The sequence below is a fragment of the Podarcis erhardii genome (assembly GCF_964252035.2).
Source record: "Podarcis erhardii genome assembly, chromosome: 2".
Taxonomy (NCBI): Eukaryota; Metazoa; Chordata; class Lepidosauria; order Squamata; family Lacertidae; genus Podarcis; species Podarcis erhardii.
Window position 1 is genome coordinate 118504318 of NC_138498.1, and position 140841 is coordinate 118645158.

Genomic DNA, 140841 nt, shown 5'->3' on the forward strand with positions numbered 1-140841 from the left:
ATTGGTTTATTAAATTCCTACAGGGCTTTCACTGGTGAAGTCCTAGGGGCCTAGATTCTGCAGGGATGGGAACATTTATTTTTATTTATTTTTAGAAGTATTTGGCTGCATGCACACCACAGCCCCCAAAAGAACCCTGGGAACTGTAGATTGCACCTGACAGAGCTAGAATTCCTAGCACCCTTAACAAATTACAGTTCCCAGGATTCTTTGGGGAAAGTGTGTGTGTGTGTGTGTGTGTGTATGAACTGCCAACTTGCCTAAGAATATCAAGGAAGTGGCCTCATAAAATCCCGTAAAACAGAGGAAGGAGAGGTTCGTGCCAAAAGAAAACTTCAGTTCCCAGGATTCTTTGGAGGAAGCCATCTTTAAATGTATGGTATGGATGTAACCTAGTTGCTCTCTGGGTCTCTTTGCTTTCTCTGTGCAAAGTTACATGACAGGCAAGTTGACATCGTGATTGCAGGGGTCTCCGGCCTTATCGGGATGCTGTTAATTTGTAACGTACAAGGAAAGCAGCAGACCTCTTGGTTTCTCAAAAGGCAAAGTCCTGTTTATTTGAGATGCTATCGATAGCTTTTGGCAGTTTCAGCAGAACAAACATCCATTCAAACATTCACTCAGCATAGAATCGATGACATTAAAAGGAACAATATTATAAAGATTATGGAAGTGTAAGGCTGCATACACATCATAACTTTAAAGCACATTACTTCCAAATAATTTGTTGTTGTTTAGTCGTTTAGTCGTGTCCGACTCTTCGTGACCCCCTGGACCAGAGCACGCCAGGCACTCCTGTCTTCCACTGCCTCCCGCAGTTTGGTCAAACTCATGCTGGTAGCTTCCAGAACACTGTCCAACCATCTCGTCCTCTGTCGTCCCCTTCTCCTTGTGCCCTCCATCTTTCCCAACATCAGGGTCTTTTCCAGGAGTCTTCTCTTCTCATGAGGTGGCCAAAGTATTGGAGCCTCAGCTTCAGGATCTGTCCTTCCAGTGAGCACTCCGGGCTGATTTCCTTCAGAATGGATCTTCTTGCATTCCAAATAATAGTGTCCTGATAGTACTAGCCCCCGTCTGTTCTGCCTTGGTCAAACCACACGTGGAGTCCTGTGTTCAGTTCTGGGCGCCACAATTTAAGACAGATATTGGCAAGCTGAAACATGTGCAGAGGGCAGATACCAAGATGGTCCAGGGTTTGGAAATCAAGCCTTATGAGGAACGGTTGAGGGAGATGGATATGTTTAGCCTGGGAAAAAGGCAGACGGAGAGCAGATCTGATAGCCACCTTCAAATATCTAAAGGGCTGTCACATGGGAAATGGAGCAAGCTGGTTTTCTCCTTTTTCAGAGGGTAGTACCCGAACCAATGGCATAGAGTTATGAGAAAGGAGACCCCCTGTATTGCAAGATGATTTAATATAGACATGGCTGAGCTGATATTACTGCGGGGGAGAAGAAAAACTATTTTCTCTCCAGCACCAAACTAGATATTGGAATTCCATACATTTAAAGCACATTCCTATGTTTTCTTAAGGATGCTGGCAATTACAGTTATAGCTGTGAGAGGGTGAACAATAGTTCCCATGATTGTCAGGGTGTGTGTGCTTTAAACATATGGTATGTGAACAGCCTTCATGAAAAGGATTAGCAGCAGCTTCAGAGCAGACAAAAAGTAGATAGTGCCATTCAGGAGATGATAATTCTTTCCTATGCAAATCACCCTGTGCAGTTTGCGTAGGAAAAACTTCCCAATTCAAATTTTGCAGGAAAGTCTGCAGCACTTGCACTTCTAAAACTATAGGAGCATCTATGCTGCTGTTGAAATTAAGTTATGGATAGGTAGCCGTTTTGGTCTGCCATAGTCAAAACAAAATAAAAAAATTCCTTCCAGTAGCACCTTAAAGACCAACTAAGTTAGTTCTAGGTATGAGCTTTCGTGTGCATGCACACTTCTTCAGATACACAGTGTGTATCTGAAGAAGTGTGCATGCACACGAAAGCTCATACCTAGAACTAACTTAGTTGGTCTTTAAGGTGCTACTGGAAGGAATTTTTTTATTTTGTTGAAATTAAGGAAATTGATAAGGAGAAGTTAAATTATATATATATCACACACACAATTTAACCTCATTATTAGTTTCCTTAATTCAGCAGTTACAGATATATAATTTAACTTCCCGTTATCAGTTTCCTTAATTTCAGCATATTATAGATATAGATATAGATATAGATATAGATATAGATATAGATATTTAATTTAACTTCTCATTATCATTTTCCTTAATTTTGGCATATATTATATAAAAATACATATATACAGATACATAATTTAACTTCTCATCAGTTTCCTTAATTTCAGCAGATATATATATAAAAAACAGACACACACACATATATAGAACTTCTCATTATCAGTGTTTCCTTAATTTCAGCAGATATTGTGTGTGTGTGTGTGTGTATCACTTGCTATTGGTTTCTATTGATGTATTGGTTTGTTTGTTGCACATCATAGCTGTCAACTTTTCCCTTTTCTTGCAAGGAATCCTGTTCGGAATAAGGGAATTTCCTTTTAAAAAAGGGGAAAGTTGACAGCTATGTAATGCTCGTATAGGATATTCTGTTTCTTAATGTTTGATGTTTGGTTGTATTTTTATATATGCTGTAAGCCAGTGTTTCCCAACCGGTGTTCCGCGGCACACTAGTGTGCCGCAAGACGTTGCCTGGTGTGCCGTGGGAGGGAGGCGGGCGAGTCCGGCGGCGAGAGGCGGGGCGGCGGCGGTGGCGAGCACGCGCGGGGCGGCGAGCGAGCTCCCTCCCAAATCCCATCGCCGCTCGCTTCGGCCGGCCGCCCCGTGCCGCCGCCCCAAGCCTTGCGCGCCCAGTGGGAGCTCCTGCCGGGCGCGCAAGGCTTGCAGACACTCGCCCGAAGCACGGGGAGCCCTCCGGAGGGCTCCGCGTGCTTCGGGCAACAGGCTGCCGCCCCAAGCCTTGCGCGCCCAGCAGGAGCTCCTGCCGGGCGCGCAAGGCTTGCAGACACTCGCCCGAAGCACGGGGAGCCCTCCGGAGGGCTCCGCGTGCTTCGGGCAACAGGCTGCCGCCCCAAGCCTTGCGCGCCTGGCGGGAGCTCCTGCCGGGCGCGCAAGGCTTGCAGACACTCGCCGAAGCACGGGGCGCCCTCCGGAGGGCTCCGCGTGCTTCGGGCAACAGGCTGCCGCCCCAAGCCTTGCGCGCCTGGCGGGAGCTCCTGCCGGGCGCGCAAGGCTTGCAGACACTCGCCCGAAGCACGGGGAGCCCTCCAGAGGGCTCCCTGTGCTTCGGGCAACAGGCTGCCGCCCCAAGCCTTGCGCGCCTGGCGGGAGCTCCTGCCGGGCGCGCAAGGCTTGCAGACACTTGCCCGAAGCACGGGGAGCCCTCCGGAGGGCTCCGCGTGCTTCGGGCAACAGGCTGCCGCCCCAAGCCTTGCGCGCGTGGCGGGAGCTCCTGCCGGGCGCGCAAGGCTTGCAGACACTCGCCCGAAGCACGGGGAGCCCTCCGGAGGGCTCCCTGTGCTTCGGGCAACAGGCTGCCGCCCCAAGCCTTGCGCGCCCAGCGGGAGCTCCTGCCGGGCGCGCAAGGCTTGCGGACAGCTTCCTGAAGCCTGGAGAGCAAGAGGGGTCAGTGCGCACCGATGCCTCTTGCTCTCCAGGCTTCAGCGAAAGCCTGCATTCGCCCCATAGGACGCACACACATTTCCCCTTTATTTTTGGAGGGGAAAAAGTGCGTCCTATGGGGCGAAAAATACGGTACTTTCTTTGTGTTTATTTGATGCCTATTAAAGAGAGTTACTTTATATATAGTCAATATAGGCACAGAGTTAATTTTTTAAACATTTTCTAATGGTGGTGTGCCTCGAGATTTTTTTCATGAAACAAGTGTGCCTTTGCCCAAAAAAGGTTGGGAAACACTGCTGTAAGCCACCCAGAGTGGCTGGGGAAACCCAACCAGATGAGTGGGATGTATTTTTATTTTAAATCCTATTCCTATTATATACATATTTACAAGTTAGCTTCTCATGATGACAGTTTCCTTAATTTCATAGAATCATAGAACCATAGAATCATAGAATCCTAGAGTTGGAAGAGACCACAAGGGCCATCGAGTCCAATCCCCTGCCAAGCAGGAAACACCATCAGAGCACTCCTGACATATGGTTGTCAAGCCTCTGCTTAAAGACCTCCAAAGAAGGAGACTCCACCATACTCCTTGGCAGCAAATTCCACTGTCAAACAGCTCTTACTGTCAGGAAGTTCTTCCTAATGTTTAGGTGGAATCTTCTTTCTTGTAGTTTGGAACCATTGCTCCGTGTCCGCTTCTCTGGAGCAGCAGAAAACAACCTTTCTCCCTCCTCTATATGACATCCTTTTATATATTGAACATGGCTATCATACCACCCCTTAACCTCCTCTTCTCCAGGCTAAACATGCCCAGCTCCCTTAGCCGTTCCTCATAAGGCATCGTTTCCAGGCCTTTGACCATTTTGGTTGCCCTCCTCTGGACACGTTCCAGTTTGTCCGTGTCCTTCTTGAACTGTGGCGCCCAGAACTGGACACAGTACTCCAGGTGAGGTCTGACCAGAGCAGAATACAGTGGCACTATTACTTCCCTTGATCTAGATGCTATACTCCCATTGATGCAGCCCAGAATTGCATTGGCTTTTTTAGCTGCCGCGTCACACTGTTGGCTCATGTCAAGTTTGTGGTCAACCAAGACTCCTAGATCCTTTTTCACATGTACTGCTCTCAAGCCAGGTGTCCCCCATCTTGTATTTGTGCCTCTCATTTTTTTTGCCCTATTACTTCCCTTGATTCTAGATGGCTATACTCCTATTGATGCAGCCCATTTCAGCAGCACCATTTAAGGAAGGCTGCCTCATATATATATATTTTTTGTCCTTCCCATTTGTAGTGGGCTCAGAAATCCTCACCCATCCACTGCCCCAAAACCCCCAACCCCAAGCCAGTAGACCCAGATCTCCCTCCTGGCACCGCATCCCCCCCCCCCCCATCATTTGTGTCTCTCTCCCTGTGTGTATCTGGAGGGGGGGGGGTCCAGAGCAGAGGGTTACATAACCAGCGAGGCGGGGTGGACTAGAAGGGCGGCGTGGCGCCGCGTCACCGAGGACTCCTTCCTGTCCCGCCCACCTGGGAAATGCAAGGGGGGCCCATGTGAACCTCTTTGTGCTTCCCCGAGATTTGCGTCTGCGGCGATGCCGGACCGGGCTGTTCCTCTCGCCGGGGGCGCCCCGTCTTAAAGGTGCACCCTTGGGGGAGGGGGGGAGGGGCGCTGGGGAAGGAAGTGCAACCCCCCCCCAAAACCCCCACCCTCTCCCAGGGGGTCCCAGCAAGGGTGCCCCCCACCCCCACCCCAAAAAATAATTGCAAGCAAATTATTTTGCTTCCCCGCCCCTCCCTTTCCACAGCAGCAAAAGAAAACTTTTGTGCTAATAGCTTGCAAATTCTTTTCCAACAACACTCTGCTTCCCCCTCCCCCCTTCCTGGTGTTTGCAATCTTTATTTATTTATATATATATATATATATATATATATATATATATATATATATATTAAGGAAGGCTCCCTCATATATATATTTTTTGTCCTTCCCATTTGTAGTGTGCTCAGAAATCCCCCCTCTCTCTCTCTCTCTCTCTATATATATATATATATGAGAAACTTCAAAGATCCGTTTGTAGGGGAGGTTGTTGATGGTTGGGATTCTGGCTGGAGGTTTATGGGGGAAGGGGGGGGTCTCCTCCAGCTTTCCAGATTTTAATCCTTTAATCCCCCGTGGGTCGCTGTTGTCAAATAAATTCTTTGTATTCTTCCCCTGGCTGGTTCTGTTTGCTTTTCCTGGCATTACAAGGGGGGGGAACCCCAATCTTGCCACTTCCCCTCCCCTTTATTGAAAATAAATAAAATTCTGTTGGGGTGTACCCTTTAACAGCTTTTTGCCATGAGGAAGTTCTTCAGGTGGGGCAAAATGGAGAAGAAGGCGGTGTACACACCAGGCAGTTAAAGCACATCACATCCCCCCACCCCCCAAAAAGAAATTGTAGTTTGTTATGAGTGCCAGGAATTGAAGGTTTGGGAGGGGTGAGCTACCGTTCGCAGGATTCTTTGTCGGGGAGAAGTGATGATGTGCTTTAAACATATGTTTTGTATGCAGCCTAATTCATGTGGAAAAAACTTATTTCCCCTTCCTCTCTCCCTTCCATTTTCTTCTTGCTCTACTTTTTTGTACATTCGTGAGGGTATCAGGGCGGTTTTACGCAATCCCGATTTCAGTACAGTTTGTGCTTGAAAAAGTTTCAGGGCTTTGTTTACGATCGATTCTTGTAACATCCTGCTGAAGTCCTGTAACTTTGCATACCACAGATGTGGGTGTGGGTGTATGTTGTTGGTCCTCTTTTTGTTGGGCTATATGCAGGAGCATCTCTCAAGACAAGAGTGATGAAATGCCATTAGGGAATTGTCACAGAACCACTAATAAAACGGACTGATGTGCAGACGGTCCAGTATGAAACTGCTTGTCTGTTTTTTCCATAAAATGTATACAGTAGTACCTCGGGTTACATACGCTTCAGGTTACATATGCTTCAGGTTACAGACTCCGCTAACCCAGAAATAGTGCTTCAGGTTAAGAACTTTGCTTCAGGATAAGAACAGAAATCGTGCTCCGGCGGCGCAGTGGCAGCAGGAGGCCCCATTAGCTAAAGTGGTGCTTCAGGTTAAGAACAGTTTCAGGTTAAGAGCAGACCTCCGGAACGAATTAAGTTCTTAACCCGAGGTACCACTGTATATGTGTTTTTGTATATAATATATGCCGAACTTAAGGAAACTGATAATGAGAAGTTACCACTATACACCTCTTGACTGCAAGGAAACCTCAAAGCGGTTTACAAATTGGCCCTTTATGTGCTGTTATTGCATGAGTGACCGCTGTGCTGGTTTGCTAGTTCGATTCCGGGTCCGATTCAAGGCCATAAATGTCATCTAGTCCAACCCCCTGCAATGCAGGAATCTTTTGCCCAATGTGGTGCTCGAACCAACAACCTTGAGATTAAGAGTCTCATGTTCTACGTAGGGAGCTATCCCAGCTTCCAGTTGTTTGTGTTAGTGTTTAAAACCCTGAGTGGCTCAGGCCCCGAACTCCCTGAAAGACTTCCGTTAAATAAATTCTCCTCCCAATGCAAATCTCTTTTCATGTGATGCGTGAGCACCCAACGAATGCAGAACTTTTTGAAAGCTGCCTTAATAGAAATGAAGGAGAATGTGAATCCTCAGATACGATCTTCCAAGGGCCCCTTTAGTAATTTCATTTGGATATCTTAGAGGCCTAACGTAGGAGAAAGACCTCGAAATGGTCGCTCAGCTTACAATGGCAGCTAGAATGCTAATCTGTCAGAACTGGAGAAATCCCAAACTATAATCTTAAAAATATTAATAATTTTAATCAAAGAAGGGAAGTAACATATCCATAATCTTTAGTCGCTTCATTATGTTTGTTTATAAAACTTAATAAATACAATGGGAAAAAGATAAAAACGGGAAAGATGAATAATGACATATTTGTGCAATATATTTAGTCTCATATTTAGACACTTTTTAAACATCAACATAAAAATCACAATATATGTAATCAAAATAAAAACAACAACCCAATAACCCCCCCCAAAGAGCCACATTTTAAAAGGGCATAGGATGTATCTATAAACCTTAATGATTTTTTTTATAAAAAACTACCGTATTTTTCGCCCCATAGGATGCACTTTTTCCCTCCAAAAATGAAGGGGAAATCTGTGTGCGTCCTATGGGGCGAATGCAGGCTTTCGCTGAAGCCTGGAGAGCGAGAGGCGTCGGTGCGCACCGACCCCTCTCGCTCTCCAGGCTTCCCGCAGATCTCCGCAACAGGCAACTCTCCGCAAGCAGAGGCTCCCGCGGCTTGCAGAGAGTTGCCTGCATGACGAAGGCTGGGCACATTGAGCCCAGCGCTCCCAGACTTCGCGCACCTCTCCGCAAGGCGCGGGAGCCCTGCACTGGGCTCCCGCTGTTTGCGGAGAGTTGCCTGTCCTGGGGGCTGGGGTCGGGGGAAGGAAATAATTCCCCCCCCCTTTATTCCCCCCCCCCAAAAAAACTAGGTGCGTCTTATGGGACGGTGCGTCCTATAGGGCGAAAAATACGGTATAAACCTTAATAAAAGTTATTTTTAAAAATGAAATGTTTAGGAGGAATCTCAGAACCCAGAGGGCGTGTTGGCTGAATTGAGGTTTCCAATGACAGGAAGGTGAGAGATCTTTCACGGCTTTCACGTTTACTTCACTCCCATCTCCCATGACTAGGTAAAGGTAAAGGTACCCCTGCCCGTTCGGGCCAGTCTTGCCAGACTCTAGGGTTGTGCGCTCATCTCACTCTATAGGCCGGGAGCCAGCGCTGTCCGCAGACACTTCTGGGTCACGTGGCCAGCGTGACAAGCTGCATCTGGCGAGCCAGCGCAGCACACGGAACGCCGTTTACCTTCCCGCTAGTAAGTGGTCCCTATTTATCTACTTGCACCCGGAGGTGCTTTCGAACTGCTAGGTTGGCAGGCGCTGGGACCGAACGACGGGAGCGCACCCTACCGCGGAGATTCGAACCGCCGACTATGCGATCGGCAAGTCCTAGGCGCTGAGGATTTACCCACAGCGCCACCCACGTCTCTCATGACTAAGGAAGCCCAAACTGTGCAAAGAAGATAAAATATCAGAATAAAATGTGCAAGTGAGAGAGATGATGATGATGATGATGCCATTTGGCACAGTTTATAGAGAGCTTGCAGACCTCAGGACTTTCGTAGGTACAGCATTTGGATTGCCTTGATGCGGACTTGTATATGAGGAAGGAGCGTAGCTCAGTGCTAGAGCACCGGCTTGGCGTGCAGAAGGTCTCAAGTTCAGTCCCCAGTATCTCCGGGTTGTCCTGGGAATACCCCCTGCCTGCAACCCCAGAGAGCCTCTGCCAGTCAGTGTAGACAATACTGAGCTATATGGACCAAAGGTATAAGTTCCTATTTAAACCGAACATCGTTTAAACCAGGAGGACTAGGATCTTACTTTTTATTTAAGAGAAGGCGCCGTAGCTCAGCGGTAGAGCCTCTGCTTTGCACGCAGAAGGTCTGTGCAAGAGGGAGAAGCTTAATTGCAAAGATGTGTGTGGCTCTGGGCTTTAAGCTCTGTTTATTTTGGATTGTCGCTAGTACGCACAAGCGTTTTCATTACCTTTGTGTAATCGGCTTGTAGGTCACAACGGTCCATCTCATAACACTCAGTGCAGGCAGCAGTGAGCCCCATGGACCAGTGGGCTGACGCTGCGTAAGCAGGGCTGGATTGCACAATAGGCAGGATCAGCACATGCCGAGGGCCCTGCAGGGAAAGAAAGAGGGGGTTTTTTTTGTAAAGAAGAAATCGACTTTAAAGAAAACACATCAAAGTTGTCATAACGGAAAAGCACCAGAACCTGTTAGATATCCTTACACTTCATTCCCCACCCCAACCCCGGTGTTCGAAATTCCCCGGACGTGTTTTGCTCCTGGCGTGGGCCCAACTGGAGATTTTTGGGCGCCAAGTTGGTGAACACAGTTTAAAAGCTTCCATAGTTAATACCACCTCCATTTCCCTGTGTGTGTGTTTCTTCTTCCATACTGGGACGAGTGAACTGTTGTAAGAGCGAGTTGCAGTGTAGTTGAGAGAATTATGGCGTTGGAAGGGATTCTGAGGGACATTCCATTGGGGCAAACATAACCTAGATTTAAAGTGTGCCTAGCTTATATTTCTTTAGCTCCCAACACTACTGCCCTCGTTTTTCTCTTTTCAGTGCTTAGCCCCACCTAAATCAGGAGGCCTCCTACTAATGTAAACTGAAATAATGCGAGGAGATCAGATTCTGCCATGTGCTGCTATAAATCTATTTTGTTTTAAAATCATATTTTATGATTTAGTGTTGGTTTTATTTTGTATTGTATACGGAGCCCACCATAATCTTTCCCTTCCTCTCAGGGTTTTTAATGAAGCCCTTTGTACAAGGCAGGTTCTTGTGTTACGTAAGGTTGTGGGGTCCTCTGAACTTATCTGAACCATAGCTGTCAACTTTCCCCTTTTTAAAAGGGAAATTCCCTTATTCCGAATAGGATTCCTCGCAAGAAAAGGGAAAAGTTGACAGCTATGATCTGAACATCAGTTTCAAACTCTGCATGTGAAACTGCTCGGCTTACCACACCCACTTTCCATTTCTGAGGGGGAAGGAGATGGTTTTCAGTCCCTGCCCACAGCGTGGAAGGAAACGGTTTTCTTCTTCTTTTTCTTCCAGGGGCTGGTGGAAGAAACGGCAGCCGTGCACTTCACCAAGGAGAAGTGGGGCCTGCTGGATCTGAACCAGAGGTCATGCTGGAGATTCACGACTTGGTGACCTCTCTGGGTAAGGATCCCTTTTTCCTGTAGCCAGGATACTAAGGTCCTGCTGTGTCCTGCCTCACAGCCTTGCTAGTCCCAACATCCTGTTCACAGAATCATAGAATTGTAGAGTTGGAAGGGACCCATAGCTGTCAACTTTTCCCTTTCCTTGTGAGGAATCCTATTCGAAATAAGGGAATTTCCCTTAAAAAAAGGAAAACATTGACAGCTATGAAGGGACCCCGAGGGTCATCTAGTCCAACCCCCTGCAATGCAGGAATCTCAGCTAAGGCATCCATGGCCATCCAACCTCTGCTTAAAAACCTTCAAGGAAGGAGAGTCCACTACCTCCAAATGGAAGCCATTCCACTGTTGAACAGCTCTCGCTATCAGAAAGTTCTTCCTGAAGTTTAGTCGGAATCTCCTTCTTTGTAACTTGAAGCAGCTTGTTTGAATCCTCCCCTGCGGAGCAGGAAAAAACAAGCTTGCTCCATGTGACAGCCCTTGAGATATTTAAAGATAGCTATCATATCACCTCTCAGTCCCTTATTTTCCAGGCTTAAACATACCCAGCTTCCTTAACCTTCTCGGGCCTTCTCGGTAGTGGCTCCCGCCCTGTGGAACACCCTCCAATCAGATGTCAAGGAAATAAACAACTACAGTGGTATCTCGGGTTAAGTGCTTAATTTGTTCCGGAGGTCCGTTCTTAACCTGAAACTGTTCTTAACCTGAAACACCACTTTAGCTAATAGGGCCTCCTGCTGCTGCCGCCGCTGCTGCCGCCACGCGATTTCTGTTCTCATCCTGAAGCAAAGTTCTTAACCCGAGGTACTATTTCTGGGTTAGCGGAGTCTGTAACCTGAAGCGTCTGTAACCTGAAGCGTATGTAACCCGAGGTACCACTGTACAGTGGTACCCCGGGTTACAGACGATTCAGGTTGTGCGCTTTTGGGTTGCGCACCGCACCGAACCTGCAACTACTGGAACGGGTTACTTCCGGGTTTCGGTGCTTGCACATGTGCAGAAGCGCTAAATCACACTTTGCGCATGCGCAGAAGCGACGAATTGCGACCCGTGCATGTGCAGACGTGGCACTGCGGGTTGCGAACATGGATCACGTTTGCAACCCGAGGTTCCGCTGTATCTGACTTTTAGAAGGCATCTGAAGGCAGGCCTGTGTAGGGAAGTTTTTAATGTTTGATGTTTTATCCTGTTTTTAATATGCTGTTGGGAGCTGCCCAGAGTGGCTGGGGAAACCTTGTACAGTCATAAAAAGGTAAAGGGACCCCTGACCGTTAGGTCCAGTCGTGGCCGACTCTGGGGTTGTGGTGCTCATCTCGCTTTATTGGCCGAGGGAGCCGGCGTACATCTTCTGGGTCATGTGACCAGCATGACGAAGCCGCTTCTGGCAAACCAAAGCAGCGCACGGAAACGCCATTTAGCTTCCCGCTGGAGTGGTACCTATTTATCTACTTGCACTTTGACATGCTTTCAAACAGCTAGCTGGGCAGGAGCAGGGACCGAGAAACTGGAGCTCACCCCATCGTGGGGATTTGAACCGCCGACCTTCTGATCGGCAAGGCCTAGGCTCTGTGGTTTAGCCCACAGCGCCACCCACGTCCCTCTGTACAGTCATACCTTGGGTTAAATATGCTTCAGTTTGAGCGTTCTCAGGTTACGCTCCGCGGCGACCCAGAAGTAACGGAATGCGTTACTTCCGGGTTTCGCCGCTCGCACATGCACAGACGCTCAAAATGACGTCATGCGCAGACGCGGGTTGCGTTCACTTCAGGATGCGAACGGGGCTCCGGAACGTTACTCCTACATTGGGTAATCTGAGCTTGTCGCCACTGCGCTCTCTGCTCTATCACTCTCAAAGCCTGTCTAGTCTTAGGCGAAGGCGGGGTCAGGAATGTTTTCCAAGGACACTGAATCTGCCAGCCGTCTCTCCTGTGTTTCCTCTTCTAGCTGCTGCTCACCCAGTATTTCCCAGCTTTCCCCCTCTGGACTATGCCCTTCTGCAAACCACTGTTCTAAATCAATACTGTCCTCCTGCCCTTGGGAAGGTTCAGGAAAAGGGAGGGGGGGCTCCCACCACTCCTCCTCAGTCCAGACCCTGACATTACTGCATCTCTATTTCAAGATGGACATGTGACCTCCAGAGCTGACCTCATCTCCTGGCTGGAAGAAGACAGAAAAGACCTCTTTGCCAAAGGCTCCATGGAAGAGATCAGATCCACAGGTGAGTGTGTCTCTGAGGCCACACCAGCCCCTGACACTTAAATCAGCATCGTGCCACTTTAAGCCAACAAGAAATAATAGCGACGGCAATAACATACTTGCTTCATATTTCAACCCGAAATCTTTGGGTGCCTTAACGGATCCCAGCAAAAAGGACTCAATATAAGAAATACAGGGTGGGGTTCAACTCACAAGCCCTGATAGTGGAAACTCGTAAGAGGGACTTTTGCTCGCAGAACGGGACTGTCCCCCTTCTCTCCCATGTCCCCCCTTGTGCCAATTGGCTGAATTGACACAATTAAATAATTATACGTAAAATGACTATTATTGCTAATTAATAGTCACAATTCCATGTTCTGTGTATGATAATTAAATCTTTCTAGTAATGATACTCATAATTCCACATTTTACCTAACATAAATAAACACCGCTAAACTGTTTATATTTAGGTAAAAGAATCACAAAAATCAACTGGATACAAAACACGAAAATATATCAAAATTCCTAAAATGCAACATCGTTACAATACAGCATTTTTTATTTTTGCAAATACTAAATCTAAAAATAAGGTGTTTAAAATATATTTGCTTACATATTGTGTGTGTGTGTTATTTATATTAATATTTTACATTAATGTAAAAATGCGACTTTCCCCTGTAAGAGCTTTGGTGGAAGCAGAAGACTCCTGTCTACTGGTAGGGATTTGTAGATATTTGATGCTGCTTTTGTCAATCCAGCAAGTAGTTACTTTTTTTTGACCTGTTTGTTAATGTTTCTGCCTTTCTGGAAATAGAACTGAGTTTTCATGTATTTCTCTGTCTTTCTCTCCTTCCCTCCATATCTGGTTCCCAAAGGTGCCAGATCTCTAAAGAAGATCAAGGTGGAGAGCTTCTCGGACGAAGCTCCCGTGATCAAGGAAGAGTATGAGGCTCTGCCAGAAAGATGCCAAGAGAATATTTCTTTCCCCAGTGAGGCCGGTGAGGAAGGTGAGTCCCGGATAGTAGTAGTAGTAGTAATTATAATTATAATTAATTATAATTATAATTTATTATTTATAATCTGCCCATCTGACTGAGTTTCCCCAGCCACTCTGGGCTGCTCCCAATCGAGTGTTAAAAACAATACAGCATTAAATATTAAAAACTTTCCTAAACAGGATTGGAGCATTCAAGCAAGTAAGGGTAAGGTAAAGGGACCCCTGACCATTAGGTCCAGTCGTGGCTGACTCTGGGATTGCAGTGCTCATCTCACTTTATTGGCCGAGGGAGCCGGCGTACAGCTTCCGGGTCATGTGGCCAGCATGACTGAGCCGCTTCTGGCGAACCAGAGCAGCGCACGGAAATGCCATTCACCTTCCCGCTGGAGTGGTACCTATTTATCTACTTGCACTTTGACGTGCTTTTGAACTGCTAGGTTGGCAGGAGCAGGGACGGAGCAATGGGAGCTCACCCCGTCGCGGGGATTCGAACCACCGACCTTCTGATTGGCAAGTCCTAGGCTCTGTGGTTTAACCCACAGCGCCACCCGTACATTCAGCATAAGGATGACATTATGGGGGCACACAGGAATTATGTCGAGCTCCTTCAGGATAAGGGTGGGATCTGGAAAACAAGGGAGGTCCCAGCCAAAGAAAAGTGGCAACTTAAACTGATGGAATACGTGCAGCTTGCAGACTTAACATTTGGAATAGGAGAACAAGAAGAACATACATTTAGAGAAGATTGGGAAATGTTTATTAAATATAAACACTGAAAACACTGGCAGCATTAAGATAAATTCAACAGTGTAAGTAAGTTTTGATGGATGTAATAATCGAAAACCGATTGATACAGCTTTTGTAAAATATGCAGGGATATAATAGAGGTAAAATGAACCATGGAAAGATAAGAAGGGAAGTCATTGATAGCTTAAGGATGCAAAAATGAGTACTTTAAATTGTAAAACAGAAAAATTAATTTAAAATTTACACACACACACACACACACACACACACACACACAGATACACATAAAGGAATTATGGCTAGCTTGTTCAGGATAAGGGTGGGATAGACAGACAGACAGACAGGAATATTTTGCCATGGTTAAATAAAGAAAAAAAGTGGACAAGTACTTAAAATTGTAATACATTGCAAGATGGAGTAATGTTATTATTCCAATGAGTATTCAATTAATATCAAGTCACTAAATTTTTTCTGTTGTATGTCCACAAGCTCTGGTGTAAACGATCGCACTGCAGATTTGCATAACACAATTTCCCTTCCTTCCTTCCTTGGTTTTTTCCTCTTTCTTTTCGGGGGGGGGGGGATAATACCATTAATAATACCAATCGTTCAAAAGCCAAATTATACAATTTAAATGGGCCCCCGCGTGCTAGAATGGATGGTTCAATGATTTACTTTATTTCCGCGTTCCAAAATAAGAAAATTACAAATTTTCTTAACCCTCGTCAGAATAACACATCATTATACTGCAACTGCAATTTTAACGACTTTCACTCACATTAGCACATCAAATGATTTACAGTCCTACAGCTGAAGCATTCAAACTCTCTCTTTGTTCCTCTTGCGTGTGGTAATTATTCTGTCCGTGATGTTTCTTCCTGTCCTCATAATATACAGTGGTACCTCGGGTTACATACGCTTCAGGTTACATACACTTCAGGTTACAGACTCCGCTAACCCAGAAATATTACCTCGGGTTAAGAACTTTGCTTCAGGATGAGAACAGAAATCGTGCTCTGGTGGCACGGCAGCCGCAGGAGGCCCCATTAACTAAAGTGGTGCTTCAGGTTAAGAACAGACCTCCAGAACGAATTAAATACTTAACCCGAGGTACCACTGTATTATGTCTAGGAGGTGAATTTTATTGTTTCGGTTACAGACCAGTTCCACATACAATATCGAGGAAGTCATAAAACACGATAGGGATACATTTGAATTTGCAATTCATTGTAATATATTCTGTCTATCTTCTCCCTTCCTTCCTTGTAACCCAAGCGCACCTGCTTAGCCGCGCCTCCGACCCCGGTTTCCCCGAAGGCATGTCCCTCTCGAGCAGCGGCAGGAAAGGGCGAGGCGTCTCCTGGAGGCACCAGGAAATCTTGGACCTCTTGGACATTTGGGGGGAGCCGAAGATCCAGGAGCAGCTGCGTGCCAGTCACCGCAACATCGAGGCCTTCGAGATCATCGCCCGCAAGATGGCCTGCCGCGGCCACCGGCGCAACGCTGTGGAGTGCCGCTCCAAGACCAAGTGCATGAGGCTGGAGTACCAGCGGGTCGTGAACCACAACTCCCGGACGGGGAAGCACACGGCCACCTGCCCCTACTACGCAAAGCTGCACAGCATCCTCCACAACGGGGACGCGGCCGTCCGGCCCAAGCGCATCCCTAGGAACATTAAGAAAAAGACAAGAGCCTCAGCGCCGCTCGCCAAGGAGGCTGCCGCTCCCGAGCGCACCGTGGAACTTTGTGCCCAGGATACGCAAGCAGGAAGTGCAGAGGAGTACATGGTGAAGCAAGTTCTTTTACCTGGTGGGCAGAATTCGTCTTATTAGGGACAAAGGAATGTGGGGAGCTGCCTTATACAGGGGTACCTTGGGTTAAGAGCTTGCCGTATTTTTCGCTCCATAAGACGCACTTTTTCCCTCCTTAAAAGTATGGGGAAGTGTGTGTGCGTCTTATGGAGCAAGTGGAGGCGGGAAAAGCCCCCAAAAGTCGCACACATACTCCAAGCGGCTCTTGGGGGCTTTTCCCCGAGGAGGGAGAAGGGACTGACTGGCTTTTAGAGGGGGAATGCACGAAAAAAATATTTTAAAAGGAAGCGCTGAGCAGACTATGGAATGCAAAAGGCTGTGCTCAGCGCTCCCTTTAAAAATACTTTCCCCCTTGCATTCCCCCTCTAAAAACTAGGTGCGTCTTATGGTCGGGTGCGTCTTATGGGGCGAAAAATACGGTAATTCGTTCTGGAGGTCCGTTCTTAACCTGAAACTGTTCTTAACCTGAGGTACCACTTTAGCTAATGGGGCCTCCCACTGCCACTGCGCGATTTCTGTTCTCATCCTGAAGCAAAGTTCTTAACCCGAGGTACTATTTCTGGGTTAGCAGAGTCTGTAACCTGAAGCCTCTGTAACCTGAAGCCTCTGTAACTTGAGGTACCACTGTACAGATCCTGCTGTCTGTGTATTATCCACACTGGCTGGCAGCAGCTCTCCCCGGGTTCGGGCAGGGGATGATTCCCAGCCCTACCTGGAGAGGCCAGTGGGATTTGAACCCAGGACCTTCTGCATGCAAAGCAGATGCTCTCTCTCCGAGCTACAGCCCTCTGCCATTCTTATTGGGAGTCAGCAGGGGTCCTCCTTTCTGCAGTGGGGTGGGAACTTTGCGTGTTGCAGTGGCGGAACTGGTCGCCTTCCAACTATTGCTGTGCTCCCATGGCCTCTGGCCATTGGCCGTGCTGGTTGGGCTGATGGGAGCAGAGGCGGTTTTAGGGTGGGGCCGGCGGTGCTGTTGCCCTGCAGGGGGTGTCCAAACAAGGATGGAGAATGGAGCCCCAGTGGTGGCGTAGGTGCCAGGGTGATGCTAAAATTTGAGTCCGCCACTTAATGGCAGCTGCAGGAACACAGCTTCCCCACAGGCATCCGCTTTGCATCTTAACAGTTTGCCTGATTTGTATGGGTCAGAATCCCATGGCACCTTCTCGGGGTCCCCTGGTTTGTACGCAGGCGGTCTGGGCTCAGTCCCTTGCATTGTCAAAATTACCGTATTTTTCGTCCTATAGGGCGCACCGGCCCATAGGACGCCCCTCTTTTTTGGGGGGGGGGGGAATGAATAAAAAAAAATATTCCCCCCCCCAGCCGCGGCTGCCGCCCCAAGCCTTGTGCACACCTGCCTGAAGCACGGGGCACCCTCCGGAGGGCTCCGCGTGCTTCGGGCTGCAGGCTGCCGCCCCAAGCCTCGCGCGCCCGGCGGGAGCTCCTGCCGGGCGCGCAAGGCTTGCGGACACTCGCCTGAAGCATGGGGAGCCCTCCGGAAGGCTCCGCGTGCTTTGGGCTGCAGGCTGCCGCCCCAAGCCTTGCACACCTGGCAGGACCTCCCGCCGGGCACGCGAGGCTTGCGGACACTCGCCCGAAGCACGGGGCGCCCTCCAGAGGGCTCCGCGTGCTTCGGGCTGCAGGCTGCCGCCCCAAGCCTCGCGCGCCCGGCGGGAGCTCCTGCCGGGCGCGCAAGGCTTGCGGACACTCGCCTGAAGCATGGGGACCCCTCCGGAAGGCTCCGCGTGCTTTGGGCTGCAGGCTGCCGCCCCAAGCCTCGCGCGCCCGGCGGGACCTCCCGCCGGGCGCGCATCGCTTGCAGACACTCGCCGGGGCTGCAGGCTGCTGCCCCCAAGCCTTGTGAGCCCGCAGGAACTCCCGCCGGGCTTGCAAGGCTTGCAGATAGCTTCCTGAAGCCTGGAGAGCGAGAGGGGTCGGTGTGCACCGATGCCTCTCGCTCTCCAGGCTTCAGCGAAAGCCTGCATTCACCCCATAGGACTCACACATGTTTCCCCTTCATTTTTGGAGGGGAAAAAGTGCGTCCTATGGGGCAAAAAATACGGAACCTGTAGGAACCTGTAGTCCACCCAGATATTGTTGGGCTACAACTCCCACCATCCCTCGCCAGGGAGGACAGAACAGTAACTTGCACAGAGGCACACGGCTTTCTCCTCCAAGGGCTATTCATTGCTCTGTATATGTCATGGACTGGATGGATGCTGAGGAATGGTGGGAGGAACCAGCTGGGGAACCTCAGGGGAAGAAGGCTCAGAGCTCAGGGAGTGGTGAGGGGTCAGAGGGAAAAGACTGGGAGGAGGAGGTGTCAGAAGCCAAAGAGGTAACAAGGCTTAGTGAGCGGGGAGAGTCTGTGGTAGAGAGAAGTCCAGAATCAGAGGCAGAAGCTGAAGCAAGAGTAGAGGGAGACCAAGAGGCAGAGATGAGTCAGGCTGGGGAAGAGGCACAGGTGTCTCCTCATTGTGCTGTGACAAAGTCCCTTCCGCCTGATCTCCCAGAACCAGGAGAGGCTTGAAAAGGGCGGAGGAATGGCTTCATGCAAGCCCAGTCTCAGATTTCGAAAAGGTCCTGGAGAGGAGGGGACTTAGGCAGCTGTGGGGATGCCTAGAGATGGGAAGGCCCGGAAAAAAACCTGGTTTTCCCCCAGTTTTTTCCAGGCCTTCCCATCTCTAGGGAGGCCTTCAGTCTCTGCAACTGCCTCTTGGGGGCCAGACTTGCCAGAGATGAGTTGCTTTGCTCAAGAGCCAGTGTGGTGTAGTGGTTAGGAGCGGTAGACTAGTAATCTGGGGAACCGGGTTCATGTCTCCGCTCCTCCACATGCAGCTGCTGGGTGACCTTGGGCCAGTCACACTTCTCTGAAGTCTCTCAGCACCATTCACCTCAGAGTGTTTGTTGTGGGGGAGGAAGGGAAAGGAGAATGTGAGCCGCTTTGAGACTCCTTAAAGGGTAGTGATAAAGCGGGATATCCAATCCAAACTCTTCTCTTCTTCTTAGGCCTGACACTCCTGTGCTGATCCTGTTTTTTTTACTAATAAAGAGTTAACTGCACTTGCTCGGCGTGGTTTACTGCTGGCTCGCTCCTGTCAGTATGCTCTTCAGAATAAAACTTCTCACATGGTCTGAGTGAATCATGCCTCACATTTAGAGAAGAGTGTTTATTTATTCAGCTCCCAACAGCCCCAGCCAAGGATAGCTCAGCTGGCAGAGCATCAGACTCTTAATCTCAGGGTCTTGGGTTTGAGCCCCACGTCGGGCAAAAAGATTCCTGCATTGCAGGGGGTGGGACTAGATGACCCTCGGGGTCCCTTGCAGCTCTGTGATTCTGTGCAAAGCATGGCCAGCGGTTGCAGATAATGGGAGCTGCAATATCTTGAGAGCTACACTTCCCCAACCCTGTTTCTATATGCTTTAGCTTAATTTTACCCAATTTTCTTTTCTGAAAAATTATTATTTCTCCCTAGGAGATGGTCACAGCGAAGAAAAGGCCATAGAAGAAAGCATTGAGACGTGCATCGTTGGAGATCGCTCTGGTGAGTGCTGTTGGCATCAATAAATGTCAAGCGAGTAGCTGCTTGGGCTGCATCCACTTGGAAGTGGTTGAGAGAGTGTCCGTCAGTTAATTCATTCCCCACGCGTCCGCCCCCAAACAGACTGCCTTTCCCGTTTAATAGATGCAGCCTCCAGCGGAATAGGGGTGGAAATGGAAGCCGACCAGGCAGACACAGAGGTGGAGAAGGAACAAGGTATGGGTTTTAAGATCATTGGTATCTTCTACACTCAATTATTGTGGGACTATACTTGGTGCCTGTTGTCTTTGTCCATGGAGTTTTCTTGGCAGGGATACTGGAGTGGCGTGCCGGTTCCTGCTCCAGGTGGATCATGTTTGGTCAAAACTCTCCACTATGACCTGTCCATCTTGGGTGGCCCTGCACAGCATAGCTCATAGCTTCTCTGAGTTATTCAAGCACCTTCGCCACGGCGAGACAGTGATCCATGAAGGGGACCTTCTTAGGAGAAAAGCAATGAGAAACCTAGACAGCATCTTAAAAAGCAGAGACATCACCTTGCCAACAAAGGTCCGTATAGTTAAAGCTATGGTTTTCCCAGTAGTGATGTATGGAAGTGAGAGCTGCACCATGAAGAAGGCTGATCGCCGAAGAATTGATGCTTTTGAATTATGGTGTTGGAGGAGACTCTTGAGAGTCCCATGGACTGCAAGAAGATCAAACGTCTCCATTCTGAAGGAAATCAGCCCTGAGTGCTCACTGGAAGGACAGATCCTGAAGCTGAGGCTCCAATACTTTGGCCACCTCATGAGAAGAGAAGACTCCCTGGAAAAGACCCTGATGTTGGGAAAGATAGAGGGCACAAGGAGAAGGGGACGACAGAGGACGAGATGGCTGGACAGTGTTCTCGAAGCTACCAGCATGAGTTTGACCAAACTGCGGGAGGCAGTGGAAGACAGGAGTGCCTGGAGTGCTCTGGTCCAGGGGGTCACGAAGAGTCGGACATGACTAAACAACAACAACAATAATCCTTGGTGCAGAATGCTGCAGCTGGACTGTAGGTGGGAACAAGCTACAGTCGAACCTTGGTTGTTGAACATAATCCGTTCTTGAACACCGTTCAATTTCTGAAACGTTCGACAACCGAAAACTGAAAACAGAAGCCTCAATACAATAGGGAAACTCAAAATGGAAGCTGCGTAGCATGTTCGGCTTCCAAAAATCCTTCGACAACTGGAGCATTTACTTCCGGGTTTTGGGCGTTCGGAAGCCGAAAACTATGATAACGGAGGCGTTGGGGAACCGAAGTTTCGCTGTACAACAAGTACCTAACTTGGGTGTTTCCAAAGCTGCTTTGTGCTATCGGGCTCAAGGATCTTGTATTAGTTTGTAAGGCTCTTAACAACTTTGATACAGGATACAACCAGGGCAGCCAAAATCTTCTGATGGAGCATTTTTGACGCCCCCCACATGCCTGAGGTTCAGCTGACCAAGCCTTTGGTGTGGAAGGCGCTTGCCTATGGAACTCCTTGCCAATAGTTCAGCAGGAACCACTCCTGCTTTTAGATGTCTTTTAGACAGCAGTTTTGTTTGGAACTTTCTCACACCCCAAACCAACCAATTATTATGGGGTTTTTTTGTTGTGCACCAATTTGTTTTAAATAGAGGCGTGTGCATGGTTTTGAAAGTGCAGTTTATAAATATTTAGGTGTGCAAGGTACTGGAAGACACAAGATCTACCCACCCGGGAAGAATGGCAGATGAAGGTGATGGACTACATGGAACTGGCGGAGATGACTGGCAGAATCCGAGACCAGGGAGAAGAGTCGGTAGAAGAAGATTGGAAGAAATTTAAAGCTTATTTACAGAAACATTGTAAAATTAAGGAATGTTAGAAGGAGGCTGGAATGAAGTTATGTGGCTTTAGCAGAAATGTTATAAAGGACTAAGTAAAAATAGACTGTTAATGGATGAAAGGAGGGAAGGTAAAGTTACAATATATTAAGATAAATTATAGGATAAAAACTGGGAAAGATGGAAAGGATTTGCTGAAATAGCTAACCGAACTAGAATACAAAAAAGGGAGGTGTGAGGAGGTCAAGGAAACAAGCAAATGAAAGATAAGTTATGGGAAGGTTTGTTGTGTTTTTTTAATTGTTTCTATTTTTCTGTTTTCTGTTTTTTATAATTTTTTTTTCCTTATTGTGATGTGTTGTCTAGTTTTTGCCTAACTTGGTGTTTTCTCTTTTTTCTTTTTGTAACCTTTAAAACTTTAATAAATATTATTTTCAAAAAAAAAAAAAAAAAGACAAGAGAGGGGGAGAAAAAAGAAGCAGAGTGAGAGGGATAGTAAACTTTCATTCTTTACGAAGAAGATGGGGTGGGAAGTCAATAAGAAACTTTGGATGTCAAAAAAAATTGTATATGGTGATAAATGCCTTAAAATGTTTTTGGAGACTTCATAAAAATGTTATTTTAAAAATCCTTTCATCCTTTAAAATATATATATATATATAGTGTGTGTGTGTGTGTGTGTGTGTGTGTGTATACACACATACGTGAGCCTTAGGGAGGGCCTGAGGTCTTATTTCTCTGCCTGATCACCGAGGTTTTTGGGGCTGTCTCTGTCACACACAGTTCATATCCCACTTGGAGCTGGGCCTTCCGTATTGTGAGTCTAAGGCCCTACCTGCGCATTTAAAGCAGTATTATGCCACTTCAAACAACCATGGCTACCCCCAACGCATTCTGGGAACTGCTGCTAAGGGTGCTGAGAGTTCTCCGGATAGGCCCCTATCCCCTTCACAGAGCGACCATTCCCGGTGTTTCCTATGGAGAGGGATAGATAGTTTTTGTGTTTTTAAAATTATTTACACTTTTCAGATATATACATTTAACTGGTTTTACAATCATTTTAACATTTTAAAACTTGACTCCCTCCTCCCTCTTTCTGTGGCTCCTTAAATTTATTTTTATTATCTTCTGCATATCTAAATTCACTTAACTTACCCATTTATTTGTATTCTTTAAATATATACTCTTATGTAACTGCATTGGCGGATGTGACACCCCCCCCCAAAGCTAAACAACTTAGTTTCTTAATTTTGGGTTTAAAAAAATAGGGGTTTTCTTATACACAGAAAAATACAGTATTTGATTTGGATCTACACATTAAAAGGCTGAGAGGGATTGATAGTTAAGCCACTTTGCGAACTGTAGGTCTGGGAGGGAAATAAGGGGTCCCCGAGCAACTCTCAGCAGCCTAGCAAACGACAAGGTTTCAGATCCGTTGGAATTAATGGACGTGACTAACTTACACCCAAGTTGCCTCTTGCAGGAACAATTTCTAACATTTTACTAAGAAGTACCTATGTCTGTCCTGAACCTTCAATAGATGCGCCCAAATTCTGGTACGACGAGAGAAGGAGCTTTCTTTCTCCATGCCTTGTATAATTTTTACACTCCTGGCCTTTAAAAGCCCCCGACTGTTACCACCTTTCCTCATATAGGCGAGTCTCTCTGTGTTCCCTTAAGGCTCTCCTCTTTGTTGCCCTTCCAGACGCTGCCGCCCCGAACCGCCCGGCTCCTGCCCTGTCCCCCGACACTTGCATGGCGATCCTGCGGACCAAGAAGAAGCGAAAAGGCGAGAGCGACATGATCGAGCGGCTGATGAAGCACTCCTCCATGGAGAACGCCCGGCTCCTGTCCGCCATGGAGAAAGACAGCAAGGTTTTCTCGGAGTACGTGCAGCTCATGAAAGAGGAGGACGCGCAGATCAAGGAGGAGAGGAAAGCCTTTCTGAACTCCATTGACAATCTCGGCACCATCTTGCAGAGCCTCGTCTCCGGCCTGAATAAAATCGGGGAGGCCCTGCTCAGGCCTGACCAAAGCCCGGCCGCCGGGTTCGCAGACAGCTTCTCCTCTCTGAACTCGCCCTCAGGCTGCGTGTCGCCGGTGCTTTGCAACGGAGAAAGCACCCCTTCGCAGAGCACCCATTTCCCCGGCTCGCTGGAGAGGGCATCTCCGGAAACATCGAGCCCCGCCAAGGAATCGGTGTACATTCCAGACTGCCAAGGGTAGCTGTGCCTAAAAAGGCCAGGTGTGGACGACCCTTTTCAAGCCTTCCTTGTGGCTTAACCTTCCCCAGCCCCCCGGGGCCTGCATGCCAGAGGTGGGGGGAGCCGGTGCAAAAGGGGGCAGAGCCGACGCAGAAAAATAGTAACAGTAGGCCGACGTCACCTCTCACGCATATGCCCCCCTTGATACAGAAACACAGGGAAATTAGATCTGTCCCCCTGAGCTGCACTGCTTGTGGGTGGAGATCTCTTGAGCCGCAGTTTTCAGGATACAATCCTTACCGCAGAGCAATGAGGCTTGAACTCATGGCAGAAACGAAGAGTCTTCCCCCGTTCCTCCAGCCTGAGCGTTTTTGTCAGGGTGTGGGTTGCGGAGTAGGGGTGGGATGTTAAAAAAAACCCTTCCAAATCTCCCAGTTGCAACCGACCTGCGGCGATGGATTCGCCGTGCATGGAGCCACTGGGAGGCGGGTTAATGGGACCGAGGATCAGACCGCTGGTCCCTCACCTCTGGCACAAACCGGCAAGCTACGCTGCTCCCTGCTTGCGGTTTACCCGAGGTTATCCAGTCGCGTTAGACGTTTGGGGGAAGATTGCTTTAGGCAAAATGTCCTCGCCGTCTCACATGGGAGTTGGCCGAGCCAATGTTTGGCAGCCTGATATTGCTTTCCGGCACCGAAACCAAAATGAATTCGACCGAAGTGCGGGGAGATATAACCTTCCTCCTCAGCCCAATTGGCACGGGTCGCCTGAGTGGGGCGAGGGGCTTTGTGTGGTGTGAGAGAGTGGGCGTTTGAGAGGGGGGCAGGTGGCCGCATGTGACTTTTTCTGCGGCCCCCAGATGCCTAGCCAAGGCTGAATGCGGCCCTGCACACAGTAACTGTTTGCCGCCCCTGTTCCAAGTGCATGTTCTTTACTGGGGTTTTTAATAGCCTAATGAGCGCAGCTGCATTCAAATGAAATAAGCCAGAGTGAAGGATTTCTTTTTGAAAAAAATAGATCTCTCTCTCTCTATATATATATTATGCATTTTTCTAACAACTCTAATTTTAGCACACACCTGAACCCATTTATATTCTGTGTTTTGTGCAACAAAAGCATAGGTTCCCTGATTTATAAATAAGAAGCACCTTTCCCTCTGCCCCTCCCCCCCGGTTGTTTTAAAGAAGATTTTTTAATAAAAGAAATGGTTCAATAAAAGAAATTACTCTTTTCGTCCGAACCGTCCTGCGTCTTATATTCACAGTTGGTATATCTTTCTACCTCAGCATTTTCCCTTCGTGGCACAATAGTTGCACCTTCAAGTTCCTTAAATTATGATTGACGGAAGAGATACAGGTGTTAAGATTTCTTATCTGCCCTTTACCGTAAGGTCCCAGAATGGGTTGCAGTAACATATACAGTTACAAAAACGAATAAAAATGGCGTCAACAGTGAGACTGTTCCAAAATTATCCTCTGTAGTAGAGTGAGGAACTTTTCTCAGCCACGTAATCTCCTGGACATCTTTTTGGGGAATGGGGAATATGCAAGTGGTGGGCAGGGGAAAAAGCAACAGCGTGAGGCACAATAAGTGTAAATTTCACCTTTGTGCGGAAGGCTAGATTCTCCACACACAAACAGTAGCTTCCCGCAAACAGCTCAGCGATCATGCAGTTTACGGATGCTCCGCCCCCCAATGCTTTACTTTAATTATTACTTTAGTAATTTTTGATGGCTTTAGACAGTTTTTTGATTAATAATTCTATTTTTGTTTTGTAAACCGTGTGAGGTTTTCACAATAATCGAGCATTCTGTACGTTTCATTAAATAAAATAATAAATAAATCCAAAACAGGACACAAGACCCACAATCCCTGCACAAATAATCCCTAGCTTGCATACATAAATAGTCTGCACGGATGTTATTGGCCTAGAGGTGGAAAGAAGACGAAGTCCCTACCAGAGAAGAATGGCAGATCAAGTTGACGGATTATGCCGAAATGGCCAGAATGTCCGGAAGAATCAGAAATTGGGAAGACCATAATTTTTAATACGAAATGAGGGAAATTTATGACTTATCTTAAAAACCATTGTAAACAGTTAAAATCATTTGTAGGGTTGGAATATCACTTGTAGCTTTATGATGAATATTGGAGACAATGGAGATGTAAAAGATTTGGGTTATTATAAAAGATGCAGGAGGAAATGATTAACAATAGGACCCACAAAGGGAAGGAGGGAAGTCCCAAGAGATTCCTTGGAATCTTGTTTTTATGTTGTACAATATGTGACAGTAAAATTTTAACTTGAAAAACCATTAAATGTAATTTTTAATCTTTGTTGGAAGCAGCCCAGAGTGGCTGGGGAAACACAGTCAGATGGATGGGGTACACATAATAAATTATTAGTAACCAAATAAATAATTTAATAATAATAATAATCCCTAGCTCGCAAAGGTGACAGAGGCTATCAGCTGTGTTATGAAAGGCGACTCTTTCTACTCCTTACATTTTTATTGCAAGCTCATTTTTTGAGATAATTTTACAGGCTGAGACTCGTGGGTATCGAACAAAGCTGAATGTTGGAAGACTTGGGACCGGGGGGCGGGGGGCGGATGGGAGGGAGTCCTTCAGGCGGCAGACAGTTAAGACTGTGGAACTCCCACAGGAGGCAGTCATGGCCACCAACCTGGATGGCTGTAAATAATAATAATAACAAATTTTATTTATACCCCGCCCTCCCCAGCCAGAACCGCTCAGGGCGGCTAACACCAATAAAATCACAGTAAAAAACGATGGGGGGGGGGGGACCCAATTTAAAATACAGGTTAAAATGCAATTTAAAATGCAGCCTCCTTTTAATAGTAGGCCATAGATCAAAACCATAAGGGGAGAGAAACATAAGGGTCAGACTGCGTCCAAACCAAAGGCCAGGCGAAACAGCTCTGTCTTGCAGGCCTTGCGGAAAGATGTCAAGTCCCGCAGGGCCCTGGTCTCTTGTGACAGAGCGTTCCACCAAGTTGGGGCCAGTACTGAAAAGGCCCTGGCTCTAGTTGAGACCAATCTAACCACCTTGCGACCTGGGACCTCCAAAATGCTGTCATTTGTGAACCTTAAGGTCCTCCGCGGGGCATACCAGGAGAGGCGGTCCCATAGGTATGTGAGTCCTAGGCCACATAGGACTTTAAAAGGATTAGGATTAGTCCTGAATACCAATCGCTGGAAATTGCAGGAGGGGAGTGGGCTCTTGCGGACAAATCCCGCTTGTGGGTGTTGTTGGCCACTGTGGGAACAGGAAACTGGACCAGATGGGCCACTGGACTGATCTTGCGGGCTCTTCCTACGATCTCAATATGGGGAAAATCAGGTAAGAAATCAAATCAACAACATTTAGGAGCATTGTATAGACTCTCCTGTTCTCCCAGGCACTTGATGGCTGAAAGAAACTGTTCCCTGAAATTATTAGCAGTGAGGATATCTGGCTCCTTATAAATGTTCTTGGCTCTAAAGGTAAAGGTAAAGGGACCCCTGACCATTAGGTCCAGCTGTAGCTGACTCCGGAGTGGCGGCGCTCATCTCGCTTTATTGGCCGAGGGAGCCAGCGCACAGCTTCCAGGTCATGTGGCCAGCATGACTAAGCCACTTCTGGCGAACCAGAGCAGCGCATGGAAACACCGTTCACCTTCCTGCCAGAGCGGTACCTCTTTATCTACTTGCACTTTGATGTGCTTTCGAACTGCTAGGTTGGCAGGAGCTGGCACCGAGCAACGGGAGCTCACCCCATCGCGGGGATTCGAACTGCCAACCTCATTGGCAAGCCCTAGGCTCTGTGGTTTAGACCACAGCGTCACCCGTGTCCCTTTTAGCTCTACTTAGTGCTTATTATATATTTTTATTTGTGGTGTTGTGCTGGCCTGGCCTTCTGGTAGTGGGGTGGGGGTTTTACAGGGTGGGAGGGAGAGGCACAGAACTGCAAACATTGTACTAGATAATATTTATTTTAACAAGTTTACACACTGCGACGCTTCAGATATCAACTTGTCTGAACTGCTTTCTTGGTGACTTATGCCAAGAAAAAAAGTTAAAAGCATAACTACAAATTAAAAACAGCTTTTTAAAAAAGTGACAGAGAACTATCAGGAACATTTAAAAAAAATGTAATGAAGGAAAAACGTGGGGGGGGGGCTTGTCCCCTGAAGCTGTATAGATTTCTTAATGGTCAGATGATGCGGTGGTACCACCACAAACAAGACCCTGTTCCTCACATCCAGGCTGTGACAGTACAGTGGTACTTATTTCGTTCTGGAGGTCCGTTCTTAACCTGAAACTGTTATTAACCTGATGTACTACTTTAGCTGATGTACTACTTTAGCTAATGGGGCCTTTCGCTGCCGCCGCCACGCGATTTCTGTTCTCATCCTGAAGCAAAGTTCTTAACCTGAGGTACTATTTCTGGGTTAGCAGAGTCTATAACCTGAAGCGTCTGTAACCCAAGGTACCACTGTACTTTTGAGCTGAAGTTCATTTGGAGCGCAAATACCACTGCTCTGGTGAAGAAGGCCCAGCAGAGAATTTATTTCCTCAGACTTTTAAAGAAGAACAATCTGAGTGAGAGACTGCTGGTGTCCTTCTACCGAGGCTCCATAGAGAGCATTCTCACATACTGTATTTGTGCCTGGTTCTCCAGCTGTACAGCTAGGAAGAGGAAGGTGCTCCAGAAGGTCATAACCACAGCCCAAAGGATTATTGGTCATCCCCTCCCATCTTTGGAAGAACTGTACGGTTCCCGTTGTCTTAGGAAAGCAAACAATATCCTGCAGGATGCATCTCACCCGGGACACAGTCTGTTTGTACTACTGCCTTCTGGCAGGAGATACAGAAACATCAAGTCAAGGACAAATAGACTGAAAAATAGTTTCTATCCAAGAGCTGTGGCCTTCTTAAATGCAGTAACTCGATAGTGTGACCTGGGAGTTTGATGGGTGTGGGTGTGGGTGTGGCTGGAATGTGGTTTGTTTGGTTGTTGTTGTTGTTTTGCTTTTGTTGTTTTTAAGGGATGGCATCCAATTTCGTTGCACTTGTGCAATGTTGCACTTGTGTAATGACAATAAAGAATCTATCTATCTATCTATCTATCTATTTGAGGTTCTTGTTGGAAGAAACATGACAATACATATATAAAGGCAGGTGTTTCACAGCGCCAAAAGCTCAATGGTAGAGCGTGTGGAGCGTGTAGGTCCAATAGTGTGTGAAGAAGTAGGTCCAATCCTCAGTATCTTCAGGCAGGGCTCAGAAAGACCCTTGCCTGAAACCTCCAGTGAACAGCTGACAGTCAGTGTAGGCAATACTGAGCTAGATAGGCCATAGGTGTGGATCAAAATAAAACAGCTTCCTGTGTTCTTATGTGGTTGAGCATCGGCCAAACTCAATCCTCAATGATCTCCCCAGGGAGGGCCTAGATGGACCCCTGCCTGGAAAACCTCTGTCAGACAGCACTGATGAGCTAAACGGGCCAAAGATCTGATTCTGTATGATACAACTTCTCATATTCCTCTTACGTTTGTATGATTCTGCTCATGTCCTCTGGAGGCTTCTATCAGTAAGGAGAGGTGATCTCCCTCAATACTTTTCCCACAGCTCAGACATTCCTCAAGATTCCCCCAACTAGCAATCTATGGAGTTGTGTAGGAGAAGCGAGCTCCAAAAGCAAACATTTTCCGCCCGCGTGAGCACTTCTACTGCTCCTGCCTCGTGTGGATAATCTGATGTCTACGAAGGTGGTCACTCCGGCCAAACTTCTTCCCACACTCCAGACATTTATACAATTTCCCCCTTGTGTGAACCGCTTGATGGAAAGCAAGGCCTGAGCTCGCGCCGCAACTTCCTCCGCACTCGTACAGTTTCTCGCCATCATTAACTATGTGACGGTTTACAAAATATGATTTGCAAGCTAGACTCTCGTCACACTCTGAGCAACTGTACAGTTCCTCTCCCGGGTGTAAGCTTTGGTGCAAAATCTGGGAGTCGTTCTGACTCAAGCTCTTTCCGCACATGAAGCACTTGCGCAGCTTTTCCAGCGGAAGGATTCTTTGATAGGAAGGAATATTTGCGTTCTGGCAGAAGCTTTCGCCAAAGTCTGCACACGGATACAGTTTCTCTCCAGCATGAATGCGTTGATGTGCAGTAAAAAGCCGGCTCCACCTAAATCTCTTTCCGCACTCCAAGCATTTGTACGGTTTCTCCCCCGTGTGAATTCTCTGATGTGCAATAAGGGACTTATCCCAGCTGAAGCTCTTTCCACACTCCAGGCATTGGTACGGCTTCTCCCCGGTGTGATTTCTCTGGTGACAAGTGAGACTTGCGCTCTGACGGAAGCTCCTTCCGCAGACGGCACATTTATACGGTTTCTCCTCCGCGTGGATTCTCTGATGGGAAGTAAGGGAGTCGCACCGGCTGAAGCTCTTGCCACACTCCAAGCATTTATACGGTTTCTCCCCTGTGTGGATTCTCTGATGAGAAGTAAGGCTTGCACTGTGGCTGAACCGTTTCCCACAAACTGAGCAGGCATACGGTTTCTCTCCGGTGTGAATTCTCTGATGTGAAGCAAGGTTGTCGTGCCTGTTGAAGCTCTTTCCGCATTGTGGGCACTTGTAAGGCTTTTCTCCCGTGTGAGTTCTCTGGTGCAGATGAAATGCTGACTGGCAACTGAAGGCTTTTCCACACTCGGCACACCTGATCCTTTTCTTTCCTCTGCACGTTGTGTGTTGTTTTGGGGCGTCACCATACTGACAAGCGGCAGATTTCTCCCCCTGTGTCTGAGTTTGTTTCTCCTCCTGCTTCTTTGCTCCATCTCGAGCCTCCAAGTTCTCCCCACCGTACTGACCCGTGGCTGTTTCCAACGACACGTCCAACTCTGCTCCCTCATTCTCACTCTCCCAGACGTAACCTGCTGGAATATAAGGAGAAAACTGGATAAACCCTCTGATCGAGGGAAAAGCAGAACTGATTGTTGTAGGAGGACAATGTGAAGATAGAAATTTAACTACGAATGATTGTCAGAGAAGTTGAGGGAGGTCCAATAAGTTAAAATATGTGATGTGGAATTTTGTATGATTGGAGATTTTATGGAAAAGTTTAATAAAATTTATATTGTCATATGCCAAAAAATAAATAAATATATGATTGTTGTAGGAGGACAAGTCTATCAGCTTCCCAGGATGAAGGTTAGGCTCTGCCTCCGTGGACTGTGAAGGCAACCCTCTGTCTCCACTGTTGGAAGGTGTGATGGCCTGGGACTCAGGCTCGGACTCGGAACCAGAGGAGTCTCAGTCTGCACCAGATCCTTTGCCTCAGGCGGCATCTGAACCTAGTATGGGGCCTGATTCTGAAGAGCCCCAGTCTGCACAGGCTCCCTTGCAACAAGCACCAGCTGGGCCGAGTCAGGGGCCTGAGCCTGCCCTGGCTCCAGATGCGGGGATTACCTCGTTGCCTTCAGCTGGGCCATCACCTACAGCTACTCCACTACCAGTTGGGTCAGGAGAGGCTGAGGCAGCCTCTGGGTCTGGTAACCCACCAACATCTCCCGAGCTGCAGAGACTGAGGTCTGAGAAAGGAGAGACCTGAGTGCTCGCAGGAGGAGTGCTCGCCTTCTGGTGAGACAGGGAGGTGAGCCACCGGGGGATCAGGACCGGCTGTTACCCCGCCCCAGGTTGCGGGAGCAACATTGCTGTTTGCTAGAACCTGCCCGAGACCCTGTGCCTGACCTTCCCTGGTTTCCTGCCTCGTGTCCTGCCTTGGCCCTGTCGGACTGACTCCTTATGGAACCCTTGGATTCGGGACCGGACCTGGACCGCGTTGCTCGGGTTACCCCCGGGCCCAGCACAGAAGGCTCTGAACATCAGTTCTGGAAATGGCAGAAGGGGAGAGGACACTTGTGTTCAGTTTCTGCTTATGGGCTTCCACTGGGCCATCTGGCTGGCTACTGTAAGAACAGGAGGCTGAACTCATAGAATATTAGAGCTGGAAGGGACCCACAGGTCATCTAGTCCAACCCCCCTCAATACAGGAATCTCAGCTAAAGCATCCCCTGGCCTGATCCAAGAAGGCTATTCAGGGAATACCAGGGTATGAAAAGACAATTGTACAGTGGTCTCGGATTATAGTGATGTATGGAAGTGAGAGCTGGACCATAAAGAAGGCTGATTGCCAAAGAATTGATGCTTTTGAATTCTGGTGCTGGAGGAGACTCTTGAGAGTCCCATGGACTGCAAGAAGATCGAACCTCTCAATTCTGAAGGAAATCAGCCCTGAGTGCTCACTGGAAGGACAGATCGTGAAGCTGAGGCTCCAATATTTGGCCACCTCATGAGAAGAGAAGACTCCCTGGAAAAGACCCTGATGTTGGGAAAGATGGAGGGCACAAGGAGAAGGGGACGACAGAGGACGAGATGGTTGGACAGTGTTCTCGAAGCTACCAGCATGAGTTTGACCAAATTCGGGAGTCAGTGGAAGACAGGAGTGCCTGGCGTGCTTTGGTCCAGGGGGTCACGAAGAGTCAGACACGACTAAACAACTAACCTGAAGTAGCACTTTAGCTAATGGGGCTGCCTGCTGCCACCATGCGATTTCTGTTCTCATCCTCAAGCAAAGTTCTTAACCCGAGGTACTATTTCTGGGTTAGTGGAGTCTGTAACCTGAAGCGTCTGTAACCTGAAGCATCTGTAACCCGAGGTACCACTGTAATCTCTTATCCCTCTGAGGGGTCTTCCAAAGAGAAAGTAGGGAGGGTAGCAGCTAGGGGGTCGGCTGCCTGTTTTCATCTCTGTATGAATCACTTAAGAAAAATGCCTTATATTGAGTCACACACCACTGACCCATTTTGCTCTGCATTGTTTACATTGGAGATGCCAGCGATTAAACCTGCGACCTTCTGCAATCAAAGCAGAAGCTCTGTTGCTCTAATACTAAGCCACAACCCCTCTCCAAAGGACCAGGAGTTCAGGATGTTGCCTCTTACCAACCGCCACAGAACGAGCCGACAGCAAATCACTCACCGCTCAAAGAGATAAGAGAACCAATTTAAACCAGCTGTACTCAGCTTCTCTGAAGGAATAACCCAAACATCATGAACCTTCTTTTATCCAGAGAAGCTTCCAGAACCCTCCTGAATTAATTAGAAGAGGAAAGATCTCTACACATCAGATCAACACTTTCTGCACTAAGAAATGCAAACTGACACCATCCACCAGAGGAGCCCTGTTACACAAGCAGAAGTCCACGCACAGGGCTTCATCTTATGAGTCTTGTGAGATGAATACTGCCCAACATTACAAAGCATACAGAAGAACAAGCCTTGCTCGTGCAGAACTGGCATGGCTTCTGTAAGGGCCAGACATGTCTCATAGAGATGGATGTTACTTGTTGGGCACTGCTGAGGGGAGTTCATACTTTCAGCATCTCTAAATAAAGGCCAAAGGGATACTTACCTAAGGTGGTCACCATCCCAAGAATCTCCAGCATCACCTCCCTGTACAGAGCCCTCTGTCTGGGCTGCATCAGGGCCCATTCCTCCTCAGTGAAATAGAGGGCCACCTCCTCAAAAGTCACTGGTCCCTGGGGGGAAAAAAAGAAATGTCCTTCCCGCATCAATATTCACAGACAGGGTGTGAAAAGTGCTTCTTCCTCACTTATGATTTGAAGGGATTTTTGGACACTGGCTTGGAAACTTCAGCTGAAGGGCAGTCTAAAAATACAAATCAATAATATTTTTAAGACTGCAAACTTGAGGGGGAAAGCCTTATTGTTTTCATTGATCTGTAAGCTGCTCAGAGATCCTTTTTCGGCTGAAGAGCAGGATAAATATATACAGTCGTACCTTGGAGGTCAAAGGGAATCCATTCCGGAAGTCTGTTTGACTTCCAAAATGTTCGGAAACCAAAGCATGGCTTCTGATTGGCTGCAAGAAGCTCCGAAACGTTCGACTTCCGAAACATTCGACAACCGAGGTGCAATGGGCTGTCGGCAAAGTCAAAGAAGAAATTTGGGGGTGGGGAAATGCAGCGGAAGCCGTTCGACTTCTGAGGTGCGTTCGAAAACGGAAGCATTCACTTCTGGGTTTTTGGCATTCGAAAAACGAAATGTTTGGCTTCTGAGATGCTTGAAAACCGAGGTACCACTTTATATATATCAATAAATATATATATATATCAATAAAGAGTATCCCTCCTACCTGAGGTGACTCCACAGCCTCCATCCCAATGCAAAGGGGAGAAGGTCTGGAAAACATTTCAGATGCCATTTCACTACCTATGAAGGAAGATAAAAAGGGTCCAACTATTTGCAACTTTCACCTCAAAGGGGGTATAAGGAGAGTTGGGGGAAATGGTTCAGAAATAAGCGACGGAAATGATCGAGGGGGTTGGAGAAACTCCCTTATGAGGAAAGGTTACAACATTTGTGACTTTTATTATTTACGAAAAAAGGATAAGTTTGTGTGGAAGGGAGGCAGAGACACATACAAAAGAGGTATATAAAATTTTGCAGGGTGTGCATATTTAAAGTAGGATTTTATTTTATTTTTATTTATTTACTTACTAAATTTGTATACCACCCATATACCCACAGGTCTCAGAGCGGTTCACAGGATAAAATTACAATATAAAACCACAAAATACACAATCAAAATAAAAACAACCCAATAGCCGCTGCCACCCAACACTTTTTAAAAGGGCATCGGATAACAATCAACCAAAGGCCCAGTTAAAGAGGAACGTTTTTGCCTGAACTCAAACTCATCCAGTTGAAGTTGAAGGTTGGAAGATTCAGGGCAAGACAAAAGGAAGGCCTTGTTCACACAGCACATTATTAAATGATGGAACTCTCTTCCACAAGAGGCAGTGACAAACTTGGAAGGCGTTAAAATACGACTGGGCAGATTCATAGAGGAGACGGCTATCAATGGCCGCTTGCCACAACAGCTACCATACATTCCACCTCCACTGCAGTGATGCTTCTTGGTCCAACTTGCTGGGAACTCCTTCTCTCAATTCCGCCTTCCATTGGCTGGCTTCTTGAGCACGCAAAATTGATTAGGATTGCCAACGTTGTTGTCTTTTTCCCCTGGCCTTGCTCCTGTGCAGTTTAACATTCACCACCAGGTACCTGGCAATGTGGCATGAGAGCCTCCTGTTGCAGGAATTTATGTATAGATTATGTATAGATTTTTTGGGGGGGTTGCCCCTCCAGCAGATATCATGCGCATGCAACCCACTACCAAAATCAGCACAATCACTTTTGTGACTTTCGTGATTTGTCCCCACAAAACACTTCATCACAGTTTCTTCCTATCTATTCAAAGGGCCTCTGCTGCACGATACCAAATTCACTGATAAATGTATCTATGTACTGGCTCACTGGGAAAACTTCAGAAATTCATATAGACATGTGAGCTCAGCTACTCAGCAGCCCCTCTGCCTGAGTGATAATCCCTGGCATCCTGATACCTGAGTGCCAGACAGGTAAAAAGTAAAGGGGACCCGAGACCATTAAGTCCAGTTGTGATCGACTCTGGGGTTGCGGTGCTCATCTCGCTTTATTGGCCAAGGGAGCCAGCGTACAGCTTCCGGGTCATGTGGCCAGCATGACTAAGCTGCTTCTGGCAAACCAGAGCAGCGCACGGAAACACCGTTTACCTTCCCGCCGGAGTGGTGCCTATTTATCTACTTGCACTTTGATGTGCTTTCGAACTGCTAGGTGGGCAGGAGCAGGGACCAAGCAACGGGAGCTCACCCCGTTGTGGGGATTCGAACCACCGACCTTCCTAGACTCTGTGGCTTAACCCACAGCACCACCCACGTCCCTTGCCAGACAGGTAGCCATTCCAGAAAAAAACAAAGCCAGATAAAGATAAAAGGGTGTGATTAACTTGGCTGGGAAACAGGGAAATGTAAATATCTCTTTTGTGACACTTGATGGGTGTTTGGTGGAGGGCAAGGAGAACCATGGGGCAGGGTCCAGGATGCTCAGATTACTGCCACCAGACCTCCCCTTTCATGATGTAACCATGATGTATGAGTGATGTAGTTTTGGGAGGGTGTAACATGGGGGTTAGCAGCTAATAAAAGTTTGGGTTCTCTTTTGTCCGGGGCTTCTATCTTGTTCCACCTTGTGGCAGGTGGGAATCCTGTTGCGACAGTCTTCAGTAAAGACCAAGCCTACCGGCTGCTGTTTTGCTCTGGTATTCCTAGCTGGTGTCCTTGTTTTTTTGTCTAAGGGAGCCCTCAGATTTCTCCGGTAACACTCCCCACCCCGGCCCCCTTTCCATTTGTGGGAAAGCTTCGTTTATGCCTTTCAGGGGTCTTTTGAAGGCACAAGAGCAAAGAGAGAGATGTGGAGCAGTGGGGGAAAGTGGCAACCTTAATTTACGCAGCACAAGGAAATGATTGCAGGCTACTAGTGAATAAGGTCCCCAACACAGGAAATGAGAAGCAGTTGTAGGTTGGGGGGAGATAATGGATGGATGCTTACCTGTGGAGTGATTAACCTACCTGGATCTCTCAGTGCACTGAGAGCATCTCTTCAATGAGCCTAATAATTCGGTTAGGGGAAGAGAAGGAGGGAGTCCTGCTTTTCCCAGCACGCGGAATTATTTGCCTTAATCTTGCATTTCCCTCCCTGCGGCCGCCTTCAGCATCTCTGCGAAAGCAAGAAGAAACTCACGTGGAACACTTTGCATTTTTCCCCCTTTCAGATCTGCGGAAGAGGAAAGGGGCACATTCCCTCTCCCTCTTCCCCCCTCCCCAAATCTCCTCCTCTTTGCAATCTTCTGCTCTAGGAATGTGGGCTCAGACGCTGTTGCTGCTGTTAACCATTGAAGACCAAACAGGGAGGGAGCTGCCTCTTTTTGGCATCCTTGAGAGAGAGAGAAAGGGAGAGAGAGAGCAGGAAAGGCGAGTGATTTCAGGTGCGTGTAAAATAGCTGAATGCCTCTCCATGAAAGGAGCAGTAGCTCCTTGCTTACAGAAAGCTAGCTTGCCAGGGAACAGGGGAAAACAAAACCTTTCTCCCCTGGTCCCTGGAATTTAAATTTGTGGCAACTGTTAAAAGGGCAAATCCCATGCTAGGGGTTACTAGGAACCTAAGAATAACTCTTATTATTAACTCTTATTAAGAATAACAGCAGTCACGAAATTAAAAGACGCCTGCTTCTTGGGAGAAAGGCGATGGCAAACCTAGACAGCATCTTAAAAAGCAGAGACATCACCTTGCCAACAAAGGTCCGTATAGTTAAAGCCATGGTTTTCCCAGCAGTGATGTATGGAAGTGGGAGCTGGACCATAAAGAAGGCTGATTGCCAAAGAATTGGTGCTTTTTAATTATGGTAACGGAGGAGACTCTTGAGAGTCCCGTGGACTGCAAGAAGATCAAACGTATCCATTCTGAAGGAAATCAGCCCTGAGCGCTCACTGGAAGGACAGATCCTGAAGCTGAGGCTCCAATACTTTGGCCACCTCATGAGAAGAGAAGACTCCCTGGAAAAGACCCTGATGTTGGGAAAGATGGAGGGCAGAAGGAGAAGGGGACGTCAGAGGACGAGATGGTTGGACAGTGTTCTCGAAACTACCAGCATGAGTTTGACCAAACTGCGGGAGGCAGTGGAAGACAGGAGTGCCTGGGGTGCTCTGGTCCATGGGGTCACGAAGAGTTGGACACGACTAAACGACTAAACAACAACAACAGGAATAACTTTACAGTCCATGAGGCAGACTGAGGCAGCCACTTCAGACAGTGGAAGCAAATACTAATAATAGTACTAATCATTTATTTATTGTACCCCATCCATCTGACTGGGTTGTCCCAGCCATTCTGCACCTGGCTGATCCAACAGGGTCATTCTTAGGTTCTTAATAACCCCTAGCATAGGATTTGCCCTCTTGCCACAAATTCCAGGGGGAAAGGTTCTGTCCTCATCTGTTCCCTGACATGCTGGCTTTCTATAAGCCAGGATTTGCTGCTCCTTTCATGGAGAAGCATTCAGCTATCTCCCACAGGCTCCCTAAGTCTGCTCCTCTCCCAAGCAACCTGAGATTTCTTTGCCTTATCTGCCTGTGCTCCGCCCTCTTCATCCCTTTACAGATTCTGAGAGATCAAGGGGGAGGGGAGCTGGTCAGAGCAGGAGGGGGAGACCCCCTAACTTAGTCACCAGCCTGACTCATCTCTGCCTCCTCTCTGCCACAAAATACTTTTAACACCATACAGCTTCCTTCACCCATTAATACCTTGGTTCATGAGGGTCACTTTTCCTCAGTTACCCACTCTCTAAGCCAGGGGTCCTTAAACTTTTTAAACATTGGGCCGGTGCGCTGTCCCTCAGACACTGTTGTGGGCCGGACTATATTTTTTTGGGGGGGAAATAATGAACGAATTCCTATGCACATTGCGTGTTATAGCTAATGGCTTGCAGTTCAAACAATGTGGATTAAAGGCAAAGGAGGAATTGGCTAAATGATAGGGAAAGATGGAGTTTTCCCACTGGAGCTATAGAAAGTGGAAACTGTGCCTTTTAAACTTGCTCATAAAGGATCTAGAGTTAGGGGCAGAGATAGCCAAGTTCGACCAGGGAAAAGAGTCGGCGGAAGAGGACTGGAGGAAATTTAAAGACTATTTACAGAAATATTGCAAAATTAATGAATGTTAGAATGATGTTGGACTGAAATTAAGTGGTTACCAGCTGCAATGCAAAGGCTGAGTAATAAATTAAAATAATCCATATCAAGTTACAATAAGAATTTGCTGAATTATGATTTGATTTGGAAAACAAAAGGGGGAGGTGAGAGGAGGTTCGAGACATAAGGTAATGGAAATAAGTGATTGGAATTATATTTGTTTTACTTTGTTTAAAATTGTGTGTTCTTGATTTCTTTGTATTTCCTTTTTTGTGTATTTTTGTGTGTTTTTTGTGGTATGTATGTTTGTATTAATTGGAAACTCTAATAAATATTTATATATATAAAAAAGAGAGATAGCCAAGTTTGCCTGTGACACAGGAACTTGCCAAGCTGAGTGAATGCGCTGCAAAATAAGACAGCAAATGCAATTCAGTTTCCATGAGCGTCAAGTGATGTCTGTCTCTGCTGAAAAGGCTCGATTTCCCTCGGTGTCCCAGTGGGTCAAGGAGCCTTCCCTCCCCAGCTGCCGGGCCCCCCAGGAGCCCCAATACTTCGCCTATGAGAGCCTGGAAGATGCCGATGACTCTCTCCACAGACCTCTGCAGCTGCCCCTCGTCTGCCCGGCTCAGCTTGGCCTGCACTGTTGCTGCAGGAAGCCCTTCTCCACCCCACCCGGACCCCAGCCCGGCTCTTCCCACATAGGCGGCTGCGCCTAGGGATGCCCTCGCTGCCTTGCTCGGTCTGCACTCTGCACGCACTCAGAGGCTCCTGAGCAGCGGCGACACCCACATAGGCGTCCCGGAGGCAGCAGCGGCTCCTCCTCCTGCCCCGCGAAGGGGCAGCTCGGGGCCGGGCGAGACGGGGGGGAAGCCATACAATATTTAAAATGAATAATGATTTTAATCGACATAAACTTACAGTGGTACCTCGGGTTACAGACGCTTCAGGTTACAGACTCTTCGGGTTACAGACTCTGCTAACCAGAAATAGTACCTCGGGTTAAGAACTTTGCTTCAGGGTGAGAACAGAAACCGCGCGGTGGCAGCGGGAGGCCCCATTAGCTAAAGTGGTGCTTCAGGTTAAGAACAGTTTCAGGTTAAGAACGGACTTCTGGAACGAATTAAGTTCTTAACCCGAGGTACCACTCTATAAATATTTCAGTGGGAAGTATGGGCCTGCTAATTTATGTTGGTCAGGAGAGAATCAGCTAAATAATCATGGGCGGGCGTTTTTCTCTCCCCCACCCCACCCCCCAAAAACTGCCAAACGTGGGAGCAGTGGGAATGGCAGTGAAAGGGCAAGCCTGGAAAGTGAGAGGAAGATAAGGGAGAGGGGCTTAGGAAGGGAGAAAGCAGAGTGGGGTGTTTGTGTGTCAAATTCAGGAGGTAGCAGCACTTTTCCAAAGGTTTCTCTGCTTTGGAACTTGCAGGGGCTGGAAATAGACAGTTCCACCCCACCCCGGCTTCTCCTGCCACCCCAGAGATTAAAATGGTAGTGCTGGGTGACAGCCGCCCGCTCTTGCCAACCTGCAGCCCTTCAGGGATCTCTCCCCGGAGAGAGCCAACCCCTTCCAGAAGAAGTTAAAACTTGCAAAGGCTACCAAGGCATGGAGCTGAATTCTCCTCACACACACCTGCACCCCCACCATAAAAAAAAGGACAGGGGGAACTTGCAAAAAGGGCTGCCTCACATGAGTAGACTGGCGCCGGTGCGCAGAGAAAGAGGCGCTGAGCTTTTCTTGACAACATTCCGAACTCCTCCAACCGTGGCAGGTTGCAAAGGCGAGACGTGCATGCTGGGTGGGTGGGGTATGCGCGGGGGCTTGCAAGATGGGAAGGAGAGTGGTGGGGAAGCAGGAGACCTGGAGGGGCGGCGACTGAGCCACGAGGGACCCCAGCAGCGGTGCTGCCTTCCACCTGAACCGCCTGCGCACAACACCTGCTGGCCGCCGCCATATCCTGCTCCGTCTCCACGTCTGGCCTGGGACCCCCACAGCACCAGAAGCCCGACAGCCAGCAGCAGCAGCAGCGAGAACTGAATTTAGGACCTTGGCGGGCCTGATCCAGCCTGTGGGCCGTAAGAAAATATAAAGAATTCCTAAGAAAATATAAAGAACTGAGACTAGAAAAAGAGGAAGACAAAATAGGAGAGGCAGCAGGGGGTGCTGAGGAAGAGATAGAGGAGGTAACAGAAGGGTCAAGAAGTGAAGAAGAAGAACAGGAGGAAGAAGAATTAGCTGAAACATAAGAAAAGAAGTAATATAGGTAGGTTCAATCACCATGGCATTAAAGATTTGGAGTTGGAACATTAATGGGATAAACGAGAGGAAAAAAAGGAACAAAATCCAACAAATCTTGAAAAAAGAAAGTCTAGACATTATTTGTTTACAGGAGACCCATATAGCAAGAAGACATAAAAGAATTCTGATAAATAAAACACTGGGAAATGAGTTCATATCATCTGATAAAGTCAAAAAAAGAGGTGTGGTTATTTATGTTAAAAAACAAATTGAGGCCCAGCAAATCTTTAAAGATGAAAACGGAAGGATTATGATGGTACAAATTAAATGGCAGGGACAAAACTTAATTATAGTAGGACTATACGCTCCAAACGATAATAAATCCGAGTTTTATAAAACCTTGGAAGAAAAGCTAGCGGAATATGTAGATCAAAAAATGATTATACTCGGGGATATGAATGGGGTGGTCTCACTAGAAATGGACAGACTCAGAGATGGGGGGGGTAAGGAAGGGAAGCTGCCCAGAACCTTTTTCTCATTGGTTAAAAACTGTAATCTAATAGATGCCTGGAGACTTAGACATCCGCTGGCAAAGCAATTTACGTACCACTCTGAGCCTAACCAATCACTGTCCCGAATAGATCAGATCTGGGTCTCGAACGAATTAACACCAAGAATTATACGAGTAGAGATTCAGGCCAAAACAATATCTGATCACAACCCAATAAAGATGGAACTGAAAGGTCTGGAAGAAGGTACTTTTAGATGGAGATTGAAGGATTATCTCTTAGATGACCAAGATATAGTTGAAAAAGCGCAGAAAAGGATGAAAGAATTCTTTAAGGATAATATGAATAAAGGCACCAAAACTAAGGTGGTGTGGGACGCGGGTAAGGCAGTGATGCGGGGCTTTTTTATTCAGCAGAATGCCATTAAAAATAAAGGAAGAGATAAAGGGAAAAAGGATATTCTGAGACAGATAACGGACCTGGAGGGGAAATTAGTTAAAAAACCTAACAATAAGAGAATAAAAGAAAATATTAAAGTACTGCAAGCCCAGTACGCAACAATAATAAATAGGGAAGTAGAATGGAACATAAAAAAACTAAGACAAAGAACGTTTGAGTTTGCGAATAAGTCAGGGAAGCTTTTGGCATGGCAAACCAAGAAAAGAAAGGAACAAAGCACAATAAATAAAATTGTAGCGAACGGAGAAGAAATAACTAACCCCAAGGAAATAAGGAAAGGTTTTCTGGATTATTATAGAGGATTATACAAAAATAGAGAGAGATTTAACCAGAGAAAAATAGAAAGATTCTTGAAAGATAAACAGGTTCAGAAGATTCCAATAGAGAAAAAAGAGCAATTAAACACCCCAATAGAGACAGAAGAAATAAAATCAGCAATTAAAGATTTAAAAAGAGGGAAAGCTCCGGGCCCAGATGGCTTCACGGCAAGTTACTATAAAGAAATGGAAAATACTGTACTGGCACCACTGAGAGAAGTAATGAATAATATTTTGAAAGAAAAAGAAATACCAGATACTTGGAAGGATGCCTTCATTACTTTAATCCCAAAACAAGACTCAGATCTGTCGCAAGTTAAGAACTACAGGCCGATCTCGCTGTTAAACGTCGATTATAAAATTTTCGCAGGAATATTGGCAAGTAGAGTTAAAAACATATGGCTAGAATATATCCATGGAGACCAGGCGGGCTTTCTGCCTGGCAGGCAAATGAGAGATAATATTAGAAATATAATAAATTCCATAGAATACTTGTCTGCCAGGTATGATAAGCAAGCCATAATGATGTTCGTGGATGCAGAGAAAGCATTCGATAATATAGTTTGGGACTTTTTACTAAAACAGCTAGAATATATGGAGGTTGGTATGAACTTCTTCAACGGAATAAAGGCAATCTATACGGAGCAAAAGGCCAAATTAATTATAAACAACGTGGTGTCAGAAGAAATAACGGTAGAGAAGGGTACAAGACAAGGCTGCCCACTCTCCCCGTTGCTATTTATAATAGTACTGGAAGTACTCCTGAACTCAATAAGACAAAATAAGAAAATAAAAGGGATTAGAATCGGTGAAAATGAATATAAAGTTAAAGCATTCGCAGACGATTTAGTAATAACAACAGAAGACCCGCTGAACTCAATAAAAGAGATACTGGAAGAACTGGAACAATTTGGTAAGGTGGCTGGTTTTAAGTTAAACAAAAGGAAGACTAAAATAATGGTGAAGAATTTAGATTCGAAGGCAATCGAGGAATTACAACAACAAACAGAAATAGAAGTGGCCAAAAAGGTAAAATATCTAGGAATATGGATAACCCCGAAAAATATAGACCTATTTAAGAATAACTATGAGCAGGTATGGAAAGAGATAAAAAAGGACTTGGAGAGGTGGGGGAAGCTGAGATTGTCATTCTGGGGTAGGATAGCTTTAATTAAGATGAACGTTCTCCCGAGAATGTTATTTCTGTTCCAGAACTTACCGATAATCAAGGGCACTAAGATATTCAAAGAGTGGCAAAGAGGAATCTCAAAATATGTCTGGCAGGGCAAAAAACCAAGGATTAAGTTTAAATTGTTAACAGAAGCTAAAGAAAGAGGGGGATTCGCTCTGCCAGATCTGAAGTTATACTATGAGGCAGCGTGCCTCTGCTGCGTGAAAACATGGATAAAATTGGAAAATAAGGAACTATTAGACCTGGAGGGGTTCGACAATAGAGCAGGATGGCATGCGTACTTATGGCAGGGGAAGAGGAAGCACAAGGGTTTCGCAACACATATTTTTAAAGGCCCTCTATTGGAAGTTTGGGAGAGGAATAGATTTTTACTAGAACCTAAAGTACCACACTGGCTATCCCCATTGGAAGTTATGAGCGTGAAAAAAGTAAACATGAGAGGTGATTGGATAACTTATGAACAATTGTTAACAAAAGTAGGGGGGACATGGAAATTGAAACCATATGACCAGGTTAAAGGAAAAGTCTATGATTGGTTACACTATTTCCAAATAAACGAAATGTTTAGACAAGACGTTAAAGAGAGAGGATACGCGGATAAAGAATCTAAATTCCAGACTGAAATAATAAACAATGATTACAAAATTCTTTCTAAAACGTATAATATGCTATTAGAGTATAACCTGATAGATGAGGAAGTGAAGTCTGTGATGATTCATTGGGCAAGGGACATCGGCCATAATATATATTATGAAGAATGGGAGAAACTCTGGAAAAAAAACCTTAAATTTACAGCTTGCATAACGTTAAAAGAGAACCTCATGAAGATGTTTTACCGTTGGTATATAACACCTTCAAAATTAGCAAAAATATATAAAACTTGTAATAAATGCTGGAAATGCAGGGAAAAAGAGGGATCCTTCTTCCATATGTGGTGGGACTGCAGAAAGGTCAAAGGCTTTTGGGAAAGTGTATATAATGAAATGAAAAGTATATTAAGATATAACTTTGGGAAAAAGCCGGAGGCTTTTCTGTTAGGCCTAGCAGGAAGTGATATAAAGAACAATGACAGTAAATTCTTCCAATATGCAACAACGGCTGCAAGGGTCTTATTGGCTCAAAATTGGAAACAACAGAACATACCGACGCTTGAGGAATGGAGAGCAAAACTACTAGAATACGCGGAGATGGACAGATTGACGGGGAAAATTAGATATTTAAAAGACCAAAGGTTCATTGAGGACTGGGGGAAATTTGTGGAATATCTGGAAAATATAAGTGAAGGTCAGATAACGCTGTTGGGTTTAAAAAAGCTCTGTGAAAAGGTTGGAATATTGTCTAAAGAGAAAAAGAAGGAAAGAGAAAATAATGTCAATATAAGCTAGGATTTGTGTGAATTTGTTAAATTAGGGTATGGATGATTTCAGGGGAAGCTGAAGGAAGTCTTACAGAAAGAAATCTGTGACAACAAGGTGTAAACTGTTTTATTTTCTTGTTTGTTATGATTTAAAAACAATAAAAATTATGCGAGCAGATCCAGCCTGTGGGCCGTAGTTTGAGGACCCCTGTCTTAACCTGACCATAAGCCCTCTCTCTTCTCAAATCCATCCCTATCTTCTCAAATCAAGCCCCATCTCTTCACCTGACCCGTAGCCCTCTCTCTCTCTCTCTCTCTCTCTCTCTCTCTCTCTCTCCCTCTTTTTATCCTCCCCTTTTTGTGACTTTGTAGCCAATTGGTGACAGGCTCCTTCACTCTGACAGAATTTCAGGGAGACTGCACCAGCAGACTCTGGCCTGGCTCTGCTGTCTGTCACACCTGTCCTTAAGTCGAGGGGTGTCTGGGTTCCTTGACAGTGTGTGGCCAGTTCCTAGTTGGAGCTCGGGAGGCTATCTAACCACCTAGGGTCTTTGTACTCATTTTAGCCAATGCATTTGAATGGAGAAGGGAGGGGAGCTTTGAGTTGAACAAATCCTTTAATTCCAGTATTTCTATTGTTCTACTGTCTCTTCCTAGAGGGTTTCCCAAAAAGGGACACGGGTGGCGCTGTGGTCTAAACCACAGAGCCTAAGGCTTGCTAATCAGAAGGCCGGTGGTTCAAATCCCCACGACAGGGTGAGCTCCCGTTGCTCGGTCCCTGCTCCTGCCAACCTCGCAGTTCAAAAGCACGTCAAAGTGCAAGTAGATAAATAGGTACCACTCCAGCGGGAAGGTAAACGGCGTTTCCGTGCGCTGCTCTGGTTCGCCAGAAGCGGCTTAGTCATGCTGGCCACATGACCCGGAAGCTGTACACCGGCTCCCTCGGCCAATAAAGCGAGATGAGCGCAGCAACTCCAGAGTTGGTCACGACTGGACCTAATGGTCAGGGGTCCCTTTACCTTAGCGAGTTTTCTGCTTATTTCCCATTGTTGTTGAAGGCATGCAGGTGGCGCCTGCCGGTGCTTCAGAAACTTCAGCTGCTGCAGAATTTGGCAGTCAAGTTGCTCACCGAAGGAAGACTTTGTGAGCATATTACACTGATCCTGGTCCAACCACACTGGACCAACCACATGTGCCTCCTCCATGTGTGGAAGGTGACAAAACAAAACTGGGACTTTTCTACAGTGGCTCCGTTTGTGGAAAGCACTCCACAGGGAGCTTTGGCTGGCACCTTCATTATGCGCCTTTAGGTCCCGAGCGAAAACATTCTTCTTCAACCAGGACTTTGGCTGAATAAAGGGCAGTAATAAATGAAATATACAAATGTCTGTAGTAATAAAAACCACATCTTTGTGGGGAGAAGCTCTCCTGCACAAAACTGCTGCGTTAAAAATAAAAATAAAAATTGCTACTGCATGTACAGAATGTGGGGAAGGAGAAGGAAGGGACCAGCAGCCTTTTGTGCGAGTGATTCCAAATCCTTGCATGACTTGCAGGCCACACAAATATTTTTTTTTAAAGTTGACTGCCCTTTGGGGCAAATCTGGTACATCACAAAACATGTATTTCACAAATTAGTTTTCCAAAATGGTGTGTTTCCAGGCTTAGAGCAGCACACATGATGTGGAAATTCATGAAGGAGTTCCTGACCAGAGATCCAAATAAAACCAAGTAACGGAATCAAAAAATATTTATTGTGCACACCGAGGATTTATTATCTGCTTCTCACAGAATTTTTTTTCCACGAACAAAAATATAGCTGGGACTGACCGCTGAGACCATATAACACCAGTCCTGAAAGACCTACATTGACTCCCACAATTCCAAGTGTTAGTGCTGACCTTTAAAGCCCTAAATGGCCTCGGCCCAGTATACCTGAAGGAGCGTCTCCACCTCCATTGGCCCTCCTCCAAGGGCCTTCTGGTGGTTCCCTCACTGCAAAAAGTGAGGATACAGGAAACCAGGCAGAGGGCCTTCTCGGTAGTGGCACCCATCCTATGAAACGTCCTCCCTTCAGATGTCAAGGAAATAATAAATTGATGTTTTATTGTGTTTTTAATATTCTGTTGGGAGCCACCCAGTGTGGCTGGGGAGGCTCAGCCAGATGAGTGGGGTATAAGTAATAAATTATTATTTTTTATTTTCACTACTACTACTACTACTACTACTATAGGATTCTGCGGCAGTAACCAGTCAGCTTCTAACATGTTAAGGCATGAGAAATAGTATTTTCTTGTTACTGACTTTTGCCTATACATTCCATCTATCTGTACATAACTGTATCTACAAAAGCCTACAAGCTGTATATGTTTATTGTTTGAACCATTATGGTCATATGAAATATATACATAAATATGGCATGAAAATACAGTATCAGTCTATATTACACACACACACACACAAATAAGTTTTTAGAAGTCATTCCCAATTAAATCTTTACAGTCCACCATGTTCTCCTCAATGAACATTCTCAACTTTTGGGCAGCAACTTTGTCACGGATTTCTCAAACGACACAACAAATATGTGACTTTCAGTTGATCATCCGCATCAGGTATCTTACATAACAAATCAAGGATAAACTTGGTTCAGAATAGAGAGAGCATATTGGTAGAGATCTACTGCTTAGTTACGTCATACACAAAGATGCTGTTTTGCAAGAATTTTTTATAGCATCACTCTAAATATTCTGAGCTCATAGTCTGAAGATGAAAATCAGAAATGCTTACGGAAAAGAACAGATTGGTAAATCTTTTGAGAAAATTCTCAAGTTCGTGTCTTATTTTAATTAAATACCAATGTGGGGCAGTGTTCAAAATTAGCCAGGCGCCAGACACAGTTTGCACCTGGCTACTGGCGACTTATCACTAGACAGATGGATATACATACTCCCAAAACTGTTTTACTGAGCCTGAACCTTTGCGACAGTAAAGTATTTGGTCCTTAAGCTGCTTCCTTGCTGTACTGGAAAAGCCCTCGTGCATGGATGAAGGTGAAGAATTGCACATCGTCAAAGAGTGAGCTACTAACTCCCTATTAGGAAACACTGGTCTGCGAGCGCTCCAATTGGAGAACAGCTTTTACCACTGTAACGGAAGCTCTTTCCACACGTCAGCTTTCATAGGGTTAGTCTCCTGAATGAGTTATCCGGTGTCGAGAAAGGTGATTACTGCGGCGGTAGCTCTTTCCACACTGCAAACATTTATATGGTTTGTCCCCTGTGTGAATTCTCCTATGTGCATGAAGGGAGCTAGAGTCACTGACACTTTTTCTACATTCCAAGCATTTATACGGTTTGCCCCCCGTATGAGTTCTTTGATGCAAAGTAAGGAGGCTACCGTGACCAAACCTCTTTCCACACTCCAGGCGTTCATGCGGTTTGTTCCCTGTCTGATGTCATTTAAGGTGAGAATTGCACTTGAAGCTTTCTCCACACTCAATGCACTTATATGGCTTCTCCCCTGTGTGAATTCTATGGTGCATGTTAAGGGACCTGCTGTGACTGAAGCTCTTTCCACACCCCATGCATTTATAAAGTTTCTCCCCTGTGAGTTCTTTGATGTTTAGTAAAGGTACTATAGTCACTGAAGCTCTTTCCACACTCCATGCATTTATAAGGTTTTTCACCTGTATGAAGTCGTCGATGCACATTAAGGGAGGCACTCTGATTGAAGCTCTTTCCACACTCCATGCATGTATATGGTTTTTCGCCTGTGTGAGTTCTTTGATGTTTAGTAAGGGTACTACTGTCAAAGAAACTCTTTCCACATTCCCAGCATTTATAAGGTTTCTCCCCTGTATGAGTTCTTTGATGCACATTAAGGTGGCTACTGTTTCTGAATCTCTTTCCACACTCCATGCATTCATAAGGCTTCTCCCCTGTATGCATTATCTGATGCATATTAAGTTGGCCACTGTTTCTGAATCTCTTTCCACACTCCATGCATTCATAAGGTTTCTCCCCTGTATGAGTTCTTTGATGCACATTAAGTTGGCTACTGGATTTGAAGCCCTTTCCACACTCCATGCATTCATAAGGTTTCTCCCCTGTATGAGTTCTTTGATGCACATTAAGTTGGCTACTGGATTTGAAGCCCTTTCCACACTCCATGCATTCATAAGGTTTCTCCCCTGTATGAGTTATCTGATGCACATTAAGTTGGCTACTGGATTTGAAGCCCTTTCCACACTCCATGCATTCATAAGGTTTCTCCCCTGTATGAGTTCTCTGATGCACATTAAGTTCGCTACTGTTTCTGAATCTCTTTCCACACTCCATGCATTCATAAGGTTTCTCCCCTGTATGAGTTCTTTGATGTCTAATAAGGATGCTTCTGGCACTGAAGCTCTTTCCATACTCCATGCATTCATAAGGTTTCTCCCCTGTATGAGTTCTTTGATGTCTAATAAGGATGCTTCTGGCACTGAAGCTCTTTCCATACTCCATGCATTCATAAGGTTTCTCCCCTGTATGAGTTCTTTGATGTCTAATAAGGATGCTTCTGGCACTGAAGCTCTTTCCACACTCCATGCATTCATAAGGTTTCTCCCCTGTATGAGTTCTTTGATGCACATTAAGTTGGCTACTGGATTTGAAGCCCTTTCCACACTCCATGCATTCATAAGGTTTCTCCCCTGTATGAGTTCTCTGATGCACATTAAGCTGGCCTCTGTCTCTGAAGCTCTTTCCACACTCCATGCATTCATAAGGTTTCTCCCCTGTATGAGTTCTCTGATGCACATTACGTTGGCTACTGAATTTGAAGCCCTTTCCACACTCCATGCATTCATAAGGTTTCTCCCCTGTATGAGTTCTTTGATGTCTAATAAGGATGCTTCTGGCACTGAAGCTCTTTCCACACTCCATGCATTCATAAGGTTTCTCCCCTGTATGACTTCTTTGATGCACATTAAGGTGGCCACTGTATCTGAAGCTCTTTCCACACTCCATGCATTCATAAGGTTTCTCCCCTGTATGAATTATCTGATGTACATTAAGTTGGCTACTGGATTTGAAGCCCTTTCCACACTCCATGCATTCATAAGGTTTCTCCCCTGTATGAGTTCTCTGATGCACATTAAGGTGGCTACTGCTTCTGAATCTCTTTCCACACTCCATGCATTCATAAGGTTTTTCACCTGAGTGTATTCTTTGATGCATAGTAAGGGCTGAGCGACTACAGAATCTCTTTCCGCACACAGTACATTCATGTTTTTTCTCCACCCTGTTAAGTTGATTTTCATCTTCTTGGGAAACACTGTGTTCATCCCTTGGCTTCACTGTTTCTCTCCCCTCTTGTTTGTTGGCTCCATCTTGAACCCCCAACTTCCTTTCCTTCTCTTGCTCCTCACCTCTTTCTGGCCAGACTTCTGATGGCTCCTCCTCATCCAGGACCCCCCAAACATCTCCTGATGGAATAAAAATTTTAAAATAAAGGTTGATACAGCTGTTTCCTTATCAAAACTCAAGGCCTGGCACTATGTTAAAGGCATTTTACATGAAAACAAATGGTGTGATACCTGGTTTTAATAAAATATCACCATTTAATCAAGGGTTATTTGTATCAGAAAAGTTCTGGTGAGCAGTCCTAAGATTAACCAAGCCATAAATAACACAATTTAAACCAGCAGGCAATAACATCAACAGAGCCTGCCTGTCTATGGGCCTGTATGAGGCGGCTGTCTCAGGTGTCACCCTCAAAGGGGCTCAGCTTTGCTGCTAGTCTCCCCGGCCTCCAGGGGCGAAGTGGGATGGGCAGCAAAGCTCTGTGAGTCCTCTCCCCTCCAGCCAAGTCCAGAAAAGGATCCTCCCCCAACAAGGGCAAGTCCACAAGAGGGCAGACATTCCACCACTCAGCTTTGTCAGGATCTGAAAAGGCTCTTTGCCAGTGAGTGGGGGGAGGCGTCTGCACCCCTTGGAGGTCTCGTGGGGTGAGGGGGGACCACCCCACCCAACTTGCAGGGGTACGCTCCTTATGGATTTTGAGCCCCCATTGTGGGCCAGACGTGAGGCCACCCCTGAGCATTGATAATACAGCACTGCAACTCAGAGAAGCTTGAAAAGCCTAGATCTGCAGAGCTTGTTGAAAAACCAAAATGAATAATAACAATAGTAGCATTTATTTTATTTATATCCCAAGCGTTTGGCTGGGTTTCCCAAGCCTCTCTGGGTGGCTTGCAGCATATATAAAAATGCAATCAAACCTCAAATATTAAGAAACAGAATATTCTATATATGCAACAAACAAACCAATACATCAATAGAAACCAATAACAATAACAAGATACTCAAGTATTCTACAAATTAGGATCCCCCACACAGAAGATTGTTAGTATGCTTTTTTTACCATTCTCCACGCTAGATTGCCACAATGCATTATACTTCAGGCTGCTTTAGAAGACCGTTCAGAAACTACAGAGTGCTGACCGGTGCAAGATGCTCTGAGCACATAAAACCTTTTCTGGGTTGCTGTCTTCAGTTCAAGGTGCTGATTTTGACTTATGTAGCTCAATGGCTGCTTCTCATGAATCCACCTAGAGCCTGCGCTCATCATCAGAGGTCCTTCTCACAGTGCCCTCTCCAACTGAGGTGCAAAGAGAGGCAATACGGAATGCGTCTTTCAGTGCTGGCTCCCCACCTAATGAATGCTCTCCCCCAGGGAGGCAACCCAGAAGCCATCACTGGCTAATTGTAGCAGAGAAGCAAGAATATTTATTCTCAGCCAGGCTTCTGGCCTTTAACTTGGGAGAAAAACAAACAAAAGGAAGGCACTCCGAGCCACTGAGGAACCCATACCTATTATAACTATTAATGAAGGCGAAAAGGATCCTTACCCTGAGAGGTCACCATCTCACGAACCTCCACCATGACGTCCTTGTACAGAGCTCTCCGTAGGGCCCAGTTGTCGTCAGCGAAATGCAAGGACACCTGTCAAAGCTCACTAATCCCTGGAAGGACAGAACAATTCCCTTCTTTATAGACACTCCAAGGCAAGGTGTGGAAACCATCTCCCCTCAGCTCCCCCTCCGATGATAGATGGGGCAACTGGAGATTTGACCTTTAGTGTTTATTTGTTTTTTAATAAGACGTGAAAATCTGGATAACTAAATTTAAGACTGGGTGAAATGGGTGTTTTCTCCCACCCCATACTCCCTCCTTCCTCCCCTTCCTCAGGTGTTTGAAGACCAAACATGCTGCCCAGCAGGCAAAATGGGAAGTGGAGAGGGATGGTTTTTTTCAATGATGGCTTTATGCATACTGGTTTCTAAATTGGTTTGTGGGTTTTAGTTGTGTTCTAGCTACCATTGGATCACTGCGCCACTTGAGAGACCTTTTGGATCAGGTGTTTAGAAATCTTGAACATAAGATAAAATTACTACAGCTGCAGATGGCCAGTTATATCCCCAGGGGCCCACCTTTTTTAATGATATATGTTTAGTTCATACATTTTGCAGAGGAAAAGTTTTTTCTCATGGTTTAATTTGCAGTGGACCTATGGCCTTCGATACAATAAAATGCTAAAGAGTCTTAACCGAGGAGGATCCTCTCCTGCCATAGAGCATGCAGCTCCTTCTGCACTCTGGGGCGCTACCTTTGAAGGTGACCCGGAAACTAGATCAAATCCAGAATGCAGCAGCTAGACTCGTAACTGGGAGCAGCAGCCAACTAAGACCTGAAAGACCTACATTAGCTCCCAGTATGTTTCCGAGCAAAATTCAAAGTGTTGGTGCTGACCTTTAAATCCCTAAATGGTCTCAGCATGTATACCTGAAGGAGCATCTCCGCCCCATCGCTCAGTCCTGACACTGAGGCCCAGCTCCAAGGGCATTCTGGCGGTTCCCTCCCTGCGAGAATTGAGGTTACAGGGAACTAGGCAGAGGGCCTTCTAGGTAGTGGCACCCGCCCTGTGGAAAGCCCTCCCATCAGATGTCAAGGAAATAAACAACTAAGAAGAAGGCCCTCGGACTTGGCCACTTGGCAACTTGGCCTCTCGCAGGGAGGGAACCACCAGAAAGCCCTTGGAGCTGGACCTCAGTGTCCGGGCAGAACGATGGGGGAGGAGACGCTCCTTCAGATATACTGGACCGAGGCCATTTAGGGCTTTAAAGGTCAGCACCAACACTTTGAATTGTGCTCGGAAACGTACTCGGAAACGTACTGGAAAGCCCTCCCATCAGATGTCAAGGAAATAAACAACTATCTGACTTTCATAAGACATCTGAAGACAGCCCTGTTGAGGAAAGCTTTTAATGTTTGATCTTTTATTCTGCTTTTAATTTTCTGTTGGGAGCCACCCAGTGGCTGGGGAAGCCCAGCTAAATGGGCGGGGTATGAATGAATATAATAATAATAATAATAATAATAATAATAATAATAATTGTTCCTCCTGCTCCTCCCTGGCTGGCAGGAGACTCTCCTGGCTCCCTGTTTACCCCCTGCCATTCCTCCCCCTTCCCTGCCCTGCGGCCTTTGCTGGGCGCTCCTTCTGCTTTCTCTGGACAGAGGAGCGGGAGAAAAGGCCGCAGGATGAGGCCAGAGGCCGGCGAAGGCCAGCGAGCAGCGTCGCTTCGGCCTCCCGCTTCCCCTCCCAGGAGAGGACCACCTTTCCCCGCCGCCCCTGAGTCCCCCCCCCAGGAGGGACGCGGCGCCCTCCCTCTCGCCCCCCAGTTCCGCCCCCGGGTCGGCCCCCTCCCCCCAGTTACCCGCCTCCAGGGAGGACAGCATCAACCCGGGGAAGCCGAACAGGAAGCGGAAGCGCCTCCTCTCTCGCCAGTCTTACCTCCCTCTCTAGGAATCAAAGCTCTGTCGCCGCAGTTAACCCTTGCGGAGCCGCGGGGCAGGAGCCTCTTGGCTGCTCCGGGCAGAGAGGAAGGAGGGGCGCCCGGCTGGTCTCCGGCTCTGAAGCAGGGGGGGGGGGGGGGAACCCGGCTGCAGGATCAGGCCAGCGGCGCCCCCAGGACAGAATCCCCGCCCCCCCCCCCGCAGGTGCTCCAAGCAAGATCCGAGTTCAAGAGCAGCTTTATCCTCACCTTTAGTATTCTACTTATTTATATCCCGCCTTTTTCCAAGGCAGAGAGCCAAGGCGGCTTACAAAGGGGGGTTGCCATGGTTATAAATTCTAAAAGGCAGGCGGCATTAAGAGGCAAGGAACTGCAATTGTTTCACAGATCCTGGTTGAAATCAGAATTAGGAAAAAAATAAAATAAAGATGCACCTATTTTGTGAAATCAGCTGAGAAGAGAGGTCCAGTGGCTGTAAAAAGATGAGTGCTTTAAATATTTTCAAATGACAGAATACCTGACCGCATCTTGAGTTTGGATTGGCTATTTCGGATCCAACTGAGTCCTTTCAAAGTGTGCCTCTAAAACGGTGTGTGTACAGAGGGAAACAAACCCCCACGAGGGACCTTGGTTTCCTGGCTTAGAATAGCACACAAGATGTGGAAATTCATGAAGGAGGTCCTGACCGGAGATCAAAATAAAACTAGGTAACGGAATAAAAAAAAATATTTATTGTGCACACAGGTAGGGCTCGTGTCACATGATTTTTTCCGCACGCACCAAAATATAGTTGGGAGTGGCCACTGAGACCACATAACACCTGTCCTGAAAGACCTACATTGGCTCCCAGTACATTTCCGAGCACAATTCCAAGTGTTGGTGCTGACCTTGAAAGCCCTAAATGGCCTCAGCCCAGTATACCTGAAGAAGCGTCTCCACCCCCATCATTCAGCCCAGACACTGAGGTCCAGCTCCGAGGGCCTCCTGGTGGTTCCCTTACGAGGATACAGGGAACCAGGCAGAGGGCCTTCTTGGTAGTAGCACCTGCCCTGTGGAATGGCCTCCCATCAGATGTCAAGGAAATAAACAACTATCTGAATTTTAGAAGACAGCTGAAGGAGCCAAGTTTAAGGAAGTTTTTAACATTGGATGTTTTATCGTGCTTTTAATATTCTGTTGGGAGGCACCCAGAGTGGCTGAGGAGGCCCAGCCAGATGGGCGGTGTATAAATTATTATTATTATTATTGCTACACAAATGTCATAGCTCCTCTGGTGTTTGGGGGTACACAGCCAAATGCAGCATTTTGCGGCAGTAAACAATCAGCTTCTAACATGTTAAGGCATGAGAAATACTATTTTGTTGTTACTGACTTTTGCCTATACACTGCATCTATCTGAATGTAACTGTATCTGCAAAAGCCTACAAGCTGTACATGTTTATTGTTGACTGAACCATTATGGCCATATGCAATATATACATAAATACAGTGGTACCTCGGGTTACAGATGCTACAGGTTACAGACTCCGCTAACCCAGAAATAGTACCTTGGGTTAAGAACTTTGCTTCAGGATGAGAACAGAAATTGCGGCGCGGCGGCAGCGGGAGGCCCCATTAGCTAAAGTGGTGCTTCAGGTTAAGAACAGTTTCAGATTAAGAACAGACTCCAAGAACGAATTAAGTTTTTAACCCGAGGTACTATGCGGAAATCGATCCTTGGACGTGATCGATTAGCCGTGACCTCTGATTGCTTTACGATCGCCAATCAGACTCTACAGCGTCCGGCACACTTCTTGAGCTGCGCACTAAATCCTGCTGTCTCTTCAGTCACGGCTTTAGCAGAGCAGAGCACAGCGGTGAAAAACTGTCGCTAGTCTCATGTAACACAACGAACACTTGTGTCCATAAACAGTTATTTATTAGAGCATTTCAGCAAAACAATCCGTCACTGCTTGCGGCCATAGCAAAAGCCACGTCTTTCTCCCTCAGAGACAAAGAGGAAAGTGGTAGCTCCTCCTTCCTTCGAAAGCTGATGTCAGCGGGTGACGCACTCACTCAGAACACTTAACCATTTAAGTTCTGAACTATCACAGGTACCACTGTACAGCTTTAAAATACAGTATCAGCCTATATTACACACACACACACACACACACACACACACAAATAAGTTTTTAGATTTCATTCCCAATTAAATATTTACAGTCCACCATGTTTTCCTCAATGAACTTTCTCAGTCTGGGGGCAGCAACTGCAGATCTCACAACTTTGTCATAGATTTCTCAAACCAGACAACAAATATCTGACTTTCAGTAATAATCACAATAATTTATTATTTATACCCCACCCATCTGTGTGGGTTTCCCCAGCCACTCAGGGCGGCTTCCAACAAAATATTAAAATACAATAGACCGTCAAACATTAAAAGTTTCCCTAAACAGGGCTGCCTTCAGATGCCTTCTATAAGTCTGGTAGTTTCTATAAGTCTGTTTTCTATAAGTCTGTAGTCTTCTGTAAGTCTGTTTTCTGCAGATGCAATAGAGGCGGTGGTCTTCTTCACCGTCACTATCGCCACTTGGTAGGCTCCACATTGAGCTGTAACCCATGTGCGGTCAGATGCAGAATGAGTCATCCGCCACCGGCACTCTAGCCATCTCAGTGATTGTTTCATTGCCCTTAGACCGGTGGAAAACCACGGGGCTGCCCGGGCTCCATGCAATCGGAGAGGGCGCTTCAGAGCCAAACAGTCAATAGCCCTGGTTAACTCCACATTACATTGGGCCACAAGGGAATCAGCTAAAAGGCCATCAACATGGGATAAAGCATCCCCTACCACTCTCTGGAAACCATTTAGATCCATTAAGTGGCGGGGGCGGACCATCCAAATTGGTCCCACCCCCCTGCAGAGGGGAAGGGTCACGGAGAAGTCCAGTTGCACCAGGAAGTGATCTGACCATTGCACTTCTTTCGCTTCGTTTTTATTAGTGTCAGATCACCAACATGGTCAAAGGCTATGAGCTGGGCCAAACTTATTCAGGGACAGCCCCATGGAGGCCATAGTTTCCACGAAGTCCCGAGCAGCCCCTTGTAAGGTCGTGTTGGCGTGGATGTTAAAATCCCCTAGGACAACCAAACTAGGTGTTTCCCAGAGAACATTCATCACAAACTGAAGCAGCTCGGGCAGGGAATCCTTGGTGCAGCGGGGAAGTCAGTACACTAAAAGGAATCCTGTACTGCCCCTATTGCCCAACTTCCAGAACATGCACTCAGAGAACTGAGCCTTCCCAACAGGACGCCTGGTGCAGGCTAATGACTTCCTAAAAATCACTGCAACCCCCCCTCCCCACCCACATGACCTGGGTTGCTGTGCGTAAGAGAAGCCAGGTGGACAAGCAGCAGCAGCAAGGACAGGCCCATCTGCTTCATCCAACCATGTCTCTGTTACACATGCTAAGTCAAGTCCTCCATCCATGATCAAGTCATTGGTGGCAGTGGTCTTATGAATAATTGACCTGGCATTGCACAGCAGCACCTTCAGGTCATGTGGGTATCCCTTGCTGATTCCACTATATGTCCGGTCTATACCAGCCCCGGAGGCAGGGATAGTCCTCAGACAACGACTAAACCTGCCTCCTCGGTAATGACATGGTCTGGTCTTAGCGTAACTCCTCCTTCTACCCGTGATCACCAAGATCGGTTGTCCCAGTGCATCCCTCCCTGTGGAACTTGCCCCAGCCATTTTGATGGCTGGGACCCACTCCCAGGCAGCCCTGACCTCCTCCCCTTAAGAACAAAATAAAACCTATTAAAAAAAAACACCAGTAAAACAATAAAAACCCCAAACAGTAAAAGTTACAAACATACCAAAATTAGACCAATTTCCAAACACGACTAAACGTTCATCCCCCATGCCAGAAATAATTTTAAAGGTAAAAAAGAAAATTTTAACGTATTTTAAAAAGAACTCTGTGTTCTGTCAGCTGACAGAACTCTCAACAAAATTAGACTTGAACACTAAAAGCATTACATCTAATACAGAGAGTATAAATAAATTGATTGAAGAAAGTTCTACAACTCGAAAAATTGCGGAAGAAGCTAAAATTACTGCAGAAACTACTCAGGAAAAATTAATACCAGTATGTAAAAAGCTGAATGAACATGAGGTGACCATGTCTTTGTGGGAATTACAGAGGAGGGAGAGAAATTTGAGATTGAGACTAGTCCCTGAAAGTGAAAAGGACCACTTGGTGGACTTCCTTACGAAAGAGTTTTCGGAATTCTGGCAGGTAAACCTGGAGGAAGAAGAATTTAAGATAACAGCTGCCTTCAGAATGGGCAGGAGGCAAGATACCAAGGGACTGCCTGATAACCTTAAGATCTAAAGAGGAAAGAGATAAAATATTAAATCTACATTATCAAAGAACTTTAGAGATTGAAGACGCTTACGTTCAAATTTACAAGGAGATCCCTAAATACATTCTGGAGGCAAGAACCCATTATAAGAACTTGGTTTACCTGCTGAAAAAGAACAATTTACCTTTCAGGTGGGAGTTTCCACAAGGTTTGTCCTTTAACTATAAAGGAAAGAAAGTAAAAATAAGAACAGTGCAAGATAAAGAACAATTCTTGGAAAGAAACGAGGAGGACCTTCAGAAGGGAGTGGTGGAACAGATATCAGAAGCAGATATCCTGAATTTAACATTTGGACTTAAACCACCGACAGAGGAAGAACAGCTGCAGGGTGCAGCTGGAGGAGTAACCAACTAATTAACAAGATGGCTCTGCAACTTCTAAGTTGGAACTGTAATGGACTGAACCTTCCCAGAAAAAGACGTGAGGTTTTTCATATTTTGAAAAGAGAACAATTGGACTTGATCTGTTTACAAGAAACCCACGTGACTAGGGCACATAGAAAATTGCTTATAAATAAAAGATTAGGACAGGAATTCATTTCATCAGATAAAGTAAAGAAAAGAGGAGTGGTGATCTATGCAAAGGAAAAGCTGGCCCCAAAGTTGATTTTTAAAGATGAACAAGGAAGATTCCTGGCAGTTGAAATACAGGTCCAAGGGGAAAAATTTCTGACAGTTGGAATTTATGCACCAAATGAAGGGAAGGCAGAATTTTTTAAGAAGTTGCATGAGACTCTAATGGACTATTTGGACTACAATGTAATTATGATGGGAGATATGAACGGCGTGGTTTCTACAAACATGGATAAAGCACAAAGACAGGTGGTCTCTAAAGACGGGAGATTACCAAAGACTTTCTTTGAAATGACTGAAAATATGGACTTGATCGATATTTGGAGAACAAGGAACCCTCTTGAGAGAGAGGGAACCTTCTTCTCCAAAGCAAAAATGACATGGACAAGAATTGACCAAATATGGGTTACTAGTGGGATGGCTCCAAAGATAAAAAAGTAGAAATCTGCCCAAAGACTTGCTCCAACCATAATGCCTTAAAGATGGAGATGAAATTGACAACAGCTGGTTCCTTCAGATGGAGAATGAATGACACCCTATTTAGAGATGATGAGATCTTCAAAAAGGCCCAAAAAACTTTGAAAGACTACTTTGAGATAAATCTGAAGACAGAGGTGGAGAAAAGAGTAATTTGGGACGCAAGTAAGGCCGTGATGCGAGGTTTCCTAATACAACAGAATTCTTTAAAGAGGAAGAAACAAAAGGAGAAGAAAGATAAGATTTTGGAAAAGATAAAAGAAGGAGAAAAGAAACTGAGGTCAAAACCAAAGTCTCATGAGATTTTGAGAGAAATTAAGTTTTACCAGATGCAGTATATGGAACTGATGAATCAAGAGATAGAATGGAAAATTAAGCAAATGAGACAAAGGACATTTGAATCAGCAGATAAATGTGGGAAACTCCTAGCATGGCAATTGAAGAAGAGACAAAAATTGAACACAGTTACAAATTTGGAGGTGGAAGGAAAGAATATTTATAAACCAAATGAGATTAGTAATTGTTTTCAGAGTTATTTCAGAAGACTGTATGCACGAGGGCCGGAGAAAGAAGGAGAAATAGATGACTTTCTTAAGAAATATGGATTACAAAAAATTTCACAACAAAGTACAATGGTTTTGAATGAGAAAATAACAGAGCAAGTAATAGAGGGTGCCATTCAAAATATGCAATTGGGAAAATCTCCAGGACCAGATGGATTGACTTCCAGATATTATAAAGCTTTGAAGGAATGGCTAGTACAACCACTGAAGGAGGTCTGCAATGAAATTTTAGAAGGGAAAAAGGCACCCGAATCGTGGAAAGAAGCATTTATTACGCTTATACCAAAAACTGAGACTGAAAAGAACCAGATTAAGAACTACCGCCCTATATCATTACTTAATGTGGATTATAAAATATTTGCTGACAAAGACTGAAGAAGGTGCTGGTGGAAGAGATTCATAAGGACCAAGCAGGCTTTCTCCCAGGGAGACATTTGTCAGACAATGTGAGAAACATAATAGACATTATGGAATTGTTAGAAGTTAACATTAACACAAAGGCAGTATTAATATTTGTGGACGCGGAGAAAGCCTTTGACAATATTTCTTGGAGTTTTATGAAGAAGAATCTCCATGGGATGGGGGTAAGTCAAGGTTTTGAAAATGGTATAGGTGCAATATACTCTGAACAAAAAGCAAAGTTAATTGTAAATAATGTGGTTACTGAAGAACTTTCTATAGAAAACGGGACACGACAGGGGTGCCCAATATCCCCACTACTTTTTATATCTGTCTTGGAGGTTTTGTTAAATATGATTAGGGGGGACCAGCTGGTTAAAGGAATCCAGGTCGGAGATAAACAATATAAACTGAGGGCTTTCGCAGATGATTTAGTATTGACTTTACAAGAGACAGACACTAGTACGAAAAGAGTTTTAGAATTAATTCAAACTTTTGGTCAGGTAGCAGGATTTAAGCTGAATAAGCAAAAAACTAAAGTCTTGGAGAAAAATTTAACAACTGCAGAAAAAGAGAGGTTCCAAAGTGAGACTGGATTAATGGTGGCTAAGAAAGTGAAATATTTGGGGATTAACATGACATCTAAGAATGTGAATCTATTTAAAGATAACTATGACAAATGTTGGACAGAAGTAAAGAAAGATCTAGAAATATGGTCAAATTTGAAACTTTCCTTGTTAGGCCGAATTGCTGTTATCAAGATGAATGTATTGCCTAGAATGCTATTTTTGTTTCAGACTTTACAGGTTGTAGACAGAATGGACTGTTTCAAGAAGCGGCAGAAAGATATATCTAAATTTGTCTGGCAGGGCAAAAAGCCCAGAATAAAATTTAAGATATTAACTGATGCAAAAGACAGAGGGGGCTTTGCCTTGCCGGACTTAAGACTTTACTATGAATCGGCAGTTTTCTGCTGGTTGAAAGACTGGCTACTTCTTGAGAACACGGATATTTTGGATTTGGAAGGGTTTGACAATAGATTTGGTTGGCATGCATATATATGGTATGACAAGGTAAAAATTCATAAAGGATTCAAAAACCATATTGTTAGGAAAGCATTATATAATGTTTGGATTCGATATAAGGATTTGCTGGAGAATAAAACTCCTAGGTGGTTGTCACCAATGGAAGCTAAGGAGGTGAAAAAACTTAATATGAAATCTAAATGGCCAAGATATGATGAAATTTTAGAGCAAGATAGTGGGAAAATTAAATTACAGAGTTTCGAGAAATTGAAGTCTAAAGTAAGAGATTGGCTTCATTATTATCAAATAATGGAGGTGTTTAAACAAGACAGGAAAATTGGCTTCCAGTTGGAGAGATCAAAACTAGAAACAGAATTGTTAGAACCCAATACCAAGAATCTATCAAGAATGTACAACTTGCTGTTGAAGTGGAATACATTAGATGAGACAGTTAAATCAGCTATGATTAAGTGGGCACAAGACTTTGGTCATGACATTATGTTTGCTGACTGGGAACAGTTATGGACCACCGGTATAAAATTCACGGCATGTAATGCCTTAAGAGAAAATATTATGAAAATGATTTAAAGGTGGTACATGACCCCGGTCAAGCTTGCAAAAATTTATCATTTGCCCAACAACAAATGCTGGAAATGTAATGCGACTGAAGGTACCTTTTACCACCTTTGGTGGACTTGCCCAAGGATTAAGGCCTTCTGGGAAATGATTTATAATGAAATTAAGAAGGTACTTCAATGTACTTTTCACAAGAAACCAGAGGCATTTCTCCTGGGCATGGTCGGCCAGTTGGTGTCAAGGAAGGACAGAACGTTTTTTATGTACGCTACCACAGCAGCAAGGATTCTTTTAGCAAAGTATTGGAAGACACAAGAACTACCAACGTTGGAAGAATGGCAGACGAAGGTGATTGACTATATGGGACTGGCCGAGATGACCGGCAGAATCCGTGACCAAGAAAAAGAGACGGTGGAAGAAGACTGGAAGAAATTCAAAGTATATCTTAAGAACTGCTGTAAGATTAATGAGGGTTAAAATGTCAAGGGAAAGGAAAATATAGAATTACAGCTGTAACTGATTAAGTATGAAAATGAAACTAATATAAGAAAATGTTATTAATTGATTGGCGCGAGGGGTTGTTGGAAAAAAAGTTTAAAACAGGGATGCAGAAAAGGGGAGGTAAGGGGAAGTCTGGGAAACAAGGTTTATGAAAAAGAAGTTTTGAAATTATACATGTTTATATGCTTTTGTTTGTTTTTCTGTGTGTGTTGTTTTGTTTATAATTTGTGTTGGAAAATCAATAAAAAAATTATTTAAAAAATGAAAATAAAAAGAACTCTGTGTTGTTCTGAGTTCTCCTGGGGAGCGACAGCAGCAGCCTCAGCTGTCCTTATGAGGCCTGCCAGGCCCTGCCCTGGGCAGGTGGTGAGTGGCAGGAACGGGGCACTCAGGCAGGGGAGTCCTCCTGGGCAGCTGATTACACGCATTGGGTATCTTATATAATCAAACAAGGATAAACTTGGTTCAGAATAGAGCATATTGGTAGCGATCTACTGCTTAGTTACAGCATATACAAAGAAGCTCTTCTGCAATAATTTTTTATAACGTCCCTCTAAATATTCTGAGCACATAGTCTGAAAACAAAAGTCAGAAATGCTTGCCTAAAGGAAGAGATTGGTAAATCAGAGGGGAAATTCTCAAGTTCATGTCTTATTTTAATTAAATACCAATGTGGGGCAGTGTACAAAATTAGCCAGGCGCCCGACACATTTTGCACCTGGCTATTGGCAACTTATCACTAGACAGCTGTTGCAACTAAAGAAAGCTCTTTCCACACCCCAAAAATGTACCGTATTTTTCCCTCTATAACACGCAGATTTTTTCTCCTAAAAAGGAAGGGGAAATGTCTGTGCGTGTTATAGAGCGAATGTGTGGTCCCTGGAGCCGAAAAAGCAGGCAAAAATCAAATTGCGCGTCTCCTAGAAGGGAAACCTGAAAAGAGGAAGCAGCTGCTTTCCTGCATTCTGCCTCAGGGTCTTACTGCCCACCCTCCTCTGTTTCGTTGCTGTGTTTGCTGAAACTGAACGAAGAGCAGGGAAAGCCCCTCCCCTCCAGGGAAGGAGAGGGGAAAGCAGAGCGTTCGTTCCTTCTAATTCCTCTCTGTGCTCTGGTGCTGCTGGGGGAGAGAGGGGGTAGGGGGAGGGAGAGAGGGGGGGAGGAAGAAAGAGAGAGAGAGAGAGAGAGAGAGAGAGATGGCTGGCTTGGGTGGGGGGAAACTTTCGCCTTTCTTTCCTCCCTCCGTTAAATCCCTCTCCTGCATTCTTAGCCAGCTGCTTCTATGCACACCCCTCTCATGTCGCTTCTTTGTTTTTCCTTCGCTCCCCACTTAAAATGTGGTTACAAAGCATAGATCCACATGGATCCTCAGGATCTTTGCATTGGGTCACCCCAAATTCACCATCAGATCACATAGCATGTCCATGGCTACAGCCTGCCCCCCCAAAATCACGCACCCACTGTTGCCTGGGGCTGCAATGGTGCAAAAACGTGGTTAAAAAGCATGGATCCTCAGGATCTTTGCATTGGGTCACCCCAAATTCACCATCAGATCACATAGCATATCCATGGCTACACCCTGCACCAAAAAAATCACGCACCCACTGTTGCCTGGGGCTGCAATGGTGCAAAAATGTGGTTACAAAGCATGGATCCACAGGGATTCTCAGGATCTTTGCATTGGGTCACCCCAAATTCACCATCAGATCACATAGCATGTCCATGGCTACAGCCTGCATCAAAAAAATCACGCACCCACTGTTGCCTGGGGCTGCAATGGTGCAAAAATGTGGTTACAAAGCATGGATCCACAGGGATTCTCAGGATCTTTGCATTGGGTCACCCCAAATTCACCATCAGATCACATAGCATGTCCATGGCTACAGCCTGCACCAAAAAAAAAACACGCACCCACTGTTGCCTGGGGCTGCAATGGTGCAAAAACGTGGTTACAAAGCATGGATCCACAGGAATTCTCAGGATTTTTGCATTGGGTCACCCCAAATTCACCATCAGATCACATGTCTGTGGCCACAGCATGAAGCCCAAAAATGATACATCCACTGTTTCATTCAGAATGTTTCCCCCCTTGTTTTCCTCCTCTAAAAACGATGTGCGTGTTATGGTCAGGTGCGTGTTATAGAGCGAAAAATACGGTATGTTGTTTATCCCCTGTACGAGTTCTTTCATGCACAGTAAAGAAACTACTATAACTGAAGCTCTTTACACACATCAACTTTCATAGGGTTAGTCCCCGGAAGGAGTTCTCTGGTGTCGAGAAAGGTGGTTACTGCGGTGGTAGCTCTTTCCACACTCCAAACATTTGGAGGGTTTGTCCCGTGTGAATTCTCTTATGTGCATGAAGGATGTTAGAGTCACTGAAGCTTTTTCTACATTTCAAACATTTATACGGTTTCTCCCCCGCCCGTATGAGTTCGTCGATGCACATTAAGGGAGGCAGTCTGACTGAAGCTCCTTCCACACTCCAGGCATTTATATGGTTTTTCCCGTGTGAGTTCTTTGATGTTTAGTAAGGTAGCCACTGCTTCTGAATCTCTTTCCACACTCCATGCATTCATAAGGTTTCTCCCCTGTATGAGTTCTCTGATGCACATTAAGTTGGCTACTGAATTTGAAGCCCTTTCCACACTCCATGCATTCATAAGGTTTCTCCCCTGTATGAGTTCTCTGATGCACATTAAGGTGGCCACTGTATCTGAATCTCTTTCCACACTCCATGCATTCATAAGGTTTCTCCCCTGTATGAGTTCTCTGATGCACATTAAGTTGGCTACTGAATTTGAAGCCCTTTCCACACTCCATGCATTCATAAGGTTTCTCCCCTGTATGAGTTCTTTGATGCTCATTAAGGGAGGAACTCCGACTGAAGCTCTTTCCACACTCCATGCATGTATATGGTTTTTCCCCTGTGTGAGTTCTTTGATGTTTAGTAAGGGTACTACTGTCAAAGAAACTCTTTCCACACTCCATGCATTCATAAGGTTTCTCCCCTGTATGAGTTCTCTGATGCACATTAAGGTGGCCACTGTATCTGAAGCCCTTTCCACACTCCATGCATTCATAAGGTAACTCCCCTGTATGAGTTCTCTGATGCACATTAAGGTGGCCACTGTTATTGAAGCTCTTTCCACACTCCATGCATGTATATGGTTTTCCCCCTGTGTGAGTTCTTTGATGTTTAGTAAAGGTACTATAGTCACTGAAGCTCTTTCCACACTCCATGCATTTATAAGGTCTTTCACCTGTATGAATTCGTCGATGCACATTAAGGGAGGCACTCTGATTGAAGCTCTTTCCACACTCCATGCATGTATATGGTTTTTCCCCTGTGTGAGTTCTTTGATGTTTAGTAAGGGTACTACTGTCAAAGAAACTCTTTCCACATTCCCAGCATTTATAAGGTTTCTCCCCTGTGTGAGTTCTTTGATGCAAAGTAAGGTTGCCACTGTAGCTGAAGCCCTTTCCACACTCCATGCATTCATAAGGTTTCTCCCCTGTATGAGTTCTCTGATGCACATTAAGGTAGTCACTCTTTCTGAATCTCTTTCCACACTCCATGCATTCATAAGGTTTCTCCCCTGTATGAGTTATCTGATGCACATTAAGGTGGCCACTGTTTCTGAATCTCTTTCCACACTCCATGCATTCATAAGGTTTTTCACCTGAGTGTACTCTTTGATGCATAGTAAGGGCTGAGCGACTACAGAATCTCTTTCCGCACACAGTACATTCATGTTTTTTCTCCACCCTGTTAATCTGATTTTCATCTTCTTGGGAAACACTGTGTTCATCCCTTGGCTTCACTGTTTCTCTCCCCTCTTGTTTGTTGGCTCCATCTTGAACCCCCAACTTCCTTTCCTTCTCTTGCTCCTCACCTCTTTCTGGCCAGACTTCTGATGGCTGCTCCTCATCCAGGACCCCCCAAAAATCTCCTGATGGAATAAAATTTTTAAAATAAAGGTTGATACAGCTGCTTCCTTATCAAAACTCAAGGCCTGGCACTATGTTAAAGGCGTTTTACATAAAAACAAATGGTGTGATACCTGGTTTTAATAAAATATCACCATTTAATCAAGGGTTATTCGTATCAGAAAAGTTCTGGTGAGCAGTCCTAAGATTAACCAAGCCATAAATAACACAATTTAAACCAGCAGGCAATAACATCAACAGAGCCTGCCTGTCTATGGGCCTGTGTGAGGCGGCTGTCTCAGGTGTCACCCCTAAAGGGGCTCAGCTGTGCTGCTAGTCTCCCCGGCCTCCAGGGGCGAAGTGGGATGGGCAGCAAAGCTCTGTGAGTCCTCTCCCCTCCAGCCAAGTCCAGAAAAGGATCTTCCCCCAACAAGGGCAAATCCACAAGAGGGCAGACATTCCACCACTCAGCTTTGTCAGGATCTGAAAAGGCTCTTTGCCAGTGAATGGGGGGGGGGGGGGCTCTGCACTCCTTGGAGGTCTGGTGTGGTGAGGGGGGGGGACATGCAACAAACAAACCAATACATCAATAGAAACCAGTATCATTAACAAGATACTCAAGTAGTCTACAAATTAGGGTCTCCCACATAGAAGATTTTTAGTATGCTTTTCCCACCATTCTCCACGCTAGATTGCCACAATGCATTATACTTCAGGCTGCTTTAGAAGACTGTTCAGAAACTATAGAGTGCTGATCGGTGCAAGATGCTCTGAGCACATAAAACCTTTCCTGGGTTGCTGTCTTCAGTTCAAGGTTCTGATTTTGACTTATGTAACTCAAGGACTGAAGGGATGCAGGTGGCGCTGTGGGTTAAACCACGGAGCCTAGGACTTGCCGATCAGGTCAGCGGTTCGAATCCCCGCGACGGGGTGAGCTCCCGTTGCTTGGTCCCAGCTCCTGCCAACCTAGCAGTTCAAAAGCACATCAAAGTGTAAGTAGATAAATAGGTACAGTGCCGCTCTGCTGGGAAGGTGAATGGCATTTCCGTGCGCTGCTCTGGTTCGCCAGAAGCGGCTTAGTCATGCTGGCCACATGACCCGGAAGCTGTATGCTGGTTCCCTCGGCCAATAAAGTGAGATGAGCGCCGCAACCCCAGAGCAGGTCACGACTGGACCTAATGGTCAGGGGTCCTTTTACCTTTACCTTTACCTCAAGGACTGCTTCTCATGAATCCACCTAGAGCCTGCACTCATCGTCTGAGGTCCTTCTCAGTGCCCTCTCCAATTGAGGGGCAAAGAGAGGCAGTACGGAATGCATCTTTCAGTACTGGCTCCCTACCTAAAGAATGCTCTCCCCCAGGGAGGCAACCCAGAAGCCATCACTGGCTAATTGTAGCAGAGAAGCAAGTATATTTATTTTCAGCCAGGCTTCTGGCCTTTAACTTGGGAGAAAAACAAACACTTTGACCTCCTTTAGCGGAGCTGAAGGAAGGCACTCCGAGCCACTGAGGAACCCATACCTATTATAACTATTAATGAAGGCGAAAAGGATCCTTACTCTGAGAGGTCACCATCTCACGAACCTCCACCATGACGTCCTTGTACAGACCTCTCTGTACGGCCCAGTTGTCGTCAGCGAAATTCAAGGACACCTGTCAAAGCTCACTGATCTCTGGAAGAACAGAACAATTCCCTTCCTTATAGGTACTCCAAGGCAAGGTGTGGAAACCATCTCCCCTCAGATCCCCTCCGATGATAGATGGGGCAACTGGAGATTTGATCTTCAGTGTGTGTTTGTGAAAATCTGGATAACTAAATTTAAGACTGGGGAAAATGAATGTTTTTCCCCACCCCATACTCCCTCCTTCCTCCCCTTCCTCAGGTGAGTAAAGACCAAACAAGTGGCGAGGGATGATTTTTTCAATGATGGCTTTATGCATACAGGTTTCTAAATTGGTTTGTGAATTTTAGTTATATTCTAGCAACCGTTGGATCACTGCACCAGTTGAAGGACCTTTTGGATCAGGTGTTTAGAAATATTGAAAATAAGATAAAATTACTACAGCTGCAGATGGCCAGTTATATCCCCAGGGACCCACCTTTTTAAAGGCCTAAACAATCTTGGCCCAGTATACCTGAGATCCAGTTCCGAGGGCCTTCTGGTGGGTCCCTCACTGCAAAAAGTGAGGTTACAGGGAAGCAGGGAGAGGGCCTTCTTGGTAGTGGCACCCGCCCTGTGGAACCCCCTCCCTTCAGATGTCAAGGAAATAAACAACTATCTGACTTTCATAAGACATCTGAAGACAGCCCTGTTGAGGAAAGCTTTTAAGGTTTGATCTTTTATTGTGCTTTTAATTTTCTGTTGGGAGCCACCCAGAGTGGCTGGGGAAGCCTAGCTAAATGGGCGGGGTATGAATGAATATAATAATAATAATAATAATAATAATAATAATAATAATAATAATAATAATTGTTCCTCCTGCTCCTCCCTGGCTGGCAGGAGACTCTCCTGGCTCCCTGTTTACCCCCTGCCATTCCTCCCCCTTCCCTGCCCTGCGGCCTTTGCTGGGCGCTCCTTCTGCTTTCTCTGGACAGAGGAGCGGGAGAAAAGGCCGCAGGATGAGGCCAGAGGCCGGCGAAGGCCAGCGAGCAGCGTCGCTTCGGCCTCCCGCTTCCCCTCCCAGGAGAGGACCACCTTTCCCCGCCGCCCCTGAGTCCCCCCCCCCAGGAGGGACGCGGCTCCCTCCCTCTCGCCCCCCAGTTCCGCCCCCCCCCGGGTCGGCCCCCTCCCCCCAGTTACCCGCCTCCAGGGAGGACAGCCGCCGTCCCGCCCAGCCTCTCACCGGGGAAGCGGAACAGGAAGCGGAAGCGCCTCCTCTCTCGCCAATCTTCCCTTCCGCTCTAGGAATCGAAGCTCTGTCGTCGCAATTAACCCTTGCGGAGCCGCGGGGCAGGAGCCTCTTGGCTGGTCTCCGGCTCTGAAGCGGGAGGGGGAAACCCGGCTGCAGGATCAGGCCAGCGATGCCCCCAGTTGCTCCAAGCAGGATCTGAGTACAAAAGCAGCTTTGTCCTCACCTTTAGTATTATATTATGCTATATATTGTATATAACATATATTGTATTGTATATGCCCCTGTAATCTCACTGTATAAAAGTTGTACAAGTGACAATAATGTATTTCAATTTCAATATTTATTTATATCCCGCCTTTCTCCCAGACCGAGAGCCAAGGTGGCTTACGAAGGGGTTGCCATAGTTATAAATTCTAAAAGGCAGGCGGCATTAAGAGGCAAGGAACTGCAAATGTTTCAAAGATCGTGGTTGAAATCAGAATTAGAAAAAAATTAAAGATGCACTTTTTTTGTGAAATCAGTTGAGAAGAGAGGTCCAGCGGCTGTAAAAAGATGTGTGCTTTAAATATTTTCAAATGACATAATACCTGACAGAAGTGTGTACCCCCTCTTCGCATTTTTGACCTCTCAAGAGGCATGGGGAACATGTGACTCTCTCATCAGCTGCAGCCAGTATAGTCAAGACATAGATAATTTTTATTGATTTTACTCGATAGACAGACGTTTATCTATGAAATCACAAGATAACAAAGGAATACACATATTTGAATCGTCCAAATTAATCAGGGAAGGAAGAAGTAGGGGATACACAGATATCGGAGTCCATTCTAACTGTTGTTATTTTTCACAGAGTTCATCTAAAGCGGCTGGTAGTTCCAAAAGTATTGCAGCCTCTTTCAGTTACATATTGCTCCATGTACTTGGACCCGGACCTTGCAACAGTCATCTAAGGCCCAAAGCGGGGCCCTGAACTCGAAGCATGGGAAGCCCCAACAACAAATTTATAATTTGGCAGAATATTTAGATGTATTTCATATGTATATGTATAATTTGGAATATTTAATGTCATTTGATTGGATTGTTAAAATGGAAAATTTAATAAAGAATTATTTAAAAAATCAAATCAAGTGGTGCTTGTGGAATCCTCTCCCCAGGGACGCTTGCCTGGGACCACCTTTACCTACCGTATTTTTTGCTCTATAAGACTCACTTTTTCCCTCCTAAAAAGTAAGGGGAAATGTGTGTGCGTCTTATGGAGCGAATGCAGGCTGCGCAGCTATCCCAGAAGTCAGAACAGCAAGAGGGATTGCTGCTTTCACTGCGCAGCGATCCCTCTTGCTGTTCTGGCTTCTGAGATTCAGAATATTTTTTTTCTTGTTTTCCTCCTCCAAAAACTAGGTGCGTCTTGTGGTCTGGTGCGTCCTATAGAGCGAAAAAATACGGTATTTTAGGCGCCCATTTTACCTAGGGTTATGACCCTCAATCTGAAGGGCTTTTAAGTACTTGTGGCCTCTTCTAGCGAGGCAGGTTCCTTCTATTCGTACAGATATCTTTCGTACGTTCAGCATCGGTTTGATTGTCGTAACTGGTATTAATGTTTATGCAGTGTTCTAAGTCGCCTTGGAAATCATTCTGAAGGAAATCAGCCCTGATTGCTCACTGGAAGGACAGATTGTGAAGCTGAGGCTCCAATACTCTGGCCACCTCATGAGAAGAGAAGACTCCCTGGAAAAGACCCTGATGTTGGGAAAGATGGAGGGCACAAGGAGAAGGGGACGACAGAGGACGAGATGGTGGGACAGTGTTCTCGAAGCTACAAACATGAGTCTGGCCAAACTGCGGGAGGCAGTGGAAGACAGGAGTGCCTGGCGTGCTCTGGTCCAGGGGGTCACGAAGAGTCGGACACGACTAAACGACTAAACAACAACAACAAGTCGCCTTGGATCGCTTTTGTGAGCGAAGTGACTAATTAATATGAATAATGATGATGGTGATAATCCCTCGCTGGGGTTGCTGAGGGAAGATTACGGGAGCAACAACCGGAGGGCCGTTGTTTCCCCATCCCTGAATTAGGAGAAGAAGCAAAAGGTCTCTGGGCCAGGGATGATGAACCAGATATCTCCAGATATTCTTGGACATTCAGCTTCCACCATCCCTGACCCATTCCCCACACTGGCTGAGGCTGATGTGGGTTGAAGTCCAAGAACCATGGTGGGCCATGGGCTACCCAGACCTGCTGCAGCCCACAGACCGCCCCGCCCAGCCTCTCCACGGGAAGCGGAACAGGAAGCGGAAGCTCCTCCTCTCTCGCCAGTCTTCCCTTCCTCTCTAGGAATCGAAGCTCTGTCGCCGCTGTTAACCCTTGCGGAGCCGCGGGGCAGGAGCCTCTTGGCTGCTCCGGGCAGAGAGGGAGCCCGGCTGGTCTCCGGCTCTGAAGCAGGAGGGGGAAACCCGGCTGCAGGATCAGGCCAGCGGCGCCCCCAGGACAGAATCCCCGCCCGCCCCCGCAGGTGCTCCAAGCAAGATCCGAGTTCAAGAGCAGCTTTATCCTCACCTTTAGTATTCTATTCTATCCCGCCTTTTTCCCAGACCAGAGCCAAGGCGGCTTACAAAGGGGTTGCCATGGTTATAAATTCTAAAAGCAGGCGGCATTAAGAGGCAAGGAACTGCAATTGTTTCAGAGATCCTGGTTGAAATCAGAATTAGGGGGGGGGGGGAATTAAAGATGCACCTATTTTGTGAAATCAGCTGAGAAGAGAGGTCCAGCGGCTGTAAAAAGATGAGTGCTTTAAATATTTTCAAATGACAGAATACCTGAGAGAATCTTGAGTTTGGATTGGCTATTTCGGATCCAACTGAGTCCTTTCTAAGTGTGCCTCTAAAATGGTGCATGTACAGAGGGAAACAAACCCCCATGAGGGACCTTGGTTTCCTGGCTTAGAATAGCACACAAGATGTGGAAATTCATGAAGGAGGTCCTGACCGGAGGTCAAAATAAAACTAGGTAACGGAATAAAAAAAATATTTATTGTGCACACAGGTAGGGCTCGTGTCACATGATTTTTTCCGCACGCACCAAAATATAGTTGGGAGTGGCCACTGAGACCACATAACACCTGTGCTGAAAGACCTACATTGGCTCCCAGTACATTTCCGAGCACAATTCCAAGTGTTGGTGCTGACCTTGAAAGCCCTAAATGGCCTCAGCCCAGTATACCTGAAGAAGCGTCTCCACCCCCATCGTTCAGCCCAGACACTGAGGTCCAGCTCCGAGGGCCTCCTGGTGGTTCCCTCACTGCAAAAAGTGAGGATACAGGGAACCAGGCAGAGGGCCTTCTTGGTAGTAGCACCTGCCCTGTGGAACGGCCTCCCATAAGATGTCAAGGAAATAAACAACTATCTGAATTTTAGAAGAAAGCTGAAGGAGCCAAGTTTAAGGAAGTTTTTAACATTGGATGTTTTATCGTGCTTTTAATATTCTGTTGGGAGGCACCCAGAGTGGCTGAGGAGGCCCAGCCAGATGGGCGATGTATAAATTATTATTATTATTATTGCTACACAAATGTCATAGCTCCTCTGGTGTTTGGGGGTACACAGCCAAATGCAGCATTTTGCGGCAGTAAACAATCAGCTTCTAACATGTTAAGGCATGAGAAATACTATTTTGTTGTTAGTGACTTTTGCCTATACACTGCATCTATCTGAACGTAACTGTATCTGCAAAAGCCTACAAGCTGTACATGTTTATTGTTGACTGAACCATTATGGCCATATGCAATATATACATAAATACAGTGGTACCTCGGGTTACAGATGCTACAGGTTACAGACTCCGCTAACCCAGAAATAGTACCTTGGGTTAAGAACTTTGCTTCAGGATGAGAACAGAAATTGCGGCGCGGCGGCAGCGGGAGGCCCCATTAGCTAAAGTGGTGCTTCAGATTAAGAACAGACCCCAAGAAGGAATTAAGTTTTTAACCCAAGGTACCACTGTACAGCTTTAAAATACAGTATCAGCCTATATTACACACACACACACACACACACACACAAATAAGTTTTTATATTTCAGTCCCAATTAAATATTTACAGTCCACCATGTTTTCCTCAATGAACTTTCTCAGTCTGGGGGCAGCAACTGCGGATCTCACAACTTTGCCACAGATTTCTCAAACCAGACAACAAATATGTGACTTTCAGTAATAATCACAATAATTTATTATTTATACCCCACCCATCTCTGTGGGTTTCCCCAGCCACTCAGGGCAGCTTCCAACAAAATATTAAAATACAATAGACCGCCAAACATTAAAAGCTTCCCTAAACAGGGCTGCCTTCAGATGTCTTCTATAAGTCTGGTAGTTTCTATAAGTCTGTTTTCTATAAGTCTGTAGTCTTCTGTAAGTCTGTTTTCTGCAGATGCAATAGAGGTCTTCTTCACCGTCACTATCGCCACTTGGTAGGCTCGACATTGAGCTCTAACCCAGTGTTTCCCAACCTTGTGCCTCCAGCTGTTTTTGGACTACAATTCCCATCATCCCTTGCCACTGGTCTTGCTAGTCAGGGATGATGGGAGTTGTAGTTCCAAAACAGCTGGAGGCACAAGGTTGGGAAACACTGCTCTAACCCATGTGCGGTCAGATGCAGAATGAGTCATCCGCCACCGGCACTCTAGCCATCTCAGTGATTGTTTCATTGCCCTCAGATTGGTGGAAAACCACGGGGCTGCCCAGGCTCCATGCAATTGGAGAGGGCACTTCAGAGCCAAACAGTCAATAGCTCTGGTTAACTCCACATTCCAGCGGGCCACCAGGGAATCAGCTAAAAGGCCATCAACATGGGATAAAGCATCCCCTACCACTCTATGGAAACCATTTAGATCCATTAAGTGGCGGGGGCGGACCATCCACATTGGTCCCACCCCACTGCAGAGGGGAAGGGTCACGGAGAAGTCCAGTTGCACCAGGAAGTGATCTGACCATTGCACTTCTTTCGCTTCATTTTTATTAGTGTCAGATCACCAACATGGTCAAAGGCTATGAGCTGGGCCAAACTTATTCAGGGACAGCCCCATGGAGGCCATAGTTTCCACGAAGTCCCGAGCAGCCCCTTGTAAGGTCGTGTTGGTGTGGATGTTAAAATCCCCTAGGACAACCAAACTAGGTGTTTCCCAGAGAACATTCATCACAAACTGAAGCAGCTCGGGCAGGGAATCCTTGGTGCAGCGGGGAAGTCAGTACACTAAAAGGAATCCTGTACTGCCCCTATTGCCCAACTTCCAGAACATGCACTCAGAGAACTGAGTCTTCCCAACAGGACGCCTGGTGCAGGCTAATGACTTCCTAAAAATCACTGCAACCCCCCCTCCCCACCCACATGACCTGGGTTGCTGTGCGTAAGAGAAGCCAGGTGGACAAGCAGCAGCAGCAAGGACAGGCCCATCTGCTTCATCCAACCATGTCTCTGTTACACATGCTAAGTCAAGTCCTCCATCCATGATCAAGTCATTGGTGGCAGTGGTCTTATGAATAATTGACCTGGCATTGCACAGCAGCACCTTCAGGTCATGTGGGTATCCCTTGCTGATTCCACTATCTGTCCGGTCTATACCAGCCCCGGAGGCAGGGATAGTCCTCAGACAACGACTAAACCTGCCTCCTCGGTAATGACATGGTCTGGTCTTAGCGTAACTCCTCCTTCTACCCGTGATCACCAAGATCGGTTGTCCCAGTGCATCCCTCCCTGTGGAACTTGCCCCAGCCATTTTGTTGGCTGGGACCCACTCCCAGGCAGCCCTGACCTCCTCCCCTTAAGAACAAAATAAAACCTATTAAAAAAACACACCAGTAAAACAATAAAAACCCCAAACAGTAAAAGTTACAAACATACCAAAATTAGACCAATTTCCAAACACGACTAAACGTTCATCCCCCATGCCAGAAATAATTTTAAAGGTAAAAAAGAAAATTTTAAAGTATTTTAAAAAGAACTCTGTGTTCTGTCAGCTGACAGAACTCTCAACAAAATTAGACTTGAACACTAAAAGCATTACATCTAATACAGAGAGTATAAATAAATTGATTGAAGAAAGTTCTACAACTCGAAAAATTGCGGAAGAAGCTAAAATTACTGCAGAAACTACTCAGGAAAAATTAATACCAGTTTGTAAAAAGCTGAATGAACATGAGGTGACGATGTCTTTGTGGGAATTACAGAGGAGGGAGAGAAATTTGAGATTGAGACTAGTCCCTGAAAGTGAAAAGGACAACTTGGTGGACTTCCTTACAAAAGAGTTTTCGGAATTCTGGCAGGTAAACCTGGAGGAAGAAGAATTTAAGATAACAGCTGCCTTCAGACTGGGCAGGAGGCAAGATACCAAGGGACTGCCTGATAACCTTAAGATCTAAAGAGGAAATAGATAAAATATTAAATCTACATTATCAAAGAACTTTAGAGATTGAAGACGCTTACGTTCAAATTTACAAGGAGATCCCTAAATACATTCTGGAGGCAAGAACCCATTATAAGAACTTGGTTTACCTGCTGAAAAAGAACAATTTACCTTTCAGGTGGGGGTTTCCACAAGGTTTGTCCTTTAACTATAAAGGAAAGAAAGTAAAAATAAGAACAGTGCAAGATAAAGAACAATTCTTGGAAAGAAACGAGGAGGACCTTCAGAAGGGAGTGGTGGAACAGATATCAGAAGCAGATATCCTGAATTTAACATTTGGACTTAAACCACCAACAGAGGAAGAACAGCTGCAGGGTGCAGCTGGAGGAGTAACCAACTAATTAACAAGATGGCTCTGCAACTTCTAAGTTGGAACTGTAATGGACTGAACCTTCCCAGAAAAAGACGTGAGGTTTTTCATATTTTGAAAAGAGAACAACTGGACTTGATCTGTTTACAAGAAACCCACGTGACTAGGGCACATAGAAAATTGCTTATAAATAAAAGATTAGGACAGGAATTCATTTCATCAGATAAAGTAAAGAAAAGAGGAGTGGTGATCTATGCAAAGGAAAAGCTGGCCCCAAAGTTGATTTTTAAAGATGAACAAGGAAGATTCCTGGCAATTGAAATACAGGTCCAAGGGGAAAAATTTCTGACAGTTGGAATTTATGCACCAAATGAAGGGAAGGCAGAATTTTTTAAGAAGTTGCATGAGACTCTAATGGACTATTTGGACTACAATGTAATTATGATGGGAGATATGAACGGCGTGGTTTCTACAAACATGGATAAAGCACAAAGACAGGTGGTCTCTAAAGACGGGAGATTACCAAAGACTTTCTTTGAAATGACTGAAAATATGGACTTGATCGATATTTGGAGAACAAGGAACCCTCTTGAGAGAGAGGGAACCTTCTTCTCCGAAGCAAAAATGACATGGACAAGAATTGACCAAATATGGGTTACTAGTGGGATGGCTCCAAAGATAAAAAAGTAGAAATCTGCCCAAAGACTTGCTCCGACCATAATGCCTTAAAGATGGAGATGAAATTGACAACAGCTGGTTCCTTCAGATGGAGAATGAATGACACCCTATTTAGAGATGATGAGATCTTCAAAAAGGCCCAAAAAACTTTGAAAGACTACTTTGAGATAAATCTGAAGACAGAGGTGGAGAAAAGAGTAATTTGGGACGCAAGTAAGGCCGTGATGCGAGGTTTCCTAATACAACAGAATTCTTTAAAGAGGAAGAAACAAAAGGAGAAGAAAGATAAGATTTTGGAAAAGATAAAAGAAGGAGAAAAGAAACTGAGGTCAAAACCAAAGTCTCATGAGATTTTGAGAGAAATTAAGTTTTACCAGATGCAGTATATGGAACTGATGAATCAAGAGATAGAATGGAAAATTAAGCAAATGAGACAAAGGACATTTGAATCAGCAGATAAATGTGGGAAACTCCTAGCATGGCAATTGAAGAAGAGACAAAAATTGAACACAGTTACAAATTTGGAGGTGGAAGGAAAGAATATTTATAAACCAAATGAGATTAGTAATTGTTTTCAGAGTTATTTCAGAAGACTGTATGCACGAGGGCCGGAGAAAGAAGGAGAAATAGATGGCTTTCTTAAGAAATATGAATTAAGAAATATGGATTACAAAAAAATTCACAACAAAGTACAATGGTTTTGAATGAGAAAATAAAAGAGCAAGAAATGGGAAATGATTTATAATGAAATTAAGAAGGTACTTAAATGTACTTTTCACAAGAAACCAGAGGCATTACTCCTGGGCATGGTCGGCCAGTTGGTGTCAAGGAAGGACAGAACGTTTTTTATGTACGCTACCACAGCAGCAAGGATTCTTTTAGCAAAGTATTGGAAGACACAAGAACTACCAACGTTGGAAGAATGGCAGACGAAGGTGATTGACTATATGGGACTGGCCGAGATGACCGGCAGAATCCGTGACCAAGAAAAAGAGACGGTGGAAGAAGACTGGAAGAAATTCAAAGTATATCTTAAGAACTGCTGTAAGATTAATGAGGGTTAAAATGTCAAGGGAAAGGAAAATATAGAATTACAGCTGTAACTGATTAAGTATGAAAATGAAACTAATATAAGAAAATGTTATTAATTGATTGGCGCGAGGGGTTGTTGGAAAAAAAGTTTAAAACAGGGATGCAGAAAAGGGGAGGTAAGGGGAAGTCTGGGAAACAAGGTTTATGAAAAAGAAGTTTTGAAATTATACATGTTTATATGCTTTTGTTTGTTTTTCTGTGTGTGTTGTTTTGTTTATAATTTGTGTTGGAAAATCAATAAAAAAATTATTTAAAAAATGAAAATAAAAAGAACTCTGTGTTGTTCTGAGTTCTCCTGGGGAGCGACAGCAGCAGCCTCAGCTGTCCTTATGAGGCCTGCCAGGCCCTGCCCTGGGCAGGTGGTGAGTGGCAGGAACGGGGCACTCAGGCAGGGGAGTCCTCCTGGGCAGCTGATTACACGCATTGGGTATCTTATATAATCAAACAAGGATAAACTTGGTTCAGAATAGAGCATATTGGTAGCGATCTACTGCTTAGTTACAGCATATACAAAGAAGCTCTTCTGCAATAATTTTTTATAACGTCCCTCTAAATATTCTGAGCACATAGTCTGAAAACAAAAGTCAGAAATGCTTGCCTAAAGGAACAGATTGGTAAATCAGAGGGGAAATTCTCAAGTTCATGTCTTATTTTAATTAAATACCAATGTGGGGCAGTGTACAAAATTAGCCAGGCGCCCGACACATTTTGCACCTGGCTATTGGCAACTTATCACTAGACAGCTGTTGCAACTAAAGAAAGCTCTTTCCACACCCCAAAAATGTACCGTATTTTTCCCTCTATAAGACGCAGATTTTTTCTCCTAAAAAGGAAGGGGAAATGTCTGTGCGTGTTATAGAGCGAATGTGTGGTCCCTGGAGCCGAAAAAGCAGGCAAAAATCAAATTGCGCGTCTCCTAGAAGGGAAACCTGAAAAGAGGAAGCAGCTGCTTTCCTGCATTCTGCCTCAGGGTCTTACTGCCCACCCTCCTCTGTTTCGTTGCTGTGTTTGCTGAAACTGAACGAAGAGCAGGGAAAGCCCCTCCCCTCCAGGGAAGGAGAGGGGAAAGCAGAGCGTTCGTTCCTTCTAATTCCTCTCTGTGCTCTGGTGCTGCTGGGGGAGAGAGGGGGTAGGGGGAGGGAGAGGGGGGGGAGGAAGAAAGAGAGAGAGAGAGAGAGAGAGAGAGAGAGAGAGAGAGAGAGAGAGAGAGATGGCTGGCTTGGGTGGGGGGAAACTTTTGCCTTTCTTTCCTCCCTCCGTTAAATCCCTCTCCTGCATTCTTAGCCAGCTGCTTCTATGCACACCCCTCTCATGTCGCTTCTTTGTTTTTCCTTCGCTCCCCACTTAAAATGTGGTTACAAAGCATAGATCCACATGGATCCTCAGGATCTTTGCATTGGGTCACCCCAAATTCACCATCAGATCACATAGCATGTCCATGGCTACAGCCTGCCCCCCCAAAATCACGCACCCACTGTTGCCTGGGGCTGCAATGGTGCAAAAACGTGGTTAAAAAGCATGGATCCTCAGGATCTTTGCATTGGGTCACCCCAAATTCACCATCAGATCACATAGCATATCCATGGCTACACCCTGCACCAAAAAAATCACGCACCCACTGTTGCCTGGGGCTGCAATGGTGCAAAAATGTGGTTACAAAGCATGGATCCACAGGGATTCTCAGGATCTTTGCATTGGGTCACCCCAAATTCACCATCAGATCACATAGCATGTCCATGGCTACAGCCTGCATCAAAAAAATCACGCACCCACTGTTGCCTGGGGCTGCAATGGTGCAAAAATGTGGTTACAAAGCATGGATCCACAGGGATTCTCAGGATCTTTGCATTGGGTCACCCCAAATTCACCATCAGATCACATAGCATGTCCATGACTACAGCCTGCACCAAAAAAAAATCACGCACCCACTGTTGCCTAGGGCTGCAATGGTGCAAAAACGTGGTTACAAAGCATGGATCCACAGGAATTCTCAGGATTTTTGCATTGGGTCACCCCAAATTCACCATCAGATCACATGTCTGTGGCCACAGCATGAAGCCCAAAAATGATACATCCACTGTTTCATTCAGAATGTTTCCCCCCTTGTTTTCCTCCTCTAAAAACGATGTGCGTGTTATGGTCAGGTGCGTGTTATAGAGCGAAAAATACGGTATGTTGTTTATCCCCTGTACGAGTTCTTTCATGCACAGTAAAGAAACTACTATAACTGAAGCTCTTTACACACATCAACTTTCATAGGGTTAGTCCCCGGAAGGAGTTCTCTGGTGTCGAGAAAGGTGGTTACTGCGGTGGTAGCTCTTTCCACACTCCAAACATTTGGAGGGTTTGTCCCGTGTGAATTCTCTTATGTGCATGAAGGATGTTAGAGTCACTGAAGCTTTTTCTACATTTCAAACATTTATACGGTTTCTCCCCCGCCCGTATGAGTTCGTCGATGCACATTAAGGGAGGCAGTCTGACTGAAGCTCCTTCCACACTCCAGGCATTTATATGGTTTTTCCCGTGTGAGTTCTTTGATGTTTAGTAAGGTAGCCACTGCTTCTGAATCTCTTTCCACACTCCATGCATTCATAAGGTTTCTCCCCTGTATGAGTTCTCTGATGCACATTAAGTTGGCTACTGAATTTGAAGCCCTTTCCACACTCCATGCATTCATAAGGTTTCTCCCCTGTATGAGTTCTCTGATGCACATTAAGGTGGCCACTGTATCTGAATCTCTTTCCACACTCCATGCATTCATAAGGTTTCTCCCCTGTATGAGTTCTTTGATGCTCATTAAGGGAGGAACTCCGACTGAAGCTCTTTCCACACTCCATGCATGTATATGGTTTTTCCCCTGTGTGAGTTCTTTGATGTTTAGTAAGGGTACTACTGTCAAAGAAACTCTTTCCACACTCCATGCATTCATAAGATTTCTCCCCTGTATGAGTTCTCTGATGCACATTAAGGTGGCCACTGTATCTGAAGCCCTTTCCACACTCCATGCATTCATAAGGTAACTCCCCTGTATGAGTTCTCTGATGCACATTAAGGTGGCCACTGTTATTGAAGCTCTTTCCACACTCCATGCATGTATATGGTTTTCCCCCTGTGTGAGTTCTTTGATGTTTAGTAAAGGTACTATAGTCACTGAAGCTCTTTCCACACTCCATGCATTTATAAGGTCTTTCACCTGTATGAATTCGTCGATGCACATTAAGGGAGGCACTCTGATTGAAGCTCTTTCCACACTCCATGCATGTATATGGTTTTTCCCCTGTGTGAGTTCTTTGATGTTTAGTAAGGGTACTACTGTCAAAGAAACTCTTTCCACATTCCCAGCATTTATAAGGTTTCTCCCCTGTATGAGTTCTTTGATGCAAAGTAAGGTTGCCACTGTAGCTGAAGCCCTTTCCACACTCCATGCATTCATAAGGTTTCTCCCCTGTATGAGTTCTCTGATGCACATTAAGGTAGTCACTCTTTCTGAATCTCTTTCCACACTCCATGCATTCATAAGGTTTCTCCCCTGTATGAGTTATCTGATGCACATTAAGGTGGCCACTGTTTCTGAATCTCTTTCCACACTCCATGCATTCATAAGGTTTTTCACCTGAGTGTACTCTTTGATGCATAGTAAGGGCTGAGCGACTACAGAATCTCTTTCCGCACACAGTACATTCATGTTTTTTCTCCACCCTGTTAATCTGATTTTCATCTTCTTGGGAAACACTGTGTTCATCCCTTGGCTTCACTGTTTCTCTCCCCTCTTGTTTGTTGGCTCCATCTTGAACCCCCAACTTCCTTTCCTTCTCTTGCTCCTCACCTCTTTCTGGCCAGACTTCTGATGGCTGCTCCTCATCCAGGACCCCCCAAACATCTCCTGATGGAATAAAAATTTTAAAATAAAGGTTGATACAGCTGCTTCCTTATCAAAACTCAAGGCCTGGCACTACGTTAAAGGCGTTTTACATAAAAAACAAATGATGTGATACTTGGTTTTAATAAAATATCACCATTTAATCAAGGGTTATTTGTATCAGAAAAGTTCTGGTGAGCAGATTAACCAAGCCATAAATGACACAATTTAAACCAGCAGGCAATAACATCAACAGAGCCTGCCTGCCTATGGGCCTGTGTGAGGCGGCTGCCTCAGGTGTCACCCCCAAAGGGGCTCAGCTTTGCTGCTAGTCTCCCCGGCCTCCAGGGGCGAAGTGGGATGGGCAGCAAAGCTTTGTGAGTCCTCTCCCCTCCAGCCAAGTCCAGAAAAGGATCTCCCCCCAACAAGGGCAAGTCCACAAGAGGGCAGACATTCCACCACTCAGCTTTGTCAGGATCTGAAAAGGCTCTTTGCCAGTGGATGGGGGGAGGCGTCTGCACCCCTTGGAGGTCTGGTGGGGTGAGGGGGGGACATGCAACAAACAAACCAATACATCAATAAAAACCAATAACACTAACAAGATACTCAAGTAGTTTCCAATTAGGGTCCCCCACATAGAAGATTTTTAGTATGCTTTTCCCACCATTCTCCACGCTAGATTGCCACAATGCCTTATACTTCAGGCTGCTTTAGAAGACCGTTCAGAAACTACAGAGTGCTGACCGGTGCAAGATGCTCTGAGCACATAGAACATTTCCTGGGTTGCTGTCTTCAATTCAAGATGCTGATTTTGACTTATGTAACTCAAGGACTGAAGGGATGCAGGTGGCGCTGTGGGTTAAACCACGGAGCCTAGGACTTGCCGATCAGAAGGTCGGCGGTTCGAATCCCCGCGACGGGGTGAGCTCCCGTTGCTTGGTCCCAGCTCCTGCCAACCTAGCAGTTCAAAAGCACATCAAAGTGCAAGTAGATAAATAGGTACTGCTCCGGCGGGAAGGAAAACGGCTTTTCTGTGTTCTGCTCTGGTTCGCCAGAAGCGGCTTAGTCATGCTGGCCACATGACCTGGAAACTGTATGCCGGCTCCCTCGGCCAATAAAGCAAGATGAGCGCCGCAACCCCAGAGTAGGTCACGACTGGACCTAATGGTCAGGGGTCCTTTTACCTTTACCTTTAACTCAAGGACTGCTTCTCATGAATCCACCTAGAGCCTGCACTCATCATCAGAGGTCCTTCTCACAGTGCCCTCTCCAATTGAGGGGCAAAGAGAGGCAGTACGGAATGCGTCTTTCAGTGCTGGCTCCCTACCTAAAGAATGCTCTTCCACAGGGAGGCAATCCAGAAGCCATCACTGGCTAATTGTAGCAGAGAAGCAAGAATATTTATTTTCAGTCAGGCTTCTGGCCTTTAACTTGGGAGAAAAACAAACACTGTGACCTCCTTTAACGGAGCTGAAGGAAGGCACTCCGAGCCACTGAGGAACCCATACCTATTATAAGTATTAATGAAGGCGAAAAGGATCCTTACCCTGAGAGGTCACCATCTCACGAACCTCCACCATGACGTCCTTGTACAGACCTCTTTGTACGGCCCAGTTGTCGTCAGCGAAATTCAAGGACACCTGTCAAAGCTCACTGATCCCTGGAAGGACAGAACAATTCCCTTCCTTATAGGCACTCCAAGGCAAGGTGTGGAAACCATCTCCCCTCAGCTCCCCCTCCGATGATAGATGGGGCAACTGGAGATTTGACCTTCAGTGTGTGTTTGTGAAAATCTGGATAACTAAATTTAAGACTGGGGAAAATGAATGTTTTTCCCCACCCCATACTCCCTCCTTCCTCCCCTTCCTCAGGTGTGTAAAGACCAAACAAGTGGAGAGGGATGATTTTTCGAATGATGGCTTTATGCATACTGGTTTCTAAACTGGTTTGTGAATTTTAGTTATATTCTAGCAACCGTTGGATCACTGCACCAGTTGAAGGACCTTTTGGATCAGGTGTTTAGAAATCTTGAAAATAAGATAAAATTACTACAGCTGCAGATGACCAGTTGTATCCCCAGGGGCCCACCTTTTTAAAGGCCTAAACAATCTTGGCCCAGTATACCTGAGATCCAGTTCCGAGGGCCTTCTGGTGTGTCCCTCACTGCAAAAAGTGAGGTTACAGGGAAGCAGGCAGAGGGCCTTCTTGGTAGTAGCACCCACCCTGTGGAACCCCCTCCCTTCAGATGTCAAGGAAATAAACAACTATCTGAGTTTCATAAGACATCTGAAGACAGCCCTGTTGAGGAAAGCTTTTAATGTTTGATCTTTTATTCTGCTTTTAATTTTCTGTTGGGAGCCACCCAGAGTGGCTGGGGAAATCCAGCTAAATGGGCGGGGTATGAATGAATATAATAATAATAATAATAATAATAATAATAATAATAATTGTTCCTCCTGCTCCTCCCTGGCTGGCAGGAGACTCTCCTGGCTCCCTGTTTACCCCCTGCCATTCCTCCCCCTTCCCTGCCCTGCGGCCTTTGCTGGGCGCTCCTTCTGCTTTCTCTGGACAGAGGAGCGGGAGAAAAGGCCGCAGGATGAGGCCAGAGGCCGGCGAAGGCCAGCGAGCAGCGTCGCTTCGGCCTCCCGCTTCCCCTCCCAGGAGAGGACCACCTTTCCCCGCCGCCCCTGAGTCCCCCCCCCCCAGGAGGGACGCGGCTCCCTCCCCCTCGCCCCCCAGTTCCGCCCCCCCCCGGTCGGCCCCCTCCCCCCAGTTACCCGCCTCCAGGGAGGACAGCATCAACCCGGGGAAGCCGAACAGGAAGCGGAAGCGCCTCCTCTCTCGCCAGTCTTCCCTTCCGCTCTAGGAATCGAAGCTCTGTCGCCGCAGTTAACCCTTGCGGAGCCGCGGGGCAGGAGCCTCTTGGCTGCTCCGGGCAGAGAGGAAGGAGGGGCGCCCGGCTGGTCTCCGGCTCTGAAGCAGGAGGGGGGGGGGAACCCGGCTGCAGGATCAGGCCAGCGATGCCCCCAGTTGCTCCAAGCAGGATCTGAGTACAAAAGCAGCTTTGTCCTCACCTTTAGTATTATATTATGTCATATATTGTATTGTATATGCCCCTGTAATCTCACTGTATAAAAGTTGTATAAGTGACAATAATATATTTCAGTTTCAATATTTATTTATATCCCGCCTTTCTCCCAGACCGAGAGCCAAGGCGTCTTACAAAGGGGTTGCCATAGTTATAACTTCTAAAAGGCAGGCAGCATTAAGAGGCAAGGAACTGCAAATGTTTCAAAGATCCTGGTTAAAATCAGAATTAGAAAAAAATTAAAGATGCACTTTTTTGTGAAATCAGCTGAGAAGAGAGGTCCAGCGGCTGTAAAAAGATGAGTGCTTTAAATATTTTCAAATGACATAATACCTGACAGAATCTCGAGTTTGGATTGGTCCTTTCCAAGTGTGCATCTTTGCATTTTTGACCTCTCAAGAGGCATGGGGAACATGTGACTCTCTCATCAGCTGCAGCCAGTATAGTCAAGACATACATTTTTTTTATTGATTTTATTCAATAGACAGACGTTTATCTATGAAATCACAAGATAACAAAGGAATACACATATTTGAATCGACCAAATTAATCAGGGAAGGAAGAAGAAGGGGATACACAGATATCAGAGTCCATTCTAACTTGTTATTTTTCACAGAGTTCATCTAAAGCAGCTGGTAGTTCCCAAAGTATTGCAGCCTCTTTCAGTTACATATTGCTCCATGTACAGTACTTGGACCCGGACCTTGCAACAGTCATCTAAGGCCCAAAGCAGGGCCCTGAACTCGAAGCATGGGAAGCCCCAACAACAAATTTATAATTTGGCAGAATATTTAGATTATTTCATATGTATATGTATAATTTGGAATATTTAATGTGATTTGATTGGAATGTTAAAATGGAAAATTTAATAAAGAATTATTTTAAAAATCAAATCAAGTGGTGCTTGTGGAATCCTCTCCGCAGGGACGCTTGCCTGGGACCACCTTTACCTACCGTATTTTTTGCTCTATAAGACTCACTTTTTCCCTCCTAAAAAGTAAGGGGAAATGTGTGTGCGTCTTATGGAGCGAATGCAGGCTGCACAGCTATCCCAGAAGCCAGAACAGCAAGAGGGATTGCTGCTTTCACTGCGCAGCGATCCCTCTTGCTGTTCTGGCTTCTGAGATTCAGAATATTTTTTTTCTTGTTTTCCTCCTCCAAAAACTAGGTGCGTCTTGTGGTCTGGTGCGTCTTATAGAGCGAAAAATACGGTATTTTAGGCGCCCATTTTACCTAGGGTTATGACCCTCAATCTGAAGGGCTTTTAAGTACTTGTGGCCTCTTCTAGCGAGGCAGGTTCCTTCTATTCGTACAGATATCTTTCGTACATTCAGCATCGGTTTTATTGTCGTAACTGGTATTGATGTTTATGCAGTGTTCTAAGTTGCCTTGGAAATCATTCTTAAGGAAATCAGCCCTGATTGCTCACTGGAAGGACAGATTGTGAAGCTGAGGCTCCAATACTTTGGCCACCTCATGAGAAGAGAAGACTCCCTGGAAAAGACCCTGATGTTGGGAAAGATGGAGGGCACAAGGAGAAGGGGACGACAGAGGACGAGATGGTGGGACAGTGTTCTCGAAGCTACAAACATGAGTCTGGCCAAACTGCGGGAGGCAGTGGAAGACAGGAGTGCCTGGCATGCTCTGGTCCAGGGGGTCACGAAGAGTCGGACGCGACTAAACAACTAAACAACAACAACAAGTCGCCTTGGATCGCTTTTGTGAGCGAAGTGACTAATTAATATGAATAATGATGATGGTGATAATCCCTCGCTGGGGTTGCTGAGGGAAGATTACGGGAGCAACAACCGGAGGGCCGTTGTTTCCCCATCCCTGAATTAGGAGAAGAAGCAAAAGGTCTCTGGGCCAGGGATGATGAACCAGATATCTCCAGATATTCTTGGACATTCAGCTTCCACCATCCCTGACCCATTCCCCACACTGGCTGAGGCTGATGTGGGTTGAAGTCCAAGAACCCTGGTGGGCCATGGGCTACCCAGACCTGCTGCAGCCCACAGACAACCCCCCTTTCCAAGGCCCCCATGTCTTCCTTGCCCAGCTGCTGCCTCTTTCCACCTAGTTCTCCATCTCCTCTTTCTCCCTAGATGTTTCTTCCTTCGTCTCTCTCTTCCACCCCTCAGCAGAGTGACTTAATCGCATTTATACTGGGTAAAACCTCAGTGCCTAGGACTTGATGATCGCATGGTCGGCGGTGAGAATCCCCGCGGCGGGGTGAGCTCCTGTCTTTCGGTCCCAGCGCCTGCCCACCTAGCAGTTCGAAAGCACCCCTAAGTGCAAGTAAGATAAATAGGTACCGCTTTATAGCGGGAAGGTAAACAGCGTTTCCGTGTGCTGCGCTGGTGCTGGCTCACCAGAGCAGCTTTGTCACGCTGGCCACGTGACCCGGAAGTGTCTCCGGACAGCGCTGGCCCCCGGCCTCTTAAGTGAGATGGGCGCACAACCCTAGAGTCGGACACGACTGGCCCATCTGTAACACGTGCACCAATCAAGTGAAATCTAACAAGGAGCATCTTCAGAACAGAGGCTTTCCCATGCTTGGGCCAACGTTACAACTTTTCCCTTCTGGGGGTTGGGCCCTTCTACGTTTCCTCAGAGCCTGAAGGGGGGCCGTTCCCCCGATAGGAACCCTTATAGGGTCTCTCGCTATTATGGGCTCCTTTGTGAGCAGCGACACAGGAGCTGCCGCCCAGGTTCGTTGCACGGGCTGCCCGGTTGTGTGCTGTCTTCTCCCCTGTGTGAGTTCTCTCGTGCTCCGTCCGGTTGTAGCTCTGGCTGAAGCTCCGCCAGCAGTACGAACACTGGTACGGCCTCTCCCCGGTATGCAGCTGCCAGTGAGCCTGGTGAGCTTTGACTTGCTGAGGAATTTCTTCCCACAGTCGGGGCACTCGTAGAGCTTCTCTCCGGTGTGGAGCCTCTGGTGGGTGTTGAGGCTTCGCACTCGGCGCAGTGGAAGGGCATTTCCGCCGTGTGTAGCCACTCGTGCCTGCAGCGGCCTGGCGCACCGAGCTTGAAAGCTCTCTCGGGAAGCGCGGCAAACGTCTTTCGTTTGGGCCGTGGCAGAGTTTTGCCGGGTGCCTTTTCCTCTGCCCCACAGGTAGTGGATAGGCCTGTCCTTCTCTTCAGGGCATTTCCTTCCTGCCACTTCCTGCGCTGACCCTCAGAGACCTCCCCGCTTTTTTCAGCCCGAGCCACGGTGTTCTCCGTCGCCATTCTTGAAACGACTGCTATCGCTTCAGGTTGCTCCAAAACGCCTCAGTGGTTCTCTTCGTTCTCGCTCTCGGGCCAGTAACCTGTTAAGGTTGAAAGAAAGAGGTGGAGTCAGATGGTGCTGCTAAGCCAGTGTTTCCCAACCTTTTTTGGGCAAAGGCACACTTGTTTCATGAAAAAAATCTCGAGGCACACCACCATTAGAAAATGTTTAAAAAATTAACTCTGTGCCTATATTGACTATATATAAAGTAACTCTCTTTAATAGGCATCAAATAAACACAAAGAAAGTACCGTATTTTTCGCCCCATAGGACGCACTTTTTCCCCTCCAAAAATAAAGGGGAAATGTGTGTGCATCCTATGGGGCGAATGCAGGCTTTCGCTGAAGCCTGGAGAGCAAGAGGCATCGGTGCGCACTGACCCCTCTTGCTCTCCAGGCTTCAGGAAGCTGTCCGCAAGCCTTGCGCGCCCGGCAGGAACTCCCGCTGGGCGCGCAAGGCTTGGGGCGGCAGCCTGTTGCCCGAAGCACAGGGAGCCCTCCGGAGGGCTCCCCGTGCTTCGGGCGAGTGTCTGCAAGGCTTGCGCGCCCGGCAGGAACTCCCGCTGGGCGCGCAAGGCTTGAGGCGGCAGCCTGTTGCCCGAAGCACAGGGAGCCCTCCGGAGGGCTCCCCGTGCTTCGGGCGAGTGTCTGCAAGCCTTGCGCGCCCGGCAGGAGCTCCCGCTGGGCGCGCAAGGCTTGGGGCGGCAGCCTGTTGCCCGAAGCACAGGGAGCCCTCCGGAGGGCTCCCCGTGCTTCGGGCGAGTGTCTGCAAGCCTTGCGCGCCCGGCAGGAGCTCCCGCTGGGCGCGCGAGGCTTGGGGCGGCAGCCTGTTGCCCGAAGCACGCGGAGCCCTCCGGAGGGCTCCCCGTGCTTCGGGCGAGTGTCTGCAAGCCTTGCGCGCCCGGCAGGAGCTCCCGCTGGGCGCGCAAGGCTTGGGGCGGCAGCCTGTTGCCCGAAGCACGCGGAGCCCTCCGGAGGGCTCCCCGTGCTTCGTGCGAGTGTCTGCAAGCCTTGCGCGCCCGGCAGGAGCTCCCGCTGGGCGCGCGAGGCTTGGGGCGGCGGCACGGGGCGGCCGGCCGAAGCGAGCGGCGATGGGATTTGGGAGGGAGCTCGCTCGCCGCCCCGCGTGTGCTCGCCGCCGCCGCCGCCCCGCCTCTCGCCGCCGGACTCGCCCGCCTCCCTCCCACGGCACACCAGGCAACGTCTTGCGGCACACTAGTGTGCCGCGGAACACCGGTTGGGAAACACTGTGCTAAGCACATGGAAAGGGAGGAGATGAGGAGGGCCCCCACAGGGCCAGACCAAAGTGCTATCTAGCCCAGCTTCCTGTTTCCCATGATGCTGAGCTCACAAGGAGGTAAAGGGACCCCTGACCATTAGGTCCAGTCGTGACCGACTCTGGGGTTGCAGCGCTCATCTTGCTTTATTGACCGAGGGAGCCGGCGTACAGCTTCCGGGTCATGAGGCAAACAGCCCTTCCTCCCCCTGTATGTCCCCAAGAGCTGGTATTTAGAGGTATACTGCCTCTGAGACTGGAGGTTCTACTGCAAAGCTAGCAAGGAGAACTACTATTTAGCTCCAGAGTGGCTGCTCTGTAGCCCAAGGTGGAATGTGTCCCGACTGAAGCTTTCACCACAGTCTGCATATTTGTCTCGTCTCTCTAGTAAGTGACCATTGTGGGGCTCTTTAATGTTTGATTTATCATGGAAGCTCCCCCTACGGTCTGAGCATGGGTACAGTATCTCCCCCGTATGTATTTTCCGATGTCTAGTAAGACTCAAGCTCTGACTAAAACTTTCCCCGCAGTCTAGACATTTGTACGGCTTCTCCCCCGTGTGGGTCCTCTGATGCTGAATACGGCTGGACTTGTCGCAAAGCTGACGCCACAGTCCAAGCATCTGTACGGTTTCTCCCCGGTGTGGATCCTCTGGTGCCGGATGTGGCTCGACTTCCAAGCACCGGTACGGGTTCTCCCCCGTGTGGATCCGCTGGTGCGAAATCAGGATCGTGCGCTGACCGAAGCTCTCTCCTCAGTCAAAGCACCGGTACGGCTTCTCTCCCGTGTGGATCCTCTGGTGCCTGATTAGGGTGGAGTTCACGCTGAAGCTCTTCCAGCATGTGAAACATTTGTAGGGTTTCTCCCCTGTGCGGATTCTCTGATGAACAATGAGGCTCGCTCTCCGAGTGAACTTCTCCCCACAGTGCAAGCATTTATGTGGGTTCTCCCCTGTGTGGGTTATCTGATGTCGAGTAAGGCTAGATTTGCAAGGAAAGCTTTTGACACACACACTGCATTGATATGCGCCCTTTCCTTCATGTAGCCTCTGCTTGGCTGTAAATTCAGGGCCTTCCCCGCAATTCAGGGCAATTTTTTTTTTTAAAGGAACTTACTGCTGCTTCCACGTGCTGCCTCCACCAGCAGAAGTCGAGTCTGCAAAAAACCAAGTTAAGGCATTCAAAAGGACTCCCTCCTCTTCCTCCTCCAGACCTTCACCCATTCATTCCCAGGCCTTTCCAGGCATCCCGGCTTGCTAGGCTTAACCCCTTAAGCGTCCAGTTTCCTAACTCCCAGTTTCAAGTTGTTGTTGTTTAGTCGTTTAGTCGTGTCCGACTCTTCGTGACCCCCTGGACCAGAGCACGCCATAAAGAAGGCTGATCGCCGAAGAATTGATGCTTTTGAATTATGGTGCTGGAGGAGACTCTTGAGAGTCCCAAGGACTGCAAGAAAATCAAAACGATCCATTCTGAAGGAAATCAGCCCTGAGTGCTCACTGGGAGGACAGATCCTGAAGCTGAGGCTCCAATACTTTGGCCACCTCATGAGAAGAGAAGACTCCCTGGAAAAGACCCTGATGTTGGGAAAGATGGAGGGCACAAGGAGAAGGGGACGACAGAGGATGAGATGGTGGGACAGTGTTCTGGAAGCTACCAGCATGAGTTTGACCAAACTGCGGGAGGCAGTGGAAGACAGGAGGGCCTGGCGTGCTCTGGTCCATGGGGCCACAAAGAGTCGGACACGACTAAACGACTAAACGACAACAACAATCCCTATAACTCCCAAGAGAAAGGCTTCTAGGTTGTTGTTTTACAAACATTATTTTAAACATCTTTTTCTATTTGTTGTACAGTGGTACCTTGGGTTACATACGCTTCAGGTTACAGACTCCGCTAACCCAGAAATAGTGCTTCAGGTTAAGAACTTTTCTTCAGGATGAGAACAGAAATCGTGCTCCGGTGGCGTGGCAGCAGCAGGAGGCCCCATTAGCTAAAGTGGTGCTTCAAGTTAAGAACAGTTTCAGGTTAAGAACAGACCTCCGGAACGAATTAATTTTTTATTGGTTTTCCAAATTTATAACAAACATAAAAGAAAAATATTACAATATAAAAAACAAACAAACATACAAACAATTATCCTAACTATTATAATCCCACTTTTGTACCATTATTGAGTGACTTCCTTGAAACCCCCTAGCTGAGTTTTCATGTAAATCATTGTAGCAGTTTTCTAATAAGACTTCTGAAATTTTTTTGGGGGGGTGTCTCCCAAGTCTGTTCATACCCTATAAATATTTCTACACTGCCCCATGTCAAAACTGGGTGGGTGACCTTGGTCCAGTCGCTGCCTCTCAGCCTGGCCTACCTTGCAGGGTTGCTGTTAGTTGAGGGCCGTGGGTGCCACCCTGAGCTCCTCAGAGAAAAGGGCAGGATAGGGATGCAACAGACACATAAATCATGCAGGCAGCGGACAGCACCACAATGTTTGCGCCGCTCGCTGCCTCTTGTGGCTGCACTGTATAGCCCAGCAAAAGGCAAATAAAGATACAGTGGTGCCTCGCAAGACGAAATTAATTCGTTCCGCAAGTCTCTTCGTCTTGCGAGTTTTTCGTCTTGCGATGCACGGTTTTCCATAGGAATGCATTGAAAATCAATTAATGCGTTCCTATGGAAACCGCCTTCCCCCGACCTCTTCTGTCCGGGCGATTTAAAAGCCCCTGGGAAGGCAAGCAGGGGGGACAAAGACTTTTGCCCCCCGCCTGCCTTCAGAAGAGGTCCAGGACAGGCTTCGCGGACCTCTCCGCAAGCAGCGGGAGCGCTCCTTGCGGAGAGTTGCCAGCGCGCCCAGGCTTCGCGGCCCCGCCGCCCGGCTTCGGGACATCGTTCCGATGCCAGGCGGCGGGGGGAGGCTTTCTCGCCCCGCCGCCCAGCTTCGGGACATCGTTCCGATGCCGGGCGGCGGGGGGAGGCGTTCCCGCCTCGCCGCCCGGCATCGGGGCATCCTTCCGAAGCCCGGCGGCGGGAGGAGGTGTCCCCGCCCCGCCGCCAGGCTTCGGAGGAGGTCCGAGGACAGCGGGGAAGACGAGCTGCGCTTCCCCACTGTCCCAGAGATTTCCCTATGGGCTGTCGTCTTGCGAGGCAAGCCCATAGGGAAATTCGTCTTGCGAAGCGCCTCCAAAACGGAAAACCCTTTCGTCTAGCGGGTTTTCCGTCTTGCGAGGCGTTCGTCTTGCGGGGCACCACTGTACAGTGGTGCCCCACAAGATGAATGCCTCGCAAGACGAAAAACCCGCTAGACGAAAGGGTTTTCCGTTTTGGAGGCGCTTCGCAAGACGAATTTCCCTATGGGCTTGCGATTTTTTTTTTGCATTTCCCCCCCTTTTTCTAAGTCGCTAAGCTGTTAATAGCCTCTTAGCCGCTTTGCTGCTTTGCCGCTAAGCCGCTAGTAGCGCTAAGCCGTCAATGGGCTTGCTTCGCAAGACGAAAAAACCGCTTGACGAAGAGAATCGAGGAACGGATTCTTTTCATCTTGCGAGGCGAGGCACCACTGTATATGCTTCCTGGGAGCGTGGGGAAGCAGTCGCAATCTCTCAAACTTGTTGAATGGTTTCTTTAAATGTAAAGGTTCATCATTGTTCCACCTAATGTGTATGTCTTTAAGGGGCCAGAGCAAGGGCCAGAGCAAGATAACAAGACCCAGCTTTACAGCTGTGAAACATAGCAGGTGCTGCTGAGTTGCATTGATTAAGGTGTGTCAGCATTTGCACATAGTATATAAGGAGCAGCACCTAGCTCTCCCATTACCCTGGGGGTTGGGTCTGGTTTGTTGTTAATGTATTTAGTGTATAAGGAGTTTTTGTTTTTTGTAATTAAAACCTTGTTTAAGTTATTTTTGAGTCCCTTTCTTTTTAATGCATGGTCTCCCCAGCAAGCTCTCTGCAGCGCTACCATACTGCAAATAGCCAACGAAACTAAGCTACCTCACAAGGGTGTTGTGAGGAGAAAATGGAGAGGGGAAGAGCCATGGGCTTCCCTTAAGCTCCTTGGAGGAAAGGCAGGATATTTTATTTTTCTCTTCCAACTTTTCTTCTTCTTTTCTCTTTATTTTTTTCTTTCACCCCCCCCCTTCTTGTCTTCTTTTTTCCTCTTTTGTTCCTTTTTCATATACATGTGCTTATTTGAAATATATATGTATGTATTTGCAATATTTTGTAACAATTATGTTAAATAAATTAAAAATTATTATTTTTTAAAAAGGGCTGGAAGGCTGCCTTCAAATCGCAGCCCTTAGGGACCCCCCTACCCTGATCTAGGTTTTCTCAGCTTGGCTGGTACAAACCAGGGTTTGAAGCTGCCAACCTGGACAGCTTCGAGAGAGGACTGGGCAAGTTCATGGAGAGGGTGTGCGCTTCAGTAGCTACTAGCCAGGACAGCTCTGCTCTGCCTTCATGGCTGGAGGAAGCAACACTTCTAAATACCAGTTGCTGGAAACCAAAGGAGGGGAAAGGGCTATTGTGCTTGAATCCTGCTTGCTGGTTTTCTACAGGCCGGCCCCTGTGAGAGCAGGATGCCAGACCAAATGAGCCTTTGGTCTGATCCAGAAGACTTCTCTTATGTTCTAAAGTGATGACATAATAATAAAATATAATAATAATAATTTATTACTTATATCCCACCCATCTGTCAAGGCCTCCCCAACTACAGGGAACCAGGCAGAGGGCCTTCTCGGTAGCGGCACCCCCCCTTTGAAACGCCCTGCCACCAGATGTCAAAGAGAAATTGAAATTGAAATTGAAAAATAACTACTAAACTTTTAGAAGGCTGCCCTCTTTAGGGAAGCTTTTAATGTTTAATAGGTTATTGTATTTTAGTGTTCTGTTGGAAGCCGCCCAGAGTGGCTGAGGAAACCCAGCCAGATGGGCGGGGTATAAATCATAAAGTATTATTATTATTAACCACTCTGAGCAGCTACCAACATATTAAAAACACGATAAAACATCAAACATTAAAAACTTCCCTAAACAGGGCTGCCTTCAGATGTCTTCTAAAAGTCAGGTAGTTATTTCCTTCACATCTGATGGGAGTTCCACAGGGCAGGTGCCACTACCGAAAAGGCCCTCTGCCTGGTTCCCTATAAGCTCACTTCTCGCAGGGAGGGAACCGTCAGAAGGCCCTCGGCCCTTATGTGTGGGCTCAGCAAATGAGCTATACAATATTTGCCCAGTATACCCGAAGGAGCGTCTCCATCCCCATCGTTCAGCCTGGACACTGAGCTCTGGCTCCGAGGGCTTTCTGGCGGTTCCCTCAACACCAGGAGTGAAGTTGTAGGAAACCAGATGGAAGGCCTTCTCGGTAGTGGCACCTGTCCTGTGGGATGCCCTCCCGTCCACCTAGCGGCCAATCTTGCCGATGGTGTGGTGGCTCATGGCGGGCGGCAGCTGTGGAAGCTTAGGCTCCATGACCTGGGTCTGCACAAAGAGACAGCCAAGATGGCCTCTGGCCTCTTCACCCTCAGCTTTTTAGCTGGAGTCAGTCAGGGCCCTGCCCTCCTAGGCCAGGTGGGAAAAGTCTTGCAAGGCAGGGAGCAGGTCTTCCAAGACTCATTGCAGAGTCCTTTCCAAATCTACTATTCTGTGATTCTCTGAAAATGTTTTGAACAAAAATGCTTTATCTGTCTTCACATGCCTCCACGAGAGCCCTGGAGGGCGGTGACACAAAAACAGGTCCTTTTCTGCAGTGGCTCCCCATTTGTGGACTGCTCTCCCTAGGGAGGCGCTCCTGGTGTTTTCGTTAGCTATCTTTAGGTGCCAGGCAAAAAGAGTCCTCTTCTCCATGGTGGTGGGGATTAGTGGTTTGTTTGTTTGTTACTACGTTTTGTATTTTTGTGTTCTTATATGTAAAACGCCCTGTGATCCTGAGATGAAGGTTGTTATTGAAATTTGATGAAGTAATAGATATGCAATAATGCCTGCTACAAAAACAAACAATTTTCCTTACAAAAGAGCAATTTATTTAAATCTATCACTATATGTTGCAGAAACATGCTGGTCATTGAGACAGTCCCTAAGGAGGTTACATTCTCCATTTGTGGGATTTGTGACAACCATTGCGGGTTTGCTTTTATTTATTTTTTTATAAAAAACATATTTTATTAAAATGCCCTCTAGTTCTGATATTTGTGTGAACGTGCCAATGCTTTCATAGCCCAAATGGAACAGCAGACCCTCAAGATGAAAGAAATATCAGCAGGCCTGGAAGGAAATTTAAAAGTACAGGGAAAAAGTTTGGAGAAAAATTGCAGAGCCCAATGAGGACTATTGGGGAATGGGGGAAGATAATTGGTTGGAGGGCCTTGAATCTTGAACAGCTACACTTCACTCTGTAACACTTTGTTACACACAAAACACGGTACTTTCCAGATGCTATTGGACTCCAATTCCCATCAGCACCCGAGGTCACAGGGGATGATGGGAATTGGAGTCCAGCAACTTCCAGAAGACGCCCCCCCAAGTGTTTCCCCTGCTCTAAAGGGGGGGGTGTGTGTGTGACATCCTTGCTTAACATTTTCCATGCTGACATTTCAGCTTACACACAAACCCTGTAAATATGGCCACACATGTTACTAGTCAACAAACACAGCCCGATCCTGTGCACACTGGCTTAGCACTTCTCATTGAAATACCGGGTTTATATCCCTTCAATTTCCCACTCAGTCAGAAGAGAAAGAGAGAAATTACTAAACTGGTGCCTCTCATGAGGGAATACTCCAAATTCACGATTGCAAAGAATCAAGGGCAGGCAAAACGATCCCCATTCCAGCTCAAAGCTTTTCATTATCATATCCTAACTGAAACTGATTAGAGATGCTTAATGTGGCTTTCACCTTGCCAACAAAGGTCCGTATAGTTTAAAGCTATGGTTTTCCCAGTAGTGATGTATGGAAGTGAGAGCTGGACCGTAAAGCAGGCTGATGGCCGAAGAATTGATGCTTTTGAATTCTGGTGCTGGAGGAGACTCTTGAGAGTCCCATGGACTGCAAGAAGATCAAACCTATCCATTCTTAAGGAAATCAGCCCTGAGTGCTCACTGGAAGGACAGATCCTGAAGATGAGACTCCAATACTTTGGCCACCTCATGAGAAGACTCCCTGGAAAAGACCCCGATGTTGGGAAAGATGGAGGGCACAAGGAGATGGGGACGACAGAGAACGAGATGGCTGGACAGTGTTCTCGAAGCTACCAGTATGAGTTTGAGCAAACTGCGGGAGGCAGTGGAAGACAGGAGTGCCTGGCGTGCTCTGGTCCATGGGGTCACGAAGAGTCGGACATGACTAAACGGCTAAACAACAACAATGCAGCTTTGAACTGGGCTGAAAATACTTTGTTTGCTTGCTTTCAAAATACTGATAGTCTCTGGAACATTTATAGCCTGAAAAACAGGGGGCAGAGAGTGTGTGTGCTATCTGTTGCTGTTGTTTATCGCTCTCTTACCCGAGTACCTGAAAAATGGTCTCCCTCACTACAGGTGATCAGTCCTAGCTGGCACATCCAGCTTCAGGGATGGGGAACAGATATTGCTAGACTACAACCCTCATCACCCTTGACTTTGGTTCACATTGGCCGATGGCAGCTGGAGTCCAGCAATAATATAGCAAGAACCAAGCGTTTGGCACTCCTGCTTCATGGAGCCACATGGCTCAGAAAATACAAAGCTGTCTTCGAATGCCCCAGACCGTTGGTTCATTTAGCTCGCCAGTGTTGTTCTCCCAGAGAATCCTGGGAAGTGTAGTTTGTTAAAGGTGCTGAGCACTGTTAGGTGACCCCATATTCTCCCGCATGGAGCGACAGTTCTCAGTGTGGTTTAGCAATCCATCCATCCATCTTCACAGGGGAACTCTGGGAACTGCAGCTCTGAGAGGGGAACAGGGGCCTCCTAACAGCCCTCAGCACACTTAACAAACTACATTTCCCAGGATTCTTTGGAAGGGAAACCATGAGTGTTCCAAGCAGTATGATAATGCTTTAAAGGCACAGCCCGGATGAGTCCAGAACTCTCATTACAGTCATACCTTGGAAGTCAGACGGAATCCGTTCTGGAAGTCTGTTCGACTTCCAAAACGTTCGATAACCAAATCACGGCTTCTGATTGGCTGCAGGAAGCTCCTGCAGCCAATCAGAAGCTGTGGAAGCCCCATCGGACGTTTGGCTTCCAAAAGCATTTCGCAAAGTAGAATAGTCGCTTCCAGGTTTGCGGCATTTGGGAGCCAAAACGTTTGACTTGCAAGGCGTTTGGAATCCAAGGTATGGCTGTACTACTTCTGATTCAGACCACGACACTCCTTGTGCTGATGTGAGCCACGTTTGCCATTTTATCCATCGCACAGAGCACCTGATGGATGTGCAGCTTGTCGTCTAAAACCCCTGGAACTTCCTCATATGGCTGTGAAATCCATTTTTAGCTTTACCGTGGAGCAAAAGTAGTCTGGCTTCAAGCTTTGAGATCTTGTGTTTTATCAACACACAGCACACACAACCTCTCTTGTGTCTCCTGCCATCTTGACACGCACAGTTCTGAAGATCCTCTCGACCCTCAAAAATGTGGCTTCTTCTTTCCATGCGTCTTCTCGTGCCTGACGAGATGTGCGGACTGGCGGAACTTCCTCCCGCAGATGAGGCACAGATACGGTTTCTCTCCCGTGTGGATTCTCTGGTGTCTAAGAAGGAGCGACGGAGAGATGGATTTGTGGCCGCACTCCAAACACCTGAACCGTTTCGCCCTCTCGCAGACGCTCTTGCGGCCATTAAGGCTCAGCTTGGGACGGCTGCCCCCCTCGCACTTCACACACTCATACGTTTTCCTCCCTGTGCCTGCCATCTTTGCCTTGGGCCTCCTACGTCCGGACACCGCCGGGCTGAACTTCTTCCCGCAGTCCGAACACTTGTGAAGCTTCTCTCCCGTGTGGGCTTTCATGTGTCTGGTAAGCGTGGATCTGCGAGTGAAGCTTTTCCCGCAGACGGAGCACATCACCCTTCCCACCGCTCCTTGCTGTCCCGCTTGTGGGGTTGCGACTTTGAAGTTAAGCTCTTCTGCCACGGGCCTTCCCCTCCGAGTCCCTGTTGTTCTTCCTTCTCTCCTCTTCCCACCACCTCGCTTCTCCTCTACACACACTCCGTTTCCTTCCGACGGGACCCAAAGCAGCTCGCCGGCATCCTGAATCGTCCACACAGGACCTTCTGGAATGAAAGACAGAGAATCTGATGTTAATCCTTCATTATTTTCAGCGAATTATTGTCATATTTTGAAATGCAGTAGAAATATGAGATGATTAGGATTCCCTCTGATCTCAAAGCATGGGAAGTCAGCTAAAAAATAATAATACCTCTGGTTACATACACTTCAGGTTACAAACGCTTCAGGTTACAGACTCTGCTAACCCAGAAATAGTGCTTCAGGTTAAGAACTTTGCTTCAGGATGAGAACAGAAATTGTGCTCTGGCAGCATGGCAGCAGCAGGAGGCCCCATTAGCTAAAGTGGTGCTTCAGGTTAAGAAGTTTCAGGTTGAGTACGGACCTCCGGAATGTACTTAAGTACTTAACCCGAGGTACCACTGTAATTTATAATTAGGCATAACATTGGGATTTGTTTGATTATTGGATAATTTGTAAAATCTGGAATATATAATTTGGTTTGATTGTAAATTTTTAATAATTATTATTTTAAAAAATAAAAATAAAAGACAGACAATCATAGAGTTACCTCCCGAAATGAAGGAATTTTTAACCCAACATGGGGCTCAAACCCACGACCCTGGGATTAAGAGCCTCATGATCTGAGATGAGGAATTATGCAGATAATCCCCATGCATAGCTGTCAACTTTTCCCTTTTCTTGCGAGGAATCCTATTCGGAATAAGGGAATTTCCCTTAAAAAAAGGGAAAGGTTGACAGCTATGTCCCCACGCTTAGACCAAATTAATGGCCTTTTAGGCTTCCTCCACGTGAATAGGAGTTCACTTTTTGAATAATAAGAATTATATGCCATGGGGGGGGGCACCAGGATTTTAGAGATGCTTAGGTGGGGCATGTCCAAAAAAAGGTTGGGAACAACTGTCTTAAAAAAAAGAAAAGTCACTTGAGCCAGGGACAGTCCGCATATATATTGGCCTATTCTGACCTGTTTTTCTTAAAACAGACTGCACAGAAAAGGCAATTTGCTTCCACAAAATTCATTCTGATTGCACAGTTAAAAGATAACAGAATTCTACAGGATGGGATACTGGCGTGTGAAAACGGTCCAGATCCAAGGATCTCCAGATGGTGCCATCATGGCTTCCAGGCCTCTTCGCTTTGGTCACAAGTGGTTGAAAGTAAAATACACCTGGTTAATTTTGAACACTGTTGCAAACCGACCAGTGGCAGGGCAGAAAGGGTTAAGGACGACCAGGCTCACATTTTTGATCAAGTTCTCCACACCTGCTTCAAATTTACACACCTGCTGTTGTGATTCCGGGAGACTTTGCTGCTATTTCCCCTGCTTGGCCTCTTCGTCCAGCCGTCACCCTCTCTTTGTGAACTTTCTGGTGACTCACGAGCTTCTCCTTCCGAGCGAACCTCTGCCCGCAAACCGCACACCAGTGGGACTTCTGTCCCATGTGGAGCTTCTGGTGCCGGAAGAGATTCGATCTCCGCGTGAAGCTACGTCCGCATACTGTGCAGATGTAGAGCTTGGGCTCCGTGGGTGTTCTCTGGTTCTCAAGGCCTTGCCTCCAGGTCCCGCTCCTCCTGGAGGATGCACTCCTCCTCTCTTGTGTCCCCAGAGGTGGGACTGAGAGTTCAGGGAGCTGTTCACAAGCAGGCACCGCCACGGATCTCTCCAGCCACCTTTCGTCATGCTGCTCCGCTATACCTAGAACCCCGATGCTGACCTCCAGATCCTCTCTTCCCACATCGTTCTCGCTTGTCAGTTCATTGGTTCCTGGAACAGAGGGGGATTGGGGTAAGCAGAGGAAATGGGTGGGGGAAACACCGCCCCAAATGTTGTTGTCACCTTCTGTCTTGAGACAATGGAGTGCCTCTCCTTGGGTGAAGTAAAACGTTTCCGAGCACAATTCAAAGTGTTGGTGCTGACCTTGAAAGCCCTAAACAGCCTCGGCCCAGTATACCTGAAGGAGCGTCTCCACCCCCATCATTCATCTGTGATACTGAGGTCCAGTGCTGAGGGCCTTCTGGCGGTTCCCTCACTGTGAGAAGCAAAGCTACAGGGAACCAGGCAGAGGGCCTTCTCGGCAGTGGCGCCCACCCTGTGGAACACCTATCAGATATAAAGGAAATGTTTGTCTGACTTTTAGAAGACATCTGAAGGCAGCCCTGTTGAGGGAAATTTTTAACATTTGATGTTTTATCACATTATTATTATTATTAATATTAATAATCTGTTGGGAGCCAACCTTCATATTCAGGAGAAGTCCCTAACTCACCAAGGGTTTGAGACCCGTCAGCTCCTCTCACCTGGTTTAGCCGGCCAGCTGAATCCGTTTTCTGGGTTTGTGGCCACTGTCACATGGTGACAGCTTCTAGGAGCAACAGGTGAGAGTGAGCCGAGTGCAGGTAGGGGACAAAGGTGGGCAAACTACCCCAGAAGGAGCTGGGGAGAACTGAGCCTCCCTTCAAATGCTCCCTTTCAAGTCTTATACTGGCTTCTTAAGATCTGCCAAGCTCAGCTCAGCCAGCTGGGTCCCGACTGAACCAGGATGCGGGAAGATGTGCTGGTGAATCTCTGGCTGAGCTGAGGATAGGCAGTAAACCGGCATAGCCTGGCTCAGCCGGACAGCCAATGGATCTCAACGCCGCTCATTTCAGGAGATCTTGCTACGGGATTGCTCCCTTGATCTCTGCTGCTCCAGGCGGCAGACTAGTAGGAACGGTGGAAACTGCAAGGAGGCAGCTTTTGGCTAAATGTTTTCCGGCAGTAAGGGCTGCTTGAAAGTGGAGCAGAAAGTCTTGGTGGTGTGCAGGTCGTGCCCTCCTTCTCTGGAGGGCTAGAGGCTGGGGTAGGATCTGTCTGGGATGCTGTGGTCGCATCCTGCATTACACAGGCAGGAGGTTAGACTGGATGGGCTATGTGAGCTCCCACTTCCTGCTCTAATTCTGCCACTTGACAAAAGACCTTCCTACTGAAGAAAGCATTTTAATTTTAATCCCCCCCCAAAAAAAATAAAAAACACAAAGACAAACAATATGAACAAATTCATGTCATATCCTTATTTATCTAAACATTGTTATGTTGGCTTCCCCAAGTCCCACCTATCTGATTTTCATATTACTTCATCTTTAGCAATTTACATATATCATAATTTCTAACCATTTTTTAAAAAAAAATCATGCAGAAAGCATTTTAAGGCAGCTTTCTGCTTTTTGGATGAAGTTCAATTGCTTCTATCAAACCAATTTCTAACCATTGCATATATATAGAGAGAGATTTTTTTAAAAACAGCTGGCACAACTGCATACAGTACAGTGGTGCCTCGCAAGACGAAATTAATTCGTTCCGCGAGTTTTTTCGTCTAGCGAATTTTTCATCTTGCAAAGCACGAAATCCCATAGGAATGCATTGAAAATCAATTAATGCGTCCCTATGGTCAAAAAAAGTCCAAACAAAGCCAAATTTGGTACAAAAAGAGTTTATTAACTGCTCTTTAAAGTCATACATACAGTAAAGAGCATTTCAAAAACTGAAGGAACAATAAATTAAGTTTCTAAACATGACAGAAAAACATTTAAAAATCAACAAAGTGTACAGTACATTTTCTAAGACTCTGGGGGACAACTCGAAGAAGGTTCCTCTTCCACTCTTGGCTTCTTGCTGAAGCACCTGTCCATGGTCTGCTGCTTCTTCCGCCTTTTCAGCACCTCCCTGAAAGACGACATGACCCTCGTATCAAAAGTGTTCGCAAGGTCACGTGTCAGGTCCTTGTCAGGGTGGTGCCGCTCTGCAAAAGCCTGCACATCTCTCCACTTCTGGCAAATGTCCCTCAGTTCTTTGGAGGACAGCCGTTCCTCAGTTGTTTCCTCCTCTTCCAGCGAGGCCTGTTCCTGCGCAGCCTCTGCCTGCAGTTCGACCAGCTCCTGGGTGGTCAGCTCGTGGTCGTGCTCCTTCACCAGCTCGCTGACGTCCTCCTCTGTGACCTCCAGGCCCATGGTCCTCCCCAAGGAAACAATGTCCTGCACCACTGTTGACTCGGGTGCATCAGAGTCACTTGGTGCCACACAGTCCGGCCACAGGCTGCGCCAAGCGCAATTCAAATTTCTCTGGCTGATCCCGTTCCAGGCTGTGGTGATCATCTTCAAGCAGGTGACGATGTCGAAGTGGTCCTTCCAGAATTCCCGCAGGGTGATGTTGGTGCAATCAGTCACCTCGAAGCATCGCCTGAAAAGCTCCTTGGTGTAGAGTTTTTTGCAATTGGAGATGAGCTGCTGATCCATCGGCTGGAGCAGTGGCGTGGTGTTAGGCGGCAGGAACATGATGCTGATGAAGCTGAACTCCTCCAACAAGTCCTCCTCAAGGCCTTTAGGATGAGCAGGAGCATTGTCCATCAGAAGCAAAGCCTTCAGCGGCAGGTCATTGTCCAGCAGGTACTGTTTGACAGCAGGGCCAAAAGTAAGATTGACCCAGTCCACAAACAGCACACGTGTGACCCAAGCCTTACTGTTGGATCGCCACATGACACTCAGCTGCTCCTTGTCGACGTTGTGTTTCTTGAAGGCCCGTGGGTTCTCCGTGTGGTACACCAGCAGGGGCTTGATCTTCAGGTCGCCGCTTGCGTTGGCACAGAAGAGCAGGGTCAGACGGTCCTTCATGGGCTTGTGGCCAGGCAACTTGGCCTCCTCCTGTGTGATGAAAGTCCTTTTGGGCATCCTCTTCCAAAACAGCCCGGTCTCGTCGCAGTTGAAGACCTGCTGTGGAACGTAGCCCTCCGTCGTCACAACCTCCAGGAACTCCGCTGCAAAGTCTTCAGCTGCAGGAACATCAGAACTGGCAGCCTCTCCATGCCTGACCATGCTGTGGATTCCAGATCTCGTCTTGAACCGGTCAAACCAACCTCTGCTTGCCTTGAAGACTTCTGGCTCGCCTGAGGTTCCTGGCTGTTCCCGGACGAGGTCTGCGTGCAAGGCCTTGGCCTTCTCACAAATGACGGCCTCAGTCACTGTGTCCCCTGCACGCTGCTTCTCTTCTAACCAGATGAGCAGCAACTTCTCCACCTCCTCCAGAACAGCTGGGCGGTTCTTCACGATCCTGGTGACTCCCTTGGCTGCATCAGTCACAAGGATCTTCTCCCTCATCTTCAGGATGGTCCCGATGGTCGATGGATTCCTCCCGTACTCCCTGGCAAGGTCTGTCACATGCATTCCACCGTCGTGCTTCCGGATGATCTTCTTCTTCATTTCCAGCGTAACCTTCTGCTTCTTCCTCTCGCCGGCCTCTGCAGCAGCAGTCTTCTTGGGCCCCATGGCAGCACAGCTCCTACCTTCACATCCAAAAAATTCAAAAGCACCAAACCTCCTAGAAAACAGAAGCTTCCAGATTCTTGCAAACCCCTCCTCAACTGTTCCCCCAGCCACCCACCACACAGAAATTCAAACCCAGTTTTTTAAAAAAACAACAACAGCAGAGTGGCCCAATGGTCACAAAAAATCATAAAAATGCAGAAAAAAAACCAAGCTTCCAGATTCTTGCAAACCCCTCCCCAACACCAAGTCCTTGAATTCCAAACACCCCAACCCAAAATCCAAAAACCCCCAAAAAAGTTTTAAAAGTTTAACTTACCAAATGGCTGCAAAAGAAGTTTTGGAAAAGCTTCAAAAATCACCAAAGTCTTCAAAAACCTCAAAAAAGGCTACCACACCGCGTGCTATGAGTTGCTCCTCGAAGTCAAGTCGCAACTGCACCTCTTCAAGCAATGCACCCTGGGTATTAACGGTTTTACGAAAAAGGAAACAAACTTGCAAGACGTTTTCGTCTTGCGAAGCAAGCCCATAGGGAAATTCGTCTTGCGAAGCAACTCAGAAAACGAAAAACTCTTTCGTCTTGTGAGTTTTTCGTCTTACGAGGCATTCGTCTTGCAAGGTACCACTGTATATGAAAACCAATCGTAAGGTAAGGAATGGCACTCACTGCCTCAGCACTGGAAATAGAGGGAGCTATTCCATACCTAGAAAGCCAGCATTCTGGCTACTCTCCTTCTTCATCTCCTTGCAGAATTCTGGAGCAGACTCATCCGCTTCAGAGAGGCTCACAACCACTTCTGCCAAAGTTCCTAGAGCCTAGAACAGAGTGGAAAGAGAGAAGAGGCTAGGAGCTCAAAGGATTTGTTCAAGGATCTCGTCCCTCCATCCATGTTCTATCGCCAATTCTGCATCCCGCCAAACCTTTCAGGAGAGAGGTGGGGAGCCTTCCATGCCTGGTGGGCCTGATCTTTAACTGCCCATGCCTGGCAGGCGAAACCTGAAGAGTCAATTCCCTGCCATCACTGTGCACAGCCCCGCACTGCTCTCTCTTTTTTAAAAAATAACTTTATGTTTGCAACAACAGCAGCAAGAATACTGATTGCAAAATATTGGAAGACACAAGATCTACCCACTCTGGAAGAATGGCAGATGAAGATGATCGACTACATGGGATTGGCAGAAATGACTGGCAGAATACGAGACCAGGGAAAAGAGTCGGTGGAAGAGGACTGGAGGAAATTCAAAGATTATTTGCAGAAATATTGTAAAATTAATGAATGTTAGAATGTTGTTGGATAGAAATTAAGTGGTTATCAGCTGTAATGTAAAAGTGGAGTAATAAGTTAAAATAAGTTATAATAAGTTACAATAAGGATTTGCTGAATTAAGAATTTGAACTGGAATACAAAAGGGGGAGGTGAGAGGAGGTCCGAGAAACAAGGTAATAGAAATAAGTATTGGAAATTATACCTGTTTTGTTTTTTAATTGTGTATTTTCGTATTTTTGTTACCTTTTGTGCACTTCTGCTTTTGTTTGTTCTTTTTTTGTACTAAATTGGAAACTCTAATAAACATTTATTTTTTTTTAAAAAAAGCCCCACACTGCTCTCTTAACCTCAAAAATCCAGAAGCCCAACAGCCCCTCGTGGCTCTTTGCAAAAGGGCTTTTAAACAGCCCTGTGTGAATTTTTGAACCTCCCGTTTTCAATGGCTCAAAAAGTAGCACAGGGACAGAGGAGCGTTTTCCACAGAAATTGCTGCTAAAATGAGAATAACCCCCTCCATTTTAACACACGTCCCACCACCCAACATGGGAGCACTTCTTGCTCCAGCAAATGAACAATTGGGTTTTTGCCTTAAAGTTTCCAATTGTTCCTCTGAACCCCTTCCATTATACATGGCATCAAGTAGAGGGTGGGTGGGTTTGGCTTGCCCAAAATGGCCTTGCGGGCCAGCTCCTTTGCCTCACCTGACCTCCCCATCCTTCAGCCTTCCGCTGTCTCATCAGGAAATCCTCAGCCAGGACCACAGCCTGGGAGCAGGTTGCCGGACTCCCATCTCGGACCCAGCTCTGCATCGCCGGTGGCAAGACCGCCAAGAACTGCTCTAGGATCACCAGCTCCAGCATCTGCTCCTTGGTGCGCCTCTCTGGCTTCAGCCACTCACGGCACAGCGCATGCAGCCGGTCGCAGGCCTCTCGGGGCCCCTCAGCCTCCTGGTAGCAGAAAAGCCGGAAGCGCTGGCGCTGTTTCTCTGTCACAGCGGCACCCTTGCTTGAGATCTCTTTGCCCGCTTTGACGCTGTCTCCCCTTTTGCCAGAGTCCAGATCATGTGAGGTTTGGTGAGCTCCTCCTTTGAGGCCTGGCGAAAGACCGATTGCCACCTCTCCACAAGGTCCCAAATCAGCTACCGTTTCGGAAGGGACCAGGGAGGATTTGGTAACTTCCCAGCGCATGGTCTTTGGAGACTCTGGGCTCCCCCAGTGAGGGGTGTGCACCACCTTCAGGAACTCCTGCCACTGCACTTCCCAGCTGTGGGCCAATCCCTCCTCAGCTTCCAGCCGCCCTGGTCTTGGCATGGCCCCACTCACAAACTCTCCAAGCGTCCCAACCTGGGCAATGCTGAGAGTCCTTGCTCCGTTCTTCATTGCTTCCAGATCCCCAGGATTGACCACATCCACCTCAGCTGTTGACCACTCTCCTGACATCTTTACCGCAGTCAAATCTTGAAAACAGTTCCTAAGCGAATAATATTTTTTTTTAAAAAAAGAAAAAACTGAGCTGCTTTCTGAAGGCAAGAAGCAAGCAAGGGGTGCCTAACCTTTGTGCTGGACTTCGTCCATTTCAGCTGGCCATTCTTGAAAGGAACAGGTGTGCAGAAAAACTAGGGGTTTGCACAGGAGCTACTAACAGCTTGCTCCTCTCTCAAACTCTACTTCTCCCTAAAGGAAAACAACAACAACAACAATCAATTTTATTTATACCCCGCCCTCCCCAGCCAAGACCGGGCTCAGGGCGGCTAACAACCAATAATAAAAACAAGTTGATTAAAATACAATTTAAAAAAACAACATTAAAATACAACATTAAAACATTAGGATGCAGCCTCTTCACAGGAGAAGAAAGGAAAAAGAAAGAAGGGGAGGGAATCAAACTGATTCTAAGCCAAAGGCCAGGCGGAACAACTCTGTCTTACAGGTCCTGCGGAAAGAAATCAGATCCCGCAGGGCCCTGGTCTCATGAGGCAGAGTGTTCCACCAGGCTGGAGCCAGTGTTGAGAAGGCCCTGGCTCTGGTTGAGGCTAATCTGACTTCCTTAGGAAGTTGAGCTGTGAATCTGATCACACGCTTTCTGAACTTTCCCCCTGAAGAATCCTGAAAACTATAGCGTGTTAAGGGTGCTGGGAACTTTAGTTCTATGGGGTGGGGTATACTAAGTTGCCAAAATTCTTTAACGAGGTGTGTGTGTTATTTTAAATGTATGGTGCCTATGCAGCCACTGAATCACAGCTGGTAAGGCAGTCTTCCTGCTCCGCTTGTAAAGAACTGGAGGCGGCTGGAGTTAATAGATACTTAGATCCATAAAAGCCCACCTAAGAATTAATCTTTGCTTTTTCAAACAAAGAAAGCCCACCTACTAAATTCAGAGCAGAGGTAGCATTCAAACTCGGGACCTTCCGGGATTCCACCCCCGTCCCCACGCGCCCTCCGAGTTCATCACCTCCGAATCACAGGCTGTTAAACCTGTTTAAAATAAAATTTTAAAAAATACAAACACCCGCCGAGAAAAGCTGGGATTAGCAGTTTCTTGCAAACGAACGTTGTGTGTGTCTAAACGCTGAATTAAATAAGTAAGCCCTTGTGATAGGAATTTTATGGTCTTAGATATATGGCAACGTTCATAACCACACGTACATAGAAAAGCACAGGAAAGCCAACCTGGAACCATTTTGATTCCTAAACTGAGCAAATGTTTCTCTGCATGGTCAAAATGCAAAAGCCTCCCCATTGTCTCTTCCTTCACAAATCCTGTCTTAATCTGTGTTTGAATAAGGGTGTGAGCCTTATCATTACAAAAGACTGCCCAGGCTCCCCAAGAAATCCAAGTAACCTGCCAGACAGGAAATAAACAAAGCACAGGAGAAAACAACATGCAAATGTTCTGTTTTAGATCCCCTTATCTGAGGGGTGGTCTTAGGTTACACCCCTTCTGTGATGAATGCATAATGTTTCTGGGGGTGGTCTTGATCTACAGGATGGGAATTTCAAAAGTCTTTATAAGCCCTTGCACAGCAATTTTGGGGGTCCTCTTCCTCTCCTGCGTGTGAGGGGAGCACCCTGTTGCAACAGATCAATAAAGATCAGGCTTACTAGCTGCTTTGCTTCTCAATATTCTCTGGTTGGCCTCTGTTATTCTCTCCCACCAATAGGGAACCTACGTAAGGACTCTATATGGGCTCTTGGATTACCCCATAAGGGAAAAGGGCATATTTTTTATTTACAACACCCCACAAATTCCACCCGCTTTCTCGCTCCAAGAACGTAACTTTGGGGGCAGAGAGAGGAGGAAATCGGCTGCAAAGCTGTTTTGCCATCCTACAAAACACACCCACCCACCCCAAGATATTTCTCCTCCGGCTTCTTAATGCCTGCTCACCTTCTGCTTCCACAAAATCTGATTTCCCTGCAAAAGAGCCTCCTCTTTGCACTTGCTTGCTTCCCACGTGGCTGATGGAGACCAAAACAATGATGAAGAAACAGTCCATGCGGCAGGGAAAGGGGCGGAGCCTGCGTGGGGGGGCGTGTCCAGTCTGCGCGCGCGCGCGCCGGGATCCTGGGAGGACCGGGTGACGTGCCTGCAGAAATCAGCAGCCCCGCGTGGCCTCTCTAGGAATCCAAGGCTCTCGCAGCTTAACCCCTGGGTGCCCGGAACGTGAGCTGCGCTTTGCTGAAACGAGGGGGGTGGGGTGGGTGGATTTCCCGCCCCCTTTGCTGCAAGGCGGAGATCTAAAACAGGGGTGGAATTGGGGGGGGGCGGCGGTTGCTGCAGCCCTCCAGGTGTTGGCCAATGGGGCTGAGGTGGTGGGACCTGGAGATCTGCAACGTCTGGAATCAAAGCCCCACCCCCATCAAGAGTTGCTAAATGGCCAGAAAGACTTACGTAAATCTAGGAAAAGCTAAACAAATTCCTTCCAGTAGCACCTTAAAGACCAACTAAGCCAGTTCTTGGTATGAGCTTTCGTGTGCATGCACACTTCTTCAGATACACTGAAACAGAAGTCACCAGACCCTTCTAAATAGTGGGAAGGTGGGGAGGGGTATTACTCAGAAGGGTGGTGGGAATGGGTGATTGGCAGGTAGCTGTGATGAGCCTGTTGAGGACTCTTAACGACTGCAATAGTCCTTACAGGAAAAAGCAAGGGGTGAGAAGGTGAAAAATGGCTTTGTCATGTATAATGAGATAAGAATCCAATGTCTTTGTTCAGACCAGGTTTCTCCATGGTTTTAAGTTTGGTAATAAGTTGCAATTCAGCAGCTTCTCTTTCCAGTCTATTTCTGAAATTCCTTTGTAGTAAAACAGCTACTTTGAGATCTTGTATAGAATGTCCTGGGAGATTGAAATGTTCTCCTACTGGTTTCTCTGTCTTGTGATTCCTGATGTCCGATTTATGTCCGTTTATTCTTTGGCGTAAGGTCTGGCCTGTTTGTCCAATATAGAGAGCTGAAGGACACTGTTGGCATTTGATGGCATACACAATGTTAGATGATGAGCAATTAAATAGTCCCGAGATGGTATGTGTGATGTTGTTGGGGCCAGTAATGGTGTTGTCCGGGTGTATGTGGCAGCAAAGTGGGCATCTGGGTTTATTGCAGGCTCTGGTGCCAGTGTCCGTGTTAGGTCTGGTTGTAGTATTATTGTGGGTTAGGAGTTGTTTAAGACTGGGTGGCTGTCTGTAGGCAATGAAAGGTCTTCCTCCCAGAGCTTGAGAAAGAGAACTGTCATTGTCCAGGAGAGGTTGCAGATCTCTGATGATGCGTTGTACTGTTTTAACTTGGGAGCTGTATGTGATGACTAGAGGTGTTCTGTTATTTTCTTTTTTGGGTCTGTCTTGCAGCAAGTTCTCTCTGGGTATCAGTCTGGCTCTGTTGACTTAGTTGGTCTTTAAGGTGCTACTGGAAGGAATTTGTTTTGTTTTGACTATGGCAGACCAACACGGCTACCTATCTGTAACTAGGAAAAGCTGCCTTCGGCAGGGGGCGCCGAGAGGAGAAATATTTGGAATTGTTTGCATGAAGTGCATGTGCAGCGGGCTCTGTCGGAACCCATTCCCTCCCCCCTCCAGCTCCTCCCCTCCCCCCCCTTTTAAAGTTTTGAATGTACAGTATTTGTTTCCACTGCAAAAAAATTAAAGTAAAAAATATGTAAAAATAAAAACCACATCTGGAGAGCTACAAGTTCCCCCAGCCCTGTGATCAAGGGGCTTGAGCTATTTCCCTATGAGGATTATATTATTATTGTTGTTGTTGTTGTTATTATTATTAGACCTGTAGGGTTGGAAGGGACTCCTACGGTCAGCTAGTCCAGCCCCCTGCAAGAATTGCCGCAAAATGATCCCTAGCAGATGCTCTGTTTAGGGAAGTTTTGAATGTTTGATGTTTTATTTACAGATAGGTAGCCGTGTTGGTCTGCCATAGTCAAAACAAAAAAATCCTTCCAGTAGCACCTTAAAGACCAACTAAGTTAGTTCTAGGTATGAGCTTTCGTGTGCTTATTGTGTTTTTAATATCCTATTGGAAGCCACCCAGAGTGGCTGGGGAGGCCCGGCCAGATGGACAGGGTATAAGTAATAAATTTAATAATGATGATGTTGCTGTTGTTGTTTATTAAGTTTATAAACCACCCTTCATGAAAAGATCTCAGGGCGGTTCACCGAATAAAATGCAATGTAAAAACACAGGTAAATAATTAAAACAAAAACAGCAGAACAATAAACCCTCCCCCTTCCCCCAGACACATTTAAAAGGCTGTAGAATATTAATAGTCTTACCCTATTGTTGTTTTTACAAAATGTCTTGTTCCCACTGAGGTCACAATCATCAATGCCATGATTTAAAGCATACCTTAATAGTCATGGAGAATCCTGGGAACTGCAATTTGTTGAAGGTGCTAGGAATTGTTTCTTTGTGAAGCCAGCAGACCATTTAATGATTTATCAATTATAGTCTCATTATGACTTTAATTTCTTACATAGTATTTTATTGCATTGCAATTTTGAATTCAAAAATCCTAATACAAGACAAGAAATAAAGGGATAAAAGTACAATTAAAAACCTGTAGGAATATTTAATACAATGCTGGAGACTGCCTAAAGGAAGCTTATGGCTTGCACTATGGGACGCGGGTGGTGCTGTGGGTTAAACCACAGAGCCTAGGACTTGCCGATCAGAAGGTTGGCGGTTTGAATCCCTGCGACATGGTGAGCTCCCATTGCTGTCCCTGCTCCTGCCAACCTAGCAGTTCGAAAGCACATCAAAGTGCAAGTAGATGAATAGGTACCGCTCCGGCGGGAAGGTAAACGGCGTTTCCGTGCGCTGCTCTGGTTCTCCAGAAGCGGCTTAGTCATGCTGGCCACGTGACCCGGAAGCTGTACGCCGGCTCCCTTGGCCAATAAAGCAAGATGAGCACGACTGGACCTAATGGTCAGGGGTTCCTTTACCTTTTACTTCTGAGTAGACATGGTTAGGCTTGCACACTGCAAGCATGCTCAGTGGGCGAGGAACTGAACCCCTGTGGACAATGGAAACCCAGAGGCAGGGAATGGACTGGGATATCTTGGAACAATGGGCGCGGTATAAATAATAAAATTATTATTATTATTCTCAGATGCCTGACACCCTGAGCAGGAGCAGTCCACGCATGGCCACATTTTGTCTCCATTATAATCACATCTCTGGGTGTGTTTTAATAATAAGCCCTCTTGGGAGCTAAAGAGGGTATAATACTCTTCATGGATAAAATCAAAACTCTGGAGATCTGGAACCAATTAGGAGGCTGGTGTTAGTTTCATTGTTTATTTCATGAGAAGTTCACAGGCTGTCTCTCCCACATAGAAATCCCTCAAGGTGTTTCTCACCTTCCCATGCAGAGAGACAGACAGAGAAAACACTGGCAAACATTGTGACAGAAAACTTCTGATAAGATCCAAGTGAAGCAATTTGTGAACACTTTCCAGAAAGTCATTTTCATGTGCCTCCTGCTGCATTCTTTTTTTAACAAGCACTCCATGAATTAAGCAATTTTGCTTCAGGCTGCAATCTGATACACATTTGCCTTGGAGTAAGCCCCATTGAACTGAGTAAGACTTACATCTCTGTAAACCTGCCTGTAAATTGTAGATCTGTGCGCCATAACTGTTTGAAAGCACAACATCAACAATATATGGGTGGCTATTTATCCATCTGCTCTCACTATGGACAAATATATGGAATTTGCTGCAGGGCGGCACTGTGAAGATCTGTACCGTCCATTTAAAGCACATGGCTTTCCCAACAGAATCATGGGAACTGTAGTTCCCCACCACCATGGAGCTACAATTCCCTGCACCTTTAACAAGCTACAAGGGACGCAGGTGGCACTGTGGGTTAAACCACAGAGCCTAGGGCTTGCCAATCAGAAGGTCGTCGGTTCGAATCCCCACGACGGAGTGAGCTCCCGTTGCTCGGTCCCTGCTCCTGCCAACCTAGCAGTTTGAAAGCACGTCAAAGTGCAAGTAGATAAATAGGTACCGCTCCGGCGGGAAGGTAAACGGTGTTTCCGTGCGCTGCTCTGGTTCGCCAGAAGCGGCCTAGTCATACTGGCCACATGACCCGGAAGCTGTCTGCGGACAAACGCCAGCTCCCTCGGCCTATAGAGCGATTTGAGTGCGCAACCCGAGAGTTGGTCACGACTGGACCTAATGGTCAGGGGTCCCTTTACCTTTACCTTAACAAGCTACAGTTTGAGGGATAATTTGGGGGAAGAGATGTGCTCTAAATGTGCGTCGGTTGTGCTTTAAATGGGTGGTGCGGCTCTGCCCAGTATGTAACGTGGCCTCCCCGAACCAGATGCCTTCTCCGATGTTTTGAACTACGACTCCCACCGGCGCCAGCCAGCAGAATCAAAACATCTGGAAGTCCACCAAGAACAGTAAAGACTAATCCAGAGGGGATTTTTGGAAAGCTGCCCTAAATTGTCTTCAAAGGGAACACACGAAGTTTGCTTCACACCAAGACAGCTGGCCGATCTAGTGATATCTTCAAAGGGGCAGTTCTTTTACTACTTGAAAGGTGTACAATTTTGCAAGGTATGGTTAAAAATTCTTTCCCAGCCTATTTTATTTTTTACATAAATTGCAAACCGCTTTAATTAGTGTAGTAGAAAAGCGGGATGCAGATAATAAACTAGCTAAACTATTACTTTGATACAAAATACTATTTTATTCTTTTTTAAAAAATGCTCCAAGGCTTATTGTTCCACCCAAGACACTTATTTAAGGGGTGACGCTGGGGGTGGGGGACTGAACCCACGGCTGCCTGCGTACATTTCATACACGAGTTAAACTTTAATAAAAAATTCTACACGGCACCCTCACTACCCAAAAGACTAGGGCTGCAATCCTATAACTACTTAAGGGGAGTAATGGTCAGGGGCTGTGGTGGGGCGGAAGGAAGGGAGCCCAACAGCAGGTGGCGCCAGAGCCAACTAATTCTGCTTTTGTCCTCATCCTCCTGCTGAGTTCTACAAGGGCAGAAACGGACTGAGGGCAGTGTGGGACACTCCTCTGAGCTATCTGTAAGAGGGCAGTCGGCAGGCAACTGAGGCTGGTCCACTAGGGCAAATGGGGCTGGGGGTGGGGGTCAATGCTCCAGCATGCTCAGCCGGTCCTCAGTAACACCCACCTGCATACACAGTGTTCTCCTTGCAGAGCAGGAAGAATAGGGGGAAACTAGAACTAGGCTGGCTCTGACTGTCGTTGCCTCTCTGTCTCCCAGCCTTCTGCCCTGCCAGACCCAATAAGCAGCTGCCCTAATGAATCAGCCGCCCACTGCTACGTACACCCACAGAGGTGAGCCCCACCTGCGAGGCCCAAAGCCCAAGTTCCCAAAGTTTGCAGCGGAGACATATTCCGACGTCAGGTTACTAAAACACACAGAAACTATATAGGACTATGCATGACACAAGTTGTCCATGACCAGTTAATGCAGAGAAAACTGTCAGCGTATTCCTCATGCCCCATCCATTCCGAATATAGAGAAATCATTGATGGGGGTGGAGGGTGGAATTGCAACAAGTTCTTCATAGCCCAAAGAGGTATATTCCCTCTGCGCATCCACAGATGTCCACCAACCAACATTTATTGGCACAGCAGCAACATAACCATATACAGAGGTGGATGTCTGGCAACCGAAAAGCTCTGGTGTTAATTATCGCTGCAGTTCCCATACTGGGCATCAGGGTACGCTAGTGAGCAGGGGCAGGACTCGCAAGCGATTCGCTGCAGAGGTTTTCCCTCTTTCCGATCGGCCTCCACGAGACGGCAACAAATGCTGCCCATCTGGACGCTAAGCGCGATTGCTCAAACCGCCTCCGATATAGCGGCACAGTCAAATTCCCTCAGAGGAGTGTGCCTGTTGTGACTCTGCTTGAGTACACTGGCCTGGGGTTTTTCTCTTTCCAAGAAAGAGGCATGTCCAGTCCCAGAAAGTCAGGAGCGGATCCTGAGCGGGCGGGGATTCTTACACCTAAACAAACTACGCTAAGACTGCAGTCTGCTCTTGTATCTTAGTCCGGGAGGCCGGAGGGGACGTGCGCCTCAGCTCTCGGACGGCTGAGAGACGTACGACGAGGGCTTCTCCCCCTTGTGCTTCCTCACGATGTGCTTGATCACGTGCGCCCGCTGGCTGAAGCTCTTGCGGCAGACCAGGCAGGTGTACGGCTTCTCTCCTGTGTGCATCCTCTGGTGCACTTGGAGGCCCGACGAGTGCCGGAAGCTCTTCCCGCAGTCGGAGCACTGGTACGGCTTCTCCTCGGTGTGGATAACTTCATGGGTGAGCAGGCTGGTCTTCTGGTTGAAGCTCTTCCCGCAGTAGGAACACTTGTAGGGCTTCTCCCCCGTGTGGATCCTCTGGTGCCGGTTGACGCTCGACTGTGTGGCGAAGACCTTCCCGCACACAGGACAGGGGCTCATCCGCTTCCCCTTGTACAGCTTCGCCGGGGTCTTGATGAAGCAAAGGTCGCCGCCTGGAACGATCACCGACTCGATCGTCCCCACGGACACGTCCTTCCCCAGATCGATCTCGGGTTCGTTCTGGTGCGCGGGGACGTTCTCCTCCTTCTCGGGGCCCGGCGCGTCCGAAGGCTGTGGCTGGATCTCCTTCCCTTGCTCGTTCAGCAGCCGCCAGCTCATCACGCTGCCCGTCTGCCGGAAGTTCTTCTTGCACGACAGGCACTTGTAGACCTTCTCCCCCGTGGGATCCACCTGGTAGGGGGCAATGCCCCATTTCGGCTTGAAGCTCTCCCCGCACTCTGAGCACTGGTAGGACTTCTCTTCGGTGTGGACGGCCTCGTGAGCCATCAGGTTGGTCCTGCGGTTGAAGCCCTTCCCGCAATCGATACACCTGTAGGGCTTCTCTCCCGAGTGGATTATCAGGTGTCGGTTGAGGCTCGATTTGCGAGTGAACGCTCTCTCGCAAACGGGGCACACGTGTCTGCCCATGCCCTCCTGCAAGCTCTGGGGCCCCGTGATCTTCCAGACTTGGATTTCGTTTGCCATGTGTCCCTCTGCTCCGCCCGGATCGCCAAAGCTCCCTTCTTCCATCTCACATTCTTCCTCTTCCATATCGGACTCCGATTCTTCGGCGGACACATGCCGCGCTTCCTTTCCGCTTTCATCCAACAATATTTCACGTCCTGGAGCAGAAGAGAACAGCGTTTTATTGCGGCAGTCCACGTCAGAACGGAACACCGTGCAAGCCGGTACAAACGTCTATAAAGGTGCAGAAACTGCAATAGAATTTAGTACATGGAAATGAATTGTGTATAGAGTGGGATTCAACGTGGAATTAAATTGCTTGCGCAGCACCATGTCCCCGCCGTCTCCTGCCCTGCAAGCACCCTACACCTGTTCTAGGCAGAGGGCCTTCTCGGTAGTGGCACCCACCCTCCCATCAGATGTCAGAGAAATAAACTATCTGGTTTTTAGAAAACATCTGAAGGCAGCCCTGTTTAGGGAAGTTTTTAATGTCTGGTGTTTTATCGCTTAAAAAATAAAGAAATTATTATCATTAATTCTGTTGGGAGCTGCCCAGAGTGGCTGGGGAAACCCTGCCAAATGGGCGGGGTAGAAATAATAAATTATTATTGTCATTATAGGGGTTCCCCCAACCCTCCAGAGCAGATTTGGAGAGGGGCGGAAGGAGGGAAAGTCCCGTTGCTTCCACTCCTGCAACACCCTAAGTGAATCCCACCTGATGTGTAACACCTTCCAAGTTAACGAAGCTTTGCTTATTGAACACCACTAAAACAACAAGATGGTCTGCAGTGAAGGAGGGGGCTTAGGGCCCTCGTATCTATGGGACCGCCTCTCCTGGTATGCCCTGAAGAGGACCTTAATGTCCATGAATAATCATAGTTTAGAGGTCCCGGGCCCTAAGGAAGTCAGATTATCCTCCACCAGGGCCAGGGCCTTCTCAGTGATGGCTCTAACCTGGTGGAATGCTCTGTCCCATGAGACCAGGGCCCTGCAGGATTTAACTTCCTTCTGCTGGGCCTGTAAGACAGAGCTATTCCGCCTGGCTTTCAATTTGAACTTAGCCTGATCTTTTATTACCCTTCCTTCCCTCCCCCTCCCCTTTTTATGAAGATTACCCGCTCTGAGACCCCACAGCTAATTCTCCCCTGGTCTCCTCGCTGGCCCAAATAGGACTAATTTAGCCCTGGTGATCATCTAATGTTTATTGGATGGATTTCCCCCCTAAATTGATTTTTGAATTCTGAATTTATCGTTATTCACGTTTTATACTGTATTTTATGCTGTTTTTTGTTGCATCCATTAAGTGTTTTGAATTTGTTGTTGGCCGCCCTGAGCCCGGTTTTCTGAACCGGGAAGGGCAGGGTATCAATAAAAAATTATTTATATGATTTATTATTTCAGATCATTTAGGACTTTAAACACTAATATTTCCACTGTGTGTTATGTCCTTCCGACAGCCATACTAATGCAGAGATGCCCATGCTCAGGGGATTTCTGCAGGGATACCATGAACCCAAGTCACAATGGTTACGTTCTCCTGCAACAGTCAGAGATGGGAAATGCCTTTGGATACCAACTTTGTTGTCCCTCAAGGCTCAGGTGGTCTTAGCGGCCCGGAGTGCCTTCCATCAGCTTTGGCTGGTGGCCCAGCTACACCCCTATCTGGACAAGGATACCCTAAATACCATTGTCTATGTGCTGGTAACCTCAAGGTTAGATTACTGCAATGTGTTATATGCAGGGCTGCCTCTGACGACAGTTCGGAAACTTCAAGTAGTGCAGAATTCAGCGGCCACGTTGCTCACCTCAGCAAGAAGCTTTGAGCATATTATACTGATCCTGATCCGACTGCACTGGCTACCAATTAGTTTCTGGGCCCAATTCTTTTTTTTTTCTTTCTTTTGATAACATTTTATTAATTTTCCAAAAGTAACAACAGAAATAAAAACCAAAATAGCAACAATAATGCAGAAAGAGAAAGAAAACATCATAAACAAATTTTTAAATCATACTTTTTGCTTGACTTCCCTCCACTCCCCCTCCTGGTTCCATTGTTTAGTATTCGTTCACGCACATCCTTTAAACCTTATACTCTTAATAATCCAATTTTAAACCTAAAACAATTTAAAACTTGTTACAAGTGACTTTTAGAAGTTAGACTAATGTAAAAATCTATACACAATGCTTAAAAGATATGCATTAAACAATTGCCCCTTTTTATAAAATTCAAAGTCCTCTTTCTTTTCTTGGGTTTCAAGTTAACTGATTTGTCCTGCATAGTTCAAGAGTTTATTTTGCCAATCTTCTTCATCTTCTCTGGCAGAGGAGTCTTCCTTGTGTAGGACCTGGCTGGTCTTGGCCTGGCGTCCACTCTTAAGTACAGGAACAAAGTATTTTGTTCAATAAGTCCATCAAGACCTGTACATCTCAATATCGTAGCTTCATTTTTTTTTAACAACCATCATTTTCCACATTCCTTTCCAATCTTTATATGTCTTTTCCCAGGCCTTTTTAATTTTACATTGACACCAACTTTAATCCTTTTTACCCTCCCTTCCTGTTTCCTCCCTATCACAGTCAAAGCCTCCCAGATCATTTCACACAGGGTATCATTTTTATCTGACAAAGCCTCCCATTTCCGGGCCCGATTCAAAGTGCTGGCTTTGGCTTATAAAGCCTTAAATGGCTCAGGACCGCAACGCCTCTTTCCATATGAACCTTCCCAGACCCTGAGATCATCCTCTGAGGCCCTTCTTTGTGTGCCTCCTCCATGAGAGGTCCAGAGGGTGGCAAGGCGAGAACGGGGCCTTCTCTGCAGCGGCTCCCCATCTGTGGAATGTTCTCCCCAGGGAAGTTCGCCTGGCTCCTTCATTATACACCTTTAGGCGCTGTCAAAAATGTTCCTTTTTAACCAGGCCTTTGGTTGACCTGATGACATCCTATATTCTTTTAAAATGTGCCTCTTTTGGGGAGTGGGTATTATTGGGTTGTTTTTATTTTGAATATATATATAGTGGTTTTTATTCAATAAAACAACAACAACAGATGTAAACCACAGAGGAAGAGTGCTGTTGCCTTTGGGTGCTGCTTCTGGGCTTCCCTGGTTGACCTGTGAGAGATCAAGATCCTGAACAGGGTGGGGCTGTCAAAGGACCTGTTGATGGCATTTTACCATTGCACTGTGGAGAGTGTATTAACTTATCGTCTGTGTGTGTGGTTTGGAAGCTGCACGGTCAGGGGAAAAACAATGCTGTCCAGGGTTGTAAAGACTGCAGAGAGAATAATTGGGAGCACTCTTCCCACCTTGGATCAAATCTATGCTTCCAGGTGCCATAAGAAAGCTGCAGAGATAGCGCAGGATAGTGCACACCCTGGAAATTATCTCTTTTAGCTTCTGCTTTCTGGAAGAAGGTACAGAGTTAGAAAGACTAGGACTAGCCGCCTGAGAAACAGTTTCTACCCAAATGCGATTTTGGTTTTAAACGCATTGTAAGGAGTCTGTAAGGATGCGGGTGGCGCTGTGGGTTAAACCACAGAGCCTAGGACTTGCCGATCAGAAGGTCAGCGGTTCAAATCCCCGCGACAGGGTGAGCTCCCGTTGCTCGGTCCCTGCTCCTGCCAACCTAGCAGTTTGAAAGCACGTCAAAGTGCAAGTAGATAAATAAGTACCGCTCCGGCAGGAAGGTAAATGGCATTTCTGTGCGCTGCTCTGGTTCGCCAGAAGCGGCTTAGTCATGCTGGCCACATGACCCGGAAGCTGTACGCCGGCTCCCTCGGCCAATAAAGCGAGATGAGCGTCACAACCCCAGAGTCGGTCATGACTGGACCTAATGGTCAGGGGTCCCTTTACCTTTACGGAGTCTGTAGGGGAGTATATTGTATTTAAAAATGGGGTATCAGAGTTTTTAGGGGGCTAACCAGGTTGGAATAGCTGGGATAGCAGGCTTCTTGGGTTTTGAATGTCTTATGTAGATTTTTGAATTTCGTTGTTCTGTATGGGACAATGACAATAAAGATTATCGTATCATATCTGGGCTGACGCAGCAGCCAGGCCCTTTTCAACCAAAGCTGCCTTCGGAAAGCACAGAATTGAAGAGGCAAGAAAGCCTTACCTGGCGAGGTGGGGCTGTCGTCGACCTCTTCCTTCACCTCGGTCTCCATCAAAGCCTGGTCTCCATCTGACAGGCCCACAACCACTTCGTCGTACGTGTCCAGATCCTAAAACAGACAAATGCGACCCCCGTTATTAAGACACAACAGCAGGCTGTCCAATTCGGACTCCGCAGACCACAACTGTCGTACTGAGAGTCAGCTGCCACCAGAACAGGACCTGGCAGACCAGGGTTCAAATCTCCACTTCGCCATGAAGCTCACTGCGTGACCTCAGGCCAGTTGCTGCCTCTAGGCCTACGCTACCTCGCAGGGTCATAGCTGTCAACTTACAGATTTGAAAATAAGGGACCAGCAGCCTCGAAAATAAGGGATCAGCAGCCAAAATAAGGGATTTTCCGAACACAGGTATATTCAACTTCTGAGCCCCTCCGAGCCAAAGGCAGAAAGCCCAGCCAGCAGCCAAATGAAGCCTCAAGCGGTGGTTCCCACAGCGCAGCAACCCGGCAAAGGGGATGCAGCAAAAAAACCACCATCCCCTCTCCGCTGGGAAGCGCTGAGCAAAGGGGAGTCCCCAGGCAACGCGGCCGATTTGAGTGGCACAAGGCATGCAAGCTCCACCCCCCAGTCGTTCTTAGACTCCTTATTGGGTGAGCAACGCAGCCAAGCAACACAGTTGGAGCCTCCCTCCTCCCTGGCTGGCTGGCAGGGAGGCAGAGGAGCTGCTTCCTTGAAACCCAGGGAATTTAAGGGACATCATCAATAAGGGACAGCAGCGAGACATGGCGCTGAGATAAGGGAGTTTCCCGCCAAATAAGGGACGGTTGACAGCTATGCGCAGGGTTGTGGGGATGAAATGAGATGGGGAAGAGGCCATGTGCAGCACCTTGAGCTCCTTGGAGGAGGTGGTGGGATATAAATGGAGAAAAAACAAATCACAGTCCAAGGCAGGGGTGAGCAACTCCCCTCGTAGCCTCCGCTCCTCTCTTCCTCCATGATGTGATCATGTCTGGATTAGGGGGGCGGTGAGTTTGCACGGAAACTAGCCCGCCATCCTATATAAAAAATAAATAAATTTTGAATTCATTGTTCCTCTCACTTCTGCCTCCGGCACGTGGCCCCTCAAGAAGGAAAAGACAACCCAACCCCCTAGGTTCCAGTAGAAGCATAGCTGTCAACTTTCCCCTTTCCTTGCGAGGAATCCTATTCAGAATAAGGGAATTTCCCTCAAAAAAAGGGAAACGTTGACAGCTATGGGTAGAAGTCTTGACCCACCATTTCAGTCAAGAATGAGATGTGATTTTGTGGATCCTGCCTCAGAATTGGGAGCCTGAGAGAATCAAAAGAGAGGCTGGCCATGCTCACTTTTTGTCTAAATATAAAAGGGCCCAAATGCTGCATCTCTCTCCAGATATTGTTGTTCCCTCGACCCTGCCTGCCTGCCAACATCTAGCAGGCCAGGATTATGACAAGAGAAAAAACTTCTCTCTATCCACTTTCCTCTCACAACACACCATTGGTTTTTTCCCCGCCAACAAGAATGAATGGGTGTTTTGTGAGCATTGAAGCGCAGCTCTACACAAAGACTTCCCTAAAAGTATCATGGGAAGTGTAGTTGCACCCACCCCCACAGCTACAATTCCCAGCACCCTCAACAACCAACAATCCCCAGGATAATTTGGGGAGAAGCCGGGTGCGTTTAAATGTGAGCTGGATGTGTTTCGATTTTATTGTGTGGATCTGCCCAGAAAGGGAGAGAGACTGAGCCACTGATGAAAGGGTTCTCAAACCTTCATCCTAAGGTCCCATAGCAGATCACAACAATTTAAAAGCCAGTACAGAGTAACTGTTAAAGATATTCTTGAAAGACACTGGTCTTGAAAAACCTACACTGGCTCCCAGTACGTTTCCGAGCACAATTCAAAGTGTTGGTGCTGACCTTTAAAGCCCTAAACGGCCTCAGTCCAGTATACCTGAAGGAGCATCTCCACCCCCATCGTTCAGCCCAGACACTGAGGTCCAGCGCCAAGGGCCTTCTGGCGGTTCCCTCACTGCGAGAAGTGAGGTTACGGGAAACCAGGCAGAGGGCCTTCTCAGTAGTGGCACCCGCCCTGTGGAACGCCCTCCCACCAGATGTCAAAGAGAAGAACAACTACCAGACTTTTAGAAGACATCTGAAGGCAGCCCTGTTTAAAGGTAAAGGGACCCCTGACCATTAGGTCCAGTTGTGACCGACTCTGGGGTTGCGGCGCTCATCTTGCTTTATTGGCCGAGGGAGCCAGTGTACAGCTTCCGGGTCATGTGCAGCGCACGGAAAAGCCGTTTACCTTCCGGCCGGAGCGGTACCTATTTATCTACTTGCACTCTGACATGCTTTCGAACTGCTAGGTTGGCAGAAGCAGGGACCGAGCAATGGGAGCTCACCCCGTTGCGGGGAATCGAACTGCCGACCTTCTGATTGGCTAATCCTAGGCTCTGTGGTTTAACCCACAGCGCCACCCGCGTCCCTAGCCCTGTTTAGGGAAGCTTTTAATGTTTAATAGATTATTGTATTTTAAAATTCTGTTAGAAGCCGCCCAGAGTGGCTGGGGAAACCCAGTCAGATGGGTGGGGTATAAAGAATATGTTGTTGAGACCCGGATTCGAATCCCCACTCACTGGGTGACCTTGGGTCCTTGCCCATGTGGGTCCAGGCTCCCTGCTTCTTGTACCCACGCCACCACCCTGTCATATTCCCCTGAGGAAGTTTCCCCATCCCCCCAAAAACCCCTCACCTGCCCTTCCCACCTGCTCCCTACCTCTTGAGGCCTCAGCAGGAAGGCTTCTGCCAGGTCCACCGCCTGGTCACAGGTCTCGGGGCGACCATCCCTCACCCAGGTCTGGATCTCCGGCGGCAGGACGGCCAGGAACTGTTCCAAGACCACCAGCTCCAAGATCTGCTCCTTGGTGTGCCTCTTTGGCTTCAGCCAGCCGTAGCACAGCTCCTGGAGCCGGTCGCAGGCTGTGCGGGGCCCCTCGGCCTCCCAGTAGCGGAAACCCCGGAAACGCTGGCGCTTGGCCTCTGTGTCGATATTGCCTCCGCTCGGGACATCGCCCTTCCCGTTTGGGTCTCCTGGTTTCAGGGTCCTGGAGATCTTCCAGTCTCCGTCTCGGAAGGCCGGGACGGGCTTCACCCTCCCCTTCCCGGCAGGCTCCCGGCGGACGTCCGGGATAACCGGAGGGGTCTCGTCCCCCGACGGCCGAGCGGCATCCCAGGTGGAATGAGAGGGTTCGTCTCCCAGAGGGCAGCCCTGCCACTGAGTATCCCAGGAGTGCAGAGGCCTTTCCTCTGGCTCCACCTTGATCTCCTGGGGCTCCAGGTGAGGTGGGCTGTGGTGAGGAAGACCCTCTTCAAACACCTCCGTCTTGAAATCTTCCGACCCTGCGGCAGGCGCCTCTTTCATTGTCGTCCCTGGGCAGCTTAGCGGCCTCGCGTACCAAGCTTGATGAGGCCTACGTGAGAAAGGGCGAGATGGGATTCAAGGCTAAGTGTGACGTGATAAAACATAAAATAAAATTTATGGGGGGGGGGTTATTGTTTTGATTTTGATTACAGCGGCACCTTGGTACTCAAACGCCTTGGGACCCAAACACAGCAAACCTGGAAATAAGTGTTCTGGTTTGCAAACTGTTTTCGGAAGCTGAACGTGCTCCGTTTTGAGTGTTATGCTTCTGATCTGAGTGTTACGCTTCCGTTTTGAGTGTTATGCTAACGTCTGTCTGTTTTTGCTATGCTGTCATACTTTGGGTTGAAGCATTTTCGGGTTGCGCTCCATGGCAACCCGGAAGTAACAGAGCATGTTACTTCCGGGTTTCGCCGCTCGCGCAGATGCTCAAAATGATGTCACGCGCAGGTGTCGCATTCACTTCAGGATGTGAACGGGGCTCTGGAACGGATCCCGTTCGCATCCAGAGGTACCACTGTATATTTTTCGGTTTTGCAGTTTTTATTTTTGTGATTGTGTGGAACCCAGTTCAGCTACTGATTGAATGACTGTGTAACTGCAGTACATTGTTTATTGCTTTCATTTTATGCAGCAATGGTCTCATTAGATAGTAAAATTCATGTTAAATTGCTGTTTTAGGGGTTGTTTTAAAAAAATTATTCCATTTTGCATTACTTTCTATGGGAAAGCGCACCTTGGTTTTGGAACCAACTTCTGGAACAGACTGAGAACCAAAGTACCACTGTATATATTTTGTGGTTTTATACTTTGATTTTGTTCTGTGAACCACCCTGAGACCTCTGGGTATAGGGCGATATAGAAGTTCAATTAATAATAATAATAATAATAATAATTTTTAAAAAATATTCTTTTATTATTTTTAAGGCTGTGTGACGCATGGCTTAGACAGGGCACAGTAAGCTGCATTATCCAGAGCCAGACCATTACCCCACCTAGCTCTGTGCCGCCTGCTCTGGCTGGCAGCAGCTCAGACAGGTGCTTCTTCATTACATTCATTATTCAATAAATTATCTTTCCACGGATATATAATTTTATGTTATTACTCCAAAAAAAGTGGTGCTATGAGCCATCATTGCCAAAACAAGATGACACCTGATTGGATCTCTAAACACTCCTTTTTCTGGTTATTTGGCTATAACGTTTGATAGAATACAGATAACTGAACAAACTTTGTGGCATTACATTCTTCATTAAATTATATTTCCATTGGTATATAATTTTCTGCAGTGTTTTTTTCCCCTGAAAAAAAGTTTACGGGTACTCTCATTTTGGCTGAAGAAAATTATAGTTCAAATTGGGAACCATATTATAGTTCAAATTGGGAAAAATAAATACAGTAAATGGAGAAAAGTACAAAGATTCACAAAATGTTTAGGGGTATGCGTATCCCTGTGTCCCTCCAGAAAAAAAGCCCTGATTTAATGGTATTACTCCCCCAAAAAAGTGGTGTTATGAGCCATCAAACCTTGGAAATAGACTTTCCCCAAAAGGTTTCAACAATTTTGGCCACTAGTGTAAAAACAGTACTGTAAATGATAAAAACGGAAATGTCATTTTTTCCTTACCTGCAAAGTTGATGATAGTCCCCTTCAATAATCACAAAAGGTGACTGCTGTTCAAGTGTCCTGTAGCCCTCTTCCAGAATCCCTCTAGCTGACTCCCGTGCTGCCATGCATTCCCTTTTTACACCACTGACACCTGCTTCAGACTCAGCGGATCTTTTCCTTTGTTTTAAAATTTGTCTAAAGTGAGACATGGCGCTATCATTGAACGTGTTGGTAGCATGACTTACAGCAGCGGCATCAGGGTGATATTTTTCAACAAAGCTTTGCAGTTCAGCCCATTTCGCACACATTTCTTCGATCAGTGCAGTAGGAACGTTTTCTCTTCTCTTCTCCTCCTCCTCCTCAGACAATTCCTCAGTTGCCGCCTGTTGCTGCTCCATCAGAATGTTCTGGAGTTCTTCTGTGGTGAGCTCCGTCTTGTGGTCCTCCACTAACTCCTCGACGTCCTCCCTGCTCACTTCCAAGCCCAGGGACTTTCCCAGAGACACAATATCCTCAACAACAGGAGCATCTTCTCCAACATCCCCAAATACACCTTCAGGAACAGCTGCCGGCCACAATTCCTTCCACGCCGACTTCAATGTTCTCTGAGACACATCGCCCCATGCTTTGTCTATGAGATGTAAGCAATGTAGGATATTGAAACGGTTCTTCCAGAACTCTCTGAGGGTTAGCTCTGTGTCCGAGGTCACCTCAGAGCACATTTGGAACAGTGCTTTGGTGTAAAGCTTCTTAAAATTAGACATGACCTGCTGGTCCATGGGCTGGATGAGGGGAGTCGTGTTGGGGGGCAAAAACTTGACACTGATAAAACCGAACTCTTCCATCAACTCGTCCGCCAATCCTGGAGGGTGGGCTGGAGCGTTATCCATAACAAGCAGGCACTTCAGTGGAAGATTTTGGTCCTGGAGGTATTTTTTCACGCTTGGTCCAAACACTTCGTGAACCCACTCAACGAAAAACCGCCTGGTTAGCCAAGCTCTGCTGTTCGCCCTCCACATCACAGGCAATTCGCTTTTGATGACATTGTTTTTCTTAAATACCCTGGGGTTCTCCGAAAGGTAGACCAGCAAAGGCTTCAACTTGAAATCTCCACTTGCGTTCGCACATAATAAAAGGGTCAGCCTGTCTTTCATGGGCTTGTGTCCTGGCAATGATTTCTCCTCCTCTGTTATGTAGGTCCTCTTGGGCATTTTCTTCCAAAAGAGGCCTGTCTCGTCACAGTTGAACACTTGTTGGGGAAGGAAACCCTCAGCCTCTACGTAATCTTGAAATTCCAAAACAAATTGGTCGGCGTCTTCTCTGTTGGCAATGGCAACTTCACCATGTCTCGACGCAATGTGTATCCCACTTCTCCTCTTAAAATTATCAAACCACCCTCTGCTTGCTTTGAAAATCTCACCCTCACTTGCTCCAGGGATGTTTCTGACGAGGTCGGCATGCAAACGTAAAGCTTTTTCACAAATCATGCTCTCAGAAATGCTGTCACCGGCCAGCTGTTTTTCAGTTATCCATATGAAAAGCAATTTTTCCACTTCCTCAATGGTCTGCGTTCTTTGTTTTGTAAGTGTTTTAACACCTCTTGCAACGTTGGCTCCTTTAATGGCTTTTTTATTTTTTAAGATGGTACAAATTGTCGATTTGGCTATACCAAACTGCCTTGCCAGGTCACGTACGCGGGCACCACTTTCATGCTTGGAAATAATTTCCTTCTTCACCTCTATTGTTGTTCTGTTAATGGTTCTCTTGGCTTTGCAGCTGTTATCCATTTCTCACAGCAAAGGGGTGATTGGCAGAGGGATCCTGAGATGAGATGAGCAGAGATTTGATTGCACACAGTCACAAAAACAAATCGGTTGCAAGAGAGTCACCAAATAAGCCCAAATATCACCTCCGTGCTCAGGACTCAACAGCCGGCAGCTAGGCCTCAGGATCTTGCACTCAGCAGAAGCCGTGCGGCACGTTTGACTTCTGAGGCATGTTCGAAAACCGAAGCATTTACTTCCGGGTTTACGGCGTTTGTAAACAGAGACGTTCGAAAACCGAGGTACCACTGTATACCGCTCAATTGTGAAAAAAAACAAACAAACCCTCACACCTTCGTCCTAAGGTCCCAGGGCGGATCACAACAATTAAAAACCCAGTGAGGTGTAACGGTTAAGAGTGCTGGACTGGAACCTGGGAGACCCAGATTTGAATCCCCACTCAGCCATGAGACCTTGGGCCAGTCCCCATCTCTTAGCCTAACCCACCTCACAGGGTTGTTGAGAGGATGGAATGGGCAAGAGGCAAACCAACTTGAGTCCCTTTGAAAATAAAGGTGGCCATCAATGTAATAATAATTAAAAAACCCAACATTAAAAGGGAAATGAGCCAGTGGAAGTTCCACAAAGGTGCCTAAGGCCAAAATAGACCCTTTAGTCTTCGTGCGGCAGTGAGAGTCCTACAGACCCCTCCAAGCGCCCATATTTTCCAGGGACAGTCCTGGATTTGCAGAAGCTGCCCCCGTTCCTGATTTGATCCCACCTTTCCTTGGGACACCGCTATTTTCAATGTTGGAGAGTGACGGAGTTTTGCGCCCCCCGCCCGCCCGCCAAGGAGATCAGTAACTAATATACAACCTTTAGAAGACATCTGAAGGCAGCCCAGCACAGGGAAGTTTAAAAATGTTTTTTCATGCATGTTGGAAGGCGCCCAGTGTGGCTGGGGAAACCCACGAATCCTAAAATGATGATGATGATGATGATGGAGGGATATTTCCATTGGAGAAATGTTGGGGGGGGGGGTCTGAGCGTTGGGGGTTTGTTCCTGCGCCGGATTAACCCTGCCTTAACCGCATCGCGGCTGCTTCCAGTTGTGTCCCCGGCCATCTCCGACCGCCCTTTCCGCCTCTGCTTTGCGCCGGAGCCGAGCTGGGGAGGCGAGGGCGCCCCATTGCACCGCCCCGACCCGGGGACCCCCCTTCCCAGCCCCGCCAGACCCCCCGGCCCTCCTTCCGGAGACCCTCACCTGGGATACCACCGGCGATCGGGCTTGGGAAAGCGCTGCTTCTCCGGCGGAGGCAGCCCCCCTGCGCTGGGAAATTCAAAATCCAGTTTCTCGAGGAAGAGGTGGAGCCTCGCCGGCCGTGCGAGCAGAAAGGAAATGGCTCTCCAGCCGCCGCCGCCGCCGCCCACCCTCCCCGGCTGGAAGCGCACCCAAAGAACCCTGGGAACTGTAGTTTGCAGAGGGTGCCGGGAACTGTAGCTCCGCCAGAGGGAGAACTACAGTTCCCGGGATTCCAGTTGCGGGGAAGGGCGGGGGGGGGGAGCCATGCGCTTCGGACGCCTGCGCAGCTGCGCTCTCTGAACTTAACTCGTGTCTGGCCAAGAGCTGGATGGAGACGGGGAGGGAGATGCCATGGACCGGGTCAGATCGCTAGTCGGAGAGCGATCGCGTTTGAAGGGATCCCACCGGGTCATCTAGTCCGACCCCCTGCAGTGCAGGAATCTGTCACTCAACGTGGGGCTGGAACGCACAGCCCTGGGCATCAGAGCCGACCTCTTCTTTTTAATTAATTTATTTGGTTTTTCGGATTAAAGTTTTACAGTCACATCAAAAAATTCCTTCCAGTAGCACCTTAAAGACCAACTAAGTTAGTTCTAGGTATGAGCTTTCGTGTGCACGCACACTTCTTCAGATACACGTATCTAAATTAGTTCTAGGTATGAGCTTTCGTGTGCATGCACACTTCTTCAGATACACGTATCTGAAGAAGTGTATCTGAAGAAGTGTGCATGCACACGAAAGCTCATACCTAGAACTGACTTAGTTGGTCTTTAAGGTGCTACTGGAAGGAATTTTTTGTTTTGACTATGGCAGACCAACACGGCTACCTATCTGTAACTGGAATTACAGTCACATATCCGACATGCAGCATAATAACATGATTCCAAGGAATCTCTTGGACTTCCCTCCTCCCCCTTGTGGATCCTACTGTTTATCATTTCCTCCTGCATCTTTTATGATAATCCAAATCTTTTAACCTCTCCATTGTTTCCAAAATTCACCATTAAACTACAAGCGATATTCCAATCCTACTAACGATTTTAACTGTTTACAATGGTCTTTTAAGGTAAGTTTATAAAATTTCCCCATTCCTTATTAAAAATTTTGGTTAAATCTTTTTGATTAAGTTTTGCATTGCAAATTTACGTTCAAACAGTAAACATCAACATCATCATTTAGGATTCCCTGAATCCTGACTGCCCTCCGTCCTTCCATGGTCACCACTGTCAATCTTTTTTAAACTGCTTCTGTTATTTTCTCTATTTTTCTTAAGTAATCCATAATTTTTTGTACATTCCAAGCGTTACTCAAATCCTGCCAAAGTTTTTAATTGTTTACAATGTTCTCTTAAATACATTTTTAAATTTTCCCACTCCTTAAAGTTCTTCTCTTCCTGGTTTCTGATTTTCCCTGTCAATTTCAGCATAGTCCATCATCTGGTTCCCCCCCCCAGCTCCCCCAATAAAATATTTGAGGGCCCCCGGGCCCCCAAAACTATATCCTCCAACATTTCTCTGAGGAGAATAGGGACGTCATTAGTTTCAAGTTGTTGTTGTTTAATCGTGTCCGACTCTTTGTGACCCCCTGGACCAGAGCACGCCAGGCACTCCTGTCTTCCACTGCCTCCTGCAGTTTGGTCAAACTCATGTTGGCAGCTTTGAGAACACTGTCCAACCATCTCGTCCTCTGTCGTCCCCTTCTCCTTGTGCCCTCCATCTTTCCCAACATCAGGGTCTTTTCCAGGGAGTCTTCTGTTATTATTATTAATCCCCTGCCCATCTAACTGGGTTGCCCCATTCACCCTGGGCAGCTTCCAGCATGTATAAAAACATAATAAAACATCAAACATTAAAAAGCTTCCCTATTCAGGGCTCCATTTAGATGGCTTCCAAAGCTTGTCTAGTTACTTATCTCCTTGGCTCAGGGGTTCACAGAACTCCATACTCTCCAACATTTCTCTGACGTCTGAATAATAATAATAATAATAATAATAATAATAATAATAATAATTTATTATTTTTACCCTGCCCATCTGGCCGGGTTTCTCCATGCCACTCTGGGCTGCTTCCAACAAAGTATTAAAATACAGTAGTCTGTTAAACATTAAAAGCTTCCCTAAAGAGGGCTGCCTTCAGATGTCTTCTAAAAGTCTGGTAGTTGTTGTTCTCTTTGCCATCTGGTGGGAAGGCGTTCCACAGGGCAGGTGCCACTACCGAGAAGGCCCTCTGCCTGGTTCCCTGTAACTTGGCTTCTCGCAATGAGGGAACTGCCAGAAGGCCCTCAGCACTGGGCCTCAGTGTCCGGGCAGAATGATGGAGGTGGAGACGCTCCTTCAGGTATACTGGGCCTTTGAGGCTGTTTAGGGCTTTAAAGGTCAGCACCAACACTTTGAATTGTACTCGGAAAAGTACAGGGAGCCAATGTAGGTCTTTCAAGACCAGTGTTATGTGGTCTTGGCGGCCGCTCCCAGTCCCCAGTCTAGCTGCCATATTCTGGATTAGTTGCAGTTTCCGGGTCACCTTCAAAGGTAGCCCCACGTAGAGCGCATTGCAGTAGTCCAAGCGGGAGATAACCAGAGCATGCACCACTCTGGCGAGACAGTCCATGGGCAGGTAGGGTCTCAGCCTGCGTACCAGGTGGAGCTGGTAGACAGCTGCCCTGGACACAGAATTGTCCTGTGCCTCCATGGACAGCTGTGAGTCCAGAATGACTCCCAGGCTACGCACCTGGTCCTTCAGGGGCACAGTTACCCCATTCAGGACCAGGGAGTCCTCCACACCCGCCTGCCTCCTGTCCCCCCAGAACAGTACTTCTGTCTTGTCAGGATTCAACCTCAATCTGTTAACCGCCATCCCTGAAGGTGCAACGTTTCTTGTGGAAGCACGCGACGTTTTTTGCGTCAGTAGTCGAAGCGGGAGATAACTAGAGCATGCACCATTCTGGCGAGACAGTTTGCGGGCAGAATAGGAACGTCCGAAGGAAAAGCGGGACTTCATCTTCCATGGAGTACATAAACCATGCTCCCCCCATATTTTACAGCATCCTTTGCTGGAGTGCTGATTCTGGTGAAACTGTAGTTTTACAGCATTCAACTACTCCTGAATATGGAGGCTCTACATAACCAACATGTCTTAAGATTGTAAGGGAGAGCACCGTTGTACTTGCAAGCTGCCTGGGCTCTTTGAGAAGGTCATTGGCCTGATCCAGCAGCCGGGCTTTTTTTGATGTTCTGGATTTTTTTTAATGTTATGGAAATATTTTGACATAAAATACAATCAGAATCAAACTAGCCTACAAAACAAGAATTTTAAAAAGAACCAAAAGATATAAAAACAAGAAAAAAAGGGGGAAGAAAAAGAAGGGGGGAAACCCCCTACAAGGCCCTTCACCATATTTATATGCTATACAGTGGTACCTCAGGTTAAGTATTTAATTTGTTCCAGAGGTCTGTACTTAACCTGAAACTGTTCTTAACCTGAAGCACCACTTTAGCTAATGGAGCCTCCCGCTGCCGCCACACCGCCAGAACACGATTTCTGTTCTCATCCTGAAGCAAAGTTCTTAACCTGAAGCACTATTTCTGGGTTAGTGGAGTCTGTGACCTGAAGCATATGTAACCTGAAGCGTATGTAACCCGAGGTACCACTGTACTGTATTTCCTTAAATAAGTTGTAGTTCTTGTTACTAAATATACCAAGAAAAAAGTACATCAAGAACTCAGGCCAATGTAAGTTTCAATAGTGGGAGTTGTTATGTAGTGGTCCCTACTCGCAAATCAATAGTCAATTGTTACAAAAACTAATCCATTCAAATGTATGTATTCTGACAAGGATTACAAACTCAAATAGAGATTACAAACTTTAACAGAGATTACAAACTCAAACTCATAAAGATATGTATAACACAATAATTCGTTACAGTATTAAAGGTTATGAGTAGAGATAAGTTCATGTTAGTCCATAGTCAGATTCGACGTGGAGGTCTTGATTTCAATCACTGAGCAGAAGTCAGAAGTCAGTTATGGATCAGAAACCAGGACAGGGGCCCTGTTTCGTTGTATTCACTTTCATCAGCTAATTTTTAAAGGGTCATGTAAGTGTGAAGACTTTCGGGTAGATCTATCCTGTTATTTTCTACGTTTCTCAGGGATAACAACTGAAAATAATAATAATTACAGGTATAGAATCAAATTAAAAACTCAAGGCAGCATATAATCACACTGTACTTCCTGCCATTTATCCACATACAGAGATGTTCATGCGGGGCGGGGAGAGGGGGGGATAACAACCTGTAAAGAGCTACCAAATTTTTGTGATTGCATTTTTTAAAATGCTGTTTTCAGCGTAATAAATTAAAATAACAATAGCAGCAGAAATCAATATTGGAACTCTGTGCCTTTGGACATCAGGCAGATGCCTTAACTGTAGAACCTTTATTTTTACAAGCCTATCCAGATATGAAGGCTGTCGACATGTGTTTGAATCTTTTTTAAAAAAACATTTCGCTGTTTTTAATTATTTCTGAACCTTTTAAATAGCTGTTTTTTCCTGATTTTTTCAAAATAAATAATTTGTATCCTTTCTGTAAAACTACTTTGGGAGAGTCTTTTAAATTGTAGTTAAGCGGCACACAGATTTTGGTGACCTGAAATAAATTGGGGGGGAGGTACACCAATAACAAGTGAGGCCACTGTAACAAAATGTTGCAGCGCTCCTGTTGAGGGATGCAAGCCATTCCGTTCCCATCACCCCATCTCTCTTTCTTTCTCACACACCCTTAGCATGTTTGGGGTGTGGATCCGGCTTTTTTGATCGCTGTCTGGAAAAGGGGAAATTATTATTAATTTTCAGTGCGGCTGGGCAAGGGTTAAAGGCAGCGAGCTGCGGCTCCTAGAGAGGCGTGGGAACTGGGGTGGGCTGCTGGGGGTGGGGAAGGAAGGGAGGAACTTCCTTTTCCTCCTCTTCTTCTACTTTTTTTTTTTGCACCCAGAGGCAGCACTTGGAGGGTGAGGAGGGGTGAGAGCAAAGCTGGGGGGCATTTGGGTTGCAGGGGTAGGGGGTTGAGGTGGTCCTAAGGCAGGCAGGCAGGCAGGCAGGCAGGGGGAGAAGAGGCAGGCAGGCTGGTGTTGCCAGCACGGGCTGGCAGCAGCTCTCCAAGGTTTCAGGCAGGGGAGCATCCATTCCCAGGCTGGCCTGGAGGTGCCATGGGAGATTGACATTCTGCATGCCAGGCAGATGCTCTGCCACTGAGCCACACTGGTTGGGCAGAAAAAGGAATCTGGGCAGAACTGGGACGCCCTTGGCCACAGCTTAGACTTGGTGGTTTTTTCTCTCAGCTGGTGAAATTCCCCCCTTTAAGAGGAAGCCTCTAGCCTCCTGCTTGCTTGCCTTAAAAAAAACCAAACTCAAACAATGCCTGAGCATGTTCCTGGTTCCCAGCTCTAGAATGTATATCTCTATGGTGAGATACATTTGGAAGGAACCCTGAGGATCATCTAGTACAGCCCAATGCAATGCAGGAATGTGTAGATGCCCCATATAGGGATTGAATCTGCAACCTTGACATTATCAGCACCACACTCTAACCAACTGATCCCACGTTCGATTTGAGCATCAGATTTGAACATCTGGGGTCAGGTCCGAGCAAGAGCATGCCTTGCTTTTTGCTGTGTGGTGAGAGACTGTTTTTTTAAAAAATGTCTGATGTTTTATTGTATTTTTAATATTCTGTTGGAAGCCGGCCAGAGTGGCTGGGGAAACCCAGTCAAGATGGGTGGGGTATAAATAATAAATTTATTATTAATAATAATAATATTATTGTATCTTCTCATTGTACCGAAGGATCTAAGCAAAGGCTTCCACGTTCAGAATGCCAATTGCTGGGGGCAGGGCACTGCTGCTTTCTGGGTCCTGCATGTGGGTTTTCAAGATTGGCCCCTGTTGGGCAAGGTGTAATGGATATTTGGCCTGATCTTCTGTTGATAATAACAATAATAATAATAAAAAATTATTTATACCCCACCCTTCCCGGTTCAGGAAACCGGGCTCAAGGTGGCTAACAACAAATTTAAAACACTTAATTGTAGAAGCAGCATAAAATATAGTATAAAAACATGAATAACAATAAAATTCAAAGTTCAGAAATCAGTTTGGGGGAAATCCATCCAATAAGCATTAGATAGACACCAGGGCTAGCTGGCTGAATTAGTCCTACTTGGGCCAGCGAGGAGGCCAGGGGAGAATTAGCTGTGGGGTCTCAGAGTGGGTAATCTTCATAAAAGGGGAGGGGGAGGGAAGAGAAGGGAAATAAAAGATCAGGCTGAATTCAAATTAAAGGCCAGGCGGAATAGCTCTGTCTTACAGGCCCGATGGAAGGGCCCTGGTCTCATGGGACAGAACATTCCACCAGGTCGGAGCCATCACTGAGAAGGCCCTGGTGGAGGATAATCTGACTTCCTTAGGGCCCGGGACCTCTAAACTATGGTTATTCATGGACCTTAAGGTCCTCTGTGGGGCAGACCAGGAGAGGTGGTCCCGTAAATGCGAGGGCCCTAAGGCTAGAATAGCATTTTGCTGCTGCCTTACACTGTTGGCTCATGTCCAGCATGTGGTCTCTCTGCTTTCTACTTCCTCCATAGCATAATGCTTCCATGCATAATTCTATACATTTCCGTAATGTTGCCTCTTACACCTCCTTTTTCTATACAGTGGTACCTTGGTTGTCAAAACGCCTTGCTACTTGAACGTTTTGGCTCCTGGACGCCGCAAACCTGGAAGTGAGTGTTCCGGTTTGCAAACGTTCATTGGAAGCCAAACGTCTGACGCGGTTTCTGCGGCTTCCAATTGCATGCAGGAAGCTTCTGCAGCCAATTGGAAGCCATGCCTTGGTTGTCAAACGTTTTTGGAAGTCGAACGGACTTCCGGAATGGATCCTGTTCGAAAACCAAGGTACAACAGTACTGAAAAGCCTCAAGCGCTGTTATGTACTGAAGTTCTCACCCTGGGCCAGCAGGGGGATACTGTAGATAGTTCAGGTCCACATATGCAAATAAGGGATCGAAAGTGACATTCATTGATTGGATAGTTACAGAAAGTTGTTACAGTTACATTGTACTGGAGCTCTATATAAGCAGGCTGGCTGAACCCTTCAGTTCAGTTCTGTTCTGACCTGTGAGTAACCAAGAGCTGTTTGGAGAACCGCTGTGTCGTCTTGCTATTTTCGCCCACAACTTACCAAGCGCAGTAACCTTTCCTTTCTGTTCTTCAGGGAAAAACAAATCTTCCAATGTGGGGAGAGAGCCCTACGGTTGGCTGTGTAGCTGAGGGGTTTTGAAAGGTCGCCACCTCCGTCTGGTCCGCTTCTCAAAATTGCCCAAAGCTTGATGGTTGGCATGTAGTGGCATGTTGCAAAAGCGGAACTGGTTGAACCAAGCCCAAAGACAAAATGGCCGCCGAGCAAAGGACGGTGTCCTGCTTGGCTCCCCACCCGTATGAGGCTGTGGCGGAGAAGGAAGTGAAAATGGAAGAGCTGGACCCGGCGGGGTCCACACCACCAGAGGGGCCAAAACGTTTCAGAAAGACCCCCAAAGGTGGGACCATTGGGGAATGCCTCAGCCGGGCCATTGCGAAGCGAGCCGAGTGTGAATTGGACGATGGGTTGTTGTCCCATTGTTGGGAGGCCCAGTGGCAGGAGTTCCTGAAGACCGTACAGTCTCCATTTTCCGGGTGGACCAGCTCTCCGCAGCTGCCCGTTCCATTGGCGCTCTCGGAAACGTCGGCCGGGGTTTACCAGCAAGAAGCGGCGAGTGGGCTTCCTTCAGGCATCAGAGAGGGGTCCCCCAGGACCGATGCCCAGCCCGGAGAGAAAGCGGGTTGCGGGGCTGTGAAGGGGGAGACCCCGCACGAGGGAGAGACTGCCGGGGCCGAAACGCGGCGCCGACGTTTCCGCTGGTTCTGCTACCAGGAGGTCGAGGGGCCCCGGGAAGTCTGGGCCCGGCTGCGGGAGCTCTGCTGTGAGTGGCTGAGGCCCGAGCTCAACTCGAAGGAGCGGATTGTGGATTTGGTGATCCTGGAGCAGTTCCTGGCCATCTTGCCGGAGGAGATCCAGAGCTGGGTGGGCGAGGGCGGGCCGGAGACCTGTGCCCAGGCGGTGTCCCTGGCCGAAGACTTCCTGCTGAGGCAGCAGGAGGCAGAGAGGTGGAAACAGGAGGTGAGGATAGTTCCCACCATCCCACACTCTGAAGGGGTCTCAAGGTGGGGGGTGGCAGCGAGCGCTTTGGTCCTGTCGCATCCCAAGTCGGGTAGGGAAAAAAAGCCCCAGTAGATTGGCAGATGCTACAGAAAAGCGGGTACAGACTTGGGTGATGATTACTTCATTGGTGTTTATTTCATTTGCACCTCCAAGGAGCTCAGGCATGGTTCTCTCCCCTCCCCGTATTCTCCTCACAAAACCCTGTGAGGTACGGTAGGCTGAGAAGCAGCGACGGACAGGTCCAAGGTCACCCAGAAAGTTTCATGGCCAAGTGGGGATTTGAACCTGCGTCCTCCTGGGGTCTAGTCCAACTCTCTCACCGCTGTAGCAAATGGTTTAGTTGAGATGTTCCTGCGAGAAGGTGATAATGATGGTTGTCGTCATCATCATCATCATCATCATCATCAAATTTAAGATTATTACTTGTGGAATCCATAATAATTGGCCATAATAAAGCAATAGGCAAGTACAGTGGTACCTCTGGTTGCGAACGTGATCCGTTCCGGAGGCCCATTCGCAACATGAATAGAACGCAACCTGCAGCGTCTGCGCATGCGCAGGTTGCGATTTGCGACGTGACGTCATTTTGCGCGTCTGCGCAAGCACAAGTGGTGAAACCCGGAAGTAACCCTTTCCGGTACTTCCGGGTTGCCGCGGGACGCAACCTGAAAAAACATATCATGAAGCAAATGTAACATGAGGTATGACTGTATTGCTATAAAATTTAATGATAATACAATAGTAGTAATTAAAGTTAATAACTAACTTATTATTTTTTTATTGTGTCATGTTAATAGTACAATTGTGAAGAAGAAGAATGATGCTAAATAAATTTTGAATTTGTTATTTAGTGATAAATACACATTAATAATAGTAACAATAAAAATCAGACACTAGTAATTGTTGATTTATTGTTTTAAAAATAGATTAATGACATGCTAAGTTATTACAGAAGTGGGACCTGCAACAAAGTGTGAAGTGCTTGTGTTCACGGTGCCAAAGTGCCATGCTATCTGTCACGGATGCTTTCGTTGAGATTCCTGCAATGTAGGTGGTTGTACTAGATTACCTGAGGGCTGCTTCCAACGCTAAGCTTTTATGATTCTATGCCCCCCTTTTCCAGGATACTCCATTTCATTATTTGCTTCTCCTCCTGCACCCTCCAGTTTCCAAGTAGAATAATAATAATAATAATAATAATAATAATAATAATAATAATAATCCCTCTCATCTGTCTGGGTTTCCCAAGCCACTCTGGGTGGCTTACAACATATCTAAAAACATAATAAAGGTAAAGGGTAAAGGGACCCCTGACCATTAGGTCCAGTTGCGGAGGACTCTAGGGTTGCACACTCATCTCGCTTTACTGGCCGAGGGAGCCAGCGTACAGCTTCCGGGTCATGCGGCCAGCATGACTAAGCCGCTTCTGGCGAACCAGAGCAGCGCACGGAAACGCCGTTTACCTTCCCGCCAGAGCGGTGCCTATTTATCTACTTGCACTTTGACGTGCTTTTGAACTGCTAGGTTGGAAAAACATCAAATTCCCAGTTCCCTGCCTCCTCAGCTTGTTTACAAATATACAGTGGTGCCTCGCAAGACGAAATTAATTCGTTCCGCAAGTCTCTTCGTCTTGCGAGTTTTTCGTCTTGCGATGCACGGTTTTCCATAGGAATGCATTGAAAATCAATTAATGCGTTCCTATGGAAACCGCCTTCCCCCGACCTCTTCTGGCGGGCGGCATTTTAAAATCGCCCGGGACAGCGGAGGACTTCTCCGCTGTCCGGGCGATTTAAAAGCCCCTGGGAAGGCAAGCAGGGGGGACAAAGACTTTTGCCCCCCGCCTGCCTTCAGAATAGGTCCAGGACAGGCTTCGCGGACCTCTCCGCAAGCAGCGGGAGCGCTCCTTGCGGAGAGTTGCCAGCGCGCCCAGGCTTCGCGGCCCCGCCGCCCGGCTTCGGGACATCGTTCCGATGCCAGGCGGCGGGGGGAGGCTTTCTCGCCCCGCCGCCCGGCATCGGGACGATGCCCCGAAGCCGGGCGGCGGGGGGAGGCGTTCCTGCCCCGCCGCCCGGCATCGGGACGATGCCCCGAAGCCGGGCGGCGGGGGGAGGCTTTCCCGCCCCGAAGCCGGGCGGCAGGGGGAGGCTTTCCCGCCCCGAAGCCGGGCGGCGGGGGGAGGCGTTCCTGCCCCGCCGCTCGGCTTCGGGACATCGTTCCGATGCCGGGCGGCAGGGGGAGGCGTTCCCGCCTCACCGCCCGACATCGGGGCATCCTTCCGAAGCCCGGCGGCGGGAGGAGGTGTCCCCGCCCCGCCGCCAGGCTTCGGAGGAGGTCCGAGGACAGCGGGGAAGACGAGCTGCGCTTCCCCACTGTCCCGGAGATTTCCCTATGGGCTGTCGTCTTGCGAAGCAAGCCCATAGGGAAATTCGTCTTGCGAAGCGCCTCCAAAACGGAAAACCCTTTCGTCTAGCGGGTTTTCCGTCTTGCGAGGCGTTCGTCTTGCGGGGCACCACTGTATAGTACTTAGTTATTTAAACCAATAAACATGAGTTAATTCTTTAAAAAGGAAAAGTGAACCCTATGTGAACTGACCGCTCAAGTCACACTGTGATGCTTTGCCTCCAAACCTCTGGCTTTTTGCGTTTCAGGTGCTGGGAGAATTTGAGGAGGTGGCGATGAGTTTCTCTCGAGAAGAGGACGCTGGAGAGAGGCCCCACCCCAGGGAGATGAAGCAAGAAGGCCAGGAGGGGGCCATGTTGCTGGGTAAGCATCTTTCCCTGTAGCAGTGGTTTCCCCACCCCCCTCCCCATATTGTCTTGCTATTGTTTGCCGCCCTGGCTTCCTTTGAGAGGAATTTTTCAAAATTTCAGAAACAATTTTCCTCCATTGCAAGGGGTTGGACTTGATGACTTTTGGGTCCTTTCCAACCTTACAATTCTATGATTCGATGATGATGATACAGTAAGATTTCCCAAGAAAATGCTGCCCCTAACAGAATTGAGAAAAGTCTAGAGATGCAAAAATGAGGGGAAGCTGGGAATCCCCAGTTGTTTCTCAGTCCTTCACATCTTCTTGTCTCCTTGGCTGAATGACTCCTAGGTCTCCACAACAAGAAATGTGAGGTTTTGTTCTGTTATTTGTTTCTCCAGCAACTGGTGTTCAGAGATAGAGTACTTTTGAACATGGAGGTTCCATTTAGGCTTTCTAAGAAAAGCCTTGATGGATCAGGCTAGGATACTGTCTTTTCCAGGTTCCATTTTTAACAAGCTTCTGTTTTTTATTCCAGCAGGCGATGGCTGGGAGAGCGAGGAAGAAAGGCTCTCATTTGAGGTGCCGTTGGAAAGAATAAAGCCTCGAGACCCAGAAGAGGCCTTTCGAGATCAAGACGGGACGAGGCAGGAAGAGAGAATACGAACAGACAAGAGTCAGAGTGATAAATCCATCCTTTGCTGGAGTGCTGAATCTGGTGAAACGGTAGCACAACGAAGAATTTCCACAGGAAAGCGACAGTATGTGTGCAATATTTGTGGGAAAGCTTTTACTCAGAAATCAAACCTCAACAGGCATCAGAGAATCCACACAGGAGGGGGAAAGTATCAGTGCTTTAAGTGTGGGAAAACCTTTAATTGGGAGACTAGCTTTACTAGACACCAGAGATTCCATACGGGTGAAAAGCCTTACCCGTGCTTAGAATGCGGGAAGAGCTTCAGTCGGAGTGCCAACCTTATCATCCATCAGAGAATTCACACAGGAGAGAAACCGCACCAGTGCGTAGACTGTGGTCAGAGCTTTAGTCATATCTCCAACCTCGTCAGGCACCACAGAGTTCATACTGGAGAGAAGCCTTATAAATGTCTGGAGTGCGGGAAGGGTTTCACTCAAAAATCAAACCTTATCAAACATCAGAGCGTGCACTCAGACGACAAACCACACAGGTACTCTTCTTACGGGACGAGATTCAGTCAGAGGCCAAACCACAACAGACTCGAGAGGATTCCGTTTGGGGAAAACGCATGCAAATGCTTCAAGTGTGGGAAGGTCTTTTCCCGGAGAGGGAACCTCCTCAGGCATCAGAGCATCCACACAAAAGATAAGCCGCATAAGTGTCCGGAATGTGGGAAGCGTTTCAACCAGAGGACAAACCTTAATGCTCACCAGAGAATTCACACCGGAGAGAAGCCTTACAAATGTCTGGACTGTGAAAAAAGCTTTCGGTGGAGAGCACACCTCCTCATACACAAGAGACTGCACACTGGGGAGAAACCGCACAAGTGTGGTGATTGTGGGCAGAGCTTTAGCCAGAGATCCAACCTTGTGAGACATCACCGAATCCACACTGGAGAGAAGCCCTACCGATGCTCAGACTGTGGGAAGAGCTTTGGTCAGAAATCGAACCTGATCAAACACCAAAAGATTCACACTGAAGACGATGCTCTCAATCCGAAACCAAACCGTATTTGGGGTGAAAGAATTATCACAGGAGAACACCTGTATAAGTGTTTCAGATGTGGGAAAACATTTTCCCGGAGAGGGAACCTTCTTCGACATCAGAGCATCCACAGCAGAGAAAAGCCACACAAATGCTCTGACTGTGGGAAGAGGTTTAATCAGAGAACGAACCTCATCAGCCACCAGAGGATTCACACAGGTGAGAAGCCTTTCAAATGTTCGGATTGTGGGAAGAGTTTTCGTCAGAGCCCACACCTTATCAAACATCAGAAAGTCCATACAGAAGAGGAGGCATCATACAGAAGTTCAGGTTGTCCGGAAAGTGTAGATCCAGGGTTGAACCCTAGCAGACATGAGAGAATTGAGGTGGGAGAAACCCCGTATGAATGCCTTAAGTGTGGGAAAATATTTAATTGGCAGTCAAACTTTATCAGGCATCAGAAAATCCATGCTGGTGAGGAGCCTCACAAATGCTCTGACTGCGGGGGGAAATTCAACCGAAGGAAAAACCTCATTGTCCACCAGAGAATCCACATGAGAGACAAGCCCTACAAATGTCCAGATTGTGAACACAGCTTCACGTGGGAAGCTCACCTTATCATCCATCAAAGAATCCACACGGGAGAGAAACCCCATCAATGCACAGAGTGCGGGCAGAGCTTCAGCCAGAGGTCCAACCTTATCCGGCATCAGAGAATCCACACGGGTGAGAAGCCCTACAAATGTACAGACTGTGGCCAGAGTTTCAGTCAGAGAACGCACCTTGTTGTACATCAGAGAACGCACACAGGGGAGAAACCGCACAAATGCCTGGACTGTGGGCAAGGCTTCAGTCAAAGGGCGCACCTTACAGTACACCGGAGAATCCACACAGGGGAGAAGCCCCACAGGTGTGTGGACTGT

At 47.0% G+C, this 140841-nt stretch overlaps 7 protein-coding genes across 17 annotated transcripts in view; 2 read left to right on the plus strand and 5 right to left on the minus strand.

Annotated features, from left to right (window-relative positions):
• Window positions 1–5168: 5168 nt before the first annotated feature.
• LOC309336921 (uncharacterized protein) lies at window positions 5169–25267 on the plus strand. Its single transcript, XM_081853431.1, has 8 exons — window positions 5169–5291; window positions 10379–10486; window positions 12605–12703; window positions 13557–13688; window positions 15701–16234; window positions 19710–19778; window positions 19920–19991; window positions 23314–25267. Exons 2-8 carry the CDS (start codon window positions 10453–10455, stop codon window positions 23832–23834), a joined length of 1461 nt encoding a protein of 486 aa, XP_081709557.1. The 5' UTR covers window positions 5169–5291; window positions 10379–10452; the 3' UTR covers window positions 23835–25267.
• Window positions 25268–28953: 3686 nt separating this feature from the next.
• LOC309336966 (uncharacterized protein) lies at window positions 28954–46145 on the minus strand. 4 transcript variants are annotated; one of them, XM_081853516.1, is made up of 5 exons: window positions 45568–46145; window positions 36351–36502; window positions 34038–34110; window positions 33295–33421; window positions 28954–30758 (listed from the first exon to the last, which is right to left on the minus strand). In XM_081853516.1, exons 3-5 carry the CDS (start codon window positions 34104–34106, stop codon window positions 29545–29547), a joined length of 1410 nt encoding a protein of 469 aa, XP_081709642.1. In that variant the 5' UTR covers window positions 34107–34110; window positions 36351–36502; window positions 45568–46145; the 3' UTR covers window positions 28954–29544. The 4 variants fall into 4 exon arrangements, with proteins under 4 accessions (XP_081709642.1, XP_081709641.1, XP_081709643.1 ...); XM_081853515.1 differs by lacking the exon at window positions 45568–46145 and adding an exon at window positions 40166–40548; XM_081853517.1 differs by lacking the exon at window positions 45568–46145 and adding an exon at window positions 38086–38415.
• Window positions 46146–49859: 3714 nt separating this feature from the next.
• LOC309336967 (uncharacterized protein) lies at window positions 49860–84120 on the minus strand. 7 transcript variants are annotated; one of them, XR_014154083.1, is made up of 4 exons: window positions 69297–69311; window positions 53905–53968; window positions 51441–51554; window positions 49860–50015 (listed from the first exon to the last, which is right to left on the minus strand). XR_014154083.1 is itself a non-coding variant. In XM_081853519.1 (3 exons), the coding sequence occupies exons 2-3, from the start codon at window positions 82660–82662 to the stop codon at window positions 79731–79733; spliced, it is 1410 nt and encodes a 469-aa protein (XP_081709645.1). In that variant the 5' UTR covers window positions 82663–82742; window positions 83864–84120; the 3' UTR covers window positions 79397–79730. The 7 variants fall into 7 exon arrangements, 1 of the variants encoding a protein (XP_081709645.1); XR_014154084.1 differs by lacking the exons at window positions 53905–53968; window positions 69297–69311 and adding exons at window positions 53310–53665; window positions 69048–69062; XR_014154085.1 differs by lacking the exon at window positions 69297–69311 and adding an exon at window positions 54794–54849 and having other exon boundaries at window positions 53905–54655.
• Window positions 64158–83503, minus strand: LOC309336325 (uncharacterized protein; the record flags this gene model as incomplete). Its single annotated transcript, XM_081851946.1, has 5 exons — window positions 83301–83503; window positions 71507–72028; window positions 67399–67512; window positions 64645–65863; window positions 64158–64260 (listed from the first exon to the last, which is right to left on the minus strand). The coding sequence occupies exons 3-5, from the start codon at window positions 67430–67432 to the stop codon at window positions 64158–64160; spliced, it is 1356 nt and encodes a 451-aa protein (XP_081708072.1). The 5' UTR covers window positions 67433–67512; window positions 71507–72028; window positions 83301–83503.
• Window positions 84121–97304: 13184 nt separating the features above from the next.
• LOC309336326 (uncharacterized protein) lies at window positions 97305–108010 on the minus strand (the record flags this gene model as incomplete). Its single annotated transcript, XM_081851947.1, has 6 exons — window positions 107876–108010; window positions 105190–105958; window positions 103925–104036; window positions 101675–103240; window positions 99208–99690; window positions 97305–97948 (listed from the first exon to the last, which is right to left on the minus strand). The coding sequence occupies exons 2-6, from the start codon at window positions 105925–105927 to the stop codon at window positions 97305–97307; spliced, it is 3543 nt and encodes a 1180-aa protein (XP_081708073.1). The 5' UTR covers window positions 105928–105958; window positions 107876–108010.
• Window positions 108011–113599: 5589 nt separating this feature from the next.
• On the minus strand, window positions 113600–127367 carry LOC309336512 (uncharacterized protein). The gene is made up of 5 exons (XM_081852363.1): window positions 127201–127367; window positions 124192–125994; window positions 121919–122612; window positions 119123–119228; window positions 113600–115168 (listed from the first exon to the last, which is right to left on the minus strand). Exons 2-5 carry the CDS (start codon window positions 125958–125960, stop codon window positions 114072–114074), a joined length of 3666 nt encoding a protein of 1221 aa, XP_081708489.1. The 5' UTR covers window positions 125961–125994; window positions 127201–127367; the 3' UTR covers window positions 113600–114071.
• A 735-nt stretch (window positions 127368–128102) lies between these two features.
• LOC309336528 (uncharacterized protein) overlaps window positions 128103–140841 on the plus strand; it is a 13366-nt gene continuing 627 nt past the window's right edge. Inside the window, exons 1-4 of one of the 2 annotated variants that reach the window (XM_081852430.1) lie at window positions 128103–128305; window positions 134506–135447; window positions 138138–138252; window positions 138776–140841. The exon at window positions 138776–140841 is cut by the window's right edge and continues 627 nt beyond it. In XM_081852430.1, coding sequence (XP_081708556.1) covers window positions 134683–135447; window positions 138138–138252; window positions 138776–140841 — 2946 coding nt within the window. In that variant the 5' untranslated portion in view covers window positions 128103–128305; window positions 134506–134682. The remainder of the gene's footprint in view (window positions 128306–134505; window positions 135448–138137; window positions 138253–138775) is intronic. The other variant, XM_081852431.1, reaches the window with a different exon arrangement.

Bases quoted from the DNA above. Each gene is read 5' to 3' on its own strand.
- LOC309336966 (XM_081853516.1), bottom strand. From the start codon at position 34,106: ATGGCATCTGAAATGTTTTCCAGACCTTCTCCCCTTTGCATTGGGATG. The intron at 33,422-34,037 runs GTAGGAGGGATA...TTTTCCCCCCAG, and splicing joins AGGCTGTGGAGTCACCTCAG to GGACCAGTGACTTTTGAGGA. The intron at 30,759-33,294 runs GTAAGTATCCCT...CTTATATTCCAG, and splicing joins TGGGATGGTGACCACCTTAG to CAGGTTACGTCTGGGAGAGT.
- LOC309336967 (XM_081853519.1), bottom strand. From the start codon at position 82,662: ATGGTGGAGGTTCGTGAGATGGTGACCTCTCAGG. The intron at 81,107-82,628 runs GTAAGGATCCTT...TTATTCCATCAG, and splicing joins TGAGATGGTGACCTCTCAGG to GAGATGTTTGGGGGGTCCTG.
- LOC309336921 (XM_081853431.1), top strand. From the start codon at position 10,453: ATGCTGGAGATTCACGACTTGGTGACCTCTCTGG. The intron at 10,487-12,604 runs GTAAGGATCCCT...CTCTATTTCAAG, and splicing joins CGACTTGGTGACCTCTCTGG to ATGGACATGTGACCTCCAGA. The intron at 19,779-19,919 runs GTGAGTGCTGTT...CCCGTTTAATAG, and splicing joins CATCGTTGGAGATCGCTCTG to ATGCAGCCTCCAGCGGAATA.
- LOC309336512 (XM_081852363.1), bottom strand. From the start codon at position 125,960: ATGGATAACAGCTGCAAAGCCAAGAGAACCATTAACAGAACAACAATA. The intron at 122,613-124,191 runs GTAAGGAAAAAA...TTTCTCACGTAG, and splicing joins GACTATCATCAACTTTGCAG to GCCTCATCAAGCTTGGTACG. The intron at 115,169-119,122 runs GTAAGGCTTTCT...CTTCTGCTCCAG, and splicing joins CGACAGCCCCACCTCGCCAG to GACGTGAAATATTGTTGGAT.